At 45.5% G+C, this 121896-nt stretch overlaps 3 protein-coding genes and 1 long non-coding RNA gene across 16 annotated transcripts in view; 1 reads left to right on the top strand and 3 right to left on the bottom strand.

Moving 5' to 3' along the window:
• Window positions 1-1972: 1972 nt before the first annotated feature.
• On the bottom strand, window positions 1973-28498 carry ZBTB47 (zinc finger and BTB domain containing 47). 2 transcript variants are annotated; one of them, XM_067292018.1, is made up of 6 exons: window positions 28353-28498; window positions 14311-15708; window positions 9944-10091; window positions 8801-8916; window positions 7707-7851; window positions 2429-7552 (listed from the first exon to the last, which is right to left on the bottom strand). In XM_067292018.1, the coding sequence occupies exons 1-6, from the start codon at window positions 28353-28355 to the stop codon at window positions 7143-7145; spliced, it is 2220 nt and encodes a 739-aa protein (XP_067148119.1). In that variant the 5' UTR covers window positions 28356-28498; the 3' UTR covers window positions 2429-7142. The 2 variants fall into 2 exon arrangements, with proteins under 2 accessions (XP_067148121.1, XP_067148119.1); XM_067292020.1 differs by lacking the exon at window positions 7707-7851 and having other exon boundaries at window positions 1973-2517.
• A 17215-nt stretch (window positions 28499-45713) lies between these two features.
• NKTR (natural killer cell triggering receptor) lies at window positions 45714-91711 on the bottom strand. Of its 11 annotated transcripts, none has more exons than XM_067292006.1 (17): window positions 91685-91711; window positions 90886-90981; window positions 81551-81625; window positions 75416-75523; window positions 74253-74297; window positions 72384-72471; window positions 64079-64108; window positions 63072-63217; window positions 61899-62121; window positions 61166-61321; window positions 59816-59903; window positions 55331-55476; window positions 51359-54313; window positions 51019-51114; window positions 50640-50699; window positions 49959-50057; window positions 45714-48269 (listed from the first exon to the last, which is right to left on the bottom strand). In XM_067292006.1, exons 2-17 carry the CDS (start codon window positions 90941-90943, stop codon window positions 48191-48193), a joined length of 4452 nt encoding a protein of 1483 aa, XP_067148107.1. In that variant the 5' UTR covers window positions 90944-90981; window positions 91685-91711; the 3' UTR covers window positions 45714-48190. The 11 variants fall into 11 exon arrangements, with proteins under 11 accessions (XP_067148107.1, XP_067148110.1, XP_067148108.1 ...); XM_067292009.1 differs by having other exon boundaries at window positions 49959-50054; XM_067292007.1 differs by having other exon boundaries at window positions 61166-61318.
• Window positions 91712-112773: 21062 nt separating this feature from the next.
• On the bottom strand, window positions 112774-116780 carry LOC136991306 (uncharacterized). Its single transcript, XR_010883543.1, has 2 exons — window positions 116600-116780; window positions 112774-116306 (listed from the first exon to the last, which is right to left on the bottom strand). It is a non-coding gene; the product is annotated as an uncharacterized lncRNA (long non-coding RNA).
• A 300-nt stretch (window positions 116781-117080) lies between these two features.
• Window positions 117081-121896, top strand: part of SEC22C (SEC22 homolog C, vesicle trafficking protein) — a 21907-nt gene continuing 17091 nt past the window's right edge. For both annotated transcript variants that reach the window (XM_067292005.1, XM_067292004.1), the window contains exon 1: window positions 117081-117117. The gene's annotated coding sequence lies outside the window, so the exon portion shown is untranslated. The remainder of the gene's footprint in view (window positions 117118-121896) is intronic.

Genomic DNA, 121896 nt, shown 5'->3' with positions numbered 1-121896 from the left:
TAACACCCCCCCCAAAGCAGCATGAAACTTCTGGTTTTATCAAAAAAAAATCACAACTGGCTCATCTGGTTGTCCTCTTCAAAATACAACCCTGGAGAAACTATACCACATCTGGAAGAGGAGGCTATCAGCATAAGTAAAGGAAGCAGAATTTCATCCTGGTTTCATTTTAAGGATTAAAAAAAAAAAAAAAAAAGTTACAGGGCAATCACTTAGAGGACAATCACATCAGAATGGTAACAAAACATTTTTAACAAGAAAAATATACCCAAGGTAACTGGCTGGCTGAAATAGGCTAGCTTAAAAAGACCCCTTCAAAATGACCAAATGTGTGAAAACACACTGCAGAAAGATGATGTTCCTCTCAGTCCTGCAGGATTTCCCATGGACGACTCCCAGGCCAACTGGAGATGAAATTACCAAACGTACAACACCTTGTGGCGGAAATGAAAAATTTCCAGCGTAGAATCAAAACACCTCCTGCCCAGAGACTGGAAAAACCAACACCTTTTCTGCAGCACTACCTTGAGCTTCCATGAAATGGTCATCAGAAACCTCTGAAGGTTAAAATGCCCACTGATACCTGCCATGGCAGGTTAGGAGGGGTGATGCTCCTTGGTCAGCCTAAAGCTCTTCCCTGCTGCTCCCAGCACAAGTGTGGGTTAACAGCATCACAGGAAGGATGTCCTTTGCCTTCGGGGGAAAAGGGATTTTTCCTTTTCTCCTTTATTTTTCAAGCCCTCCCTCCGTTTCATGCTGCCAGATGCTGCTGAGACCTCATGGGCAGGTCTCACATGACCTCTTGCGGTTAGGTGTAGCCTCATAGGACAGAAATCAGTAGCACTCAGCAGGGATCCCTCTTAAAAAGACTGGCAAATGGATGGCATTTCAACCCCCTCTTCTGTGGTTCTGGCCACAGCTTTTCCACCAGCTCTGGCTGTGAACCAGGATTTTGGCTAACCCCCAGTTTGGGTAGGCGATTGGTCTCTGGGGTTGGGGATAGCATTTTCTTCACTGCAAGAAAAGCAAATAGTTTTAGCAATTCTTGCTGGAGGAAAAATGGAAAATTGTCTCAACGTGTGGTCCTGAGAGAGAGTTAATTGAGACCTGCAGCTCTATGCCATCGTAATTCAAAACCCCGCAGCCCAAGAGCAGATGGACTATCAGACAAGCTGCACACCACCAAGTGCAAGTTTGCCCAGAGATGTTCACCATCTTCTCACCAAGTACCAAGTGGTTGCTTCAGTCCAAAGGCGGTCTCAGGTAAGAAAAGCCAGCGTGAATACTCAGCAAGGCACTGCTCCTCACTGCTGCCTGGCATTTCCCAGCCGCGACACACACAATGCTGGCTGCACAGTCCCAGACACAGCATAACATCATCATGGGCAAGAGGCACCTCTGGCTCCACTGACAGCCCTGCGGGCATTTTTTCTGGGCAATGCTAGCTGCAAATGAGCAGGTACATCCCAAGGGTGGGGGAAATTCAACTCTTCTTCCATTAGGTTCTTCATATAGGTGCTGACATTAGCTGGCAAGTATCCCACAGCTCCATTTGAAGTCAATAAAGATGCTGGGTCTTTTCAGATGGGCTCCGTGAGCTCTCCACTGCCTGCAGAGGAGCAAGGGGAGACCCATCGCATAGCTCACCCAAATCACATGCAGAAGCGTGGGGCAGGCGGGACCAGGCACACTCAGCCCTCACCTCCCGTAGTGCCCCTGGGGCTGCAATCCCAGAGCCCCTTCCTTCACCCAAGAATCACCCTTCCCAGAAATGCCATTTTTTTGTTGGCCAGCTGGCTCACACACACGTATCTCCCACCAAAACCAACACGAAGTCTACGCGCATGAAAAAACGGCTGCTGGGAACATGTCCTAGGAAGCCCATGCTGCTGAGCTTTTATTCCCTATGCAACTGCCTGAAAAGAGCATTTTTAAAAAAACAAGGTAACAAAGAAAGCAGTGGAGCTTTAGGTTTTCTTTTATAAAAGACAAATCGTTTATTGATTCAGTCCTTCCACTTGCAACCTCTTTGGTAACAGTCATAACACTTCCAGACTGGGAGAAGGCAGCATAAAGGCCTAATTCTGACCTCTCACCAGTTTCAGAGCTCAGCGACCCCTGACGTGCCTTGGTGAGAGGCCAAAAGCAGGTTTCAAAGCGTGGCTGAGGACTTAGCCTTTAGAGACACATGAAAACAGACCACTGTGGCTCATCTCACTCGCAGGCGGCTCAGAGAGCAGCCCCAGCACCACCAGGCAGAAGCCGGCTCAGGATGGAGACGTGCTGGGGACTGGCCATCTCAGCCCTGGTGCTGAGGCCGTCTGTGAGCTGTGCCCTTGAAGGCAGCGTTGACGCACCTCTTGGGACCTCCTGGACATGCGCCAACAGGGCCTTCAACGAAACAAGACTTGCATGCTCCTGCGGTAGGCAATGCCTTTCCCCAGCGGCTCCCCTCCGATGGACTAACCTGGCCGTCTCACCCTCCCCTTCATCACACCGTCCCAAAGAGAGTAACTGCTGTACTTGAAGATAAACATATATTGATTACACATGGTCATAAAAAAAAAAAGTAATAATAATAATACATTTCCTAGAACATTACTTAAGACGCTTCCGAAAAGCATCCAAGCTTCCCCTCCCCTCCCCGCCTTCCCCTATCTATACAGAATAAAGTGCTTCATTAAGTTTGTTCACACTAGTAGAGCCACCGATACACTCTTAACTTGGCATGTTTGGGCAACCGATACTGAATGCCGGAAAATAATACAGAGCCAAACATCAGGCATTAGAAACTAGTTTTGAGGCAAGTGCTTGGGGTTTCATTTTTTTCCTTCAAGTTCCATGCTATTGAGGTTGCTCTTATTCATTTGTTTCCTTTTCATTTTCTTCCTTTTTAAGTTCTACCCAACTCCATCATGTTTACGTGTCACTAGGCAGGGCTGTGCGGGGAAGCTGTCTCCGTCCGTGTGAACCAAGGGCGTCTGTCTGTCCATCCTTCCCTCTCGACTTCTGGCAAACCAAGAGTTAAATCAGTGGAGTTGTCTAGCAGCGGATGCTAATCTCTATTGCACTGTCACAGCCGTTTCCACCCGACGTCCATCCATCAACTTCTCAACGCGCTCGGATTATGGCTGTGGTCCGAAGGGCCAGCCGTTCCTCATGGACATTATGAGGCAAACTGGTCTGTGCTACCAGGCTCCTGGGATATATAAAACAAAACCAACCCCCACACGCGACTCCCTCCCTCCCCAGAGTTCAACCAAAGAGGAGAAAGAAAGAGAAAAAAAAAAAAAGGTCGGGGGGTAGCGTGTGGGCAGAGTTGTCAGCTGAATGTTGCTTTGCAGAGTATTCATCGACTGCGTAATGGAAATTAAGCCCCTCTCCACCCTCATGGTCTGTTGAAGAAGGGATGTGAGAGATTAAGGTGCAAGAGCTAAAAAATAAAATAAAATAAAATAAAATATAAAAAGCTTGAAAACAACGGACCCAATTCCCCCGCCTCCCACCCTGTCTAACTCAACAGGTGCCAATGGGGTCTGACCTGCGATGAATCTGGGCCGAGACACCGCTAGAGTGACTCTTTTCAGGTCTTAATATACTAACGAAAAATAGACACCAAGAGACACATAGGGACTGAATAAGGGTGTAGACAAAAGGGTTCAGAGGCCATGTAGGACTCCAGAAGCTGCCCAGGCCTTGGAGTAGGGGAGGGAGCAGCAGGGATCTGGTTCTCCAAAGTGCTGTGTGCATGGTCACATCTCGACGTCTCCAAGCAGCCCTCCGGGCAGGGTCTCAAATACGATTAGACGTGGCTAAAATCGGTCGCTGGGCTTTCTGTGCATGTGGCGAAGCCAAGCCGCTGCGGGATGAGTACCAGCAAGCGCTCCCATCCCACTTCTCCTCTCTGAAGCGATCATGACATCATTAGCCTTGAGGAGGATCTCTCATCTCATGGTGACGTCCAAGGGGGACTGGCCCTTCTGGAGATAGGAAGGGCTGGGGACAGGGAAACCAGTCTCTAGATAAGCAGTACCGAGGCGGTACATGTTGGTGTGGGGATTTACTGCCAAGGGGAGAAAGCCAAGTTTACCAGCCGGGCAAGCTGACAGTCTCATCACAAAATGAAGACTGTACAGGCAAGGTTAGCTTTCCTCGTAGTGCGTGGCTCCTATCTGGTCTCAAAGCCTAGGAGGGCGAGAGGAAAGAAATGCAAGGGAGTCCCATGGGATGGGGTCTGGGAGGCAGCAGAGAAGATGACATGGACAGCTCTACGGAAGCCCTCCAACACCTCTGATGCACGCTCCTCCAAAGTAATCACCTTTCAAGCTGGGTCCTACTCCCTCCAGGAAGCCAACAGCTCCAACAGCTGAGTGCCCAAGTCCCTCACAGGACTGTGTTTCAAAAGGCATTGCACCATCCTGATAAATCCCAGGGCATGCACGGAAGAAGGGCAGCGGAGGAGCATTCGAGACCCATCTGAGAAGGTAAAATATCTCAAAGCAACTCAGTCATCGCTTTCTCCCTTCGCACAAAGCAGATGTGAATGAGCGTGAACTCACTCGTTCAGAGACTGATTGCAACACCGGGGCTCCAGAGGATCCCAGCCAACATGAGGGGCTCATAAGGATGAAAAACAAATTGTTCCTATAAAACGCTAACAACTCAAGAGCAGCCAGCCTTCCAGAGGATGCCAGACATGAGGGGTGCCATTCGGTGCACTAAGCAGGAGTGGACACCAGTCACCTAACCTGTCACTTCAAACACTCACAGGAACAGCCAACAGTCCCATCCTGTTCAGCTTCACACTCCTGTACATCCTCCTTCAGCAAAGCACCTGAGCATGTGGCTAAATTCTCCTGGCTCTTTGGAGATATAACCCTGTGCTATAAACAGTGCCCAAGTGCTTTGCTGACTTGGTCCATGAGATGAAACATCAAGACTTCTTGCAGAGCCAGATGCAGCTCACAGTCCCCAGTGCCCTCATATTGCCTGCGCCTAGACCAAGGTGCAAATGAGAACTGGCTTCTGCAGCCCACTCAGTGACCTCACTCACGGCTTACCTATGCCAACGGCACTGCTCACTGCCTCAGCAGCTACCTGGCCCGTGTCCACGTGCATCGTCTTTGCTTTCCTACCAGTCTCACTGCAGAGCTGGCCCTGGGAGCAATCCATCGGCTGCAAAGCATCTTGGTTGTCACCTCTCTCTGCCTGTGCCCAAGATGCTCTGCAGCTCCTGCAGTGGTCCCAAACTGCCCAGCTCCAAAGGGGACACATCCTTGGGAGGTACTCATGAGGGCAACTGCAGTGACACTAGACAGCTGGGGCGAGACCAATGCATGACATCCTGGCGCAAATCATAGCAGCAAGAGAGCCAGCTTATATAACACAGCACCCAACAAAAAAAAACAGCAAAGTCTTCCTGGACTTTCTTCCCCAGCCAGGGTAGGTGACGGAGACCACAGTTCCTCCACTCCTCCCCTGCCTGCACAAAGCAAGCCTGAATAAGTGAAGTCAAAGACCAGCTCAACTTCACCGTCATTCAGCATATTGGAAGAGGAGCATCCAAATATGATGTGGCCGAGGAGGTGCTAGTCAATGCTGTGGGGCTTCACCGAATCAACCCCAGCACTCTCCCGCGAGGACTGGACAAGCTGGGCTCCTCTGGTCTCCCAAAGGCGCTCGCTGCACCAGAAATATCCCATGTCAGCCAAACCGCAGCTGAGGAGAGCACTGGCTGCCAATGCCACAACCCTGGTGGGGAAGCAAAGCTTGGGAGAGCCGCATGGGCTTTTATGACATGGCAAAAAGTTTGAGGGCAAGATGCTGCTGGGCAAGACCAAAATCCATCTTGCTTCAGCTCTAATCCTTGCAATGAGATCCAGCTTGCAGAGTTCAAAAGAGCGACAACTCCCAGCAAACACCTGGAGTTCGCTCGTCGGTCAGACACTTATTCGAATTGTTAAGGCACTATTCTGGACTGATTCTCCCGAGAAACCTCAGCTTTGCGCAACATCCCACTACTCCGTCCAAGGTTGCTGCGGAGCAACCCACCAACCCGCCCTTCGGTCTCAAAGCCCAATGAGCTCCCCCACGGCAACGCTGCAAACTCCTGAGAGTCCCTAAAAAAACAGATCTCATTGGGATTAGCAGAAAGGGGACACTGGAGCCCGATCCCCTTGGGGCACGCCGGGAATTAAATCACGGCAGGGTGCCAATGCGCCCAGACGCGGCTTGTGAATTCGGCACGCCGCTGGCTTGTGCTTTCGTCTACCAAATCCGCGGAGGGGAGAAACACGTTGCGTGGGGAAGGAAGATGTGCTAAGGAGAGCAGGCCGGCAGGGTTTGGAGAGGGGACACCTGCGCGCTCACCGTTGGCCCAGGGACTCCCCTGCCACAGGGGACTGCGGGTGGCAACTTGTCTTGCACTGGCTCGACGCCATGAGCAAGTAATTCCTCCGCGGGCCATAATTCTCCTAAAGAGCCTGATTGAAAGACCAGCTTTACAGTACGGCGATTCGAGCACCAACTAACTAGATTTCTGCTTCTTATAAATATCGAAGAGCTCGCAGGCATCGGGCTAGCAAGCCGGCACATGCCGCCACTGACCTCTCTGCCTGCTCCAGGACCAGGGTCCTCACCCTGACGCTCCCCTCCGAGCTAGCTCCGGGTGGGAGCCAGCCATGGACGACCCCTCCTGCCTCTGCAGGTCTCAGGGACAGAGACGATCCGTGGGGAGATGCCGGTCACTGCGGCTGGGATGTCCACCTAGCGATGGAGGCTGCAAGGACCGTGCGGCCACCTGAAAGCAGGCCAGAACCCTCGGCCAGATGTTTCCCAACCTGCTTGCCCAGGAAGGACCTCATGCGGGGTGAAAGCTGGGGCTGAGCAACGCCTTTTATCTACACCCTTATGGACAGATGCCGCCTGGCCCCTTCCTCCCCGCTCCTCGGGGGCTTCTCCCCACAGCGCTAGCTCTGGCCCAGAGCTCCCCTCCCCATCAAGAAAGGCAAAAAAAAAAAAATAATAATAATAATAAAAAAAGCCAACCCCAAAACAACCCCGAAACCAGGAGGAAGGGGGACAGAGAGGGCTCCGCGGCGAAGGCGTTTTCCGGAGGGCGGTCCGGTCGGCGCGGCTGCCGCCTAGTTGTTGTTGGCGTTGACCCTGCCGGCGGCGGCGGGGAAGAGGGGAGGCGGCGGCGGTAGGTGAGGAGGAGGAGGGAGGCTCTGTGGGAGGGGATGAAGCAGCGGCAGGGGCAGGGGGTGGGCGTGCGGCGAGGCGCCGGGGGGCAGCTGGGGCGAGCCGGCGGGCGGCTGGGGGGCGGCCAGGCCGCTGTTGGCGGCGTTGGCGGCGGCCGTGTCCGAGGCCAAGGGGTTGCTGACGCGGAAGCACTTCTCCTTGTGCGCCTTGAGCATGTTGGAGAAGCGGAAGCGCTGGCCGCAGACGTCGCAGGGGTAGGGCTTCTCGCCCGTGTGGGTCCGGCGGTGCCGCTTCATGTTGGGGCGGCTGGTGAAGCTCTTGCCGCAGATCTCGCAGATGTAGGGCTTCTCGCCTGCGGCGCGGGGAGGGACACGGGTGAGAAACGCCCACCGCCGCCGCCGCCGGCCCCGTCCCGCCTCCCCCCGCCCCGTCGCTCGCCCCCGAAAGGCAGCCGACGACCCCGGGCCGCCGCCGGCCCCGTCTCCCCGTCCCCGGGGAGCGCTCACCCGTGTGCGTCTTCATGTGCTCGTCGAAGTACTGCTTCATGTTGAAGTCCTTGCCGCACCACTGGCACATGAACTGCTTGTGGCCGATGTGGATGCTCATGTGGGAGCGCAGCTGGTACTTGTACTGGAAGCGCTCGTTGCAGTTCTGCCGGGAGAGCCCCGGCGTCAGCGGCCGGCGCTTGGCCCCAGCCCCGCGCCACGGCGGAGGTCCCCACGGGATAAGCCTTGCTTGTCCCAGCAGCTTCACGCTGCCCTGAGACGAGCTGGCGGGTTTGGATCTCCATCCGACGTACCCACCTCTCTCTCCCCATGTTCTCCCGCTCGGCGTTTCGACTCCCGCCCAGGGATACCGCCGAGTCTACGGGACTTGCCCAGGGCCACACAAGAAGTCAGTGGCACCAGAGGGGCTTGAACATCAACCTGCTCCCTTGCCATCTAGCATCTAAAGCACCTGTCGTCTCCCCTGTCTGCCCCCGGTATCTGCAGCCACCAGCTGGAGCATCGCAAGATTCATTTTTTTCTGAAAAAGCTCAAATACACAGTTTTGGGGGATATATTCCTGACCTCTGTCTTCCTCCAGGCTTTATGGAAGAGCTTAGTCCTTGCTGCATTGGAGCCCATGGCCCCCGATACCATCGGCACCCTGAGCCACCGTTTGGCACCCTGATCGCCCAGCCCCGGCGGTGAGCTGGGGCCAAGGCTCCTCTAAGCGAGGCAGCTGAAGACAAAATCAGGCCTCATACTTGAAGGCTGGGTGGGTTTCGGGTGTGATATGTTGTCCAGTCACTAGAGGGAGGAGCAGATCCTGCTATCAGCAGGTGTCACCCAGAGGGAGCAGTTTCATTATAGGGTTGGTGGGGCCCTCAAGACTGGAAGGGATGTAAAGGTTGGGTGAGAGGGGGAAAACATCCCTACTGCTGCACCAGTAGGGATGCCCCAAAAAGTGGAAGATCTTTCCTAAAATCAGCATTTTTGTCCCCATTTGGAAGGAAGAGCCATGGGAACGGTGGAGAATGCGTCTCCCAGCCCAGCATGCTCCTGCTGCCCCACGGCATGGCCAGCCCAAGCTGCCCTCCGCCAAAAACGTTACCTACCTCACATTTAAATGGCTTTTCCCCAGAGTGCTGGAGCGAATGGACTTTCAGGGACATGCTGCGCTTGAAGGACTTCCCGCACGTCTCGCACGTGAACGGCATGTCCTTGGTATGAGCTGCAAGGAAGCAGAGTGGCGTTACGCCCGCGCTGCCCTCCCCAGGCCTTCGCACCCCTTGCATCCTCCCTGCCTCTCCTTCAAACAACCCCAGACTTGAGACTTCCCCCTTGCCTGCCAGAGACCCTATTTTTGTCCTTTTTGGTGCCATCTGTGGGCAGCAGCCAGCCTGAGAGACTCATCCCAGGCACAACCAACGTTGCCACGTGCTACTGCCGTGCAATTCCCTTCTCAAAGCCCAACACCGCCGAGGGTTAGTCCTCTTTTACAAGGGAAGGATGGTTACATTTCGAACCATCCTTTGATCATTTCTGATGTCTTCCCCCCCCCCCCCCCGGTTAAATAAAATAAATGAGATTCCCCAGTGTCATGCCTGCTCTACAGCAGCAAATTACTCCAAAAACAGCACTGAGGCAATACCAGGCAGACAGACATTCAACATTAAACACCAGGCACCAGAGGGTAAAAAAAAAAAAAAGTCATCTTCCTATTTCAGGGCTCATGTCAAATTTCCAGGCTTCTGCTTTGATGTTAAGAGAATTCACCCAAAAGTAATTCCAGTCCTAAATTCCCAACATGACAGTGATTGAAAAATGCCCTTAATTGCTGAAACGACAAATGAATATCCGTAAAGAGATCCCCTGGCTGTCTGCATTTCCTTATGGGGTGAACCAAACATTAGCAGCCGTGACCCACATAACTGAATGAACGAGAAGCTGCTTATTGCCAGTACAACAGAGCTAGAGGAGCAAAGATGAGTCAAGTTTATCTGTCATCAGATGAGAGGCTTCTTCAGAGGGCAACTAAAGGCACCGAGACCTGAGCTGGTCTCCAGGGGTGCCTGTCTCTCCAGCTGCCAGAGAAGGAGTTGAGGGTGAGCAGGGACCTCAGGTTAGATGAGATGGATCTAGCAATTAGTAAGCAAACGATGATGCTTGTGAAGCAAGCAAACAACGTTTTGCATCGCCGCGGCATGGCTGAGCAGCGGAGCCCAGCGCTGGCGCGTCCCACCGCCCCCCGCACTCACCAACCATGTGTTTCCGCACGTGGGCCATCGTGTAGAACTTCTTCTCGCAGATCTCGCAGGAGAACTTCTTCTCTGCGTAGCCGTGGACAATTTTGTTGTGCTCGTGGAGCGACCAGAGCTTCTTGAACCCCTTCCCGCACGTCACGCACTGCAATGAGAGAGGCGAGTAAGGCAGGGAGGCCGGAGCGGGACGGGAAAAAAATGGGGCCACAGAGGCTGCAGGAGGTGGAAACCAGCTTGCGGCATTTATGATGAGTCCAAGGCACGTCTCCTTTCAGGCCCGGCTGAATGTCGAGGTATTGCCAATATTTTGACTTTGCTGATTTTAAAACATCCAGGTTATTAGTTTTCCTTTTTCTGATAAAAAAGGAGAAAAGTGTGAAAAGGAAGGTCAGTGCAAAACCTAACCTTTTAAACAACTAAAGCTAAGAAACTGAAAATAATAATCAACAACTTTGCTACAGACCTTGTGACCTCAAAAACTTCAAAACCCAACTGTCTCTCCATCAGATGGGAAGGGGGGTGATGTCTTTTCAGGGAAGGATGCAGCCTCTCCAGGAACGGATGTCTAAAACCTGCATAGACAGTAGCTCATGCCCTAGGGCCCTATTCCCAGCTGGGAATTTTGAGCTTTCATACAATTTGGACATTGCATCCAAGAAACCCCTCCATGTGTTAGAAGATGGCTGCAAAGCACAGCAAAACAAGGAGATGCCCAAGCTAGGGTAGAGAGCGCAACTTCCATTTTCCATAGATATTACTGATATTTACTTTAGCAAAAAACAAGTTTCAGCACGTACAAAGTTGCACCTAGAAAGCTGCACTGGAGATTTGCTTCCCTTCCGACCAAGCTAAACATTTCTCTGCAAGGTTTTTTTCCTGGGAAAAGTGGCAACTTGGGCCGCAACTCAGCCCTGAAAAGTGAAGTGCTGCTGGCACCGCGCTTGTCTCCGCAACGCTGAATTTCCCTCCCTCTGGCATATGCCACCTGACAGCTTTTAATCGCGTGCCCATGGGATTACGGTTTCTTACACTGGCTCGCTCCACGTGTCTTTATGGGTGCGAACGGACGCACACAGCACTTTTTTCGCTGTGCTCCTCCACCTTCTCCTCCGGCACGTTTTCAGCCGTTTGCCAGTGTCATGCGTTACGGAGTTGCAGCCTCTCTCCCTCTCTATTGAAATTTAGGTGCTTAAGTGGCAAAATAAGGGTGATGGAGGCATTCCCAACACTCGATTTCTTAATCTTGGAGTGCTTGAATATTAACATGAATAGTCCGCTGAGTTTTATTGTGCCTACGTGGATATTTCTATGGATCTGAACAGTTCTCTCTCTGCTTTAAGAGGTGTCTCAGGACAAACTTAAGACCAGCGTTTGGTATCAAAGACACTTTGAGCATCCTCTGGGCAAAACCCCATGTCCTGGAGCGAGGAGCAGGCAGAAGCTGGCAAAATGCTAATAGGAAACAGTGGGAGCAGAGCTCTGTGCAAAGCAGGCACTGAAAAATGGGGAACTCAACCCAACGCAGACCCACATCCACGTACCCACCAGGCAGCCAGGAGATAAAGCAGAGGAACGGGAATGTCTGGGTTCGGGGGGAACGCTGACATAGAGATGCTCGGCTCGGGGGGACAACCAGCATCCTGCTGTAGCAGGGTACAACCAATGTACAAACGACTGAACAGAAATGGAGGATCCATTAAAAAGAGTGATATATTAAAAAGCTCAGAGTTAAACCAGGTCAATCAGCAAAGTGTATCAAGAGCAACACAAAATCCTGAGGGACTGAATGCTCCGTGGTGAAAGAGGCTATCAAAACAAAGAAAGCAGCATGCAGAAACAGTGAAGTAATATCGAAACGACGGGAAAAGGAAAAAAAGATAAATTCTGGCAAGTTAAGAGGAAAACCACCCTGAAGCAGGCCAAGAACGATTTTGAGAAACTTGATAAAGGCACAAAAAGCAAACGATAAAGCCTTTTTTTCCAGGCAGCAGAAGCAGGAAGCCCACGAAGGAGGCCAGGGGCTGCAGATGGTGGTGGCGCAAATGAAACCTTCAAAGGAAACAAAACCCTGGGGCGAGGTCCCCGTTTTCACGTGGGCAAAACCCTGAAGTGTCGTGGGTGAGATTTTGGGACAAATCTGCAAATGAGAGCCACCAGACCCAAACAGCATTCATGCAAACTTTCCAAAGGAGCCCAAGTAGGGAACAGCTCGGCTCTTCACCGAGACGTGCGCTGGGTAGCTGAAGACTGTGTCGGCACCAGAGGGCAGAAAACCTGACACCAATTTCTCTAAAAAATGGGCTTTAGGGGGGATTTGAGGAAGCACATACCCTTGACGTCCTGGCAAGCTGATGGAAACTCTAAGAAAGAACAAAATTATGATAAAAATGGTTTATTGAGAAAGAGATGGGGGAAGTCTGGTCCTTCAAAGTCCTGCAAAGGCAGCAGCACCACATTGGCTCTCCAAAAATACTCAGCACTGTCTCTCCCCAAAGGCTCTTAAACCACATAGCCATGGGGTAAGAGGGAAAAGTCCTTCCACGGATAAATATCTCCTTAAAAACAAACCATAAAGGCTGCCCATTGCAGGTATAATCCCAAAAGAGAAATGCCGTTTCCTCTACTGTCCAGCTGTAATTCCACGCTATACTGATAAAGACGTTCAATACCATCAGAGCAAGCAAAGTGCATCTGGCTTCTACTGCTAAAATAAAAAAAGCATGACTAAAGGAAAGTTAATGAACCACGTTCTCCGGGGAGGGAGGTCACCACGGAGGCAGCTGCAGTTCGCCGCATTCGGCAACGCCTGGGAAAAGTGGGCACACGCAGAGAGCTCCCGACTTCAGAAAGGATTCGGGGAAACCCGGAAAAGTACAGAGAAGCGGGATGACGATGAGCAGAGATTTGCAACGGCTTCTGGAGGAAACATGAACATATCCATCCGGATCTGGAAAAGTGCTGACCAAGGGGATGGGTGGCAGATGGGTATAAAATCGTGAGCGCAAGGAAGCAGCTCTCCAAAGGGCCGTCCTTTGGTATTACGAGACCTGGGGGCATTACAAGCTGGAAAAAGTCACAACGAAACATTTACTTGACACGACGTGCGCTCAACCCATAGAAGTCCTTGCCGCAGCGAGCAGACGGGAGCCACTCCTGGAAGAAATATCTCCCAGCACCTCCGAAACACGAAGGCAACCTGCATCTCCGAGCAGCAGCGACGTTAGAGGAGCGCATGGGACGTGGCTCCCTTTTGCAGTGCCGATGCCACCCCCGGCTACAGCTGATGCTCAGGGTCACCGTGCCTTGAACGAAATCGCTCCCACCTCTGCATTTCCTGCACATCTGCCGCCACGATTGCTGACTTCATTATCCATTAAATTCGGGTCATACGGGGTCAAGAGCTCCAACTGCACTGTTGCTTCATCGACGAGGGCTACAAGATCAGAGCTGGGTTCATTTAAAACTAGATGCCTTGGCTGCTGCAAGGGTCATGTGTGAAGTTCTCCAGGAGGTTATTATTATTTTTATTAGCAGTGACAGTGTCATGCAAAAGAGTCCAGCAGGGATTAGAAGATTAGCTGGAGGATTTTGAAGGAATGCACCGTTTTGCTGTTCCCCCAGGATGCCTGTAGCGTGCCCAGGGAAGCAGAGAATAAATCAAACTTTTCCTGGCTCCCGACCGCTTTGGGTCACCTGCAGTGCCACAGTGCAACGGCATGCCAACAAATTCCTTGCCGTGGAAAAAAACCTAAAGCCTGTCTGGTCCAGAAAGGTTGCGCTGCTTTAACCGACTTGCTTGGAAAGTCCAGATCTGGATCTAATTAAAGTGTTAGGTAGAGGTCACACCTAGCCTGAGCTAAGCAAGGATTTCCAAGCGCGTTCGCCTCATTTGGAAATTAGCTAACGCGCAAGCGAAAGGGAATAAAAGGCAGATTAAAACCATTTTAACCCATGTCAGCAAGTCTTCAAATTAAGCTAAATGGGTTCAGGACTGGGTAAAAATGGCTGGAGCGTGTCTCCATTAGGAGCTTGCAGTGTTTTATCCGGATTGCCTGAAAAATGACTCCTAAACCATTACAGCTTCTCTAGCCTTGACAGCGCTGCGCTTCTGTCCCGTGACAGCGTTGCAGCTCCGCAACCACCACCCACGTAGCCTGGCTCCATTCCCTGCCATCAGCCCCCCAAATCCGGGTCACGCGCAAAACAAGGTCACCTCCACCCCTCCGCGTCCATCCAAAATAACCTCGCCATCGCGCTAGGCTCTACAGCCCCAAAGAAGGCCACGGGCACTATTTGGGCTTTGGGGTCCCCCACCATGGGTGGGTGGGGGGCCTGGGCTGGGATGTCCCCAGGGGCTGTCTCACCTGGATGTTCTTCTCGCAGTCAGTCTGGTGGTGCAGGAGCAACTCGCTCTCGAGCAGGAAGCGCTTCCCGCATTTGTCGCAGATCTGCATGCGGCTGTGCGTCACGTTCATGTGCTTCTCCAGGTACCAGCGGTTGTTGAAGACCCGGGGGCACTTCTTGCACGGGTAGTGCTGTTTCTCCTCCAGCTTCACCTTCTGGCCCAACCCGTCCTGCTCCTTCTTCCTCTTCCTCCCTCGCTGGCCTTCCTCTTCCTCCTCCTCGTCTTCTTCCACCTTGGCCATCTCCTGGGACCTGGTGGCCATGGCAGATTTGGTGGCTTTCGATGCTCGGCTGGCTCTGCGGGGCTGCCCACTCTTTTCCCTTTTCACCTCTGATGCATCTTCATCATCATCTTCCTCTTCCTCTTCTTCCGTTGTCTCCTCTAGGTCTTCCTCCTCGCTGTGCTCTTCCTCCTCCTCCTCCCCCACCTCCGCATCCTCCTCCTCTTCCTCCTCCTCCTCCCCTTCCTCGTTCTCCTCTTCCCCATCCTCCTCGGTGTCGCGCCCATCGCCATCGGGCCGCCCCATGACCGTGGCGGCCGCGGCAGCAGCCTCGCTGGCGGCTGGCTTCCCCTCCATCCCTTTGGAGACGTTGAGGGTCTGGTTGTTGAGGTTCACCTCCACAATGATCTGCTCCCTGTTGTACGAGCCCTGGCTGTCCAGGTCCTCCTCGGACTCCTCGCCCTCCATCTTACAGACGGCGGCCGGACCGCCGTCCTTCTCCTCCTTGTAGTACTGCTTGGCCGGCACAGCAGGGAGCGTCCCACCACCTGCCCCGTCCTCCACACGCACCGAGTAGGGGTCGTTGCCTTCCCGGGCGTAGATCTTGGGGTGTGGGGCATCCACCTCTTGCTTGATCTCGCAGTAGTAGGGCGGGGGGACGGCATTGGCACAGCCCTCGGGAGGCAGGGCCATGTCGCTGGCCATGGCCAAGCTCAGGGATCGGGTGTCGAGGAGGTCCTGGCAGGAGGAGGCGATGTTGTTCATCTGCAGCACGGCGGCCGCGTTCAGCACGTCCTGCACATTGCAGGAGTTGACCAGCAGCTTGGAGGTGTAGATGAAGTTGAGGATCTGCTGGAGGCCTTGCGAGGTCAGGGCCTCCAGCGACAGCTCCACGCGCTGCAGCTGCTTGTTCTGGGTGAAGAGGGAGTGGAAGAACTGGCTGTAGGCAGCGAGGACCCCCTTGTGCGCCGGGAAGATGCTCTTCTGCTGCACCAGCACGATGTCCACGTCGCACAGGTCCGGCTGAAAGAGGCGCTGCTCATTCAGTCTGTCCATCAAACACGTGAAGTGGAGGGCTACATCCTCCACCAGGGAGTACTCGGCCGAAGGGTAGTCAGTTGTCTTTTCAACTATCAGCTGCAGGGAGAAAAGAAATAAAGCAGTTCAGAACGGCTCCTCTCCCACGAAAACACCCGTCCCGCCTTCCCTTCTCCGCACAGCCCAGCTCAGAGACCAGGTACACCAGAGACCAGTCAGCCTAGTGGTCGGAGAACCCCACTGAGAAACTCCAACCACCTTCTTGAGTCCAGCCAACAAGGGGAGAGAAAACTCAACACACGGACAGGCAGGAGTGACACAGGGACTTGCCTACGTCCCTGCTGGAAGCCTGTTGTCCCTTCCAGGGACAGCAAGAGGAATTGCAGGCTAACTCCACCACAGAAGCCGTTTGCTAAAGTGGCCAAGGCCTGAGGACACACACGGGGGTGTTTTATGGGAAAGCAGATCCCCATTCCCCCTCGGGACGGAGAGGGGGATGCCAGCCCCACATCACCATGGACACTGAGCAACAAACACACATGGCAGCAACTTGTCCTTGGCCTCAGATAGAGCTGGGAAGGCTTGGAGCAATCACTCAAACCCCAGATGTGAGACGCTGGCAAAATACACACAGAGAAGACGACACCAAAGTAAGCGAGAGGCATCTCTGGGGTGCAAGAGAGGGATTTTGGAAGCGGCTGAGAGCTTTCGTCTGTCACTTGTGCAACGCAGCCGGCACGACCTGCGTTTGCTGCCACGCTCTCCTACCGCAGCTCCACTGCAAAGTGGCACAGCAGCAACGCAAGACACCAGCCATAACGTGACACTGGGAAATCAATACAGATACCGGTTACAACTCACACTTGGCTGCCGAAGACCCCAAGCAAGAAAGGGCTAAAAGGTGCACAGGAGACGGTAGCTGGAAGATGAGGGATCGGACCAGCAGGCTCCCCCCAAACCAAGGGTAGCTCCTAAACTGGCCAAGGAAAAGCTTTAGCTACCTGGGGCTGCCACCATTTTCCTCTTTGAGGACCTCTCTGCCACCTTAAGCTGCTTCCATTTGGCTGGGTGGCCTCAGGGAGGTGGTGGAAATCCAAGATGAGGCCTTAGAAACAGGCTGAGCCCTTCCTCTCAGGCCATGACCAGCGATGGGGAAGCCACCCCCTCCCAACCCCGACACGTGCTCGCCAATGGGGTTGTCCCAGGGCTGGTTAACAACGGACAGACAAGGTGCAGCCCTTACCGACCCTCCTGGCAGGGCTGCTGCCGAGGAGGCCCCCGAGCCCAGCGGGATCAGTGGGGCAGGAGAGAGCCTGAGAAAGACCAGAAGCTCCGCTGATGGGCAGCTCACTGCCCTGGCACTGTCTCCAGTGGCTGGTGGTACATGCTATGGACCAGCCACCTCCAGAGCACTCCTGTCCTCTCCCCCGTTGCTTCCCAGCTGTATCCACGGCCAAGAGTCTCTGCGCCACCCTGTCCCACCTCACAGCCAACGTTGCTGAAGGACGGCGTACTGCCGACTCCCCTGGACACATATCTCAAGCTTGGGAGGGTGATGGGGCACTTCCAAAAAATAACAGACCCGTGCCAGACCCAAAAACCTGCGACATTGCTGGGGACGTCTGCCTGTGCCGAGCACCTGGAGAGGTGCCCCGGAGCTGATGGCTCCCCCCGGCTCCGACGGGGCCATCGCAGCCCAACGGGTCTGTCCCATGCATCCCCACCATGCATCCCCGTGGCTCGGCTAAAATTAGGATTTTAGGCATTCTCCCACCCTCACACCAGCTCCTGCAGCTGCCCAGTAGGTCAGATCAGGTTGCTGATCCGGCTGGAAACTACCACTATTTTCCATCCAGGCTAGTTTTCAGCCAGGCTGGTCCCTGGCATGGGCAAGGTGGGAAGGAGGCTGGAGCAAGCGGCAGGTACGCCGGGCAGCCCCTTGGGCACCTGCCCAAATTTAAGACCCCCAATCTCGAAACCACCCCCTGTTTCTGGGATCCTCCATCTCTCTCCACTTCCTACAACTTGGCTGGATGCCCAAATGTAAACGGGAGGATTTGGGGCTGCCCATCTGCTCCGGCGCAGCTCTCTTTCTCCAGAAAAAACGAGCCGCGTCGGTGAGCGTCTGCGCACGACCGCATCCGCGCGGCTAGCCAAATCCGGCCCTGCAACGAGCCCTGCGCCACCAGGGCAGCCGAAAACCTCCCTGCTTCTACAACATAATTATATTATCCTATACAATTATATAGGATTCTGCACGAGACCCCCCCAGGAAGCACGGCAGCCTCACGCCACCCGATAACACCGCGGTGCTGTCGGACGCTGGCCCGGCCACGGCACGGCACCTCCTGCCACTCGCTTCAACGCCTCCGTGCCCCCGTTCCGGCGTCACCGAGCCGAAACCCAGGCTGGGAAACGCTGCAAGCCGTCAATACCTCCCAAGCTGCGTTTAATTCAGCGTTTTCCAGGGCGCTGACCCCTCCGGGACTGCGTTAATGCACAATTTCCACCGTTACTGGAGGACGCGACCACGGCTGCAGCGGCAGATTGGTGGCAGAGGGGTCCCAGCTGCCCGGCCAGGGATTTCTACTGCACCTCCTGGTCAAAAGGAATTTTGCATCTGGCTTTTTTTTTCTTTTTACCAGGGAAAAAAATGGCAGTTTTCAATCGATGTGCAAAGATGCATTTTGCTTGTCCTTTTCCCTTTTTTAAGGCAAAGGCCAAAGCGCGAAAAAATTGTACAAATACTAAGAAGGATGCTTTCTGTTTTGCCAACCAACCCCCTCCAAAAAAAAGCTCTCCTCCCTGCTAAAAATTTGGGGGATACTTTTTTCCCCCCCATTTTCACTGCTGGTCTGCAACCCACCAATGCCCCGTGCCCTCAGAGCGGCGGATTTCGGGAGCTTTGCTCGGTTTGGCCCCTAGAGCTGCTGGCGAGTGCAACTTCCCCCAGCAAGGTCCCTGCATCTTCCCATGCTGCAAAAAAAAAGTTTTTTTATATATATATATAATATATATATATTTATATATATTTTTTTTGACCAAAGGCAGCCTCAAGCTGCATGGGGAGGAGGAGGATGCTGAAGAAAAGCCTGCGGGATGACAGCCAGCCCTTGCTCTCGTACACAGAGCACTGCGATACCAGCAGGCCCCCTCCAAAAGCACCGGGTCCCGGATTCCCCTTCACTCCCGGGAATCTCAGCTCCTCTCCGAAGTGTCTTTTCTAACCCCCGTGACTGCGAGCGCGGGAAAAACGGGTGCGGGGAAAGGGGGAATCGAGGCTGCTCCCCACCACGCGCACGGCGTCCCGCTTTCCACGCTGCCCGGACCCCGGTGCCAAATCGCGCCGAGACCTCCTAGCGCCGCCGAGCGATGGTTTATTATTATTATTGTTATTTTCTGCATCAGCCGCTCGGCCCGGGCTCAGGAAGGAGGAGCGCTTCGCTTCGGGCGGCTCAGCGCCCCGGCCCCACCGCCGGGCTGCCAGGCGCCTCCGATCGGTCCCAGGGCCGGCGCGTGCCTTGGCCGCGTCCCGCCGGTGACTTCAGCCCGCGCTCGGCGGCGGGTGGGCGCCGCTCTTTATTGCTATCGGATGCTCTCGGCGTCCCCCCCCCCGCCTCCGGCACCGACCCGGCGCGCTGGGCTCCTCCGCCGAGCCCGTCCCGCCGGAGGAGCCGGCGGCGGCGGCGCCGAGAGCGGGGAAGCAGCGAGGGGGTTAAGCGGCGTTATTAAAGACATCTGCCCGGGCGCCGCCGCCAGCCAGCCGGCCGGCGTTACGAAAGGGGCTGGCGGAAAGGGCGACGCGATGCGTGGCAGCGCCGCGGCGCAGAGCCCCCCCGGGGCCGCCCGAGCCCCCCGGCCACGGGCAAAACGCGGCGCAGCCCCCCCCTCCCCAAAATAAAACCACCCCGCGCATCCACCCCGAGGGCGACGGCGACGGCGGATTGCATTCGCTCGAGCAGACCGGCGCTTTCCTTCCGCCCGTGCCGATTTGGTGCTTTTTTTTTTTCCTTTTTTATGCGCGAGAAAGAAAGAAAAACAACAGCAAAAAAAAAAAAAACCCTCAAATTCAGCCAAAGCTACGAATATTTCGCCGCGTTTTCGGGCAGGCTGTTGCAAGGGCTCGGGGGAGCTGCGGTTTTGCTCGCCTCCCCCGTCTCCGTCGAGGCGGACACGGCCCCGCGCGGCGGCACGGCTCCCGCGGGAAACCGGGGCAGCTCTTCCGCACGCGGCTCCCCCCCGACCCCCAGGTTGCTCATGTTTGCTCCAAAGCAGAGAGGCGCCCGTGGGAATAAAAGTAACGGTCGGCTCCGGTTAAAGGCGACGAGATCGCGCCGAGCCGGATCGTTTCTTCCCGAGCCCGGCACTTTTTCCCCACTGATTTTTCCAGCAGCAATAGGTCCTGCAGCCCGTTTGCCGTGTTTCCAGCTTCCCTCTCACTCGAATGAAGGTGCAAAACCGCAGTCGGGTTCGAAACCTCGCAGCGAGGCAAAATAATCCTCGGGGAGGAGACGGGTGGAAACGAAGCTCCTCGCTAGCGCGTGGCCCGCTGCGGCTTCAGGACTGGTACCAAGCCCCAGAGTTGGGTTGCGACGGCCCAAGCGGGGAAAGAAAACCCGGGAAAAAAATCCCAGGGCAGCCTCTCCGATGCCACGGGCAGCAAAGGTTCAGGTCTCACCTCCGTGAAAACCGGCACGCCGCGCTTGGAGCGATCGCCCTGTCGCCACGGATCGGAGCATCGCGCCGCGGCAGGGCTCTCGCTTCGAAAATTTTTGGGAAAAAAACACGTTGTCCCGCTCTGGCTTTCCTGCAATCCCCGGCAAATCCGCGTAGACACCCCCGGCGCAGGCGGGGAGCCCCTCACCGAGGTGGCCGGCCCGGCCGAGCGCTGCCACAATCACTGCCGCTCACTGCCAAGCCGGATTCCCGCAGGTGCCGAGGGCGCTGGCGCTCCCAGGGGAAGCCCGGGAACGGCGGGGAGCGCGCCAAAGCCAGGGCCGGCGCGGCGGCGATTCCTGCGCACCGCGGCTGCTGAGCTTGCTTTTTCGTTACCGCTTTTTTCCCTTTTTTTTTTTTTTGGCACCATCCCAGATTTTCCTTCGCTCGCCTTCAAAGCCCGGGAAATCCCGCGGCCGGAGAGCAAAGCCCTGCGGCGAGGGTCTGCAAGCGAGATGCCAAGGGCTCACGCGGGAAAAACCCTTCTCCGCGGTGGAAACAGCTCCGCGGCAGCCTGGGAAAAGGTAACGTCCTCCCGGCAGGGCTGCGTCCCCGGCGGGAGCCTCCCGCTCCAGGCAGGGAAGAGAAGCACCGGGGTTGATGCGGAGCTAACGCACCCACTGGGCAGAGGGAAAAAAAAATCACCTTTCGCCTTAAAATGTGGCGCAGCCCACGTGGGCGCGGGATCCTCCGCCGCGCTCACCCACGGCGGCACGAGGACGGAAACCCGTTTCTCCCGCGAAAACCAGCGATCTGCTTCGCCGTAGCGAAACGGCGAGCGCCGGCTCGAAGCGCCGACTTGCACTAAGCGAACGCGTAGGGATAAGCGACTCCACGCAATACCTCGATTTGCTCATTTAAAAAAAAAAACAAACAAACCCAAATCGTCGCATCTTCGATTTGAACGAAACCTGCGCTCGAGCGGGAGAGCGCGCCGCCGAGCCGCTCCTTAGCGCCGCCGGCAGGTTTTCGCGCTCAAACCGCGCTCTCGGCCGGAAGGGTTCAAGCGCCAAGAAGGCGCCGTCGCTAAAACGCTCCGAGACGCGTCGATTCCCGCTGATTCCCGGCACCCGGGAAAAGCCCGAGAGCCGCCCCCGGAGAAGCCGGAGGGGGGGGGTTTCCCCTCGCGCCGGGATCCTCCCCGGGGAGGACGCGCTCGTCGGGCCGCTTGCCGTGCGAAGGAGAGAAGAAATAAATAAATAAGTGAAACGAAATGTTGTTTTCATTTAATCAGGGGAGGGCCGTCAGGAAAAACAAGCAGGAAGGGCAAACAATAGCTCGGAGGAGACGCCGCCTGGAAACGCGCCGGGGAGCCGCGCGCCGGCAGCGCCCGCGACGTCAGCCCGTCGGCTCTGGCTCCAGCCCCCGCGCTGAAGCGCCGCCGGCATCGTTTGCAACCTGCGCGACGCTCGCTCCCCAAAAAACAAACCCGGCCCGGCGATGCCGAGCGGGAGCGAGGGGCGCCGGCACGCTGCAAAGCCGCCTCCTGCACCCGCTCTTCACCCCGCGTCTCGGGGACTCCAAACCTCGGCCCAAGCTGCCGCTCCTCCTCCTCCCATGTCTCCTTCGCGCCAAGAGAAGCCCCGTGGGTCCACGCGCGCCCAAGTGCATCTCCACCCACGGGAGGTCATCGCCACCCACGGGAACACGCAAGCCGCTGCGGGAGAAGCATCCAAGCGCTTTGCTCCGATCGGTTGGGTCGCAGGCGAGAAGGTTGCCACGCTGTAGGACGTCTCGGCCGCGCTCCCCGAGAGCTACGTGCCACCCACAGCCCAGGCCGACGGAGCAACACCACCGCCGAGCTCCTTTAAGATGCACCAACCCTTCCTCCCATGACCGTTGGCAGCGGCAGGGCCATGGCTGGATGAACCACGGCCCGTTTTGGGCAGCGCACTTCAAGAACGAAGGACCATCCAGGACCTTTCAGGACCTTTCAAGAAAGAGGACCACGTGCAGAGCAAATGGAGGAGAACAAGTCAGAGATGCTGCAAAGGTGACCCGAAAGCACTGGAGTTTCGGGTCTAGAGAAGAAGAGGTTGAAGACATGCCAAAAGCAGCTTTAGGTACATAACGGCAACGGGCAGGAAGGAGGAGACACCAGGAGCCAGGTCCATCACTGCCCGGCCACACACACCTCCGGGATGCTCCTGGACGAGTGGACCTGTGGATGCTCCTGGACAAGTGGAGCGCAGGCAGCGACCTGTGTCCGAGGGTACCAAAGCCACCGGTCGGGGCGACCTGTCCTTCACCCACCCGTCCTCTTGGAGGGAGCAGGGCAGGCCGGGAAGCCCCCGGGGAGAGCAAAGTGACCTTTCCAGCCGCAAAAGGGTGACTTTTTGGCAACGAAGATGACAAAGGTGGCAGCAGCCCGGGCAACCGTCCCTGAGCCTAGAGGAGGCATCTGGCGGGGGCTGCAGCAGAGGACACGTCCTTGGGGACATCTGCAGGGCGGAGGCAATGCCACAGCTTCTCCCCCCGGCGCTGAAGGTGGAAAACGGAGGCAAAACCCTCTCCGTGCGTCGGCCCCCCCTCACCCCGGCCGGAGCGAAACACGCGGCGAGCGGAGCGAGGGAGGAACCGAGGACAAAACCCAGCGCTAACCTCCCTGGCCGGGCTGCGGGCCAGGCGCCGGCGCCAGGGGCCGGTCCCACACCGCGGTGGCCAGCGCGCGCCGCTCGCTCGGCAGCTGGTCCCGGGGGCTGCTGGAAGCGGCCGGCACCTCCCTCCGGCGGCCGGCCCGGCCCCGGCAAGGGGGGCACAGAGGGGACGGCACAAGGCCGGTCCCAAAGACAGCAGGTCCCGTGGATTCCCGCGACGCAGGAGCCCACCAGCCCCCAGGCCAGGAGATACCTCCCGGCCAAGGGTGCAAACCTCCCCCTGGCTCTTCTAGGCCCCAGGAGGGCTAATCTGGTCCCAGCGTGGTCTAAACCAACCCTTTCGTCCAGAAGTCTTTTTTTTTGTACCAGAACCAGGCTGGGTGGACATCCCAGCTCTAGCTGTGATGTCCAGCAGCAGGGAGGACCCCAACATCTCCATCACGCGCGCCTTCCCCACGGGAAGCACCGCTTGCAGGGTCTGCCACCGCGTCGGTGGCTGATACAACCACCGCAGGGCCAAAACGAGCAGGGAGCACTAAAAAGAACATGGAGATGCCCACGGCAGAGGTCAGGGGTGCACCACCTGCGGAGAGGAGGGTGCAAGCACGACACTTTGGGGGAAGAAGGCTGCAGGGTCTCCCCGTGGTCAGCGCAGCGACTGGCCCCGCAGACAAGTCCCAAGGGATGTCCTCGGGACCACAGCAGGGACGTCCCCCACCACCAGTCTAGCCAGGAGAGCCCAGTGTCTACGGACCTCTCCACGTAATGGGGAGAAACAGCCAGAAATCATGGAAAACCGCCAACACGAACGCAGCTTTAACCAGTGCACGAAGCCTCCCCCCGGGCTTTGCTGAATTTGGATGGTGCAGCAAGGCAACATCCCCAACCCTTGGTGCTCCGGCCAGCGTGGCCACAGTCCGGTTGACCACGCAGGGCTGGCACAGCCCCACAAAGCCTCACCAGCTGCTTTTGGCCACGGGATCTTTCATTGCTAGCCACAAGCAGGACGGGGTAGATCCCAAGGAGAGAGCGGGGCTTCCCAGAGGAGCACCTTGGAGAACCCGAACGCCAGCTGAGGAGCACACGAGCACGCCAGCGTTTGGACTTCCCCAAGCAGCGATTTCACAGCATCCACCCACCTACCAAGCAAGGTTGTTAAAAACATCAGAACTGGCCATCTCCTCGGATCCATCACACCACGGGGTCACTGGAAGCAGCGGGTATGTCACGCACCAAAGCGTCTCACCTAAGAAGGGCAGGACTTTCCGACACCATCATGGCATCTCCAGGCCCCTGATTTAGCCACCACCGTGTCCCCCACGGACAGCCCGTCAAGCCAGGTCTGCTGCATCTCCCTTGGGCTTAGGTGTACCCATGGTCACAACAGCTACAAGAGGTGCTGAGAGCCCCCCAAAATCAACTTTCTCTTCCCCTTTTCCTCAGGTGGGATTAACTGCTAGAGCTTGGGGAGGGAATGATGGGCCAAGACCTTTCCAGCAAGCAGAAGACAGCTCAATGGATGGCCATCGCCCATCATTTCTCATCACCTCCAGTGGGAAGAGGGACTTGCTGAGTGGATGTGAAGGACGTCTATGGGGTTGTCCCTCACCACTGGGCTTGCTAACGTGGCCCCAACCCGAGCGAGACCCTCGGGAGCAGCGAAGGAGTCCATCACGCGCCGCGGCCCGGCACATGGTCCCCAGCAAGGAGGGGGAGAAAAGAAGAAAAAGACGGGACAAAGCAGGACAGTGGAGGAAGGGGGAGAGGACTCGGCGAGGTCTAACGCATCCCTGGCGAGCGGTTTGGCTTTGGGGCTCGGCGTTGCCTCCTAGGCACGTCGTGTGCCGTCCCCGCGCGGGTCGCCCGCCTCTGCTCCCCGAGGGGAACGGGGAGCCGTTGCTTTCAAGCCGCTGCTCATCGCCGGCTTCGCGGTTGGGGACGGTTGGCGTTATTCAACCCGTTTCCAAAGGAAAGTTCAAAACCCAGCCGCTGCTTCCATTTCGACACCTCCAAGGTTTGTCCAAACCCAACTCTGATTAGACCCAGGAGGCAGCGACTGCTGAGATCTGCTCTCCAGCGGCTAAAAATACATCATTTACTAACCCGGCTCCAGACCACAAAATTGCTAGGGCGGTAAAGGTTCAGCGTGGCGGTTCCCAGGCCCCTGGACACACCGTTCGTGCCCGCGCGCTTTGCCCGGCCTGGGCGGACGCTGCAGGACTTTCAGGTCCAGCGCAGGAGTCTCTCCACCCCAGCACCGTTTATCAGCACGGATTTCACCCTCGGCCAACGCTTTCAAGGGGACCGACTCACCCGTATCAGCGCTGACGCTCGCTCTGCATCGCCTCCGCCACTGCTCTCGGACGGCGCTTGTCCTTGAAGCAGTGACCCTAGAGACATTTCCCATTTCCCGCTGCCCGGATCCTGAAACTGGCCTCATCCATGACTTCCTACCTGCCTGCACACGTCAGGTTTCCCTCCTAAAGGGGTCTTTAGGAAGCACCGTCCCTGCTCCCTCCAGCCCATCCATCTTCCCTGCCCAACAGTTTAATATTTCCATAAACGTGCACTAAACCAGCCTATTTTTATCACGACCGCCCAGCAAATTCAGCAGCCAGGAGAGACAGACTTTAAATCGGACGGGAGCCCCTTGCTCCGTACCGGCTCACTGCAGGCAACCGCAAAAGGCACGGAATAACCATAAAACAAGCCAATTTACTGGAATTAGTTACTCTGCCCATCACATCTGCACCGCCACGGCCCGTCTTTCGCCCTGTCCTCTTGCCAACTCTTGCTGCGGCAAAAGCCGGGGCTTCCCAGACACGGCACCTCCTTGTCTCACAGCTTGGCGCGGACAACCTCCATCCCACCTGCAGTGGGGGAGCATCTGCTCTTCGTCTCCTTCCCCCTCCTCGGTCGGAGCCAGGCAGATGAAAAGGCGGGATAACGAGCCGGAGGGGCACTCGCGGTGCCTAGACTTGGCACTCAGGTCCTCACACCAAGAGCTCGGCAAGCTCTGGAGAAGCCAGATGTTAGACAGCTGTGGAACCACGTGGCCGCAGCCTGGCCGGGCAGCTGTCCCACCGCTGCTCCTCGCTTGACCGGACCGTTCTCCTCCACCAAAGCCCCCTCCTCGCCCCAGCACCCTTCCCGGGGGCCGGGGAGCATCGTCCTTTTGGTTGCACGCCTGGTGGGACCACGAAAGGCTCCCTGGAGCTCCAGGAGGCCACCTGGCCCTTTCTGAAAACCCTGCCTCCTGCTCCGAAACCCACCCAAGTTCTCCCGGCTCGGAGATGACCGCTCCTCCAGCGCCCGTGGCGGCTCCCAACACTCCTCGCAGGCGACTCCTTCCCATGGGGAACGGAGCTAACCTGCCAGACCCGAAGCTCATCCGGCGCCCGCGGGATCAGGAGCTCCGGGGGAGGCGTTTAAGTTGCAAAGAGCAACGCCGCGCGGGGCGTCCCCTCTTTTTTGGGGGCCATGCGGGATGCAACGGCGGGTGCAAAACTTCGGCTCCGGCCGAGAGCGGTTTGGCGCGGCATCCCCATCCTTGCTGGGGGCGAGGGGGGAAAAAAACAACCAAAAAAAAGGTTAAACGCAGCAGCTCCAGAGCGCTGGTAGCTTTATCCTCCAGCGAGAGAGAGGAGGGAGGGGGGAAAGCCGCATCCACGCCTTCGGGAAGCGGATGTCTCACCTACTCATCTTTCCCGATGCCGGCGTCGGCCTTACGATATTCGCACGTGCCGTAATTCCTGGCCGGGAGAATAAAGACAAGCGGGAACCCCCAAAATGAAGGGAAATGGAAGATTGCAACGAAACAGCCCCCCTTGCCCCAAGGCTGCCGGGTTACTTTTCGGCTGCCTCGGCTGGGCCTCCGCAACTGCATTTCGCCCGGCCGAAAAGCCGAGCCATTTGCCCAACAAACTCCAAAATCGAAGCGTTTGAGCTGAATCGTTTGCACCGAGGGAAAGCGCACTTCGGGTCCAGGGATATTAAGGGAAAAAATTTTTTAAAAAGCGCATAAATCCTTATTATCGTTTCAAGAATTTCTTTCCCCGTAAAATATATTTCCCTCCGTCCCTTGCTAGTCTGGGGCACGGAGGAAGCGCTTTCGCCGCCCGCCTTTCTCCCTGGGGCCACCCCGCGCCCTCCCCGGCTCCACAAGCAAGCGGGACCCAAGCGCCCCGCTCCGGGAGGTTGCATCCCCCCTCCGGCAGCGAAGCAGCCGAACGGGACCCGATTTCGGCAGCCCGCAGAGGGCAAAGAGGGATTTAAAGAGCCCCGAGGGGCGGCCGCGGCCCGGCACCCCTCTTACTCCCAAACCTAGCGCTTTCCCCTCCGTTTCCCGAAAAGCCACCCGGCTCACGCGCCCCTGCCCGCCTCCGCTTCCCCCGAATCCTCAGCCGCGGCGCGGTTTCCAGCCGGGAAAATTGGCTTTTCCGCCGGCGGGCGCGAGGCCTGCCAGCGAAAGCCGAGCCCGAAAGCCGGGGGGGGCCGGCAGCCGAAACAGCCCGGCGCCCCGTTTGCAGAGCTCCACCGCGGCGGCGCTGCCACTCCACCAGGGCTTTTTATATATACGTATATACACATACACACATATATATATATGTGTGCATGGCCCAAAGCCCCCGCGGGAGGCGTCGGAGCCCTTGGCCCGGGCGAGGGCACGGCGAGGGCAGCAGGAATCAGCGCAAGGCAGGAGGCATCCGGGAAACGCGTCGGCCCGGCGAGGAAGCGGCCGCCCCGAGACCCCGCTCGCCCCTCACCGCGGCCTCGACCCCCCCTTTACCGGGGCGCCCAAACTTTCCCGGGCGGCCCTCGCCCCGGGGCGGCCCGTGCTGCCGCCCCCCTGCCCGAGCGGGGCAGCCCCCCCCCCCCGGCCGCGGGGGAGCCCGGTGACCCCCCCGGGCCCAACCCCCCCGGGCACAAAAGGGGCCTGTGCGTGGATTTTTTTTTTTTTTTTTTTTTTTTGCAATTTTTGCAAAACGCTCCATCTTTGCGTGGGGTGGGCGCACCCACACAGCCCCCCCCCCTCCCGACGCCCCCCCCCCCCCACCACCACCACACACCACATTTTTTGCAACGAAAAGCCCCGGCCCGTGGCATGCAGGCACTGCTTGCACCCCGCTCCCCCCCCCCCGCCCCGCGCCCCACGCGGGACCCCCGCCGCCCCCCCCCCCCCCACGCCGCGGCGCGCGCCCCCGCGCGAGGATGCAGCACGGCCGCGAGCTCGCCCATGCAGCCGCCTCCCCCACCGCCACCTCCGCCGCCCTTGCAAGGGTTGGGGCAAGTTTCGGAGGCCTTTGCAAAGTCAGCAAAGCCCCGGGAGCGCGAGAAAGCCCGTGGGGGGGGGGGGAGGGGGGGGAAAAAGGAAGGGGGAGAAAAATAATAAGGAAGGGGGGGGGGAAAGGAGGGGGTTGCAAGCTCTACCATTTTGATGCAAAGGTCTCCGCGCAAAGGAGTCCCGGTCCTCCTCCGCTTGCCTGGGGTTTTTGCTCTCCATGAAAAAAAAAGAAATGTTGGGTTGGGTGGTTTGCTGGGTTGGTTGCTCTTTTTTTTTTTTTTTTGGCTTTTTTTTTTTTGCTGGCTTTTCGCTTCTTTTTTTTTTTTTTTTTTTGCCTTTTCGGAGAGGGGGGTGGTGGGGGGGGGGGAGGAGATTACCGCGCCGCCGCCGCCGCCGCCAGCTCTGCTTGCATCCCCCTGCCCCTCTTTTCCTTTTTCTTTTTTTCTTTCCTTTTCTTATTTTTTTTTGGATGGGGTGGCTTTTTTTTTTGCTTTTTTTTTTTTGGTCTTTTTTTTTTTTTTTCCTCCTTTCTTCCTCCCCCCCACCCCCTTCCTCGCCGCTTCACCTCATCCTGCCCATCGCCATGTTAGCCCCTTTTAGGAAGACGGAGGAATGCGGAGCCGCGGCGGCTCCGGCTGCCAAGAGCCCAAGGGCTCCTGATTGGAGCCGCCGCATCAGATGGGGCCGCGTCTGGCCCTTTAAAGAGACAGGAGCCCGCTCCGCTCCGCGCCGCGCCGCCGCCGCCGCCCCCACGCGCGACCGCGCCCCCCCCCCCCGCCACGCGCGCGCGCGCTCCCGCGGGTTTTCCCACGCCGCCGCCGCCGCAGCGGGGCAGGGCACCCCCAAACCCACCCACCCACGCAAGCGGGTGCCGGGTGCTTGTCTGCCCCCCCCCATCCCCACCCCCACGCGGGTTTTTTTTTTGTGTGTGTGTGGGGGGGGTGCCTAAGGAGTTTCATAAGGAGGTTTTTTTCTTTTTTTTTGGCCCTGGGGCTTGGCGCCGCGGGGCTCGGTGGCGGCGGCCCCGGCTTCGCAGCCAGCGTGCTGCTCGCCGGGCGCTTCCCAGCGCGGCGACGTATTTCGGGTGGGAAAAGGCCGGTTTGGGGAGTCGCCGGGGACCACCGGGCTCGGGGCAGGTTTTTCTAAAACGGAACAAGCCCTCTTGCACGGATGGGAAACCTGGGAGATGCGGGTGCGGCGGGGAAGGGGAAGCAGCTGGCAATTTTTAAGCCAAGCTCAGGATTTTAGGAGCTGGGAAAAGCGCGTTTCCCGGGGTGCCTCACTACGGGATGCGACCGCTCTGCTCCCCGGGACCAAAACGCCGGGCCCGGCTTCGCCCCGGGCTGCTTTTCCCACCGATGGCAAGCTCAGCCCCGGCTCGCCCAAATGTTTCGCACCTCGCGCTACGCTTGGGTTGCCGTGGGACTGGCGGGCCCCGATTTATTTGTTTTTTGGTTGGTCGCCGCCTTTGGAAGCAAATTTCCTTGCTGCGAGAGTCCCTTAGTCGCTTTATCTCTCTCCCCACCTTCCAGGCTATTTTCTCCTTTCTAACCACTCCTTTTTCCAGACATAAATGTGGTAACGTCTTGCACTTGTTTAGACTCTGCTTCAGTTGCTGCGCGCGGTAACTTATTCCAGATGTTTATGACTCTTTGCATAATGTCGCTGCAGCCACGTCCTGCCTGTGCTCTGTTTCCTGATTTTATTTAATTTTTGTATGCCCCTTCCTTCTTTCCACCCTGCTTCACGCTAGAGAGTGAAAAAAAAAAAAAAAAGAGACGGCAGACAACTTTATCAGCTCCTTTCACGTAGCAGAAAACTTCTCCCGAGGAGCCCGGAGATGAACGTTTTGTCCGCTTAGCCTGCCTTCTACCCCAGAAACACTTCCAAAAGCTACATCAGCTCCTGAGAAACATCCGGCTGCGATGTATCCATCTCCGGGGTGAAGGTTAGCACCGAACCGGCAAAACCAGTTGCCGCCGGTGGGAGCATTCGGCCGGGTGGCAGCCAGAGGGAAATCCGGCCTCTTTGCCTGAGCTTCCCAGGCCAGTAACCGGCTGAGGGCCAGGAGCTCTGGGAGGACGATCACAAGGTGCAGAGGTGGGAACCGAGAGGTTTAAGCTCCGTTCTTGACCCTGCTACTGATGCCAACCCCCAGCGGCACCTTGCCGTAAGCGCCAGGGTCGCTGCTTCGCCTAGGGGACTGGGGTGGGGAGCGAGGTGAGTCTTAATTCCCTCGTGGCTCTGAAGCGCGTGGAGATCTTCAGGGAGAGGCACATCGGGGAGGAGAGGACTCAGGTGGCCTTGCTGTGATGTCCCCTGTGCTTCGGGGGACGCTGAGGCCAACCCAGCTGCCCCATTACACATAGGGCTGGTCTCCATGGGACCACCTGAACTGCATTTGCTGAAAAATAACTTCCCAAATCTCCCAGCAAATCCAAACCGACCTTGTTTGATCATTTCGCTTCACATGCTTACAAAGCAAACTCCTCTTCTGCTCTTCATCCCACCGTGCAAAGGCCAAGCAGAGTGAGATGTAAGACACCGCCACGCAGATTAAGACACCTAGAATAGGAGTGTGCAAGCGTGAGCCCCGTGTCTCGGCTCCCAGAGAGTTAATAGGGATTAATTAACCTCCCACTGCAGCGAGGGAGCTTGGAGAGCTGCTCAGCCCACCTCTTCCTGGGCACCTACTCGAGGCTCTGCTGCTGTGCTGACTAGGACACTCACTTCATTTAACCGCAGAGGCATCTAGTCCCGTCTGAGTTGCCCTCAGCTTTTTCCCTGGCCTCCTGTTGCTGCCCCAGGAGGCTGAGTCTCCTACATGTCCCATGTCCACCAACCTTGTGCAGATGCTTTGGATACTCGGGATGCTCTTCTTCATCTGCTGTGATTTCTGAAAGTGGTTATCTCCAGGCTGGTTTTGCCTTCATGCAGACAAGGATCTGGAAGGTCTGGAGTCTTCCTCAGACGATGTGGGCTGTGAGATAGCTCTACCATGTATTGCAGTGACACAGCATTGGTGAAAATGTGAATGGAGCTAGAGAGGCTCTGTAGGTACCTGGACCTGCAAACGTGGGAGAAAGTGCTCTTCTGACCTCTGAAGGAAGGCAGTACATCCCAGCCATAGATGGATGAGGCTAGGTGGGGAAAGCCAGGTAGGTTTATTTCCTAAGGTGAGATACAACGTTGGGCAAGAACATGAAGCGTATCCTACAACAAAAGCGTGGTGGGTCCAGCTCACCATACAGGGATCCTGCCCTGGAGGAATGGCACTGTCAGAGCACAAGCTGTCACTGAAACCCTGCCCACCAAGGGGTGCAAGCAGAAAGCTCCTCAGGGGAACCCTAAGAGAACCACGAGAGGAGCCTCACCCTTGTAAGATACTGTAAGCTCCTCTGAGACTGACTCCTGGCAGAGAAATGGGCCGGCCCGTTGCTTCGTCTAAGCCTGGATAAGCTCTCCTTAAAGCTAAGAGCATGTTCAGTGTCAACTGGAACTTCCTTAGAGCAGGAAAATGTAACCTGCCAGAGGTCTGTGAGAGCAAGCCTCGGAAAAAGGAGAGTCTCCTGGGCACCCTCACAGAGAGGCTGGTCAACCTCAGGCAACACCCATAGCCAGAAGGTTGCTCTGAGGACGTTGCCTGAACGACCCATTTGCCTGCAATTTGGGTGAAGCAGCTGGGACAGTCTGGGTTGGGATACTTGGAGGGGAACCCGCTAAGAAGTGAGTGTGCTGCTGCAAAATGGAGGGGGGAGCCCCGGGCACGGGGCTGGAGCAGACGATCTAGTATTGCCAGGGCTGATGGCCTCAGGAATACTGTAGGAATTAGCAGCACGTCAAGCCAGGAGAAAACCAGTGTGTCTGCTCCTTAAGGGTGGTGGTAAGGGACATGGTGAAAAAGGAGGAGGTGAAGGACCACGCACAAGTCTCCTGTCCAAGAATACGCTGTTGGGACCTCCCTGCGATGCCCCTTCAGACAGTGGCACCTGTGGAATACTTTGGGTGCTGGAGGTGTCCTGTTAGAGAAGACAGAGCCGCTGGGGGGCTGGAATTGGTGACAGAAGGAGACGGGACAGAGGAAGGAAGCCCCTTTTCTGTGATCAGATTGATAAATGATGAGCAAATGGAGCAAGGCCCTGGTGACACAGGAGAAGTCTTGGATCTTGTGCAGCATCTTTCCAGCAGATTGGTGCTGTGGAAGGGACATCTTCTGCAGCTCTCTCTGTTCCTTTCTCTCATGGAGATAGCAATTAAGATCCTGTAGTGAAGGATCAGCCACAACTACTAGAAATACGTATAGGGACTGGTATACATTGAGAGGAACCAGGAGGGATTCCCACTTCTTTGGTCTAATGACGACTCTAATCTCTGATGCTTCAGTTTGCATTTCCTTAGCTTTGGTCTTCTCCAAGCCAAGCATTGGCAAGGACAAGGGAGAAGAAGAAACCCGAGGCCCTGCAACAATACCCTGCAAAAGCTCAGACAACCCCGAGTTTGTGAGCACCCATGCAAGAGCGTGGGCCTGGGGGAGAGGAGCCAAGTATATCTCCGAGGTGATATTGTCTCCTCTCTCCGACTTTGCCTGCCTGGGCTAGGTTCACTGTTTGAAGGACCAGTGCAATGACAGGAGAAGGCACGCTCTGATGAGCATCTTCAAAAGCTTCTAGAGACTGGAAGTCCCATAGACAGATGCTGCTCCAGGAGATCATGAGACCAGCTTCCTACGCATGGACTCCTCCTGAATTAGCACTGAACTACCTGGGACATTAGGGTCAGCAGGTGCTTGGGCAGAGAGGAGGGTGGAACAGGGCTCCAGATTGCCCCGTCCTCACCCTTAGGATGCAGGATGAAGGCCAGGGACATGGTCACCACCTTTGGAGACATCTTGCTGGCTCAGCAACTGCTTTTTGCTCAGGAACTGGTTTTGAGAGCAGGCACGCAGATCATGGAAAAGAAGGGATCAAATCAGGCCAACAGAAAAAAAAACAAAACAGAGAGAGGGAAAGCATTCCTGGAGGCTCTCTGGCCTCTCTCCCTCTAACCTCCTGAGAGGAGGAGAAGGGAAGAGACAAAACAAAAGGCACGAAAAAGAATGAGCCAAAGAAACATTAACACGAGGATCGCAAGGTTCGAAGAAGCAGCTTCGTGATGCAACAGAAAAGGCCTGTTCCCAAGAGCACGCTAGCTCAGCCAGGCAGCGGGGAGGACCCGGGGGTCGTACAGAATACGCTGTCCTTTTATGGCCAGACGAGGAGGACCGTGCTGCGTGAGCCTGTCCTACTAAGGGAAAACGTCTCCCGCTTAAGTGTTTGCAATGAGAACACCCACAGCGTGAATATAGACAAGCTCTCAAAGGACAACTGAAATACTGCTGCTTCATGTTGACCCCAATTTTTTTTTTCCCTCTTCCTTTAATTTTCTCAGTTCTGCCTTCAAACAGTGGGGGGGGGGGGGAAAGGCAATTATTCAGACGAATCCCCTCGCAGGGCCTGCCGGTTTCAGGTGACATCCTCGCATGGCTGCAATCCGTTTCAGCATCAGGCTCGGGAAGGCCATTTGAGGACACGGGCAAATGTCCTGAGCAGACAGATCTTAGCGTGGAAGATGGTCTCCTTCCCACCAGCAACAGCAGCTACGCTCTGCCGTGTAGCAGGCAGGCAAGAGGAGTTCACGCCAGTGTTTATCCTCCCCTGCGCAATGAAATGATTACGATCCAAGTCTGGGAAGATGTCATTACGCTGTGTGCTTAAATGCTACCGTGCGTGCCAAGTTCACCCTTCCGCTGCTGCAAATCACAGCCCAGGCCGACCCAAGCTCTTGCTGCCGGAGAGGAAGCCGTGCTGACCTCCAAAAGCCGCAGAATATATGTGTTATCGGAGATGCTTAGGGTTTCATTCCACTATTCTTGCAGTATCCAAGTGCTTTCCACCTAGCACTGAGAGTATGCTTCCTGCTGGCCCCCATGGAGTTTCAGGTGTAGTTTCCTTTCTAGGGATCAAAACTCTGCTAGGGATAGGTTTTCCCCTTTGGTTGGTCGAAGCAGGAAGGGGAATCAAAGTTGCAAATAAGGGCCTGTTTTTCAGCTGCGTTGAGTGAACAGAAAGGCCGGTGAAGCTGGTTGTCTGTACTCCTGGTTTCATATTTTCAGTGTTTCTCACGTACGTGATGATTTCTCCACCAGCAGGTAGCTGCTGGAACCAACCACGGCCAGATTTTAATTCTCGGAAGGGCTTTTATTAGATTCCAGGTTCTGTTTTCTACAAAGTTTGGAATAATTAGGTTTTCTTTTTTACGTGGTGATGCCAAGATTAAGAAATTTGCTTTAAGCCCTTGAACTTGCAGCACTGTAAGGAGAAGATCTAAGTAGCAAAGAAAAATTGCTTGGAGGAGGAGGGGCGAGAATCCCTCCCACCACCACCCAGACTTCCTGCAACGTATTTAGCTTTTTTTTCCCCCTGCAAATGAAATCATAGGATGACAAAATAGGTTGGAAGGGATCTCCAGAGGTCACTTGGTTCAGCATCCTGCTCAAAGCAGAGGGTTTCTCATCTTTTTCTTTCTTTGCTGCTCTCTCAGCACTCAATCTGAGAATCCAGAGACAAGGAGCAACGTTAACGCATACCCTTCACAGTTTGAATTATTTGCCCTGCTGCTGGACTTCAAGAAATACTTTCTTTGTACTAAAATGCACAGTGCGGTGAGACTGTGATCTCTGCCTCTTCCAGCTAGCTGGCTCAGTGTGGTTTGAGTGTATTTGCATCCATTGTACAGTGCTGACGGATATAAAAGTGCTCATCAACAGTGGGGTCCTTCACTCTAGGAGCTGCAAAAATACAGCACCAGAACTTTGGGGTGTTTTCTCCAGGCGGGTCACATCAATATGTCGGGTAGATGTAATGTAAAGGAGGGAGTGTGGTGCAGTTGACTTTACCCTGCCTTCTGAGCTGTTCCTACTTGTCAAGGAAGGGTTGGGATCAGCTCCGCTGAATCCAGCTGGAGACCAGTCACTAGTGGTGTCCTCCAGGGGTTGATGCCAGGGCCAATACTGCTTAACATCTTCATTATTGACCTAGATGATGGTCCCTAATGCACCCTCAGCAAATTTGCTGATGATTCAAAACTGGGAGGAGTGGCCGATACACCAGAGGGCTGTGCTGCCATTCAGAGGGACCTTGGCAGGCTGGAGAGGTGGGCGGAGAGGAACCTCATGAAGTTCAACAAGGGCAAGTGCAGGGTCCTGCACCTGGGGAGGAATAACCCCATGCACCAGGACAGGTTGGGGGTTGACCTGCTGGAAAGCAGCTCTGCGGAGAAGGACCTGGGAGTGCTGGTGGACACCAAGTTAAGCACGAGGCAGCAATGTGCCCTTGTGGCCAAGAAGGCCAATGGTATCCTGGGCTGCATCAGGAAGAGTGTTGCCAGCAGGTCAAGGGAGGTGATCCTGCCCCTCTACTCAGCCTTGGTGAGGCCACATCTGGAGTACTGTGTCCAGTTCTGGGCTCCCCAGTACAAGAGAGACATGGACCTGCTGGAGCAAGTCCAGCAAAGGGCCACTAAGATGATTAAGGGACTGGAGCCTCTTTCATATGAGAAAACACTGAGAGAGCTGGAACCGTTCAGCCTGGAGAAGAGAAGACTGAGGGAGGCTCTTAACATTTAGAAATAGCTGATGGGACGGTGTCAAGAGGTCAGGGCCAGACTCTTCTCAGTGGTGCCCAGTGACAGGACGAGAGTCAATGGGCACAAATTGAAACACAGGAAATTCCAGCTGAACATCAGAAAACACTTCTCTTCTGTGAGGGTGACTGAGCACTGGGATAGGTTGCTCAGAGAGGTTGTGGAGTCTCCAAACTTGGAGATATTCAGAACCAGGACATGGTGCTAGACAACCCGCTCTAGCTGATCCTGCTTGAGCAGGGGCAGGGTAGACCAGATGATCTCCGGAGGTCCCTTCCAACCCCAACTAGTCTGTAATTCTGTCCCTGGGGTGAGTTACAGCAGAGGAACATAGCATTGCTCAGCCTTCGTGTTGGGAGAACAGGAGCTCCATTCGAGCGTCACCTAACTACAGGTTTGAACGGAGAGGCCTCTGGACTGGATGTGTCAGCACAGCAGGGTGAGAGATGTTAACTGCAGACTAGAAAGTATCTAAGCTTCTCGAGCACAGTTAGCGCAGGTAGGCCTAACACCGCTGAGCCACGGCGGCATTGCTTTCGGGGTGCATTTAACCATGCAAATCCAGCAAGCAGGGCCTTCAGTGATCTGCCCCGCATCTGTACTCACTGCTATGTGCTGGAGAAACATAAACCAGCTCAGGAATATTTACCAAAACTTCAGTCACATCATATAATTGCAAAGAGCCAGGGACTCCGATTCGTGCCAGCATGGGAGGAAATAGAAGAGAGAAATAGGAAAGAGAGAAGATGCGTGAAAAGGCAGTGAAGCTCTGTGCCTGCCTAGACTTCACTTGTGACTTGGCAGTTCTGACGTTTTGGGGAAAGAAATGTTTTTATTCTCCTACCAGGCCTTTCTCCAGCCACTATTGGCCACTAGTTTCCTGCATGAACGATTTACCTGCTGTTATGTTCAGGGCACTAGACTAATGTGAATTCAATAAAATCCAACCTTTTCCATGGAAGAAAAAAGTGGATTCTGTGTTCTAAGTGGGAAAGCCTCAAGATTTTATAAATATTTGGGTTTTTAAAAAGCCCTTGACAAGACTACAAAGGAAACTAAGTAGCCACAGGGCTGGAGAAGAGGTCTTTTTATTGCCTGAAAGCTGGTTAAAAGCCTGGAAGCAAAAGGTAGGGCGTAATGGTCACTTTTCAGAATGGAAAAGAGTCGGTAGTGTGGCTCACCAGAGACTTGTGCTGTGTCCAGGTTTTTTCAACATCTGCATCAGTGATCTGGAGAAGCGAGAGCACAGCTAAATCTCCAAGTTTGCAGATGAGCTCCTTCAGGTCATCACCTGCCATAGCAATGGCGAGGAACTCCAGAAGGACATTAAAAAGTGAGTAAGGAGACAAAAAAAAGTTCAATTGAGTTTGGTATATATATGGAGTATATATGAGTTTGGAAATATATGAAGTAAAGCACCTGGAGAAAAAAGTCTAAACCTTGGTTATATGATGTTGAGCTTGAAACCGGCATAGAAGAATAACTACTAAAATGACTAATGGGATGGGGCAGCTGCTTTATGAGGTGAGATGAAAAACTCAGGACTCCAGTCTGGAGAAGCGAAGGCTGAGGGGGGCTTATGAGCAAGGTTCACAAAATCATGAAGGCAGCGAGTAAAGTAAAATGCAGAAGTGTTATTCAAACTAGCAGCAGCTCAGCTTAAAACAGAGAACAGAAGGTCCTTCTTCAGACAGCAGGTGGTGAACTTCTGGAGTCTGCTGCCACAAGAGCCAGATACGTTAGCAGGTTCAAAGAGGGGTTGAACAAATTCACGTGCAAGAGGTCCATCAGCACGTGGCAGAGGGATCAGGCAGGCTGGTACCCACTGACGCCCGTAATGCAAAGATTGTTGGTGCTGGGAGAGTAGAGGGGAATGAACTGGAGATCATGCCACTTGCGTGTCCTCTGTAAATATTATCTCCTCCTCTTGCTGCTGGAAAACAGGATATTAGGCTAGATAAACTATTAGCTAAAACCAGCAGGGCACACGTGCTCTTAAAAGAAAGATGGAGCAGTTTACTGAACCAGGCTCTCCCGGACCCAGCGAGATGCGCTTGGTTTGCTGCTTCTCGCCCCTAGACTTCATCAAGAACTGGCAGTAAACGTCATTCCTTATCCAACCCATTGCGAAAAGGTTTGTGCATCAGGTGGGTGCCACACTGCGTCGTACAAGCTTACGGACTGAACCTCTGCCATCGCTCGGAAGTGTTCAGGTGTCACCCGCAGGGCTGGCAAGGAGAGCCACGTCTGCATCGCAGCAATGCCTTGGCTTGTCGACAAGCCAGGTGTTAAAGCTGCGTGGGTCTTCCCAGCAAGGGGTCTGCAGTTCAAAGGCATCTTTACATATCAAAGGATAATGCGGTAAGGAACAGCATTTCATTAGTCAGGAAGTTATAAATTGGTATCTTGATTGAAATAATTATCAAGATTAGGAACTACCCGGAGGTGCATTTATATTCAAGAGAGTCCCCAGGGAGTATGGGAAACTTTACCCCAAATAAGAGTTGCTATTCAGGAAACAAAGTCCTGTAGGATGCAGCATGTCAAAATAAAGTCCCAGCTTTCATATCTACAAAATCTGTCCTACTTCATTCCTCATTTCTGACAGCTCAGTGGAATATAGGGGAGTCAAGGCACAATAACAGGTAGATATTAACTGTTTCTTCTGTACCAGTCTCCAAGTCTACCCTAACTTTTACTTGATTTATTAGAACAAACTGGATCCTTGCCTCTTCCTTAGATGATCCCTGCTGTGCTTTTTAAGACCGTCTGGGAAACATTAACACTTTGTGGTGTGGCAAAGTGGATGCACATGAACTGCATTAATGTCCAAGTGCCGTCTCCTCCCCTCCAGCTTTTGAGTCCCTGCAATCCGTGGGGAACTTTTCCGGAAGGTAGGGGTGTAAACTGATAAGGTGAAGGACAGGGTTTGCAGGGAGAAACCATCTTATTCAGTATTAGCTGGAGCCTTTTGCCAAGCAGCAGGGAAGAGGGGAAAGGGCTTGAGATGTACAGGAGTCACTTTGAGCCCGTCACCCCGACCTGGAGCAGCAGATCTGGCAGGTTTTGCTCCGATCGCTCCGAGGTACTCCAGCAGCTTTGTGCTTTTCTAATTTCATTATTGCTCGTTACGATCAGCGCAGATTGCGTCAGCATAGGGCGCTTTGCAAATAGCGTTGTGGCTCTCCTTGGAAATACATTCGGGATTCGTTGCTCCCGGGAGTACATGGAGTACTTGAAAGCAATTGCAACGCTGTGACTTGAATTACCACCTCTTCCCGCAACTCCTTCATGTGCAGGCTCTTCATCCTTGGAGACGCCTGGGGCAGAAGGCATTAGCACCTTCTCCGCTATCTTTTTACGACACGGAAGAACGTTAACTTGTTTCATTTACGATTTGGATGAGTTAAGGGGGTGAAGAGGTACCATAGGTGGTAGGTATGGTACCATAGGTAGGCAGGTAGGTAGGTACCATAGGTTTATCCTGTTACCATAGGTGGTGGCAACGTGGTAAGCTGACCCGGTTCATTCATATTCAGTGAATTGGGACCAAAGCACACGCATCAGCCTTACAAGTGAATCAAAAAAACCCCGTACTTGCATATATAAATAAATATATATTTATATGCATGCAGTCACAGAAATCAATGAACTTCCCTCCCCTGCCTAAACTAATGGTCATGGGAACTAATTTCCCAAGCAGGACTATTGCGTGTGAAGATCAAATAGAAGCAGGCTGATTTACAGGAGTGCAAGCTAGAAGCACTAAGGGCTACTGGAATAGCGTGTTTTGTGCCGATACGCTCAGCTCAGGGAGGATGCTGCAAGGTACGCAGCCGAAAAGGTCACGGGGACGAACCGGAGGCCTGGAAAACACCTCCTAGAGCAAACAGCTCAAAGATCACGCACTCGCATTTAGCTTTTTAAAGATGATGTTACGGGAGAGATTAGATCACAGCCTCCGAGCGCCTGCATGGAAAACAAGTAACAGACACCTTCGGTCGAGGTTTGAACGTGCAGAAGCTTAAGTTAAACAAACTGAAGTTAGAATTAAATTTCAAAGTATTATTTTTTTTTAAGATTGAGGGGAATTAATCACCAGAGCAGCTTATCAAAGATCGTTCCCAGCTTTGTCTTTGGTGGACGTTTTAAAAAGCAAGATAGGATTTTTCTTTTTCTTTTTTTAAAGACTGCTTGCCTAAGAAAACGAGGCATATGAGATCGTGTTGTCTCCGTCCATCTGTGTCTGCATCTGGCAGACCGTTTTCCTGAATAACTTTTGAACCAACGGGCCAATTTCAAGCAAATCTGGAAGAGGCGCAGCTCTGAAGAGCATCCAGAGTCTCGCAAGCTTAGTAAGAATCACAGCTGGGGAGAGGAGATGGAGCTAAATTAGCATTTCTCCGCTGGAGGAGAGACAGCGAGAACCGCGCTCGCCAGCAAACATGCACAACACGCAACACCGCCTGGCCGCAGCGCTCGCCCTGTTCCCCAGCGCTGCCGTGCTAACGCGGGGCGGTTGGCGTTTCTGCGAGGGAAGGGGAAAGACGGCAGGAGACAGATGACACGAACGCGGCGGAAAACCGTGCTGCGAGGAGGGAACATGACTTGGAACGTTTTACGATTCTCCAAGAAACTGAAGAGATATGTAGCCTGGGATTCCCCAGGGACGTGTCCTAGGCCTGGTACTGCTCAAAATATATATTTTTTTATTAATTGCTTGCACGAAGAGAAAATTTGCTTATTACAGCTGCAAACGATACCAAGCCGGGAGGGACTTCAAGTACTTTGGAGGATGGGCTGACGCTTCAAAACAATCTCGACACATCAGAGAAACGGCCTGGAAAAAAAAAAAAAAAAGCTGCAATTCGGTGAAAACAAAGGAAAAACTTGCTGCTTGTGTAATGATCCTTCAACTGCCCAAGGCAGCGCAGCGAGGGAGCGGGAACGCTGTGGGGGGCTAGCGCGTCGCGAACCCAAGGCGAGCAGCCCTCGGCACGCTGCTGCCAAAAAACAGGGATATGTAAACAGGAACGTTGGCCGCAAGACATACGGAGCGATGCTTTGGCACCGCAAAGCCTCGGCTGGAGCCCGTTGTCCTCTCGGTACTGAGATTGGGGACAGCTGGGGCCGACGGAGAAGAACCACCATCACGGACGGAGGAAGCACCGGTTACAAAGAAAGCCCAAAGGAACGGGTGCTACTGGGGCGGACAAGAGGAGATGTAGGCAAGGGCTAGCACAACTCTTCTACAAGTATTTAAGCTGGCCAAAGTAGAAGGAAAAACTTTCTTCTCTTCAGCTGCAGGGCTTAAATGAGAGCAAAGGACCTTTAGCTTAGACGTGACTTTTTTTTTGGTTTTCCCCCCCAGTATGGATAGTTCAGGCAGATGTTTAAATATATATATAATATATATCTATATGTATGTTATAGATCTTTCAACGAAAGCTTTTATTTCTTGACTTTGTTTCTCCCCTAGTTTGATGGCAAAAGAACAGTGTTTATAACACTGCAGTTTGGTACATGCAGGAGGTCTAAAACCACACCAAGCAGCATGGGAAGTGAAGCAGGGAGACACAACGAGGCAGCCTGGGCTTTTGATGCTATTCCCCCAAGTCCCTACCGTTGACCAAATTATTCTTAGACAGCTCTCATTTCCGCCGTAACCAATCATGCCTTACTCAGCAAGAAATTATATCTTCCCGGTACTCTTCTAGAGGACTGCCAGGAATGGAGGATCAGCCCAGGTCACGCGTGAGGTCTTTGGCAGTACGGAGAATTGAACATCAGTCTCTAAGTCCTAGGCAATACCCCGCTGCCCGACCATCTTTGTCCCACAGGCATCACCAAATAGACTAGCACATCGAATGCTTGATATTCCTTTATTTGACTCCGTAAAATGAACGGCTGTTGGTCGCAGAGATTTAATCTTTCAAGAAGGAAGAGGTAAGGTCTAAGGCCACCAAAGCACGGGCTGAAGTCCATCCTTATTCAACCACAGAGCTAAATAGACAGCTATTAACTGGCTATTTATCCTATTATTATTAATATCATGTAAGGTAATAAACATTATATATGTAATTATTATATATTAAGTTAAATCGCTAGCAAAGTCAAGGGAGCATGAGATATACCTAGCAGTCACATTCCCCAAATTAGGTCTAAGCCTTAGCGCCAAATAGCAATGCTGCTTCCAGACCAGTTGCCGCTCTCTTACCTTTGCAATAATGAATACGGCAGATATTAGCGGCTAATGTAAAGGACCCCTGGACGGCACTAGTCACAGGACGCAATAAGGCCTGATAGGTCCCTACAGGGAAGACATTGAAAATAAGTGAAATGAAGTGAACTGGGAACGATTATTCACTCTTTCTCTCAAAATGAGAACTTAGGACACTCAAGGATATTACCAAACCGCACATTAAAGCAAAATGTTTTTTTTTTCTCCCTCCCGTGTTATTTAATTAAAAGGTGAAACCCATCGATAGAGGATACTGCAGACCTCAGAAGCCTAAAAATTAAAAAAAAAGTCTATAGAGCCATTATTAAACACAATGGTTCACATACCGCAGTTGCAAAAGCCCGTTTACTGAAAAATGATCATATATTGGTCCTGTTGCTTTTCTTTGGGCCCTTGCAACGTGTTTACGACCACCGACACGCTACCAAGGAACTTTAATTCTAGCGCCTCAGGTCTTTTATACTACAAAACCTTTGCGGGTGCCTCGGCCAGAGCGTGCCACAGACCTGCAACAGCAGCCCTCAGTATTTTACCCTGCCCCTGAACTTAGAGGTGTTTTTTGATGGCAAAGCACGCCAGGCAGTCAACTGCTCTAGCCCGAAACAGTGGCATTGGGCTTGGACATGCTGAGCGGGCAGGGAATACGGGGGGTGGTTTGCCGGGAAAGCGCTCTGCTCTCCTCCCCTTGCCTTGGACCTCCGCGACAGCGAGTATAACTTGGCATAGCTGCCCTGATGAAAGAGCCGCCTTTGGGCCGAGTATTGTTTTTTCTTACTTAAATATGCTTCTGAAAGCAGCACTGAGAGACCCAAGAGCCTCAGGCGGTCATCTCCCTCGGTGAGGGGTGCTGTGACCACGACGCGTCTCTGCTGCTACCTTCCCCAAATGGTTCGGCATTTCTCCAGCCCCTTACTCTGCCCCACTGATGCCGAGGGCCTTCCAGCGGGTCCTCACGCCTTTCACAGCTCATTTTCCCTCTCGGACTCCACAAATGCACTGGGCAGCCCAGTTACCCACACACTGCAACAGCGATGGGATGGGCGGCTAAGGCGCTGGGAACATCGGGAAAACTCTTCCTTATCCTCTCCTCGGGGTGCGCAGTGACCTGCAGTGAAAGAAAGGACAAGAGGAAGGACAGCCCCTCGGGGGGGGGGGCAGTGGTGAAAAACAAGAATTAAGGAATTTTACGACTGGTGGCGACGGCTAGGACATAATTACAGAGTAATTGCAAGTCGAGATCAGCCCTCTCCGTCCTAGCCCATTCTTTAGGTAAGGACATTCGTTTTCTGTATCCTTGAATAGCATCATGCTCTGTCAAGGACAGATGCATATCGCAGTAGAAATATTAATTAAGAATACCAAATGAATCCCCCTCCCCCCCCACAAGCTCTTAACACATCCTCTGTGACTGAAATATTACCTTCATTAGAAAAATAAAATAAAACCCCCACTGCCACGGACTGTCCGATTTCCCGCATGCAATCCTTTCTACTTCGGGAAGATTACACAGGCATTGCTAAATTCAAGATTCGGTCCCTTTGTTTATATGATTTTTAAAGTTTTAAGTTACCCCGGTTAAGTAAGCTAGAACATTTTAAAACCAGGTGGAAAGTCATTACTGTTTCACAACCATATATATATATAAAAAAAAAATTATTTATACAGATGTTAAGTAGGGGTGGAGCATGCAAAGCTTAATCTTCTCATGATTTAAATCCCGGGCTGTGTTCAGTTTGGAAATTACACCAGATGGATTGCGGAGTGCAGCTCAAGGTCATCTAAGTACTGCGTTCTGCTCCAGACCGTAAGCACGATCAGGACGAACCGCACAAAGCCATCAACAGAAATTTAATACACTGTCAGATACTCGGTGATCTTCAGAAAGAGCACTTCAAATGCTTCTTACCCTCTAGTACAAGGACGCAAATAGCCCTGGCTTAAAAGCGATACCGTAGGAACACAAGCTCTCTGCGTGCAGATATCTTAGGAAAATTGCATTTACGCTGTTGTTAAATGTGCATTTTATAGGAAGCAGTTGTTCATGTGATAGACACCCTTATAGCTGGACAGATTCTTTGTTATTCTCTTATTCTGGCCAAGTTAGGAGGAAACCATTTACCTGCAGCTGGAGACCGTACGCTTGCTCTACAGAGCTACATCACAAAAGTATTCTGGATACTGCGCAGTGGATAGTCTATTGGCGAAACAACTGAGAACACATAGACCAAGGCTTCCTAACTATATTTAGACACCCCCTTTTTCTTAAAAAAAGAAAAAAAAATCCATTATAGGTCTTAAGATTATTCTATAGAAAGTGTCACTAATTATTAATACATAACTGGGTATCAGCTACTGTTTTTGACCCTGTGCGCTGCAGCAGAGCGACTTGCCGACAGCCTGCTCCGCACGCGCCACCGCTACACTTCCGTACCCGACTCAAGGTGACGGCTTGACCTCTACAACAGCAGGTCCGCAGCACCTGATAGCCAGCCCAGTTATTTTGCTGCCTAACTCCCGGCACCCAAGGACAGAAGGCTGAACTCAACGTTTAGCACCAGAGATATCCCTGCATCACGAAAATAAAACCCTCGTGCTGCACAGACTTGCTTTTTAAGCATGAAAAGCAACGCCATACGTTTATAGGTAAGAAAGGTTGTTAACCGTGTAGCCTAATATGAATTCAGGCAGAAGGAAGACAGTTTCTTGAAGGAATAATGAAAGATACTGCTAAGAGCATCCTAAATGCCTGTATTAGGAAGATTTTTGCCGAGTTGAAGGAATTTCAGTAGTGCTTCTTTACAAAGATCAGCTATTCAAGATTAAGAAATTAACCTTAACTGGTATGTATATACCAATAAACATATCTAACGTAATCGGTCACCGTAGCTCCCGGCACCTAGAGGTCCTTCTTTTCCCTGCGCCTCCTCCCTCAGCAGCAACGCCCCGAAGTTTGGAAAACGCCCGCTTAGCCAGATCATGCTAAAGACTAAACTGAACCACAAGGAAACACTACCGCTTGTCCTTGCCTTTAAGAAAAATCCATTTTTTTTCCACCTCAGACCAAGGCAATTAGCCTCTCCATTAGGACAAAGCCAATATTTCCAATGAAATCCAGTTTTTCTGGAAGTGAAGGTCTAAAAGACTAATGGGTTAGTCTGCTGAGCCGTTACATCTGCTGCCTTGAACTAACACCACGTTTCCAATATGCTACGGAAGTGATGTGGGAATGTGTATTCGAGAAAGAATATTTAACAGCATAGTTCAGCTGAGCACATTTAGAGATTTCCGCAAAGATCTGTTAAGGATATCTTTTTACAAAGGGTAGGAACCTTTTACGTATCTTGAGGAAATGGCGAGACCTCAAATCACTTGGAAATTTCAAAATATTTGTTCCTCCTATGACTATTATGTAAACCTAGCGCAGAGTCTTGCAGAGGAATTATTTTCTATGTAGGTCAGGAGAAGGAAGGACAAGTTGTAGTCTTGCAAGGGACAAAAGTGGATACAGAAACTGAAGTATATTTTTAATTTTCTCTAAGTTTCTCTCAAGCAGAAAGGGATTTTTCCAAAGGTAGAGAAAACAGCATTCGCAGATATATACAAAAGTTTATTTTACAAACAGCAGCTACTTTGGAATAACAAAATTGCAAAAACATAGACCAACATTAGAAAACCCGCTCAGTGGTGCATCTTCTATTTGAAGAACAATTTAACATAATTTCACTACGTAAAAAATAGTCCCCCCCGTCCCTCCCCAACCATCTACCAGAGCGATTTCCTTTATAAAGCTTGTAATTCAAGATATGAAATAGGCATTGGTAACATTGCAATAAAAGTTTGGACAACTACAATTATTAACAGTATTTCTATTTCACTATATTTTCCCAGCCTTTTAAAAAAAAAAAAATCAATTCTGATCTGAAACATGGCAAAATCAGATTTTGGAGCAATTTTTTTTTTTTTTTTTGTTAAAAAGGTAAAGTTGAATGGCAATGCTTATATTTTGTACACTGTGTTACACCACTAGCCCACTACTGCTATGCTCTCAATAAGGGGAAAAAGAAGTTACTTTTGCCCTTAGAACTATGAAGCTGCGACAAACATTATCTTGAGTTAGCAATGAAATATTTATTCAATACTCTGAAATGGCTGCTACGCTGTTAGAAATAAGTCTATAAATGTATACTGACTTGAGTAATGCTTTTTAACATTAAGTACATTTATAAGGAATTTACAAGTTAGTGATTTAAAAGGACTACATGCGCACACTTTTTCATTGAATTATAAGAGTAAGAAAGGGTTTAAGTCCAGAAGGAGCACATACAGATCCTTTATTTGGTTTCTTTTGGAAAGTGGAATAGCCATGACAATTATGTCAGTTTTAGGACCCTGCATGCAAATGTCTTAAGTAGCTTTTCACAGACATAGACACAGGGCATTCTTAAGTTCCCAAAATTTATTTTGAGCTTTCTTTGCGTGTTTCAGAAGGGCACCAAAACCTAATTTTTGGTATTTAATTCAATCAAAAAGATAGTATGAACTGATGTTGAAGCAAGAAATGACCACTTTTACTTTTCAAAGCTCCCAGGTCCTGATGAAATTGAAAAAAATAAAACAGCACAAAAAGAAAACCCTTATTTTCACTATTTCAAAACACTTGAGAAAACTAAAGCATCTCAAGACATTACAGAAAGTCAGTAATGAAAGCTATTATAATACAACTGTACTCATTAGCTCTAATAAAGCTATTAGCTAGTCTGTTTTTTTCCCCCACTATAGACCCCACTTCCAGGGTACATTATGCCATTAGAAAAAAAACCCTGCTTCTTAGTATACAACTTCCTAAACACTGAAAAAAACTTTACAAATCATTTGTAATTAACTGAATTAGAATATTGCAAAAATCTGTCAATGCTCTTCAGCTTTAAAACAACACTTTCGCAAACCATTCATCTGTAGCGTGGAGTCATTTTTGGTATTAAAGTTTACTTTGAAAGTACTATCCATGCTGTTTACCAGGCATGTCAGTATTTTTATAGTCATATCGCTTTAATAATATATAACTCAATATCTGCACAATGATATTCCCTGTGGCAAATGGGATACATCTACAGACATTTTTATAAAGGAACCATTATGGTTTATTTTCTCAAAAATTATTTTCGCTTAAGTGTTTAAAAAGTGTTTTCAAACTCATGATATACTCAACAGTTTACAAGTCAACTTCAAACTCTGTTGAAGTATGCCAAGCACTGTAATTTGAATTGAAATAGGACTGCTTAGCAATGCTTTTTAAACTCTTAAGAGCATCGTTATTCATCACAAAATTCACTTTAAAACATTCGAGTTTAGACAAGTTGGATATTAAGATCAAAACTGACTCGTTACACTTTCTCGCTGCTCATCAGTTTTACAATACCTATGGTGTGTAGTAATCTCATCCTTTTCAGGAGACTTCCGTAGTATCACAGTACAATAAGAATTAAGACAGAGTGGCAGTCTTTGCTTTCATCACCTAGCTGTTATATATATATATATACACACGATATAATGTTACAGTCAATAAACAAGATGGCATGGAACCGATCTTCCAGCATAAAAAAAAAAGGCATTTTAATAAACTAGAAACGGCAGCCTTGTAAGAAGTTTTCTTCACAGTTTTATAGTTGCTAGCATATATTTAATAGGAACAGGCAGAAAGCCCTATGGTGTTTATATAAAGATACTTCAAGACAGTACAGACTGCTGCACCCAGAAAAAGCGGTGTCAGCAAATTCACATAAGTGTCATTCATGGCTTGGAAAAATCTGATTCAAGGAAACAAAACTCTCTTATTTTGTAAGAGTCACGTTTGACATAAAAACAGTTGAGTTGAGCTCAGTCCTCCTCTCCATAGGTATGCAGTCAGTCAAATGAGTTCACTGCTAAATGGTAAAAGTTTCGGCTCACTCGGTAAACTCCCTTCAACTTCACCTGCGGCACTGTCGAAACAGCTTTTTTGTTTGTTTTTACACAACACTGACAAAATTCTTAAATACACTTTCCATCGTCAAAGAAACGTTTTCAGCTATATCTGCTGCTTTCACTGGGACTTCGATTGTTAGAGTAGCTGCGATCGCTTTCACTGTCAGAGCCATAAGATCTGCAAAGAAAAGATTAAAATGCCTCAAAATTGTATTTTGCACTTCAAATTCAAAATTTTAATCATGTCAAAAAACTGTCAAGCAACAGACACATGAGACAAGAAGAAAACAGTCTTTTATAGGATCACGTTATGTAACTGAAATATGCATTAAAGGACACTCAAAATTAAAATAATCATTATATTTACATGATGAAATCCCTGTACAACTGAAGACAGACTGCGATTGTAACTACAAAATTTCTTGATTTCTTCAATACAGCTTCAGCCATTCACAATAACTAAGTTCTGGTAAATACTAACAGCTGACCAAAAAGTATATTCTAAAAATATAGTTTTATATTGCAAATGCTTCTCAAATGATCCCACAATTCCTTATTTTATATATTGCAATTTTAAGTGTGAAGAAGTGTCTATCGAATTAGGCTCCAGAACAACAGAAGTGTGTGAGCACGTGTGGAGGGTGGAAATAGCAGATTAAAATGTTTTGGCTTATCCAGACCAAAAGAATCCCAAGCTCAGCACCTGGCCAAGCATCAAGATACAGTCCAGGTGGTTTCAGACAAGTCACAGGACATATTCAGATTATACAGAATAAACTTTTATTAGAAATTATCTAATCTCACACCTGTAAGGACAGTTTTCTAGATGAAGGATGAGCATACCATAATCCAGCATTGTTCCTCTGAAGCTTCCCAATATCCTAAAACAATGATTTTGTATGTCTCTTCCCACACTTTCCATTAATCTCATTAATTTCCCCTCAAATACATGATGAAAGTTGTCTTACTGTCGGAACTAGATGGGGAAGATGGGCGGGGGAGAAATGCTTTGAGTTGGTACAAAGTTGTGAAAGAAAGAGTATGAGGACAGCAGAGCACAAAAATTAGCAGTGGTGTTACAGATCTGGCTGATTTACCACTGAGTAATAAGGGACATGTTAAAAGGTAAAAAATGAATCATCACTGAAGTTTATTCATTGCATAAAGAACATATTCCACTTTGGATCTTTGTGAAACACGCCCGCTGACAGCTGTGGTAACTCCCTTGTAGCGTGAAGGATAATTTATCCTAAATTTATACTATGGAAAACAGTATAAACAGTGATATCAGCAATGTACTGGATTTGCAGATAAAAATTCTTCTGAAACATGTTCTAGGAAGTTAAAAGTTAATTCTAGATAACACAAATTTTTTGTTTCCCTTCCAGTAGGGTTTTTTTTTTTTAAATAAATCTATTTTTGCAGTCTAGCCAAGAAGAATTCACCGTCCAGTGGGATTCTTGGCATACCAAGTAGCCTTTAAGCCATAACAGGGCACATAAAAATTTTAAGTGCTTTTTAATCATACAAGGAAGTAGCTCCCAAGATTTAAATCAAAAGCAACATTTTTAAAAAAGTGCTTATTTTGAACTTATGTGAATGTACACACAACGAACTAAATAAGAGAGGATAATGTGTGGGTGTCTTTTCAACTCTTTCTTCCTCTAGTTTCTTCCACACTCACAATTTCGTATGTCAGATATCCTGATTTAGTCACCCTCACTCAAACACGATTTATTTTTTTTTTTATTTACACCTTTTGATAAAAATATATTTTTGTTCTTGGGGAAAAAATGTTAGCCTTTGTAAACTTAAGTATATACTTAGCAAATTCTTTTGCATAGAATCATGCTAGTAAATAACATACCTGGATCGTCTGTCATAACTTCTAGATCTTCGATAGCTGTCACTCCTCTTACTTCTACTTCGACTTCTACTGTAGTAACTATCATAAGTGTATGACCTACTTTATTAAAGGAAGAAGGAAGTCATTGTAGATTTACAATTCCTTAACTAAAATGCCATTAATTTTTAAATGTGTGCTTTAAAGACATTCATATGAAAACATATGAGTTGCTATATAGAAATTACTCTTGAAGGATTTGGCAAACAGGATAATTTTACATTTTAAAGAAGTTTAAATACAAGTATCTTCAAAACAACAGTAAGAATAAACTCAAATTTATTAAACTAGAAGAGACTTACTAAGCATTTAAGGTTTTTTATTTTCTCTGTGAATTGCATATTAGGTAAACAACTTGTTTGCTAATACTCTTGAAAACAAAGTGATTCTATTTATAACTCACACAGTAACAATAAATAACAGTAAATACCTTCCCCTTTATCTCATATCATCTCCTAACACTGTAATACCAGGATGATTTGCTTATTTTCAACTTCTAAAAGAATCTCACTTGTGTTAATTTTGTTTTGATTTTACTGCTATGACATGTATTTGTAAATATCACAAACAAAGGGGCGTTGTTACAGTAAGATATTTTTATAAAGTACATTTATTTCAGAGTCAGTATAGAAACACAATCCATACCTGGATCGACTGTGATGACCGTAAGAACTACTTCTGGATCTACTTCTACTATAGCTTCGACTGACAAACAAAAAACACACATATAGACATTTTAAGTTAAATCAAAAGTAAGTGCTGAATAGGGAATGGAGGGAAAGGAACATGTTTTGCTCAGAATTCCTTACCCATATTGCAAAACATTAAACAAAATTACTCTCAGTAACAGGAAATTCAAAAAACTGACTCTTCTCACTTGTGCAGTTCAAATAGAGGTCTACAGTATGCATAGCTAAGCACAACATATTTCCAACTCACTTGGAGACTCAAGCATCAAATTCCTGTGCCTGATTTATTAGGATTACGGTGTATTATGCAGCTGTCTCCAGTGCGAGAAGCTTACCTGCGACTCTTATAACTGTGGTAAGAACTACTTCGACTTCTTGACCGATCTCTACTATACCACCCTCTGCTTCGGCTTCTTGTATAGCTTCTTGACCTATAATTGATAAACAACCTTAAAAAAAGCACATACTGGAATATAACTAAAGCAAAGAGCAGTAGAAAACAGGAAGCAGCATAAAGGTTTATCTTTTAAGCTTAATATTTATTCCATAGTTGCTAAAAAATACAGTGCTGTTTAAAAGAAAAACATGACTCGGGAAAGAAAAACATGCTTTAAAAATATGGGAACCTTCAAGTTAACATGGTGGGCTGTGAGAACAAAGCTGCAAGTGTCTTACCTATACGAATATGTAGAACTTCGTGATCGACTTCTTGAGTGACTATAAGATATGGATCTTGTTCTGTGTCTGGATTTAGATTCAGATTTACTTCGTGACCTACTAAGACTCCTGGACGGGCTATTGTCATCTCTACTTGGAGATTCTTCTTCACTAGAACTTTCTTGGTTCCTTGGCCTTCGATTGAGCCGTGCCGTTTTTCTAACTTCATCAAACAGAGATCCAGGCCTTACTTTATTCTTAGCTTTTATTTCAATTCTTAAACCTGTTGGCTTTGGCTCTGGAGCTGAAACTGCATTCTTAACTTCTGTGGCAGTACTAACAGTAGCTGGCTGTAAATTGCCAACACCTTGCAAAGGCTTCCATTTATTATCTACCATGTTACTTTGTGTATTTTCAGTTATTTCATTTTTTAAACTGCTGTCTTTAGCACTAGACACTGGGACAGAATTATTTTCTTGTCTTCCTACTTCTTTTTCTTCTTTGATATTAATCAAGTCTAAAATATTGTTTCCTAGTTTGACAGCATCTGGTTCAGGGGTCTCAACCTGTACATCTTTGTTCAAACTAACACTTAAAGTCTGGGGTTTAGTATCAAGGATGACAGGAGACAAAATGTCCACGACCACCTTCCCTGGTGAGTTACGATCTGGAGTACAAATTTCCATGTTGTCATCTGTCTGAATAACATCTTCCAACCCATTCTGATTACTTTCTTCAGTATGTTTAATCTCATTCTTGGAAGCAGTCACATTTATACCTGAGTTTAAAGTACTGGTTGAAGTGTCTGGTTCAATGCTATCTTTATTAAGGTTACTGTGATCTGGTGAGGTATCACATGTAGTGTTTTTACCTAAGAAGTTTTCCTCCATACAAGACTTTTCACCATTTCCCATGATATCTTTGAGTATATCATCATTTTCATAAGTGTCTTGTTTTTTATCTTTTATGTCTCTGATAAGCTGCTTTTCTTTTTTATCATCCTTGGTAACTGGCTTTTCATTTATGTCATCCTCATCTTCTTCACCAAACTCAAGCGGGGGCTGCCAATGAAACATTTCTTTTCTTTTCTGAACTTTGTGTTTCTTCTCTTTTTTCCCTTTTGATTTTTCTTTTGCTTTTTTGGAATGTGATTTTTTAAGTGTTTTTTTCGATCCATGTTTGTGTTTTTTTGACTTTCCTCTAATATTTGTTGAGCTAGAATGAGAACTCTCGGATTCAGAAGAGGACAACTGCTGTTTGCTCATCTTCCAAGTACAATCAGAATCCAGAAAACCTTCTGAAGAATTTGATTTTGTTTTTGTCCTTTTGGTAACACTAAGCTCTGTATCAGATCCTGATGAGGCCTCTCCTTCCTCTTTACCAGATGAGGGTCTGGAATCTCCTCTGTTATGCCTAGCATCTCCTCGTTCTGAATTTGACTCGGAGTCCCATTTACTACCTGAATAGGATTTTCGTTTAGTTTTTGCACCACCTCTAAATTGCCCAGAAGATTTCTCCTTAACAGTTTTCTTTTTTGAATGATCAGTATCTCGTTCACACTTCAATTTTTCCTCTCCTCTCTCAGAACTTAAGTTATTTTTATCTTGCTTCTGGGCATCTCCTTCTAATTGAAAATGACCTTCTTTTTCTTGGACTACTTTTATTTTGACAGAAGGCTCACTATCAGTAGAAAAGTCTGAAGATGATAAACTGTCACTCTCTCTTAATCCTTGAGAAGATTCATCATAGTCTTTAGTACCTTTATAATGGAGAGTACCTTCAGAGCTAGTTTCTTGCCTTATTTTAAGGGACCGAGTGTTTTGCTCCCTGGATGCAGATTTTCTTTTGTTTCTGTGTCTATCATCACTACTAAGGGAATAATAAGATGTTGACTCACTATAACCTGACCTGTCACTGCGGTATTTACTCGGTGATGCCGATCTGCCAGAAGAACGGGATTTTGTTCTTGAGCTAGATGGACTTCTTGATCTCGTATAAGATCTTGAGTATGACCTACTTCGAGAGGACCTGCTTCTTGATCTCAGCCAACTATCTGAGCTTCTATCACTATGATATTTGGAATAACCACTTCGATCACTATCTGAACTCCTTTGTCGCTTACGGTAGGAGGAAGAAATATTAGCCTCTTTAGCAATTACTAAATTATAATTAGTTTGTGCAGGCATTAGATGGGTTGTTTTAGCTTTCATTTCCTGAATTCGCTCATAAGATGGTTTCCATGGTTTCTGCCCAGGTTTCCACCTTGAAGGTGGCGGGCTATCACTTAAGGGTATAACAGGGAGGTTTTCTGGGACAACAGGCGGTACAACAACTTTATCACTCGGTAGTATAACTGCTCTTACAGGGTCAGTAGTCTTGTTCAACTTATTTTCATTTAATCGTGCTGAAATATTTCGTGGTGAATTGGAAACTGTCTTTTGATGCCTAGAGGTAGAACTTGATCTTGATCTACTTCGAGAACGTGATGATTTAGAGGCTGATCTTGATCTAGAACTTCCTGGGGAATAAGATCTTGATTTAGATCTAGATCTGGACCTTGACCTGGATCTGTAGTATGACCGAGTCTCTCTGCTTGATAAAGTTGATGAACTCTGATCTTCTTTGTCAGATTTAGACCAGTCTCTTCTAGATGAACGTCTAGAAGACAATGAAGAAGAACGAGATTTCCTCTCACGATTACAAGATGATTTTGCCCTCCTGAGAAAGGAATGAGAGGATTCTACATCTGATGATGGTGATGTTTTCTTTTTTTTAGTTTGCTTGTGCTTCTTGAAATGCTTTTGCTTTTTAGATTTCTTTTTATGTTTCATTTTCTTTTTCTCTTTTCTGTGTTTTTTGTGATGGCTAGAATATCTCACAGTATTTAGATCAGAATAGCCGTTATGTGACCAAGATCTCGATCTCCGGGATGCACTCCTTTCATCCCATCTGCTTGTACATGGGTCACTCAACCTTAAAAATAAACAAACAACAAATCCCACTAAGCAGAAATTCTTAAAAAAAAAATTCAAGACAACTATTTTTTTTTCCTCCTCCAGGCAATTAATAAAGTTTAAAAAGTATAAAAAAAGCTGTGTATTTGGTAACAGACAACTGTGTTTTGACTAGGCTTGTTGCACTCATTTTAAGATATGGAATTACAACACTATCGAGAGGGCTATATCTTGTCTGTAAGAGATGAGTTATCCAACATCAGCAAATTTTGCATACTGTAGAACCAGTGTAAAGAGATTTTGACTTAGTCCACAAAATTATACCTCTGCAGTTATGGGATTCATAAACCATGTTTAAATTTAATAATATCATCTTATTTAGTATTCTTTTAGCTGGTGTGTTGCAATACATTATATACTGAGTTTCTTCAGTTCATTGAAGTGGTTTATGACAAACATTTGCAATTATTCAATAATCATTGTATATAATATCCTTCAGTTCTGCCCTTGGGTTTTAACCATCATACTTTGATACAAGCTCATGTTTATCATCAAGTCATCAGAAGTTCTGGAGAGGCTGACTTCCAGTGGAGAGTTTCTAACTGTAGAAAGAACAAATAACTAAAACTTGATATAGAAATGGTAGATTCAGCAGTCTTATTCGGTATCCAAAGAAACCAGATAACCAAGTTTGAAGCTAAAGGAAATTTGACATCACTAGCACAATAAAAAGTGACAGGCGACTGGACAGGTTTCTTCTTAAATAAGTGCCTAAGATGGCACTATCAGAAACCAACCATTCTGGCCTCCTGACACTTTTCAGCATGTGTTCAGCTGCTGTTATACCAGCAAAGTAGAAAGGTTTTAAGAAAGTTTTCAATTTCTAATGTTCTGAATTTAAAATGGAATATGTTAGCTACAAAGATCCTTTTACTTTTTTTTTTTTGTAAACAACAAGAATGACAAGGTACATCTGCATAAGTTATTAAAGCCTGTGTAAAAACCAAGACACTTAAATTTGTATTATGGATCTTACTTATCGCCTTTACTCCACTTTTCTCCACTAGGTGGTCTATATGTTCTTAATCTCTGCATTTCCTCTTTCCAGTGGGGAGGGGTCTCACTACTCTCATCATCTTCGGATTCAGAACATGACCGTGACCGAGGTGGGGTGTGATATCGCTATGAAAACAGAGAAGGATAATTATATATTTATTTCAAAGGAGACTGAATAATATAGAAAATATCTGGTGCTTCTTTTACAGATTTTGCATGCATCTTCATAACACTAGCCAGACAACTTCATCCAGTTATTTCCACATAAAATCCACAAAGAACATGTAAATTTTGAATTTCGTGCCAAAAATAACCACTTTTGATATGCATATCCCACACATTTGAAACAGGATTACAGGGCTAACTGTATCTTTTCATACTGTGAGGTCATTTCTCAAAGCCCAAAGTAGAGAAGGGACAGCTATCCCATCTTTTCAAAATGGGAAGGGAAGAATTGATCGTGATCAAGATGGCCATGGATTCCCTTTACATAACATGTTCTGGAGTAACACAATCACTGCAGATAATTAACCAATTTTTCTTCAGGCTATTAAAGCACAGAAGTCTCACTTCACAGTTAACAGACACTTAGCTGCTTGTACATGTAAAGCCAAGCTCTGTTTCAAAAGTAACTGCTGTTCACCCCTTCAGGAATGTGCATCCAGTTCAAGACCTCCTCCAAGCAAAAAAGGTCTCACAAAAATGCAAAGGAAGCTTCATGCTAAAAATTGATATTTAGGCGCAGCAATCAAGTAGGCAATAAGAGCTATGTGTGCAGCAGCAGAACAAACTTTAGTATTACTAACTCTTTATTTTCCATTACCCAGTTGGAAACGCACTTAGATAACTTGTACGAGGAAATTAAATGCTCCTTGACTCAATTAACAAAAGAAGAGGAATGTCTGGATTTTACTCAATTACTTTAAGCCATTTATAAAGCAAGTAACGTTTGAAAAAACCAAGACTGTCCACTAGAACAAAAATGTAAAGATCCTTGTATTAGTTTATATAGAATTAAGTACTTCTGCCTGTAGTGAACTGAAGAGTCATCTGTTTATATAAAACATTATAAAGAAAACCTGCCACAGAGACTTGCAACTTCCCTATCCTTTGAGTAAAGCAATGACTACTTAAAAACAAACAAACAAAACAAAAAACACCCTCAAATTACACCTTTCACAGATGAACAGCATATAACAGGTTATTCAAGGACCTCTCTAATTTTTTCAGATTGTACTATAGATTCTTTTGCTTTCAGAATCTGAGAGAATTCAAAACTACAGATGAGTACCTTCAATATCAAACCAGTTGGCCCTGGATAGAAACCACTAGATATGGTAGAAAATGTGTTACTTTAACTAATTGCTAGCTCTAAATCATTTCTGATATTATCGGTTTTCATTCTTAATTTTGCCAAGAAGGTACCCAAATTAGGAAAAACAAGACACAGATACCCCAAACCCCTGCAAAAGCCAATTCCACTTAACTTTCAGGGAACTACAGGCCAGTCAGCCTCATCTCAATCCCTGGAAAGGTGATGGAGCAGCTAATCCTGGATACAATTTCTAAGCACAAGAAGGGCAAGGTGATCAGGAGTAATCAGCATGGATTCACCAAGGGGAAATCATGCTTCACCAACCTGATACCCTTCTATGATGGAATAACTGGCTGAGTAGATAAGGGGAGAGCAGTGGATGTAGTCTACCTTGACTTCAGCAAAGCTTTTGACGCTGTCTCCCATAACATCCTCATAGGCAAGCTCAGGAAGGGCAGACTAGATGAGCAGACTTTCAGTCCAAAACTGGACTGAAAACTGGCTGAACAGCAGAGCTCAGAGGGTTGCGATAAGTGGCACAAAGTCTATTTGGAGGCCAGTAACTAGTAGTGTATCTCAGGGTCAACACTGGGTCCAATCCTGTTCAACTTATTCATCAACAACCTGGATGATGGCCCCTAATGCACCCTCAGCAAGTTTGCTGATGATTCAAAACTGAGAGGAGTGGATGATACACCAGAGGGCTGTGCTGCCATTCAGAGGGACCTTGGCAGGCTGGAGAGATGGGAAAACAGGAACCTCAGGAAGCTCAGCAAAGGCAGGTTCAGGGTCCTGCACCCGGGGAGGAATAACCCCATGCACCAGGACAGGTTGGGGACCGACCTGCAGGAGAGCAGCTCTGAGGAGAAGGACCTGGGAGTGCTGGTGGACACCAGGTTAACCATGAGCCAGCAATGTGTCCCTGTGGCCAAGAAGGCCAATGGTATCCTGGGGTGCATTAGACAGAGCATTGCCAGCATGTGGAGGGAGGTGATCCTGCCCCTCTACTCAGCCTTGGTGAGGCCACATCTGGAGTACTGCGTCCAGTGCTGGGCTCCCCAGTACAAGAGAGACATGGACCTGCTGGAGCAAGTCCAGCAAAGGGCCACTAAGATGATTAAGGGACTGGAGCCTCTTTCATATGAGAAAACACTGAGAGAGCTGGAACTGTTCAGCCTGGAGAAGAGAAGACTGAGGGAGGCTCTTAACATTTAGAAATAGCTGATGGGACGGTGTCAAGAGGTCAGGGCCAGACTCTTCTCAGTGGTGCCCAGCAACAGGACGAGAGTCAACAGACAAAAACTGAAACACAGGAAATTCCAGCTGAACGTCAGAAAACACTTCTCTTCTGTGAGGGTGACTGAGCACTGGGATAGGTTGCTCAGAGAGGTTGTGGAGTCTCCAAACTTGGAGATATTCAAAAACTGTCTGGACACCGTGCTGGGCAGCCTGTTCTAGGTGCAGCAGCTTGAGCAGGGGGGGTGGCCTAGATGATCTGTAAAGGTCTCTTCCAACCTCAGCCATTCTGTGACTCTTGTAACTTTAAGCTAGTTTTTTAGAAGGTTTTCTTTTCGTAAAAAACAAAAACCAGAACTTTCAATTTCAAAGGTTTCCCTCTGTGGATTATCACAACTGTCAAATACAAATGAAAGCTGTCAGATGCAGAAAGGTGGACACAGAGGCACAGCCTCTGAGGACAGCTATCATATTTAATGTCAAGGCTAGCAAATAAGGGACAAGGAGGCTCTCAGATGAGGCCCAAACACTGGAAATTCCTTGTTCCATGTTAGAGCCATCTAAACCATTAATTTTGTGGCTTAAAATCTTCATGTCACAGGAACCAGTTGAAAGGCATTCCACAATCTCAGTGACTATCACATAAGAAAAGCATGCTTTGGGGAGTCTAAGTTAAGCCCCTTCTAATGAAAAGTGTCTTAAGCTATGCCAGTAGGTGTACCTGAGGACTCTCACTTGCAAAGTTGATTCTGCAGCATCAAGTCTTCTACAGGTTATGGCTACCCAAATGCCACCTGCTAAACTGACCCATGAAAGTGTTCTTAAGGGGAGGAATATGCTCACTCATGGTATTCTACATTTGAAATACACCAGAAACAAATGCACATTTAAGAAAAATATTCTTACTTTCACCTTCTTCTACTGAAAAACACAGTGTAGACTGAAAAAAAAAAAAACCAGACTGAAAAAACCCACAGTGTAGTTGTGCAGTGTTTCAGGCCTTGTACTGTGGATGTATTAAAGCGGAGACGAGAAAACTTTTGCTTAACAACAGTGGCACTAATGCAAAAGCAAAAATCTTCAGGATACCAAATTCTGAAGTGCAAATGAAATCTACATGAACAGCAGCAGTCTTTGCAGAGGAAGATATAAAAACTGGATTGAGTCTGTGCATCGGGGCGAGGAGGCTCTTTTCTACTAGCATTACCAAAAAGTAACTTCTTGCCTATACAGTGTCATCTAAGACATTACATGAATTTGATCTCAGCATTGAGAGCAGATGAAATCTGGCAAACTATGCTATGCTATATAGGTAAGAAAGGAAATAAGAGTTTATCTAAAATGAGAAAAGAAAACAAAAATTAAGTGATTCTGCCACTGCTGGCAACAAAATTGCTTTTGCCCACCAACATACACACAATCATCAGAAGGTGCAAATATCAGAACTCGGGAGACAACCAATATACATCAGAACAGGCTGCATACTTTTATGACAATGTAGGACAGCCATATCTACTGTTATGCTTTACATCCCAAAGGCATACTGAAACAGTGAGGAAATCCAATGAGTGAAAAAGAGTTAAAGCTCATTGCTGCAGATCTTGTGGCTTGTCTGGGATGAATTTGGTTGAATTAATTTCATTCTTTAAATAAGAATTTTATTCTTATGTTTTGAGTTCTCATAGCTGAGGAGTAAGCTTCTGTTTTCCCAAACAATCTTTAGGCAAGAAGATATTAACAAGAAGGACGGAAGAAAAAACATTATAAAATGAACTTCTTTACAACAACTTTTCAACCTTCTAAGCTAGAGTCTACAGCATGCCAACAATAGTTAAAGTGTCAACAAAGCCTTCAAGAAAATTCAACCTTGAGGTCAGAGAAGACGTTGGGAGAGAGGAAAGAATATACACATACTATTGTGCCTCTTCCTTTAATTTTTCGTCCTGATTTAGAGACTGATGGTTTCTGGTCAGTCAGAACTGGTGCAGCATCAAGAAGCTTCCTAAATACATTAATAAAATACGAGCTTAAGTGCAAAAAACCATATAAAAATTTTAACTTAAACTTAGCAGATTAAGTTAAGCATACCGAATATTCATCTTATATTTTAATATAGTGGAACTGAGAATTCAGTGAATCATATTCTAGGAAAGAAGCAAGCAAGCACCAAATAGTTTTGCAACGAAAGACAAATTAATAGATATTGGTCTTCATCCACCTGTGTTGACTATCTGCCCTCCCTACATGATAAATAAATGCTAACAACGAACTCTGCTGCAAAGTACTCTGCCGAAGTAGTGCATAACTTTTCCAAAGATGTTAATTTGTGGTTGGTACACAAATCATGAAAACGACACCAACAGAGTAGTTTGTTCTGTAACTGCTGAGATTCTTAATGTCAACAGGAGCCCCAGATAGTCCACAAGTTTTGAAGGGTTGCTTCTTTCCCTAAGCAACAAGAGGCAGTTCAGCATTCCTTTTTACGTGGTTTGTTTAACGTGCTTGAAAGAAGCAGATACAGAGACTCTAAAGACACAACTAAAGTATCATTTTAAGAAAAGGCTTACAGGAGAGTATATCACTAACATTTTTTTTTAATATAATATACATATAAATAAATAAATAAATATATATATATAAAAATAGATTTTAGAGATGACTGGTGATGTGTTATATTAACCCATTTGACTCCAAAACTGAGGAAATTTGATAGAAAAGAACAATAACTGAAATTCAGTAGATGTGCAAAGTTCAAATCAAAAATAATTTGTAAACTCATGACTTTGTCTCAAAAACAAACAAACCAACCCTCCTATTCTCAAAAACTACAGATTGCTTATAAAATTCTAGTTGACTGATTAATTTTGAGCCAAAATTTCTCTGTTGGTATAAGGAAGATGCAAAATCACCTCTCCCGTTTAAGCTTGCCTTGCAATCAAATATTTGCAATGTTTTATATCACAGAATTTCTTCCAGAAGTACCAAATAATCTTTTTGCATCATCTGTATTTAAGATTGTTACATGTATGATCCTTAAAGGCCAATGAAGCTAACTCATTAGATTTCACTAAAAAACCTGATCCAAGTTGAAAAGAAAATTCCAAAGAAAACTGTAAAAAGGGCAGCTAAATTACCTCATTTAGAAATTCTGATTACAGTCATCGTTTGGTTATCAGTGCTATCAATACAATGTTAGTGGGAAAATTTTACTTATAGTTTCCACTAAAAAAAGCTAACGTAACAAGAAAGCTCAGTGTTCCTTACGGTTCAGGTTCTACGTTGACAACAGGCACATCTCTTCTTAGCAAAAATCTGTTTTCAGGCACTGGGGGAATTTCTTCAGGACGTACCACAGGCTTGTCCCTCTTCGTGCTAACATCGACTGCTTTTTCATTTATATCACTCTTGTCAGAAAGGCTGCTATGAGAAAAATAATTTTATAAATAAAAATTGTCAACTGAGAAAGCCACCACTTTTCAAAATGAATTCCCCAAATAAGCCCACATGATGCTTTAAGATGGCTGCAAAACTGAAACGTGTTTCATCATTCACTTATTTTATGCTAACACCTAAAGGGAGGATGGTGCAGTATTACAAAAAAAAGGTTCAGCTCCCACTTTACAGCTAAGAATTTTGCCTTTGATATACCAATTGTCATAGAATATTTACAAAAATATAATTGATTATGAAGTCAAAGATCTCTTATTTGCATCTCTCGCTTCTCACACAGAAATACTGAATCCCAAGTACTTCAACGTGCCTAGATGCATTAATTTCAAACTTACTATTAGCTTCTGTTTACCAAGATCTTAACTGAACTGTTTCATATAAAAATCTACACAGCATTCTCAGCTTTAGTTTGTGTTTTTTTTAAATCAACCAACAAAGCCCAACCTTATAGAATAACACCTTCATATTCATTGCATGACTACTTCATGAAAACAATGTAGTATTTCTCAAATTTCTCTGAAATTCTTAAAGTTAAGACACTAGTCACCGTCTTTGGTTTGAGGTTCGCTTGCACCTTGGCTCCTCTTTCTTCCTCTCTTCCTTTCTTCGTTTCCTTGACTGTTTAGTTTTAGCTCTTCTTTTACGCTTTCTTCTTCTACTTCTTTCATTTTCAGCCTCACTTTCAGATGAGGTTTCTGAAGAGCTTGATGCACTGGAGGAGGAGTCCGAAGCTTCCGACTCAGAACATACTTTTCTCTTCTTCTCCAAAGCTTAGAAACAGATAGTGTTTCAGTTTTACAGTGCATACACATTCATACGTGTATTGTGTACATATACACAGCACAAAATAAGCAACTGTGTGTGTGTATATATGTACACACACACACACACATATACACACACACTGCTCCAGAAAAGCACTGTACATAGGCCATGAAGAGTTTTTTCAAGATTAGGTCCATTACAGTAAGTACAATAATAAAAATTCCTGTGATTGTGTCCAGCCTAACCCTCATCAAAAAAATGACACAAATATTTTTCAAAGAGGTTGTGAAGAAAAAAAGCCTTTAGCTGTTATCGAGTGAATTATAAAAACGTCCATCCACAACTTCTGCCATGTTAGGTGGTGTACCATTGCCAAGCCAAAACGTTTGTGTCATACCCAGTAGGTTTATAATAATAAATTCAACATTAACAAATGCCAATAAGTATAATTTTAAAAGAGGCTTTCTTCTTTGCAGAAGAAAGTTTATGAAAAAGCTAATCTCAACCTCAGTTGTATACTTCTCATTTCTAAAACTTTGTATTCTCCTTTTTGCATCCTCATACTTCTATATTATTTATTCACTGACTCTCTCTACAGGAGATAAATAACCACATTAACTTTGAGTAAAGTCAAATCTGGAGTAAAAACCCCAAACTCATAATAATCTACCGTTAAACAGCAACTATCCAAACATATATCTAAGAATATTCATTCCCTATGAATTCTCACATGAAATATCAAAAGGAAAATTATGTTAACTATATATACACCAATGATATTAACATTAGATGAACTTATAATAAATCTTGTCTTGAAGTTGAATTTTGTGCAGTTTCTAAAGCTTATGTTTGGGTTTCCATTTTCCATTCCACTCTTCGTATGTCACATTGACATCGAGTATTAATTAAAGAGGATAGGAAGCAGGCAGTTACCTTCAAGCATATGCATACTTACCATCTTTTGCTGATTTTGTAACAAGCACCCCACAGTCAATAACTCGTACATCTGCATAGGGCCTACTTGCAGTATCAGTTTTCAGATTTTCTATTTGTTCTATTACTTCAAAACCAGAAATCACCAGTCCAAAGACAACGTGTACACTGCAGAAAAAGGATTTGGAAAATACAAATGTTTACAATTCTTTCCCAATGAATTCTTCAGATTAAAAAAGTCACTCTGAAACATTCAGCTTCACTGGCATCATCTGGATCTTTATAATATATTATACTTTTAAAATAAGATTTTTATCAGTTTTACATTTACAACAGTGTTAGGATTTCATGCAACAGGAAACAAAAGTCCTCTCTGGTTCAATTTTGGAGAACCATTTGCTGATGTCATTCTACTCTTCTAGACAGGCAGTGTAAACAGGTCATCTAATCCATCCCTCTATTTTTGAACCTTTGTGCAAGAGAGATCTGGGGACAGTAACTCAAGAAAGCACAGAATTACATCTTTCCCCAGAGAATGAGCATTTTATGTCTACACAAACTCAGCACACAAGTTCCTGCTGACATGTCAGGGATAGTTATAACTGAGGTATGCCTAATTCTGTTATATCTCATCACATTTCTCTTTTCTTCTTCTTCATTTGCCCCATAATTAGTACTTCCAGGAAGGATTTTGAGGATAAGTATGTATGAAAAAATTACTATCCAAATATATTAAATATGACATTTCAACTCACTGATTTATGGGCTGAGCGCAGCAAACAAATTTAAATAACCAAAAGTTAAGATTTAGGACCTTTCAAGCTTTTGACCAGCTTTAGAAAATAAATTATGATTTGAAATTTTGACAAAAGAACAAAACAAGCTTTTGTTTTCTATCTGGTTCTATTATATAGTCTTTCACGGAAATAAGTATTTTTCCCCACTCCTGTCTACTTTCAACACGAGACATGAAAACTCATGAACAATCTTCAAATTTTATCAGCATTGGAAAAATTTTAGGACTCTTACCCATCAAGATGAGGAGCAGGTTTTGTTGTTCTGTTTGACAAACAGCAAGATGGTAAGATGATAAAAAAAATCAGGGATTCAGATGAAGTAAGAGAGGAGAATGGCACAGAAAAATAAAAAAAGGCGAAGGTAAGACAAAAAAATAGTGAAAAAATCCAGTTACATATATGGAATTAAAAACCTTACAAATTACATATATAGGCCCTTTTTTAAACCCTTATATGACATTTAAGTTTAGCTAACTGCGCACACTTGAAAGTTCTACCAAATATCATTACATGCATGCAATAATCTTCAAATAAATATCTTTAAATAAACACTCAAATATAACTAACATTTTTAATCCGAGAAGATATGAATTTACAATAAATACTGGCTAACTATTGGAATTTAAACATTTCTGAAATTACAGAGTCACCTAAAAATCAGTTCTATTAAAAAAAATAAGAAAAGGAAAGCAGAGTTATAATATGTGAGAGATTCTTTGCTTGTCTCTTTTTCCTGCTTTCTTACTCTCCATCTACTTGATTGGCTTCATAATTCAGAATACAGAGCAATACATCTACATTTAACCACCAAGACTACAGCACTTCAGCTCATAAAGTTCACAGGCTTCCCTAAAGTAACAGCAGCACAATGCAAGCAGACAGTATACGATACTTTACAGTTTTTCTGTGATGAATTCAGACTTCCCCTATTTGGCTGTTTCTAGCCTGAAAGGGAAATCCCGGTGCATGACGTTTTGTACGTTAGCCTACGAGATGTCTGATGAAGCTATACCAAATTTCTGACTCGACTTCAAAAATGAATATTCAATGCTGTGCATCTATATATATATTTTAAGATTCAAGTTTATGATAATAATGCTATCACCTGGTACCCTTCTAAATCCTTTTCCAATGAAGAAAGGAAATTCCTTCTGTATTCAGAAACATATTCGCACAACTTCTTCATCCAAGTTCTATAGGCTAACCTACATTAATGTTGCAATGGGAACCACACTATATGGACAAAACTAAGGGACATCAGAACTTGCATTAACCTTACATATAGGGTGGGGAGTGGAAGGAAATCTAGGTGACTTGCATTTTAAGTTATTTTATTATTCAAAAACATTTTTTCCCCTCTCCTCCTTGGTCACCGATTTTTCTTTCCAGCCTTCTTCCACTCTTCTCCCTTAAAAAATAATCATGGGGTCTAGATGCTTCACCTGAATTCGTAACAAGGCAGACTTGGGATAATGAAGTAGCATTTTTTTTTTATAGCACTGAAAAGCTACTTTTAAGCACGTACCTTCACTCTAGTTTTGAGCTACTAGATCACAAAACGCTTCAGTGTTGGAATGCATGCCAAAAGATGGAACTGCAAATCAGGAGTGTTTACACTCCAATTTTATTAATCTCCAAACACCAACCAGACCTTCCACTTCTGTAATACTGAATATTACAGAAAACTTCTCTAGTTTAACACAGGGAAAGAAATTGTATCGAGAAGACGTTTTATTTCTCTCTCAATAGGACTTCGTGTACTTGTTTTTTCTCTGACCGATACAGCATATTGCTACAAACAGACAATTTCTTACAGCTTTTGAAGTTCTATAAGCAAAAGTGAACTGCATTAACAACCTGCTGTCAAGTAAATATTTTAAGCAGGCTTAATTATAAAGTTGATTTAAAGTAGTGAAAATAGAAGTGGGTTACTTCAGTGAAACCAACAGTAAACAAATCTTAGCATTTAGAATTAGCTAGAGAAAGCAACAGGTTCAACACACTTCATATAAATACTGTAGTAACGCGCTCCTGCCACGCAGCAGCGGCACTTATAGACCAATTCAGCGAGTTACCTAAGCGCGTACTTTCTTTAGACTAGTCCTCAACGAGCAAGGAGAGGGACAGTCAGCAGCATTAAAAGCCATTTAGAGGTTTCTTTCGTTACACTGGCAATTTGAAAGATAAAACGGATAGAATTTTCCTCATTTACTTGTTCGTGAAACGAAAACACAAGGAAAAGCATTACCCAAGAGGGAAACTTTCTCCAAATGCATGAAAAGGAGTTAGGTGACCTAACAGGCTTCCTAAGGGAAGCGGAAACCAAACTCCTCATTGTGCTTTTGAAAGTTCTCTCATCTCAAGGTTATGGTTATAAAATTAGAATTATTCTGCAAACATTTCCACTTTAGAAGACCACTTCAAAGCTTTGTGCGTACGTTCCGCCTGTCAGCTCTTAAGCGTTTACTTTGATTTCAGAACTTCGTCAGGAAAAAACCTACTTAATACTTTCGCATTAAGAAACCCAGTTATGGTGAGTTCCTCCCAAGAAATAGTATCTATAGAATTGCTTTAATAAAAATAACTTTTATAGTTTAAACTAATTCGAAGTCTGCCTTAGAATATATACTATTGTCCAAGTTATTTACAGAAAGACAGTTATCTTTATTCACTCAAGATTAAGGTAAATTGGTTCGATACTGCTGATGAGGAAAGTATCTTTTTGATAAAAAGTGTGTTATTCCCCACCCTCGAGAACCTCAGTCCTAACAAAAGATTCAATGCACATAACAATATGATCAGAAAGACAAGAAAGATAAAAACAGTAAGAGAAGAAAAGGAAAGGACACAGCCTTAGAGGAATGAGACATTACCTTTGGAGCGCACGATGTAACACTGTTTCTGTAAATTTTACACAAAAATGGCAGAAATAAATTGTAATACATTTTCAGACAAAACTGAGTCTATGTTTTATTAAATACAAATTTTAAATTAATATTAATCAAGTCGTATGCAGAACAAGGATGCCTAAAAGAGGGCTCTAAATTTTCTTTAGAATATAAGGCACTTTGAAAACTACAGTAAGTTTTCCTTAAAACCAAAAAACCTGGAGACATAACCTGCTTGCATACCCTATTACAAAGATAAACCATTAGAAAAGAGAATCCTCCCATTCCCCTCTGAAAGTCTCAAACCAGCAAAAGGGCTAGAACACATGCACAACTTTAAGCAAATGAATAACTGATTTCAGTGGGATTATTCACATGCTTGCATTTACATAGGTGCGCAAATGCTCTACTGAATCCGTTCCTAAGTGCATACTTTACAGGATGGCATCCCATAATTGAAGCGTTTAGATTTAAGTGAAATGTGTGGTAAGTCAGTAAGTCCACCGTTTCTTAAGTTCCACAATTGTCTAACATCTTCCTTTTATTATGAAACTTTTCTAAAAATAAGAGAAATAGGTGCTTTCTCTAAAAAAGAGAAAGCACACGCACCAAAATTCTTTGGGTTTGTTCTGGTTTCACTCTGAACAGAAGTGCTGTTTCAAAAACATCACCAGTTAAGCTTAACTGTACTTATGCTTCTACATAGACTGATAGTTTTTAATTATCTCTCTGCATATCCGAGCAGAGAAATAATCGGCTTCTAACTTGACATATACAGACATCCTGTGAATACTTCTGCGCAGACTGTACTTTTTGTAAACATATAATGAAGCCAACAGGACTGCCTGCATGTTAAGTGCACGTACACCCATTTACATAACTTTTGATCGCAGCTCAAACATCAGCCCCTTTCATTTGAAATTTTTAGTTCACTTTTCTGTAATTGTAAACTGCAGAAGAATCAGCTCAAAGGTATTCTATTCACAGTGGAAAAAACCCACTAACTCTCGACTGGACAAATACATGTTTTAGGACATTGAAAAGACTTAGAAATGAACCACTTCTAATATATTGATAATGTTGAGAAAGCCACTTGTAAAAACAAAACCAAAATCCTCACAATTGATATACTCTTTAACAGTTCAAAGAGGCTAGTTTGTTTAAATTGAGTAACTAGGCATAACACCATACATTAAAAACATTAGCTTTAAAACTAAAAAAGCTATCTAGTCTTCAGCAAGAAAGCAGCGCTTGAGAGACAGGTTAAATTGACAATATCCTCAATATGGGGGGAAAAAAAAAGCTTATAGCAACAGCCAAACGGCCTCAATTTAAGTAAAATAGGTTTGAACACAGGGGCAGGAACTCCAAACATTTGCACTGGTTAGGAGCAAAACCCTAGGACTCCTCCAAGTTGTAATAAGGATGGATTCTCAGTAAACTATCCGGTTAAGTAACGAGGTAATTAGTTAGTTATTACACAAAGCTTCTAAACGACAACAGAGAGGTTCATTACTATTTTTGTCCACCTCCTGTTCTGTTTTCTTTACACTTCGTTCTGCGCATTCACATTTCTACCTTACTAGTAACAGCAGCTTGACAGATTTTGACATGCCTTAACATAAGCAAAGTTAAACACGTGCAAGCGTTTGCAGGATCAACTAGGCTCACGTATTTTGTAATACTTCATGCACACAGTTGTAGTATTTTCACAAGAGTTGCACTTATTTCACATTGCAACTTTCCTTACTGGCAGGTTGGGTATAGCCATGGGCACAACGGAGGGTTCTCAAGAGACAAGACGCCTTTGACAGCAGAATATATCGCTCAAGAACATCATCGCCCAACACAGTAACACGGCCCCTGAACTGGAACATCCTAGGCTAGGCTGGCAATCTCTCTGGCTCTAAATCATGCACATAGGGATATCAGCCATATTCGTGCAATGATCTGGATGCATTCCCCCCACCCCCCCGCTCCATAATAATAATAAACCCTTTTAACAGTCAAAACAGACACTGAAGTATACAGAAAAAGGAATATTATCCCAGCGTTCCTCCTGTCAACCTCTATCCTAGCCTAGAAATTCAACATCCAAACATCAACCAGCGGATGAAACAGTTAAAAAAAAGGATTGTAAAACTCTAAAGATATTTAGAAAACTTGTTAGACAACTGAAGGTTCTGAAAGAAGCTACTCAAGAAAAGGAGCAACTTAATAGTGGTGCTATCTGAGAACATAAATAGCTAATTTGTAAACTGGTCCTCTACAATTTGTTTGTGTCTTTAACACAAACTTATAATAAAATGCTACCGCAAATCCCTTTGGGTACACAAAGTGGAAGTCCCAATATTTCACGAATCCAAACAGTATAAAGGGACACTTCCTAACATTACTTAAACTACCTTTTCCATACCCATTTCTCTATTGTCGCGTATAAATGCTTTGACAAACTCATCCATGCCCGAGAAATTCCTGACTGATCAAAGAAAACTGCAGGTATTTTCGAACCGGTCAGATGCTTGTTTACATCAAGAATGGTCTGGAGCTTCTACTGCAAACAAAACTGACCACTGGAGCTCAAATTTAATGATCTTTGGACATTGCACAAAACACTGCCCTGTACAGTGACCGAATTGTTAATGCAGGCTGTCAGAGTGACATTCGCTGCCCGTTAGCTTCTGTAAAGACTAGTTATTCCAAATGTGCTAAGCTGGGAAGGTACTTTTGACTGAGGAAGTAAATACGTTATATTCAGGATTCTTAATATTGTTTTAGCCCCAACTGGACAAATACTATATAGAAGAAAGTAACTTGAAGTATCCTTCATTTGCTACAGATTAAGCACATGTATGATAGAGAAATATAGAACTGTTATCCCTAAAGATATTCATGGACTATATAAAAAAAATGTAAACAGCGGTTTAAAACTTAAGAGTTCAAATGGAGATGAACTATTTCCCTTTCTATAAAACTATCTAGTAAAACTAGAGTTTTAATGGTATGAACAAGTTTAAAGACTGATAATATCCACTGAAGACTTTCACCTAATTTTCAGTTTACATGTTTGAAGAGCATTTTTCCTACTGACAAACTACTGAATAACTGAGCATTCTTTGTGAGTATAAGAAATACATTTTAATTCCGGCTTAAAGTACATCACTAAAGGAAATAAATGTATATTTTATTTAAAAAAATAACAGCTACATAGGTGCACAGTATATTCCCTAAAGTAATCAGACAAATGTCACTAAGCAAGAGTAACTGCTGTAATATATTGCATTTCAAAGTTAAAAACCAGAAGCAGTCTGCCTAGACAAAAACTTTAGTAGTCGTTTCCTGCTCTGAATCTCAAATATCATACTCGCCATGTTATGAAGGAGAAACTGAGTCCTGCTGCTGGGGGAAAAACCTAAAACAAAAAGCTCCATACAAGATGACAAACTGTTGCCCTGTGTGTTTCATACTATCCATCCTTGCCTCTTTATAAATCGAGTTATCAAACAGGAACCTGCCTTTGCAACTCACTGTATACATACACACACACACCCCTGCCTTCATGAGCAGCGGCTTCCGTACAGCTTCTGTAAATGTACGTATCTCTAGGACTAGCTGCAGGACAAGGCTAGGATTCAGCTTAAATGTATTAACTTGAATATATTAAATACAGGCATCTGCAGGTGAGCCAAGCATCTCAACCGCACGTCAGGGATCAAGGGCCCTCATTCAAACGCCAAGATACAGGCACCTTGCGCCCAGCTTTATGTTTAGCTGTCTTACCCCCCCCCCGACTGAATTCCCAAACCGTAAAGTTTTCTCCTAACAGTGATTTTGAGAAAGAGGCAGAAGAATGAACTTTTGAAGAACACCTGCATCTTCTAAAATATTTCTGTGTTTGATGGAAGTATTTTTAAACACAGTTTGTTTTGTCACATGTAAATTACAATTTAGCATTAACACAACCTTAGGCTGTTTTGGAGTATGGGGAGAGATAAGGCACTCATGTCTGTTAAATCTAATTAAACAGGTTGAGGCTATTAAGTATAAGGGGAAAGAGAAAGACATTTGAATTAAATGCAGGAGAGAAGGAAAGAAACTTTAGAGCCCTCAAATAACAGCTTCTGAACGGAGGTAACATTAAGTTTTCATGTATATTGTTCAGATAAGCTTAAAAATGGAAAATTGTGACAGGAGAATCAAATGATAAGTCACCAAGTAATAAATAGTGGACCAATGCCTTGCAGAGAGCTTTTTAAACTACAGTTTTATAGATATATTGGTGTGTGGCTGTGAGTGCGTGGGTGTATTTTCAGGTTTACTCTAAGGAAACATGACATTTCAAATTTGGTTTGAAGGTTAAGAACAAACAAGCTTTTGAAGTTTATCTTACAATTTTATCTCTACAGAAAGTCAGAGCAGCAATTATGAAAGCCTTCCTCCTAGGTTCCTACTCATTTTCCATTTTTAGGACATTCTTTAGGAAGAGACCCAAAAATGTCTCTTATCTGAACTTTATCATATACTGAAGATCTTTTTTCAGGCAAAGAAAATAGTAATATACATCAGGACAATTTACTCCTTTACTGAAGACAGTGAAGCGCCATTCATTCTTATTCCCCAAGAAAGATGGCAAAGAAAAAAAAAGTTAGTTTGTGGGTTTTTTTTTTTTTAATAGTTAAGCAACTACGCTAAAGTTTAATTTTGAAAATACCGGTGTTATATCACAACGAAATTTCTTCTCAACAAAAGCCCAAAGTTATAAAGATCTTTTCAAATACAAACTGCGAAGCATTAACAGAAAGACCTTTTTAAACGGGAATTAAGCTAGATGGATATTCACATAAACATTAGCATGTTTAAAAATACTAAGACTGAACCTAGAATACAACTGCTTTATCCAAAAGACCCTGCATTGTTTCAATGTTTAATATTTACTCATGATGGACAGTCATGTGTTTTCTAGTTTAACAAATCGTGGCCATATACTAGAATGGATTTTCTCTTTGAAATAACATAGGGAAATCTGATTTTGAGTACATATGTTACACAGTGTTAGGACCCAAAGAATTGATATACCCATCTGAACAGCACTACGCGGCAGTACAGAAGAAAGGCACTTCAGGAAAAAACACTCCAAAAGGAAAGAAAAAACAACAAAAATATCCCCCCCAAACAAAATAAAACCCAATCATAAACGACTACATTTTAAAGAGCACATGTAAAACCTTACACAATCTCTACCATAGATCTCACTGCCTTCAGCATACAATGTTCAGTATCATAATCCACAGATAATCTGTTTGGCTGTGGCTGGTACACACAAAGCCAGAGGATCTATTTTCTGGACATTAAGAACATGTAATAACATAACACATTCTTCTAGGGTTAAAAAAAAAAAAAAAAAAAAAAAAAAAAAAAAGCAATAAACAAGGAACATCCATGAAGTATTAATTTCTAATCCAAACGAATGCTACAAACAAATGGTGATAACTAGCATTTCCTATCACAGCTTACACTGCAGGTACCCGTTCGACCCTAGTCGAAATAAGGCGGATAACATTGTCACAGTTAATTTAGCAATACCATCTTTCTCATGAACAGCGCTTCTCTGTTTAAGAAAAGCTCAACTGTCGTATTACATCTACTCACATGAAAAATTGGGAACCATTGGTATGTTTCCCTCGGTTTGCCATTGACAAAAGGAACGCTCTGTCATGTTTGAGAATAAAGTTTTCATCTGTTTGAAGAAAAAATATGTTTGTCAGATTTTCCCTGACAAAGAATACAAGTCTAATTTTCTTAGTAACATACGGATGCTACAAGGAGAAATTCCTCTGCTGCTAAAGAAACTTGAACATATTGGGGGGAAAAAAAAACATTAAATCTAATCAAATCTCTCAAAAAATAGAGTAGAAATACAGTCATAAGACAGAAAAGATACAAGATTCCTTCTTAAAGAAATTAGTTCCAGAACATTTATAATGAAGAAAATTTAAAGTCATTATTAGTGTCTTCAATAAACATTAGATCCTCATATACTTGGGCTTAAGTCCAACATTTTCTGAACTAAAACAAAGTTAGCATACTTTTACTGTCATCCTAAAACAAGACTTAACATACACGATACTGTTATTTACACAACATGCATCTCAGGTAGAAAGATCTAGTAAAACAGCCATTTCCCTGATATGGCACATTAAATGATACCCACCTATCAATTCAAAATTCGAGGTCTTAAAACATGCAAGAAAAAATAAACACCTCCCCCCCCCCAATGCCTGAATGAGAAACTTTCTTCCTAAGTGTAAAACCACGATTAAGACTAAAGACACATTTACTATTTCCATGAACTTAATAGGGCTTCTGGTCATGCAGCACAATACCAAACCAGATCTTAAAAAGATGCTTTTTCCATAGAAAAAAATAGTACTTTAAGCATACAAAGTCTTTATTTTTAAGATTATATACCAAAACACAACACTGTATGTTTCAGCATTTACAACCTCAAGTATATTCTTTAGAAACAAACCCTAATAACTTCTTAACAAATGGTTCTGTTAAAGAGTTGCTTTTGACTAAAGGCTCTAATATTCCAACGTCCAACTACATCTCCGTTTCAGACAAACTTAATAGCATGCGCTTAACCACACAGAGCTAATTGCAAAACATACATCAGCGGGATGTCATAAACATGTATAGTGCCAGTATTAACACTGGAATACCATAGTAACTTCCTGTTTTTGTAAGAAAAAAATTGTGTCCCCTTAAAGTATTGAATACTTTATAAACTCACTATTTTCTTTCCAACACTAGATTTTAAAAAGAGTTACATGATGTACATTACTTGCAAAGATTTGATAAACAAAAGTAACTTGTGTAGCATATAAACAAGTCAAACATTCTTAGAAACAAACACTAAGCATACAAACCTTGAATGGGGAAGGGGAGGAAAGGGACGTTAACAAAAGAAGAAACAACTGTTTAGAACTGGAAATTATGCCAGTATAATTTTCTCAGAATAAGTCATTAACCCTCAAAAAGGTTAGACAGAACTCTTTATTTCTCCAAGCAACACAGATATCCATCTACAAACGGACGTATCAGTTGTCTATATATTTACTAGGGAGGGTACAAGGGAACAGAGTTTCAATTTGTGTTACTGAGCTTTTGTCTCTTACCTTTTCATTTTGCAAAAGACCACATTCTCTATAAACAAAAGAATATGTTGACAGTTTTAGGCAGGAAGATAGGAGTTTATTCATGAATAAAGTTGCCTAACCTCCATGCTGAAAGTCATGTTTAACCAATAATGTTAGCCTTAATTAATTGTCAGTTAAAGTTAAATATTACAAAATAAATTATCTGAAAGTCATGCATATAAAAATAATTCTCATGCAGCATTAGTTTCATGCAAAAGGTGATCTATAAGTAGACCTCTTTTCATTAAGTATCTTGGGAATCAAGACTTGTATATCTCAGAACTGAATCAAGAAGCTGTAAAGATGTATTCGCCCTTACCTTTAAAATAGCCACCATAAATAGATTCACCTCCTTTTCCATTACCTATGCATTAAAAAGCATGAATTAAACCTTGTGTTTGCTTTATGAATAAAGCTGTATGTACTATCCCACCCATCTATACCAAACCAGGATACTCTGGCCAGTTATAATATCTGAGCATATCCCTCTTAAAAGGGGCAACCTTTCATTTTGTAAATCTGTTAGTCTTGCAAATCCTATTTTTAACAAACCGCTTGTCTAACAGTATTTTCCTGTCAGGTTTGTAAGGCAACACTGTGCTCGCGAGGCATTTTATTATCCCGTTGAAACTCACAACACTGAAAATGAACGCTGCCTTAGCGCCTCTGAACACGGGAAAGCCTCAAGCGAGGCTCCAAAGGCTGCTCCTCACTGTTACTTGCTAAAGCGGCAGCAGAAGAAAACACAACAGCAAGCAAGCCAGCCCACAGTAAGTATAACCAACAAGCTTGCCCTGCTCCGAACAACCGAGAGGTCACCAGAATGGGCAAGATAAACAAGTAACTAACAGCTCTTTCAAAGGCACCTTCTTTTCTTCTGCTTGACTCTCAAGGTATTCCCCCCAAAATACATTTCATCAGTTACAAGGGTTGAGGTTACAGTGAAGACCACAGAGACGTTTCGGTAAGGACAGATATTTTGGGGAATGGACACAGACAGAAATGTTAAGTTGTGCACATAACGGAGGGAAGGGAACAAGAAAAGTCCTCAAAAATCTGCTTTTGGAGACTCATGCATTAAGTATTTTTATCATATTTACTAGTTTTACTTATTCAAACAGTGATGTCCCTGTATAAACAGAATAAGAATGAGCATTACTAGTGCTGTGTCTACTGCGTGGGCACAAAAAAGTGAAGCAGTAAGACTGCAGTTTGGATTTGAAATCTGTTTCAATAAGTGTTATCAACTCCAGCACTTTTTTTTTTTTAAACTTAATTCTATCTAAACAAGAATTATTTCAGTTGAAATAGTTTAGAATTTCAAAAATTAACAAAAAAACTGAGGATCTGTGCTATACTTCATAGCAAATGAAATTTTTATGGCATTTTATAACTTTAGAAAATGACATGGAAGTATTAATGTAGCTTTATAGATTAAAATTTCTGTTCCAAGACATTTCAGTTTTAAAGAACATATTTTACCTTCACTGAAGTCCCCACCCTGAATCATGAAGTTTTTAACGACACGATGGAATGTAGTGCCTTTGTAACACAGCTTTTTTCCAGTTGTTTTTCCAATTCCTTTTTCACCTGCAAGAAGTTCAAACAAAAAGAATCTACAGATTGTCACTAGATAAATTCCAAGGATTTCCCACCTAGTGCTAAGAAAAGAAGAGAGCCATCAAAATAACACAACCGAATGGTAAAAGATAAAAATGGTCCAACTTTTTGCCTCTTCTCCTCCCATTAATAACGGAAACTTTGCAAAAGACATCTTGAGTATGCACAAGTGAAAACTAGGTTTCTTCCAAAAAATTCCCCCCCTTCTAAGAGGGAGTACGTCGGTTAACAATTCACTCAGGACAATTCACAAGAAAACATGAATTCGTTATAATGATGGGTTAACTCTTTTCTGTGGTTATAGCCACACTGTTATGTTAGCTGAAGCTAACACTGGAGTCCAGTTCAAACCATTTATACATCAGGGTGGGCCAGCTGCGTCCCAGGACAGAGAAACCTGAGCTCAGGAGAACAGGCCTCCACTCAGTTTGAATGCAACCCAGCCTTGGAGAAGTAGGATTAAGCTACTCCAAACATGACTCACATCTTCACCGACCCATGCACAGTGCCCTGCACCAGCCCTTCCTCATTATCTCAGTAAGAAAACCCGCACAAAACAGATTCCTATTGCTGAAAGGAGGGGGAAGTACACTTACATGAACTGAGGAGAAAGCTTTTCTCCTTGTGGACATTTGCAAAAAGAATGTTTAAGATCAATGTTTTGATTCTGTCAAAATATGAATGGCAACATGAAGCCACAGACTGGTAGAACAGAACAGGGAAGCAGGAGAACTAAGCATTGTGCATAGAAGAACCATTCCAGAACTAACCAAATGAGAAACACGACAGAAATCCAAATGCTAAACTGGTACCACCAGGGCTATTCTTACTCAGCAGCAGGAGCCTAGCCAGGCCACAGTGCTCGTTATGATCCTTTCAGAGCCTGAAGTTTCCCGAGAAGTGACACGCTCACCAAACAGACAGTGCAGCAGTACTTCAAACCTACTGGTAATTTTTGAGAAAGACATCCCAGATCCTCAAGCTTTACTAACACCTCTTCCAAAATTCAGAAGAAAAAGTGCAGGGGGCACATGGAGGGCAGAAGCCCCAGCTAGCAGGCTCATTTGAGGGATTCATATGGGCCCCACAGCCAGGGAACATTTGTAAGAGACGCTGTGTCTAGCTTCCAAGAAGAGGGGAGCTTGCAGAGCACAGCAATCAAAAGTAGTAGGTATAACACTCTGTGCACCAGCTCAAATCCCACATAAGCCACACCTGCAGGAGATTTTGTAATGAGACAGCACAAACAGACATTTCAGAGTCTTGGCTTTATCCCACCGCTGGTTATGGCATGGGCATCTGCTACTTGGTCAGAAAACACACAACCAGTATGTTATGTATCACAAAGCGCCCTCAGAATTCTACATATACTAGTTACTCAGAGCCAACAGTCTCCTTTTGCCCTTCGCTGTCTCTCCACCCCACACTCACTAATGGCCAAACCACCCCAAATTTGCCATTCCAAACAGCACAAAGCTGCCACAACAAGGGCAAAGAGCAGTTCATAACACCAAATCCACTTACGGGATTGTTGTTTACTGCACTTATAAAAGCCTTCAGTCACAGAATGTAACTTATTTTCCATCACCTTGATTCTCCATACCCATAACCCATGCCTACTCCTACTTCATTTTCCACAGAAGCTATCCAAGCAAAGCTAGGTATTATAGGACTGGACACAGCCCCAAAGCATGCATCTCTTTGGTACAGTATTGGAAAGCCCACATTGATCAATGTCAAGAAGCTTCTGCCCTCATTTTTGGCAATGTTTCAGCATATTCCTCAGGCTTACAGAATTGGATCCAGCATTGTGCCTGACCATGTAAGTAAGCAAGCTGGTGCTGAAAGGTGAGCTTTAGACCTGGCCAAAAGTTGTAGTTCCTTCTTTTACTCTCTCATAGAGCTTCTCCAGGACAGGACAGACTATCAGAATAAACGTCAAGTATGAAGTGACTGCACACAAGGAAGACAGTCAAGTCTCTCACACAGCACAATTCCAGAAGAGCACGCAGTAAATGAGGTAGCCCTATCACACATCAGGACGGTCCTTTCTTGCATTTGGATCAATGCGTGTTAAGTAAGCCCACAGCAAACTGGGCATGTGCCATTACTTCTAGGGAAGACCTGAAAAAACAGGAGGTCCTCCATTTAATCTCTACTCAGGTAAAGCTAGAAAGTGGCCCTCCCCAAGGTATCTGCAGATGGACAAGAGCTGTCCCTTTCACACATCCACAATTTGGCATCTCCTTTTTTTCCTGCAGTCTTCTGTTCCTTGAACTACAAGGTGCTACTCAAGCCCTATCTAGCTGCCTCCTCCATGACTAAACAGTTCTTTTCAAGTGCTGCAAACCTCTGGGAAAAGGAACGGATGAGAATTTACACAGACACTGTAAGGGTTATTCCATTATGTGAAGAGACTTCTGTGGTGAGGACAACACAAGGGCCTTCACCACACTGCCAGTCTCCCTTGGTGGGTAAACATCAGTCTTGGCGGCCTAATAACACCCTGCACTGCCAGCCTAATCTCAAATATTTTGCATTATATGCCCAATAACGGTCTCTGGCTGAGATTATACAAAGGGAAGCTCCTGAGAAAGTACCAAAGAGCAGATGAGCTTGTGTTCATCTGACAGGTGGACTGACTGGAGAGTCTGCAATGGGCCTACATATGCCAGTTTAAGTCCAGATGTTTTAATTTAAATGCAAGAAGCATCTTGCTGTCAAAGCAGACAGCATTCTTTCGCAGGAGCCAGGTCTATTTCTGACAACAATGTCAGGCTGCAGGAAGGCAGCCAGAATCACCCTGCCCTCCTCCATCTGTTTCTGACAAAAACATAATCCTGGCTTGCCTCGTAGAGATGATGGAGGGAGCAGCAGGCATGAAGACGGGCACAGCATTTAAAATACTAGCCTCCAATCTTTCTCTTGGAGCATATCACCTTGCCCTGAGACAAGCAAAAACTCACTTGACAATGACAAAATGGAAGTGGAGAGTCCAAATAAAGCTTCTGAGGACTGTAACAGCATGAGTGAGGACATGTTGTGCCAGGCAGCAATGGTGCCTTTATAAGCTAGAATGCAGGTGGGTGCTCGTACGTCTGTATGCAAAAAGATGATGCTGGATTGGCCTAGCATGCAGAATCCTGAATTTAAGTAGTATGAAAATGCACAATGCCCACAGTTTGTTGCTAAGATATTCCATTACTTAGACTATATGGTCCAGAATAATGGGATAGTGTCCCCTTTCTATTATACAATTGTATGCCTCCTTAGACATGTGTAGCCCTAGTCTATGACAACCACAGGATGTCAACACCAGAAAAGGATACTGTATTGAGTAAACCTCCAGTGACTTAAAGACTTCCTGCAAAGACCAAGAGATAAGGACAAAAGATACACCTGACAGCAACCCACACTCCCATGATGACCAAATTCCTAACAACGGATCTTGCTGTGACAAGCAGAAGGAGTCAGAAGAGTGTGACTCCTGGAAGCAAGTGACTCATTCGGCCTCTGAAGATGTTTTATCAGCTCACAACTCTGAAAATGAAAAGCAACCCTTCACATCTCAAAGTTTTGGTTGCCTGAGGTCAAAGCAATCTTACCAGTAGATGCTCATCTCCCTCCAACAGAACTGCTGCTCTTCTAAAGATAGGCTTAGTAACATAATCTAAGTGGACACAGAAGTAGTAGTCTAACTGGAATGCCCACACCAGTCCATGGGGACAGAGAGAAAGTAGGTACCAAAGAACTGCTGGATCCTACTATGGACAGCATGGATGACCCTAAGTCTGGCCTTCTGCGCCTGGTCACAGCTCACATCCATGTTATCACGCAGCAGACAGCATCCTTGCGTGGAGAGTTCAGCCTAGATGCTTAGGTGCTGAGGTAGTACAGACACTGACAGTACAAGGCAGGAGAAGAGGGAAAATGGCATGTATGACACAGATAAATTAGCAGTAACAATTATGCTGGAAAAAAACCTGTCAAGGAGAAACAGAAATGCAGATGGAAGAGTTGACAGGAAGGGACTAAGGAAAACAAAACAGCAGTACAGATGCAATCAGTGCAAACAAGAAAAGAATTAATGTTAGTCATGTGACCCAAGCCTTTAAGCTCAGCTATCTTGAGTCCAAACTTGGGAGCTAGTATCGTAGAGAGACATGGCTTCTACAAGCAAAAGAAATTAATCCCGTTCTCAAACATCCCATTCACCAGGCTCCTCTGTGTGCGTCTTTCCCCCCCGCCAGATTTAGTTATCATGTTTTGTAGCAAATTTTTAAAGGCATCTGTCAAATCACAGTACCATTATATGATTCCATAACAGCAAACACAAGAATGAAAAGGAATGTTTCAAGCAGCTCTAAGTCTTTTAGTCTGATCTCAACAGTAGGCAAGACATCAGAAAAACATTTGAAAGAAAGCACAATGAAGACACGTTCCGGCTGAAGAGTTCAATGCAACCTGCACAGCCAGCTATAGAACAGAATTCAAACAGGGTTGCAAGACAAAGATACCAAGCTACTTTTTGACTTTTTTTTTTTTTAAACTGTTCTCTGTTCTGCTAAACACCTACTTCAGTTTCATTCCTCATGATCTCCAACACCTTTTTGTCCCTTTATCTCCAGCTAACCCCTTTCCAGCAAAGCTACTGTAAGGGTTTAAATAAAAGAACTACTGAATATGAGGCTCAGACATTACGCTATTCAGTCTGCTACTGCATTTTATTTCTCATCTTTTGTTACTTATTCTGATTATGATGCACTTTGAAAGAGTTGTCCTTTATTCTGTGTTAGTCATGGTGTTGCTTCTCATTCGCAGTCCCCTGTCATCCCTAGGTGACACTTCAATAAGCATAATTAATAAGAACCAGAGAGTGGAGTAAAGAAAGGGGGCGGCACCATGGGCACCTCAAAAATTGGAATATCTACTATCCTCTTCATGAGTTCATAGTATTATAAGGTTCTTCTAATTCTTATCACTGGTATCTAGAACACATCACATTTTGGGATCTGAGAACTGAGAAGATGAACTTTTCAAGAACGCATTAAGGATACCATCAAGACATTTGTTTCACATAACCAATTTAGCTAAAAGCTGTTCACAAAAGCCAGATGTTAAAATGCTGCCTGGATGGTCTTGCTGGAGAGTTAACTATTTGGAAAGTAGTTATTTCATACACAAGGATTTGTTGGTGCAGTTGATTTAAGGCAAATTGCAAGTCCTTGAGCATTCAGGTACATGGGACTCGAAGGTCATCAAGAAACACTGAATGCATTCTTTGCATTACAAATAACACATAGCATAATTCCCTTAATAACCTAATCAAGACTCAGCATCAGCTTACAGTTGCAAAATGTCTGAGGAGTAGTGTGGACCAAGAAGCACCAAACCACCCACAGGATTCGTAAGGAATCATCATACTCAGTTCTTCATTTTGCTAAAAGTGAAAAAGTTTTCTCCTCAGATTTAATGGACTCTTCTTTCCTCTGACCGCTGTGTAGCACTTCTACGAACCTGTTCGTTTTTGAATATTCTTTCTTTGAATAAGGGCAATCAAAATTTTATGCAGTATCCCAAGTCAAGTGTCACCAATGTATTGTACAGTGACATTAATACTTTGTCTCTCCTCATTAAATCCTAAGGTTCCATTTGCCTTTTTCACATACACGCAACTTTAATGATAATTCCACCATACTCCTTACCAATCACTTCTAATTAAAGAACTCCCAGATTAAGGGCAAACATATGTTTTGCTCCATAAATTCACAATTTTGCATTCTGTAATCACGTTACTTCTATTACTCTAACTCAGTATGTGTTACGGAATACCAGACAATTTCTTGCTATGTCCTAATCAAAGCTTCCTCAGCACTAACAAGTCCTAGCTGTGTTTTAATCAGAAAATTATCAGCACTGTATTATGCTGCTGTTACTACTACGAATGAACAACAACTTTAACATACTAGAATTCTTAAATTTAAGCGTATTACTTACCCGAGCACAAGCAAAGGAAATTTTTGCAAGTCTTCGGACATATATCTGAGAAGAGCTGAAACATAATTCGACCAACTAGAAGATTAAAGAAAAAAAAAAGTTTTATAACTCTTTGTAACCACATAAGCAAATTAACTTATAAACAAATCAGCATGTTTTGAATATATAATTTTCTGGGGAAAAGTTATTTTATCAAGCAGAATCAGGCGTCTCAAATATGAATATATTAAAATAAGTGGCACAAAAGAACAATAGCATGATTGTCAAATATAAAGATTAAACAACCTCATCATATGAAATTTATTAAAAATCTTAATCAATTAGATTAATTGAATCCTAATGATTCAATTCAACTTGGAAAGCCAAACTGGTTTGTTTTAATAGTTTATCCTGTCAGTTAATTACTGTTTTGAAAAAGAAAATGATTCGTCATAGATATAGATCTTCAGAGCTATGGGATTTTTTAAATTTTAGGTATTATGTTTATACAAATATTATTAATAATTACATCTCTGCAGTTTTGTATCTGATCATTACCTAATGAATCCAACTGACTTAGTGCCATACCATGTTAAGGATTACATATGAAATGGAGTTCTTGGCCTTTGGTAAAAGTATAAAACATAATAGATGAATCAAATAGAAAAAATTAAAAGCAGGTGGAACAATACTAGCAATTTCAGAATTACTGCTCTACTTGCCAAATACTATGAACCAAATACTACTTCTCCATGCAAAGCGAGCAGAGTAATTCCCACTCTCATTGCAGCTACTCCCATGCTATTGATAGTACTTACGCTACATATCCTTGAAAACTATTAAAATACTGCTGAAGAGAGGTTAGTATAGAGAAAAAATTTTAGAACTGCTTCACGTTTTCTGTTTTATTTTCCAAGACAGTGGGAAATATATTTCTAAACTGAAAATCTAAAAACTCGCAAACATATGAGAACTTTAAGAAATATAAAATCAGTTAAAAGAAAAGTATGTCATCCTTATAGGTTGTGAAACAAGAAGCCATAAAAGCTACACTGTTGGCCAGCGTTACAAGGAGGCTAATGGTAAAAATCTATTAATGAGTACTACCCTCTAGTGGTATACCCTGGAAACACTTCGACTTAATTATCAAAAAAAGTAACTACTCTAGGAATTACTTCTTTTCCTTCCCTAAAAGGAAAAAAAAAGAGTTGTTCAGTTGTATTTTATTCAATACTTTGGCATTATGAAAAACTGAAAGATTCCAAAGAAATTACACTAAAGTTTAAAGTTTTGTCCAAATATATGTGATTTCTGAGGAGGTGAATTATTGGTTCAGAAAGTTAGTGGAGAAATGAAAAATAACACAAAGATCCCCAGCATTCTGTACTCTTAGACAAAAAAACTCAAGATACCTTCAGCTGTAGAAATGTCTGTATTTCACTAGATAACTGCATTAAGAACTTTCTCTGAGGATTTGTCATTAAAGCAGAAAAAAAATCTCAAAAGTGTGCAATAGTCTCCAAAGAATGAAGAAATCGCTAATATTCAAAAACTCCACGTAAAACAGTAGTAGTTGTAACTACCGCTATGACGAAACAGCTATTTGGAAGTGAAGAAACCATTATAAACTACGTGGACTGAAGACACACACAGAACACAAGAGAGAAGACAGTTTACAAAAAAATAATAATAATAATAAATTAATTTTCATTATAAACACAGTAAATCAGGAGAGTAGAAATCCCATTCCTCTGTTTGCACAAGCGCTGAACTGAACAGTGATTAAGTGTTTTAGAAAGCCACATACCGATTTCCTCTTAAATTGCATTTGTTATGTGAAATAGCATTGATGCCTTTCAGAAAAAAAAAAGTTATCACTATTCGCATTTTGCAAACATTAGAAAAATAAGGATCAGCAGTTGATTTACGAAGGTGACAGCTGCCAAATAACCAGTAAGCGTACTGTCTACAGGCTCTGGGGGAGACTTTTACCCTCAGGCATAAACTATGGAAGCCTTCCCATTCCAAGTCACTGTCCCCCATATAAAGGGCACTATCTAGCACATTAAGATATGGAAAAAGAGTTGTATCCCATTTAAAATCATCTTGCAACTGTAAGTCCCTATTATCTTGACAAATCAGTGTCAGAGTTATGAAACCCCACTGCTAGCTTAAAAAAAAAATAAAAAAATCCAAGTTTCAAAGCACCTACACCAGTTGCATTTCATGGCTCATGCTACCCATGTGCACTGGGAACATAACCTATATGCTTACTTTATAGGGCCACAGGGAGGACAAGATAAAATTGAGAGTTTATTGAAGCATGTAACCTCTCTACCGAGGTCAAGCTGTATTGTTGTTTATAACCTAATAGAAGCAATATGAATTGCTTGCTTACTTTAAGGCTACAGGAATTTAGAAGTCCAACTTTGACTTTTCAGTCAGTCTACAGTAACCAGACAAAAGCTCCTTCCTGCTGATATCCATGCAAATCGTTTCACACAAAACTTCTAGGTCTATCTATTCCTCTGTTTTCATTATCCTTATACTACTGAACTACAGAACTGACATTTTCCTAATAGCATATGAATAAAATTAGGTGGTTAGTATCTACACCATTCACGCTGTCAAAACTAACATCATGTAACAACAGCCAGAAGAAGATATGATCTTTATGAAATAGCCTGCTTGACAGTACAGAAACCACAAAGCTCTTCTCTGCAGGTGACCTGAGCTGCTCAGGTGGAAACCTCAGGTAACAGCATGTTGCTCACAGACTATATCCAATCCACAGTGTGCACATTTCTCCAATGTGACACCACTTTTAAAGTTCTTCCCCCGGAAGACGTAAGCTTTGTCTGAAGTTCTTGGGGATTTCAAGGCAGAGCATAAAGAAAAAAGACATTCCTAACTAAGATATTATGATCTCAATAGTACTTTTAGTAGTGCTTTGCCAATAATGTCTGCTAGCTTGTCATACCTTCTCACCTCCTACAAACTTGGTTTATGACACTTATCCAGAATCAAAAGACTGCATCACAGTAGCGCCAGCTAAAGTAAAAAATAAGGAAGTCTCTCCTCCACATAACCTGAAGTACTACTCACCCTGTTATATCTAATTATATAAAGTGTTGCAGTTTGCTGGTAATACACAAACCACATACTGATATCCGTCTGGTGGGTTACTATCTGTACTTTATCTAAACTGCATGAATATTATTAAGTAAAAGGGTATTTTTTTTATTGACAGTCAATTAAATGTGCCAAAGAAAGATCAGATTTTCAAACTCAGATCAAATAAATACACATAAAATGACAGCTGTTAATTTAACGCAAGAAAAATTCTGTTAGAAGTCTGCCCAAAACCCATGAATCTTTCTCTCACCTCTTCCCTAAAAAAGAAAGATCCATTTTAAAACTGGAGTTCATAGCCAAATAACTGAGGTATTTGCTGACATAACACAGGTTGAAAAAAGCATTTGAAATGTTACTAATCTCCTCAGATCTAAATATGTCCTCTCTGTAATGCAACCCCTCCTCTCTGAAGTGCTTCACCTTACATACAAAGCTGAAGTTATCTGATGAGGGAACAAGCTTTCTACAACTAACCGTAAAACCTGAATAGTAAATTACATAGATATTGTTTCTAAAATGACTATTCAAGTAGGTTAAGCCTGCTCATAAACCTACATAGACTACTCGGTCAGCTTTAGCCAAGGAAATAAGCTTGCAGAGACACCTCACTTCAACGCTGAGGTCATTTTTCTAATGATGAAACTCTCACCAAACTTAGGCTGCAAATCTTCCAATATCACAAGGAAGTTACACTAATCTTACTGCAATGTATCAGCAGGCAGGACATTTCTATAATTTTAATCTACATTTATTCTCAATAAAATGCTGGTTCTCATCAGCTCATAGTTATGAAGACGTGCTCATGTATATCACAGTAAAGTTTTTATAGTACATTAGTGCACTTTTATGCTAGTCAGCACCACAGAAACGTAGCCAATCATAACTTAACATTTTTATTAACCATAAAACAATGCATTGAGTATTATTAAAAATGATGAAGTGATTCTTATTTGTCAGGAAGTTTTTAAACTCATTCTTTAAAGATATTTTTGGATAGAAATTAAAGTAAGTGACCAAGAAGTATTTAAGTTATTAGTAATTAAATACAGTAAATATGATACAAGTTCTAAGATGTTTTGAAATTAAAACTGAATGATTTCATAAAGCATTATCGACAGCTAATGAAGTATACCAGTTCTAGGAACTAGATGGCATAACAACCAGAAATAAGCAAACTTCAGAGCCCCACTTCACAAGCTGAAAAATGAAAACATTTTTTACATTTTTGAATGTTTGAACAATGTCTAACCTGTGGAAGAATTAGAACTTTATTCAAATCAGGTTACCAAAATTCAGGGTAGAAATATCCACATTATATCATAACAAGGGCTGCGGCTAGCAAAGTTTGGTTTATCAAAATCTGATTTCAAATGCTTATCGAGTGATTTCCCCCAATTTAGCTGCTCAACTTCTTTAAGAAAAACTGGAAGCAAACATGCATTGCTTGAACATATTTTACACATAACGCAAACTCTTTCACTAGATTATATTATGTTGAGGCCATGAAGGACTCAATTTCAGACAGACACTCCCGAAACAAACCTAACTCAAATTAAAACTAGAGAACTTATTTCAATAGGCTCTAATTAATTTTTAAGTTCATTTTTGTTTTTGTCTTTTCCCAATTTCTTAGCACAAACCAGGTAGGAGGACACTGCTCCATTTTTCCCAATATTTCATCAAGAACATCATGCTGAGTAAGAAAGTAGGGAGTCCAAGCATTAAGACAGTGGTACACAGCCTTTGCAGACGTACCAGGAAGTTTGCCAGAGGCCCAAAGGCTTAGATAAATTTGCATACTAGTTTAAATAACACTTCATTAAAATAAACATTTTAATCTTATGTATTTATTTATCCCTAAATTTGTGAAACCTAAGAATAATAGTTATACAAATTTTAGAAGATTGCTTTAGAGTAGAAACGTAGGTAAAGTTTTCAGAAAATAAAAGCTCACTGTGGAAAAAAGAGATTTAAAGCATCAGTTAAAACAATGGACAGTTCCTCTAAGCAGAAATCTATATAAAGGTTTGACACATTATCACTTTCTTAATGCTTCCTTACCCTAACTTACATTCCGTGCAGTCAAAGCCTCCATAAACTTCTTCCTTCCCCAGCTCTCTCTACTAACCCGTGTCCTCCACAAACACCCCCTAAAGCTCCCTTCGCTCCAGACTTCTGTGATCTCCACAACAGCAAGAATATTTTCAGTACTGCTCGCAACTCAGATTTACTGCCTTCCAAGAAACACAAGTGAGAAACTACATTTTGTTTTCTCCTAGTAGGAAAGGCTTATCAGTTTGGTTTCTCCACTTGCTAATCCACAATTTGTTTCAGACATCAAGGTAAATCTTCAGGGTATTGCATTCCAAACCGACAACAATGATACATGTACATGTGGATTACAATTTTGTCCTAAAACACATTAAATGAGTTCTCCCTGAGACCTATCCATACCTCATCTCCCTCATGTTCTCTGAGGGGGGCCCCCATATGTCCTCTTGTTGCATTGCACTAAACTGGTTTGCCAGTCGGTTCACCGCCAGAGTCAAAGCACTTAACTGTTCTTTGCAAATCTACAACACTAAAGGGCTAAAAGTTAATGGGAAGCCAGTGCAAAATAGTTTCTCTGTTCAGGAAGGATAACAAAGACCCCATAATAAATTTGCCTCCCTGGTTCTAGTAATGCAGACGTACTACTACTGTGACTGGTCCAGTGCAGCTTCTTTCCCTTAAATTCATAGCTCTGGCAGCCAAAATCCCAAAATACGCCAAGCTTCAGACAACTGAGACTAGGAGAAGTAATAAAAAAAAATGACTGACTGAAAAGGGGAGGGACAGTATCCCAGGAGGAAGAGAAACTGAAGCAGAAGGAAAAATGAGCAAGTGGTCAAACAACAAAAGAACACCCAGTTTTAAATAAGAAAAGGAGAAAACATGGAAAATTCATTGGTGAATAGGTATGAAGCACAGCAAAAAAAGAGTAAATATAGCATGTTTTCTGAGAGACAAAGCCAGTCAGCTTTGCTCAGCACGATGGGGGTGGGAAGAAAATGAAGCATTTTTTTTTCTTTGACTAGCCACATAAATTACTACAGCAACAGACTCTGTATTTGATTTACCAGTCAGACATCAGTCTTTTAGGTACTACGATAATTAGAACACAAGGATTTTGCAGCAGAGTTAAGACATTACTAGGCACCTAGCAATTGTAATCAAATTGGCATCTGCTGACATCCCAAAATTTTATAGGGACCATAAGTATTCTATTCTTACCTGCAAGTTTTATGTGCCCAAATCCATTGGGGGGGGGGGGGGAACTGAAACAAGAGAAAGTAGCTCTCTGTGCTAGTAGTATCAAAATAAATGCTGACTCCTGATTTATTTTCCATTTGCTCTTTAAAGAAATATCAACCACAACCTGCACTCATAAAAAATGCTTAACAAAGAGCTTATTGAAAGTAACCTAAATTTCAAGTTACACTGAAAAACACTGATAAAAAGCCTAAAAAGTTTATTACACAGCAAGAGGCACATATAAGCAGGCATCAAGTTTTACTTCACAATTCTGTAGCTAAAAATAAAGTAAGGGTATAGAGGCACAAAAGCTCTAATACAGCTTCTGAAAGCACAACTAAAGCCACAGGATGAATTCTGTAGTTTTTGTAGCATAACAGATCAGGTTTAACAGTGAAACTAATTCAAACTCTGCATTCCCCTTCCTTCTTTCTTTCTTTCTGTCTCTCTCTCTCCCTCCCTCTCTCACACACACACCCCACCTTTGCTGCTCCTTCTAATGTAGTATGTGCTCTACTATCTTATTTCTAATTGCTACAGGCACGTGTCCAACCAATGGGCAAACATAAAACCTGCAAGGGGAAACCTAACTACCAGTTGCCAGCTATGTGGTGGGACATTTTTGGATTCTAAGCAATCAAAAGTGTTAGAATGACAAAGTTTCGTATTTTGTGGGCAAAGAGATGTCTCCAGCGTTGTAAAAGAGAGGCACGTCCTCTTACTCTCTGTGTTCTCTGGGGAGATGTTAGCTTAACTTTTCAGTGCAGACTGGGAGGGTGGCAATGTCTTACTTCTCGGCTAGCAGCAACGTGCAGCATTGCTCCCTTCCCCAGTATCTCTATAACCAATAAAGATGAACAAGCAGATAGGCTAATTGGGTTAAAGTCACATCAGCAAAAATGTTAATTTTAACTTTTAAACCGTCAGCAGCTTTCCAAATTAATACCTCACTGTTACCAGAAGGACAGTACAGATACTTCATGTCATCTGTGAGCTCTGCTGCACCACTCACACTTGATTCAGCTTTTGAAGGTCATCTTGCAGCCAAAAGGGCAATATTTAAGCTTTAATATATTTAACCTTAAATTTTGAGACATAATTGCATAGTAAATTAATGATGGACACTAGCATACAGTATTATAACTACATTATACACAAGTCCTGATCCCAACATTTTATAAATTGGCATGTTTTTCTGTGAAAATAAAAGCCATTAATCAGGTGCAATAAAAACAGCAGGGTTCTGAATTTGATGTACAGCTGTGAGATTCATGTTACTTTAAAGAGAAAATAAACAGCAAGGCACAAGGCTTTGGCTCTGTTCATACTCCAGGGAACCACAGTTCTGCACCACCCAGAACACTAACACTACAATTTCTCTCTGACACCAGTATCCACAATCCAGTATCCACCAAATCCAAGATAGATATGAGGGGAGACATGGTAGCCCACTTTTGCTTGTGATACTTTTCTGGTCCCTTCCTCAGCCATGTGTTTTGTAACAAGAGTTATTACAGAATGGCAGCAGGAGTGCATGCATGAAGACCAGAAGGAAGCAAAGCACAAGTACAACAGGGTAGGGATGGATTCTCCAAAAGAAGAGTCAAAACAAAAAAATGGACCAAAGATGAAAAGTAAATGAGACTGAGCTAATTATCTATACATAGCATTAATTGTGCTACAAATCAATTTCATTAAACTACACTTTTGAACTGGAAACCTGCCTAACCCAAAACATCCAAATTTTATTTTTAATAGTCCAATTCCATACTAAATCTGAATTTAAAAGCTTGGAAAGTGTTAAAAATAATTTTAAAGTTACATTTTTCTCCTCAAAAAAAGTATTCAGAAAAAGCACTGTGAAATAATTAAAATAACTCAAACGGAAGTTGTAATAGCCATAAATTATAGTTATGCCATATCAGGCCACTGATGTCGGAATTAAATCTCTTGAATTTTTAATGAAATGAAAAAGCAAGTCAAATGGCTAAAAGCTGCATCTGAATGCAACTGAAATTTGAAAATGCAGATATCAACTCTTATTTCAAAGGCTTTCACAGAAACTATGAAGCAGAAAATGAAAGTGAAAGCACAATGAAGCCATCACAATTATTTCTTTTTTGAGAGACAAATAATGGCGATATAAAGTGCTGAATCCATATTAGGCAATCATATACATGGATTACTTCTTGTTCAAAATTATGATGAAGTAAATCTGTATCATCATTTTTACAGATTGCCAAAAACAGAAGAAGAGGTGAAACTGCAGTGGGAATTAAGTAGCTAGTCCGCAATTAAAACTCATAGACTACCACTTAAGGGCGATTACACTTTCCATAGGGAAGATATGAGCTAAAGATGGATATATATATATATATATATATATATATAAAATATATATAAAAAACAGGCCACCTGGCCTCTTTATTTACAGTCAGAAGACTCATTTTAAGCAGGAGGAGGAGCGGTTTATACCAGATGACCTCCTGAAGTCCCTTTCTAATTCAATTACTCTATGATTAAAAATGCTCCTTGTAGCACTTAATACATACTTCATCATTATCTCCAGTCTCCTCATAACTTGCCCCAATCTTCTATAACTCACACGACTGTAAATTTACAATACATAACATGCCAACTAGACAGCACTTCTTAATACACAATGTTTTTTATGTTTAAAGCAGTATTATATGCCTTTCTGAAGCCCCCTGTTCAGGTATGCGATTAAAAACCGATCTCAAGAGAAAACAAAAAGCATGCAGCATCCCAGGCGACATCGAGTTACAAAGAACACCAAGTTAATAAATGCATAAATATATACCAATGGCCAAATTCATTGCGAACAGCCCGGGCCAATCAATAAGGCAAAAAGAGGCGAAGAAACCACTTTAAATGAACAGATTAAATGGCAAAGCCCCAAGCCTTACCTGGCTCGCGGTTGATCTCGATGTCAAAAAAGCACTGAGGCCGGTCCTGCACCCCCATGGCCGCAGGCAGCCCGGGGGCCCCTCTCCCTCAGCGCCCTGACGACACGGGGAAGGGAGAAACTCGCTCAGCAGAGCCGCGACACCTCGGCGGGTCCCGCCGCCGCCGCCCCCCGTCCCCGTCGTGTCCCCCCCCCCCGCCGGGCCAGCTTTTAACGCAGCGCTCCCCAAGCCAGCGCCCTCCCTCCCCACCGAAAGGGTTGGAATTACAACACCGTGGCGTTTTCGAAAAAAAACTCGACAGCGCACGGCCTCAACCCTTCAAAAGCAAAAAAAAAAAAAAGCAAAAAAAGGGCAAAAAAAGGCAAAAAAAAGAAAAAAGAAAAAAAAGGCAGTGTTTTGGCGGCGGGGGGGGACCAAAGGAACTAGATTTTTTTTTTTTTTAATGGATATGCCTTCTTACTCAAAAGTAGGGCTTCCCCTCCCACCGGCCGCCAGGCATTAGGGAACCCCCCCCCGCCCCCCCGCTGCCCCCAGGGGCTCCCCAAACCCCGCCCTGCCTCTGCCCGGCACTCCCGGGGAGGGGGGAAACTTGGCTTCAGCAGGGGCTGAGCAGGGCGAGGGTCCCCCCGACCCTTCCCGGGAAGCCCCGAAGTCCACCCTGAGGGGAATTCGTCTTTAATTAAAAAAAAAAAAGAAGATATACAGCGGGGGGGGGGGGGAGGGAAAGGGGAAGAGGGCGACCCCCCCCCCCCTCAGCGCTGCCCGCCCTCCCCCGGGGTAGCGGCGGCTGCGGCCTTACCTGGCAGCTCCTGCGCTTTGTTCCCTCTCCTTCCCCCCGGCCCCGCGCTGCCTCCCTCCCTCCCCACCCCCCCCGCCACACACGCACACACACCCCCCCTCCGCCCCGCGAGGAGGCGCTGCCGGAGCCGCCGGCCCCGAGCGCCATTAACCGCCCGACTGACTGGCCCGTCCGCCCGGCCCGGCCCCTGGCCCCGCCCCCGACACGCCACGCCACGCCCCGCGCGCGCCGCCACCGCCCCCTCCCCCACCTCCCGGGCGGGGAGCGCGCGCCCCTCCCCCCACCGCGCGCCCAACGGTCGCTCTGCGCCGTGAGGGGAAGGGGGGAGGGCGGGAAGCGGGAGGCGTCGCCTCGCAGCGGCGGCGGCGGCGGCGGCGGCTTCTCCTCCGGGTGGCCTGCGGCGCCTTTCGGGGCCCAGGCGCCAATGCGAGGGGTCCCCGCTGCGCGTGGGGGGAGCGTCCCCCGGCTTCAACGTGTTTTTGCACCGCACTGCTGCAGACGCAGCCGGGCCGTCTCCCTCCTGAGCGTGGCTGAACGAGCGCCCGTCCTCGCCGCCAGCTCGCCATGGCGGGGGGAAAGGGCGGCGCAGGGAGGAGAGAGGGACTTGCTGGAAGGAGCGGCACCGAGGGGAGCCGGTGTGTCCCCTGTCGAGGAGCATCCCTCCTCCAGGCAGCCTGACCCGCAGGCATCGCGGCCGCGCTGGGAAATGGCGTAGCGCGGCTCCCCTTCCGCTTCACTTTTCCTCTTTCTTCGGGAAGCCCGGACAGTTTCACAGAGATGTCTCTCTCCCTCCCCTGCTTGAGGGGGCAAATATTTTGGTGGACACAAACCCAGAGCGTTTTGCATTGGGAAATGTTTGCCATGATACATTCTTCAGGGCTTAGGTCGGATAATTTTTTTTTCTTCAGAAAGAAAAGGCCGCTCTGGGAGCCAGCCTGAAATGTCTCTGTCTCTTGCCGTGTCCACACCAAGCGTGTGACAGGTGGGGAAGGCTGTGCTGCCACGGCTGCGTTGATGCAAAGCCCTGCGTAGATGCTCTGCAGCAGTGTAAACTTGTCCAGCTGTGACTTACGAGTCTTGCGTTGCAGTTTTACAATTTGTTTTCACACTGAACACCGATGAAAAGTCCTAGCCTAAGCGTCCGTTTAGTTTTATACCCATCCCGGTACCTAACCCCACTACCAGCTTTACCCTCCTTCCTAATCTCATGACATTTCCTTCAGCCGGCATCAGGAGGGGCCAAAGAAGATTTAATTATGATAGCGAGTTATTTTTCTGAGTTTTGGGTACTAGACCATCCCAGAGTGTGGAAGTGGTAACTGTTTAGTAGTCGCTGAAGTGTCAGATTGTTCAGGTGGGAGGTTGCCAGCACGTTTATTCAGCCCATAAATCCTCAGCTCAGTTTGAGCCTACTACACTTTTCAGACCATTTCATGCTGTGGATATCCAGCAGCTTAAAATCGTGCGGCCCTCCATATTCACCTAATTTGCCTAGTAACTCCTGTAATAGTAACTTGGTACACATCCTTACGGTGATGGTTGTGGGTTTTTCTGGGAAGACATGGGGCAGCACCTCTTCCTACCAATATACACCCTGCACATCCTGTGGCATTGCTATAGCTATCACACAGCCTCCATCTCCACCACAGCTGCGCTAGGTGCTGCAAAAAATGTCTTGTATTACCTCCAGGAAGAAGTTTTGTAGCTTTTCGAGCAGTGATAAGCACTCTCTTATGAAGTCCACACCACTTGAGAAGCAAACCGTTTATCTGTCTCTTGTCCGAGGAGAAATTCAGAGTTAAAAAAATGTTGAGAATGAGCAGTGGCAAGGCTGAAATCAAAGGATGTTTTGGAAGTTAGGAATGCAACAAAGTGGAAATGTTTTCGATGTAATATATTTATAGCTTTCATGGGTGCTATCACCATCGTATTTGAGCAACTCATAAAATTTTAACAGCCAGATTCTGTCATATATTTTTTTTATTTATGTCTAATATCACATGATTATGCAAGTAGTCTCTAAGGGAGATTGTTTTTGGAGCTCTTGCATAGGTTCACCAGTCCTTTGGGAACACTTGCATGGTAAGGTATCACACAATGTGAAAAAAAAACATAGCACAGTCTGGCCCTAAATTATTTATTTGTGAAATGCTATTATAAACTAGAAGGGTATTATTTGCCTCATTTTATAACGGGAAACTTGAGATACAGAGCTAGAGAAATTAAGTGCATTACAGTAGGTTCATAGGAATTGCTTTCCAGAGCTACAATTTGAAACCAAGTTTCTTTGATTTCCTTAATCCTCCCAAGCCAAAAAATATCATATGGTTGGGCTTTCTTAGTTTTTTTTTTTTTTTTTGGGGGGGGGGGTTGTTTGTTTGTTTTTCTCCTGCGCTGAAATAAACTACTAATTAATTCCCCTTTACCTGGAGTTTCTTGCTTTTCTGTTTTTGGAATGTGAACTGTTTCCTAAAGGCAGATGGACAAAGAAGTAACCAAAGCGCTCGTGAAAGACTTGGAAATGTGCTACTTACTTTCCATGCAAGGAGCAAAGATTGTGAGCAATTAAAAGAAAAGTTAATTTGAAGCCCTGAATATTTTAATAAAGAAGCAAATTAGAAAGAAGTTCTGGTCCCCTAGGAGATAAGCTCTTAAGATCATCTCTACGACTACAGCTGATAAATATGCTGCTTGGTAGAAGAAAGACATTCGGGGGGAAAAAAAAAAAAGCTTTCAAAGCACATTCAAGGCCCGTCTTTTAAAACTCGAAACATATATCCTAGTTACAAATGAAGATTTTTTCATGGTGTTCCTGTCTAAGAGCTACTGCAGATGCTGCTCTGGTAACATCCTGTGCCCATTGAAACCAATGACAAAGTCCCCATTGATTTCAGTGACTAGAGATGTAGGCTGTTTGAGGGGGATTAAAGTCCGCATGGTAAAGCAGTGTAGTGACGGTTGAATAACTGCCTCTGTACAATACTAGTTTTTGACGTGCCACAAATTTGTCAAACAATCCCTTTTAGGCTAAAATTTTCCAAGACAACTTTTGAATGCGCTAAGATCAGCAGATCTAACTTTCTTTATCCTATCTAAAATCAACTTTAGAGATTTCTTGGTGGTACATTTTATGCCCAAGAAGTCACACTGACAAATCTTGGCTTAAAGTTGCATTCTTTTCTGAGATAATGTGTACTTAGCTAAAGTATTTGGAAAAGTAGAAGGGTGCAGAAGTTACTGTTGAGCAGTTACACAATGTAAACATCAGGGTAAAACTGTTTAATTTGGGACCTAGGCTTTATTTTCCAAAGTGTCTTTGATTGTCCAAATAATTATTAGTCTAAATTTGATCACAGCAGTTCTAACTAACTGGCTGTTGTTTAGGTATTTATAGAGGCTTTTCCTTATCTTTTGGGGAAATTCCATACATAGAATCTGAAATTAAAAACAAACTTTTTTATGAGCAATAAATTGTTGGGACAGTTCTTTCACTTACTATTTTGAGTGTTGCCATTGCAGTTACATAATATTTGTCAGCTGTAATACTATAGAGGACCTAGTGCTCCAAACCCCTCTAGGCTGCTCCTTGAATGCTGAAAAAAGTTTCTTAGCTAATTTATGATTTGAATGCACTTTAGTTACATAAGGAGGAGAAGGAATTTTTGACATAGCCTTTCATTATCTGGGACGTTTCGGTTAGGGGGTGGTGCTCAAAATACTTCTGTGAGACAAATTCATGACTGCTTATTCTAGATCTCGTTCTGTAGCTGTTCTGTGCACAGATTCTTATCGGATGTGAATGGATGTAAAGTGATTTTACTGAGAAAAGAACTGACTTAGGACTATTCATGAGGGTCACAGTAGTTTTGAACATCGAGAGACAATGGATAAATTGCCAAAAAGTTCTACAGCTAAATTTAAAAAGCTTCTGTTACCATTGAAGAACAGATGAGCACCTGAAGTGTTTCCTTTAATTGTTCAGTCATGCAAAACCATTTCTTTAGCATTTTTTCTGACATATAAATGTTGCAGAGCAGAATAATTGGAAAATGGCTTTAATTATAAAATGCCTCAATGCTAAGCAAACAAGTAGTTAAGAGTGAAAAGCCACCAGGCAGTCATCCATTAAGCAAACTTAAACACTGAAAAGGTACTTAAAAAAAATATATATCTGTGCTAGCTTAGGAGTTTAGAATTTTAAAGGGAAGTAAATGGCTTGGGGATAAGTAATAAAACATAACATCTGTCCACTCTGGGTTGCTGATCAGCATCCAGATCATGTCACTAATATCTGACATTTTTCCGTGCACTGAATGCCAACATGTTTGATGATCTGAGCAGGGCTAGCAGGAAGCTCCTGTCCACATTACAGAAAAGCATTAAAACAGTGGACATTTATGAAGACTCTGAGGAGAGGTAGTTAATATATATTATATTATATTTACTATTATTCAAATACTAACAATCCCATTAATAACTTCATTGAGACAGGGGCAGAGAAGTAAAATAAAAGCGTATTTTGGCTACCCATATGTTAAGTGAGCCCCAGTGAATTTCTCTCTCTTTTGCTCTCTGACAAACTCCTAGGCTGCTTACGCAGCAGCCTCACAGCTGAGATTCACATCTCAAGCAAAACCTTTGTCCTAGGGTTGGCTATTACTGAAAAGGAGCATTGATTTGGGGACACATGTATCCTCAGGTTATAGGGATATTTGTAACCTCACCTATCCAAACACTCCCTGCGGTTCTGTTCAGAGCCAGACTTCCCCTTTCCCCAAGGATTTCCTGTGAACCATAACTCAATTAATACCTTAACTGTAACAGGCCTCCTAAAGGACTATTGAGCTTACTCCCCCATCCTTCCCTAAAGCTTAGGAACGTTTCCATCCCTGGCATGAGTAGGTGGAGCCATCTGCTATCCAGGCAGTAAACAGAATTTGTTAACGATGGTCCCAGCATGATAGAAATATAAGCAAGTTATTAATCCATTATGTGGTAAATTGCCTAATGGGGTGCGGTATTTTCCTGTATGTTTAGCTTCTTTAGGCACTGACATCCATATTTCATATAAGCTGGTATAGGGGACTTTAAATGGGAACGATGTATGCAGGTCACTACCCGCATCTTGCTGAGACTAGAAATACAGGTAGCCTGTTGCTGAGAGGCAGATCAGGTTTGGGAGACTTTAAGGACTGTGGTGAAAAGGGTACTTGTCCTCCAGTTGCCTGGATAAATAAATACCTTCAGTCTCCCTGGCTGATATTGCATAAATCGCAACAGTGCAAACATGCAAAAAACATTTAGAAAGCAAATGCTGACAAAAAACTTGAATATGAGTTCAGAAGCTGGATTGACATTCCAGTGGAAATACAGCTCTAGTTAATGTGGTTTCCCGTTTAATTCTCCCAGCTGGTCCAGACTGATTCCTTACTCTAGAATCTTCCCATCTACATAATTGCTTATTTGCCCCTATCACTAGTATCTGAGTACTTCCCAAATAATTTTGCAAAAACATCTCTATCTCTTGCTCCTGTACACTACTTGTAGAGAAAGGGTTTGATGATTCTAGTTTCTTGATCAATAATGCCAGACGTCTGATGTGTGGGCTGATGTATTGTGTATATCTGAAGATCATATTTGGCCTGATCTAAACCCCAGTGCAATTACTTTTTTTTTTAAATTAATTCAGTAGGTTATAACTCAGGGCTATTGAAAGAAAATGAAGTCTTGCTAGTTATCAAAACTATTCCTTAGCCAAAAGATGAAGGCTGCTTCATATGAGACTTGAACCAACCTGCTGATTTACCCATTCAATAATAATTAAAATAGGTCAAAAAAGAGATTATTTTATGCAGCTTGTAATTGACCTGTGAAACTCCGTGCCACAGAAAAGTACAGAGGTTAATGATATGATGTCTGATTTTGTATGTGAAATCTTGCATGGAAATCAATGAGTGGGCCATGCTACACAGCAGCAACACAACTGAGAGTTTTTACTCTCACAGTAAAATTAGACTGTTTGTGTTACTGCGTTCTTGCAGTCTACCATCTGCTTCTCTGAATCTGTTGTCTCGCTTCTTGTATTAAATTGCGAGCTTTTGAAATGGAAGACAATCAATGTCTTTTGGCATATACTTTGACAACCTATATCAATGAAAGAAATAGGGCAATTTTGACTAAAAGCCTACCCTTATTCAGAAGTGAGACGGAGGTACGAATTAGAAATAAAAAATCACAGAATCACAGAATTGCTGAGGTTGGAAGGGACCTCTGGAGATCATCTACTCCAACCCCCCTGCTCAAGCAAGGTCACCTAGAGCACGTTGCACAGGATCGCGTCCAAGCGGGTTTTGAATATCTCCAGAGAAGGAGACTCCACAACCTCTCTGGGCAACCTGCTCCAGTGCTCTGTCACCCTCACAGTGAAAAAGTATTTCCTCATGTTCAGATGGAATTGTTTGTGTTTCAGTTTGTGCCCGTTGCCTCGCGTCCTGTCGCTGAGCACCACTGAAAAGAGTCTGGCTCCATCCACTTGACACCCTCCCTTCAGATACTTGTACACGTTGATAAGATCTCCTCTCAGCCTTCTCTTCTCTGGGCTAAACAGGCCCAGCTCTCTCAGCCTTTCCTCACAGGAGAGATGCTCCAGTCCCCTAATCATCTTTGTAGCCCTTTGCTGGACTTGCTCCAGTAGTGCCACATCCCTCTTGTACTGGGGAGCCCAGAAGTGGACGCAGTACTCCAGATGGGGCCTCACCAGGGCTGAGTAGAGGGGGAGAATCACCTCCCTCGACCTGCTGGCAACACTCTTCCTCATGCACCCCAGCATACCATTGGCCTTCTTGGCCACAAGGGCACATTGCTGCCTCATACTTAACTTGGTGTCCACCAGCACTCCCAGGTCCTTCTCTGCAGAGCTGCTTTCCAGCAGGTCAACCCCCAACCTGTACTGGTGCATGGGGTTATTCCTCCCCAGGTGCAGGACCCTGCACTTGCCTTTGTTGAACTTCATGAGGTTCCTCTCCGCCCACCTCTCCAGCCTGTCCAGGTCTCTCTGAATGGCAGCACAGCCCTCTGGTGTATCAGCCACTCCTCCCAGTTTTGTATCGTCAGCAAACTTGCTGAGGGTGCACTCTGTCCCTTCATCCAGGTCATTGATGAAGAAGTTGAACAAGACTGGACCCAGTACTGACCCCTGGGGGACACCGCTAGCTACAGGCCTCCAACTAGACTCTGCGTCGCTGATCACAACCCTCTGAGCTCTGCCATTCAGCCAGTTCTCAATCCACCTCACTGTCCACTCATTCAGCCCACACTTCCTGAGCTTGTCTATGAGGATGTTATGGGAGACAGTGTCAAAAGCCTTGCTGGAGTCAAGGTAGACAACATCCACTGCTCTCCCCTCATCTACCCAGCCAGTCATTCCATCATAGAAGGCTATCAGATTGGTTAAGCATGATTTCCCCTTGGTGAAGCCATGCTGACTACTCCTGATCACTTTCTTTTCCTCCACATGCTTGGAGATGGCCTCCAGGATGAGCTGCTCCATCACCTTTCCAGGGATGCAGGTGAGGCTGACTGGCCTGTAGTTCCCTGGGTCCTCCTTCTTGCCCTTTTTGAAGGCCAGGGTGACGCTGGCTTTCTTCCAGTCATCAGGCACCTCTCCTGTTCTCCATGTCCTTTCAAAGATGATGGAGAGTGGCTTAGCAATGACATCCACCAGCTCCCTCAGCACTCGTGGGTGCATCTCATCAGGGCCCATGGATTTGTGGGTGTCAAGTTTGCTTAAATGATCTCTAACCCGATCCTCCTCCACCAAGGGAAAGTCTTCCTTTCTCCAGACTTTCTCTCTTGCCTCCAGGATCTGGGGTTCCTGAGGGCTGGCCTGACCAGTAAAGACTGAAGCAAAGAAGGCATTCAGTAACTCTGCCTTCTCTGCATCCTTCGTCACCAGGGCACCCACCCCATTCAGCAAAGGGCCCACATTTTCCCTAGTCTTCCTCTTGCTGCTGATGTATTTGAAGAAGCCCTTCTTGCTGTCCTTGACATCTCTCGCCAGATTTAATTCCAAACGGGCCTTAGCCTTCCTCGTCGCATCCCTGCATCCTCTGACAACGTTCCTATATTCCTCCCAAGTGGCCTGTCCCCCTTTCCACTTTCTGTAGACTTCCTTCTTCTGGTTGAGTTTTGCCAGGAGCTCCTTGCTCATCCATGCAGGTCTCCTACCTCCTTTGCTTGACTTCCTACTCATAGGGATGCACCGCTCTTGAGCCTGGAGGAAGTGATCTTTGAATATTAACCAGCTCTCTTGGACCCCCCTTCCTTTTAGGGCCCTAACCCATGGCATTCCTCCAAGTAGGTCCCTGAAGAGGCCAAAGTTTGCTCTCCTGAAGTCCAGGGCTGCGATCCTACTTAGTGCCCTGCCTCCTCCTCGCAGCATCCTGAACTCCACCATCTCATGGTCACTGCAGCCAAGGCTGCCCCCGACCTTCACATCTTCCACCAGTCCTTCTTTGTTTGTTAGTACGAGGTCCAGCAGCACATCTCTCCTTGTTGGCTCCTCCACCACCTGTGTCAAGAAGTTGCCCCCAGTGCTCTGCAGGAACCTCTGGGACTGTTTGTGCCTAGCTGTGTTGTCTTTCCAGCAGATGAACAGACAGAAAAAAAGGGAGAAATTGCATTAATTAATTAAGAAGTGTAGACACTTGATAAGAAATGCAAAAGCCATTAAGAAAAATCGGTGGCTTCTTAGGCTCAAGACAGTAGGATAGTGTTTTTGAAAGTGCATTAGACTAAGAATTTCTAGCAACAGCATGCAAACATTCTTTAATGGAGAGGTATTCATTAGTAGCAGTGACAAAAAGTAGTAATTGTTATGTTTATTGTCCATCATGGCAGAGGGCAGCCAGTGGGGATTGTGGTGCAGCCTGCGGGGACTGGCGTTAGTCCTTGCTTTGATCAGTGATAGTTTTGTGATTGGCAGTATTGAAAAGGATGGTAAGGAGGCAGCAGTCCCACAGAGGCATCTGGATCATTGGTGAAAGTGGCCACTCAGCAAAATACAGCCATGGGCAAAGCTGGACTGTGTCTATGTGTGTCTGTATCCCTTTAAGAAGTTTGGGATGAAATGCAATATCCCCAGGATCACTCTGATTCAAACTAATAACTAATAAATAGCTTTTTGAGGGAAAATGACATGGTGATTCCTTTCCCATAGGGGTTTTTTTTTTTTTTTGGTCTCAAGTTTAGTTTACCTTTTTACCTTTGCATTAAAGACTTACAAACTCCAACTCAATGTTCTCATTAAGCATCATCTGAGAACACTCTGTTAAGCAGAACAATACAAGGAATGCTTGAAACTGAGTCAGCTCAGGTACTTCAGAGCTTATTAGCTCTAGCTCAGACAGTTTGGATGTCTCTGCACCATGTTTGCCGGCACAGCAGGAGGGTGTAATAATTCAGCTGTGATGCCAGGCAAATGTACGCAGTCAGCACAGGTTCAGAGCTGTGCCCTTGCTGGGGACCATGGAGCGGAGACATCAAAGTAGCTCTGCAGATCAGTTTACCAGGAGCAGAGATTCGTCTGAGACAATTTGCTCTGCTGCACCAGAAATGACTTCATGTAGAGCCGGTGGGACACCTTGTCACTGCTCTCCTTACATTACTGTTTCCAGGAGTGCGACGTGTAGCACAGAGAAACTTGAGCTGGTTCCAGGCAGAACCAGCTGAGGTCTGGCAAGGTTTATTAACCCAGACTCAACACTGTATAAAGGCAGCCGTATTGCTTCCTAGCCCCAGCTGGCCCCAGAACAAGTACAGCTGCGTTTGTATGCAGTACCAGTAAATTGTAAATTTACCAGTAACCAGTAAATTGCATTGAATCCAAGCTGACTCTGCACAAAGTCAGCTCAGGTTCTTCTACATCCAGACATCTGACAGTACTTAAAAATAAAGAATTCAAGTCACAACACAAAGGTAACTGGGTAAAGTGAAACGGTCTGTGTGATCTAAGAGGTCAAACTAGTTTATACAGCACTTTGGTATGGTCTTAAATCTGTGAATCTGCGGCTGAGGCTCCTTTGCGCTATGGTAAAAATACCAAGAACGGTGCTGATAAGGAAGTAACTTGAGTATTTAGCAGATCTGTGGCTTCAGTGAGGTGTGTAATTTTCAATAGATCCAAAGTGTAGAAAAGGGGAAAGTGATTGATTATCCGCTCCTGACACTGGGGGAAGAATGTTCAGTCCCGGTAAGAGAAGAGGACACAGAAATTCTCACACATGGAGAATGGGAATTTCATCCTTGGGATGAAAGAGAGGGTTGGATTCATGCAGGGAGTTCCTACAAAGAAGAAGTAGGGCGGTTGTATAGAAGGAAGTTATTGGGGAATGAAAGATTGCCAGAAGTCCTTGATTTGCACAGTGAGTTTAGACTACAGCAGTAATAAAATATGCAGTCCTTTTTGATAACAGTACCAGCAATAACCATCAAGATTGATGTTAATGTTGATATAAATAAAGCTATAATGGAATTATGATCAGCTAGGGTCAGGGAGATACTTTTTTTCTGGGCTGAACAATTAAGTGCATTGTGTGCACTTATGGAGAGAGAAGGTTGGAAGGAGAGGATTTATATTGTCTTCTGAAAGATTCAACGCTGACCGTTGTCAGAGACAGGATCTCGCATTGATCTGTTTGGGAATGATAATTTCTCTGTTCTGCAACAACAGCAAAATCAGTGTGCTGGGGGTTCAGAAGCTTCGACCTCACTTGATTCGATACTAAAAGATTTGGTAGACAGAGAGACGTATAAAACTGTCAGCATGATCTAGTGAAAACATTATTTATGCCTCTGCATAAGAGCAATTTGTCTTATGACAAGGCAGGAGCTTAACATAAAACCTGAATGTAAACATATAAATAAAATGGCTCCTCCTGCCTTAATGCCTTCATCACCTACTGCCTTAATCATCTACTAGTGAGTTTTCCTAAAACAGCTGAGCCCATCTAAAGACTCTCTACCAGCAAAAGGGGAAGTCCTGTCCCCTTTTGCAAACAAAAAAAAAACAACAAGGGGACAAGTTTGCACATCTGGGAGTGAGGGAGGAAAGAGCAGGATCACTTAGAGACACTCAGGAATTTCACAAAACTTCATCTGTTGGTGCCTGATGTAAGTGTTTAGGGTTAGGTAGGATGAATCCAAACCACAGAGGTGTCATCTAGGGGAGGTATTCTCTACCTACAGCTTGGCAAAGGTGTCCTGAGAGACTTGTGTGAATCTGTCAGTCAAATAAAGATAAATGTTGCTCTTCTGAAGGATTATAAATCAATGGGGAAATTGGTTGTGTTATATTCTTCTACACCCTATTACTTTTAGTCCTGGTGCTCACATCTGTCAAGCATTTATCTGGAGGAACTGCCTGGCCTTTGTGAGAGTAATAATGAATAACTAAGCTTTTTGTCACAGTAATAAATGAAGTATTAGTGGTGAATTAAGGAACAGAACATGAGAAAATCCAGCCATGCAGAGATTACTGTTAGTTAGAATCTTACTAAATAGTCAGATCTGTAAGTGTTAATGTAGCTGGGTAGATGAAGGAGTGACATATTCACAGAGTAATCAAGATCAGTAAAAATATAGGTCGCACAAATTCTGAGGGTGGATTCCATGGCTTTAAAGCTACAAAACTATAGTATCTTCCTGTGGCAATGGTTGCACTGAGTTCCTTAAAGTACATTCTAGGAGCAGAAACATTCGTTTATGTCAAGGATGGGGTAGAAAAAAAGACTGTTTCTTCCACATTCTGTAATTGAGCTTCAGTACTACTAGCCAGCATCTGTAAAGCTGATCAGATCAAGGTCCATACAGTAGAAACAGGTTTTGACTATAATTTCTGACCCAAGTGTTGGACACACTCAGGTCTGGTTAAAAGGTATGAGCCAAGGAAAATCATTGGAAGCTTCATTAGACAGGATTCGATCGCATCTCTCAAACATGGCTACATTTTCTTGTGCGTGCCCTGCCAGCATTGACAAGCATAATGCTGCTGAGCCAAATTCTCCCAGCAGTATAAACGGGAGCAGAATATGTCCCTTAATTCTCAGGTGAAAGTGATTCATCCCTTGAAACAAAAATGTGTCTCTGTCTCTCACTTGGGCCATCTCTCTCCTCATTTTCTTCCAATTCTCTGCTCTGCCAGAGCACTACATCAGTCATTTTCCTTCACTAAAGACAACCTCTCCTATAGACTTGTCATAAAGAATTGTATGAGGAGCATTCCTGTCAGAGAACCGCTTCTGATTCTTTGCCTTGACTGAACTGCAGCTGAGCTCTTACAGGAGCTTCCTCACACCCTGTCTCTACATGTTGTTTTTTGTTGCCCTAGTTATAGGGAAATGGAGGGGAAAACAGAATGATAATAAGCACCTAAGCAATACTGCCAGGGAACAAACAGCTCAGAGAAAGAGCAGTGAAAAATCATACACAACAGAGAGAGTCTCCAGGGATAGTGTGAAGATATAGGGCAGTCATGCAGTAATTGCAGTGATTGCAAAAGGCAGTGTGCACCCTATTATTTACAGCAAACAATATATGCAGTAGATCCAGCCTGTTTTTATGTTCCCGAGGCTTATGGTTTGCTTTGTTCTCTCTCCATTTGATCAGCATTTCCAAATATTTTTTCCAGCACTTTGGCCTATCATTTGCAGTTTTATAGACTGTTACAAATACTGTTGACATCTGCGGTTCTAAAACTGAGATGGGTTAGTTAGTTTTGATTAGTCATAATGTGACTCTTGTAGGGTCATGGCTGGATAAGCTTCACTCTAGAAGGTAGATTTCTAGGACAAACGCTCAGTATTTATAAGCATAGACATCATTTGCCGGTGAAAATCTATTTTAGACTTTTGGAGGAAGGCTGAGGAAACAAAATTTAAACCATTTCTGAGCCACTGATCAGGCAGCTATCCTTCTTAAATGGCATTCAAATTCACGGAAAATACATATATGTGCATAGCTCCTGGGCTACTGGATCTGTATAAATGTGGGTATGTGGCCACATTCTTCCCTGCCTAATATCCTGCCTAATATCCACCAAACATCCTTCTCTTTGTCCACAGAAATATTTCTGCAGCATGCAAATGATGAGTGAGTATCACTCAGGAAATAGCCTTCTTGATCAGACTACACAGAGGTCTAAAATGAGGCGGAAACAGGATTTGAAAGTTTCACTCTGTTCATATCCAGATTCCTGATACCACACACAATTTTTGGCAGAAACATACGGTGAAATATTGATGGTAAATGGCAGAACATTTGAATGAAAACAATAGAGACGAACATAATTTCCATACTCAAGTGTTTTTTTCCAGGAAAATATATTTATGAGTGGTTTAACCAGTGCTATGGTGCAGTGCGTATTTCTCAGGCGTTGACTTTTTCACACATCTTTATGAAGACAGGTCACTCTGTAAACCTGATGCAAGGCTGCTCCATTTTCCCATCAGCAAAGGTGTAAACTGGGTAGGAGATGACTCACCTTCTCCTGATGCACCACTCCCAATGTACATCTGTGATACAGTCATCTCCAGATGCTCATCTCCTAACACAGCCCCAAGTAATCCTAAAACTGAATTACAATCAATGAGATTTTTAAAGCAAAGAAGGTTGGGGTCATTTTCTTTTAGGCTTTTCAGGATTCACATTTTTGCTCTACTCTCCCACTGTGAGACCTAGAACTTTGTTTTAGAAAGAAAGCTGAGATTTTCCCAGGCTTCCCATTATTCCAGAATTTTGAATCTTAAGTCAAACATCAGATAATTCACAGGTCATGGTAAAATTGAGGGAGACAGATGTTCACAGTGCTCAGAGTAAGCTATGTAATCTCTTTTCTTCTCTTTACCTACCAGATGAAAAACTGTCTAATTTTTAGACCACCTCTAATGTAACTGGAAAAGTGTATGTAAATGCAATCTAGTTTGCTGACTGTACTGTGTATCCCCTCACAGTGAAGTACATGGATGGTTCTTACAAAGAAGTTCTCCAGGGAAACTTAGAAGCTGTATATTCCCTGTCTCCTCAGTGAAGGCCTGCAGATGCCTGCAAGTGGATGTGTGCCTGAAGCCCGTAGGCATGTTTGGGACAGATTTAATCTAACTAACCTGGGTATGATGGTAAAGACAGCTCGGTGGCACAGACTTTCAGTGTGATACGGCAACCTAAGAGGGTACTCAGAACCCATGGTGGGTTTATGTGGTCCTTACCGAAGGCGAGACTACTCTATTCCCAGACCAGACTAAAACCGTGTTGGAAGTTGCACGCTTCACCGACGCATGTTGCAATCCAGCCTCTAATTGCTACGAAGCCACGCTCTGCCTGAATGCTCCGACATGCTCTTAGACAGCGTTCTGCATCTGATGACGTGTGCTATCTGACAGGAGGCAGAGAATATATTTGGAGCATGGCATATCTCAGGACTGAATGCAGACATAAGGGCATGAAGTAGAGGTGTGCAGTAATGCAGCTGCTACCGTCTCACGGGGTGCGCGGAGTGTGCTACATCAGGTGGCATCAGTGTAGGTGCCAGAGCCCCTCTTCCTGTCCTACATTTGTGTGGTAGATCATTAAACGGTGTTATAGAAGAAGGGATATTAGCTCTGATGTTCCCAGCTGAGGCTGCTTACTTAAATCTGCCTATAATTAAAACCGGCCATAGTATTTTTGATACTTTTTTTTAGTTTGCAGTTCTTTCTTGTGCATGGCATGACTGCACTACAATCAGGGTGGATTTACATGATGGATAATGTTGTTTCTCTAATGGGCTAATCCTAGAAATCCTCAGGGGAAAAAGGCTCTTTGAGCATGTAAAACTGCATATGTGCCTGCTGCTAATTAGGCAAATATAACCTCCAATTTGAATCTTCTTGGAGACTAGGAGGAAGAAAATGCCCTGAATCCAGATGGGGAAGGGTTAACAAATGAAACAGAGGCTGCAAAATTGAAATATTCTTTCTGGCTTGGAGATGGTAGGCAAAAGCGCTCATCAAGCACAGAGTTTCTTCATCTGGTATCTAACAGTGCCACAGGGGACAGTGAGATGCCTGGGAACCAAGGTCGTTGCCTCCCTCTTTTAAATGTTGCATTATTGCCTACTGTACAAAAGTAAAAGCTGGACCTCCTGCATAGCCAAAGTGATCGAGTGACAGAAGCCAGGCAAGTAAGCATGGAAAAATGTACAGGTACCAGCACTTTAAATTCGCAGATATTTAGGGCTAGAAGGGACTAGGAAATTATGTAGTCTGACCTCATTTGTACTTGGATTTTTCCCCAGTTACTCCTCCGTAGAGCCTGATAACTTGTCATTTAAAGGGGAACCGAGAAAGTCAGTGACCTGCAGATATATAAAACTCTCCCTTCTTGAGCAGGAAATCTGAGGTTTGGGGGATGCTCCCATCTTCCCCCCCACCCCATCTGCTGCCAGTTACAAGCAGTCTGCACTCCTGTGCCTCACACTCCGAAAGGGAGGATGTCAAGACTTTAGATAAGGCCTGCTTGGGCACCAGGACCTTGAGAAACAAGAGCCTCCCCTCACTGCTGGGGCACTATTAATTATTGTGGTCTGGAATTATCTCCTCCTCGTCAGGACCTTGAGAGACAACACCTGCTTTCACTGCTGGGGCAGTGTTAATCATTGTGGACTGGAATTAACTCCTTCTTACCCCAGCTAGGGGACCTCTCCTTGGGACCACCACTGCGAGAGTAAAGCAGTCATTGGCAGTCACTCAAACTCCTTTCTTCAGTGCTGAAGAGTGCTCAAGGCAGCTAGCCTACCATTGGGGGTGTTCGGCCACCCCCCTCACCCCGTGACTGCGGGTGCGATCATCGTAACAACGATGGAGGAGAGTTGAACCCTGCAGCAGCCAAGAGCCAGGGACTGCGTCTGCGTGAAGACAACTGTAACTGGCCTAGCGACTCCACCTCCACCTTCCCCTGAAGGGTATAAACAGGTTGGCCCCGGAGGCCGTCTTTGGCTCTTGGCGGGTGACAGCAGGTCTGCCAACTTGCAGAACCCCTCGGGACAGGGACGCCCGCCCACAGTTGCTTCCTTGGGGTTGAGCGTATGTTGGCCGCTGAGGCAACGTGTGGGCAAGATCAGTCAGAATTGGTTTGCCTAGTTCATCCATTTGGGTAGTTAAAGTTAGTATAAATTAGTTAGCTTTGTCCGTTTACCGTTAGCACAACTTTTAGTGTAATTAGAAAATAAGTACTAAGTTTCTGTTAATAAGAATTGTTGCTTTGCACCGTTGTAACTTGTGCAGTAAATTGTGATCTTTAAAACAAGTTGTGGAGTCACACAGTAAATCTCCTTCTCCCCCTTCTCCCCTCCCTCACACCACACAAAACCCACACGGTCCGGGACTGTAAGGTAGTTGGTCGTCCCACGACATGAGGAGAAAGTTAAAATACACAGTTTTTACGGCCAAATCCTGCAAAATATTACGCATGTCCTTACCCAGTAGACTAAATGGCTATATCCAGACCAGGAAACTAAACAGGGCCGGACACTGGCTTGGACACTGCCTGGTCTTCAATTGTTAGCACTGCCCTCCGCGTGGCTTTGCCTTCTGCTGACTGACCCGTGCATGGTCTGAGAAGGTCATGGGCCAGCGACTTCTCCGGGTCACCAGAACAAAGAAAGCCACCCTGCCCTGGGGGCAAAGAACTGGGGCAGAAATAAGCTATATGGACATGAGCCATGACGTGCCATTTGCCCTCCGGTCAGAGAATAAGCCCTGGCCTGCTTTATTTATAGGTAGAGATATAGTCAATGAGCTTAATCGTGGGCCAAAAGAAATGCCTAAGTTTGTAAAGGATCTCCTGTCAATGCTTTTAGATGCCGCAGCATTGTCTGAGGAGGAGGGGGAATGATGGCTCTTTGGAGAAAAAGCTGTCATAACATTTATCCAGAGCTGAATGTCCTGTCAGTTCTCAAGAAATAGTGAAGCGCTCCAACATTAAACAGATGTCGTATTTTGAGAAGTCTGAAGTTACTGTGACTTACCAAGAAGAGGCAGAGGGAACAGAGAGAGTAAGGCACCATGTTGATAAACACAAAGCCATGACCACCTCCTTCACAACCTCCACTAACTCCCAGTCAGCTTCCAAGGGTATTGGCCTAAGTGTCTGCTATTAAATATTAATATAGCATGACAAGAGGATGTAATAAATAAGAGGAGGCTGCTTTCAGGGCCTTGAGTGCACCAAAAAGTTCTACAACCTCTTCCCTGCTCTTCAGAAAGGGGTTTTAGCTGCTTGTGCTGAAGGTAGCTCTGGTACAGTGCTGCTGTAACCTTGGATCAGCCTGATGTGAAATGAATGTGTGTGATGAACTGCTGTGAGAAGCCCCTTTTGGGGTGTTCCCCCTTGGCTTGGGAGCTGCATTTAAGCACAGGCCCTTGCAAGAGCTGTTAGAGGTTTGCTTGTGCCCCGCCTCCTACTTTGATGATCCTGACCTTCTGGCTTGGCTTCCTGGACCTGCCTTGATGCTATGGGCTTTTCTGGTATCTGCTGAACTCTTGGCCAAACTTGGTGACCTCATGGGAGCCGCTCTGCTCTCCTTGCTTGGATACTGTGGGACTGAGCCCTTGCTGTGGAGGATGCTGCCTGCCTTTGACAGCTTCAGGCCTTGCCCCCGCAGCTCCAGGCTGACCTCCAAGCCCTGCAGGGGAGTATGGGCAGCCAAGAGAGGCAGGTCTTGGCCTTGCAGGCTTCTCTGACACCACCTGCAGTCATGGTGATCCCTCTCCTCCATCTGCCTGAGCTGTTCAATGGGAACTGGGCAAGGCTATAGGGATTTACTTGTCATATGCGACTCAGCTTTGCCACCCATCCAGCAGATTTTAGTTGTTCAGTGACAAGAATGTGCCAGGTCTCAGAGAGGGCTCTGGATTGGGTCATGCCCTATACCGAATGCCATGACCCCATACTAAAGGACCCTGCAACTTTATTCACTGCTCTGAACCAGTATTTTGGGCATCACAACGATATGGCTGTGGCTAAGGCTAGCTGGCTGGAGCTCTGCCAGGGAAGCCAGTGGGCTGCTAATTGCAATTCATTAAGTGAGCATTAAGGAAAGTGAGTAGGGGGGGAAAGAACCCACCACGTCCTGCACCATCTCTTCAGCTGCCCCCAGAAGAGGAGCCTGCGGAGAGAGGTGCCACCTTCCCTCACTGCTCACCCCAAGTGACAATGCAGACAGGGAGGAGGCAGTGTTTTCATGGTGGTGAGAAAGGCCATCATGTAGCCACTTGCCCTGACAACCTCGTCGCTTCCTCAGTGCCAGGAAAACCTCTGCCCTGACCACTGCAAAGGGAGCATGGTCAAGGGTGTGTTTACTAGAGCCCCACCTCACAGCACGCCTGCCAGGCGCGAGCACAATCCAAGCTGCTGCTCTGATGGCCCCGCGGCCTCCAATAATTTTGCTGCCTCTGAATTTGCCCAAAGTGCCTGGATCCCTACTGATGCACTCCAATGACTGTCACTGCTTCAGAGGCAGAACCTATCACCCATGAGACCATTCACCTCCAGGTCACTGTGGCACCTGGACGCTCAGAATCTGTCCTTCCCCATCCTGCATTCCCAGGCCCATCCCTCTACCCCAGCCACTGGATACACCCTCAGCACCACTCCCAGACAAGTACAGGGACTCTGTCAACAACTTTGAGGGATGTGGAAACACTGCCACCACGCTGCCTGCACGACTGCCCCATGAATTTGATTCCAGGAAAGGAAGTGGTCTTTGGGTGCATCTATACTTTGTCGCACCTTGAATTAGCGACCCTTGAATACCTTAAGGAGAGTCCGGCATGTGGGTTCGTCTGCTCCTCTACACTAATTTAGAGAAAGCTTGATGTTCTCATTGATGTAGGGCTGCAGACCTGAGGAGTCTTCCTGGGAATGGGTGGGCAGTAGGCACACCCAAGCTAAGACCTGAGCATTTCATAAATACCTCTCTAAAGATGACCTTTGTAAGGTGTGGGGACAAACCTTGATGGGAGGGGAGATGGCTGTCAGGGCACTGAGTGCACCAACAGGCTCTGCAACTTCTTCCCTGTACCTCCTAGGGCTCTCGCTGCCTGTGCTGAAGGTCAGCCCTGATGTAGTGCAGCTGTAACCTTGGATCAGGCTGCTGTGAAAACAGTCATGAGAGAGAGCTGTGAGAAGTCCTATGTAGTACCTTCACCAGGAATCCTCCAGCTCTTGGCTTGAGAGCTGCATTTAAACTCAGACCCTTGCCTTTGGTGCTTGCCTGAGCGGTGTTGCAGGTGTGCCTGTGCTCTGCCCCGCTGAGCAGCCCACTCTTGCTGCTTCCTGACAGAGGGAATGCGCAAGACCAAGGTCAGAATAATACAGCGAGAGTTAAGGCTTGTTCCCACTTTGCTCCTTTAAATCAGTATTAAAACAGCGTGATTCTTTGTCTATATAGATATATGTATAAATGATCATTAATTCATTTTGCAGAGGCATTGCATCCTTTAGTTCCTGCTTCACACGGACCACAAATAGTGTACAGATTGAAACTGTGTTGATGGGGCTACATTTAGCAGAAGGTACAACTGGGTTATTGCTAATGCTATTCAGGATTTTAAAAGTCAAAGTACATACAGCTCCCTGCTGATAAAAATATTTCAAGTTGCTGCTTGACTCAGGGGTGAATTCAATGTGAAATCTCCTCAAAATGTTCGGCAGTATCGGCTTAAAGCATTCTCGCCATTATCCTGCGCTGCTCCTTTGGTTACATCAGCATGACCGGGGGCCCTGCTGTGAACTGGATCAGGGAGCTTATAAAGAAGAGGTGTAGGTGCGTTGTTTCTTCTTTCCTCCTCAGTTCTCTGATCTTTCTCACAGCTGTCCCCAAACTATCACGTCAGTGCAGGGCAGGAATGAACAGCAGGGTGCAGGAATACCTTAAGCCAGTTGTGTCACTTTTGCGTCATGTGAAACCAGGGTAGAAAGTTAACAGCTACAGTGAACTGCCTTGGTGATTAAGCTGCTGCCTCTATTCTTATGAGCTGGGCAGTGAAAGAAGAGGGAGCACAGAGTATTTGAGCTTGTTCAGGAAAAGTCAGGCAGTGGCAGCGAGACTTGCCTGTGCAGGCTGTGCCTCCCTGCTATGGAGTGCTCGTACCTTCCCCTGAAGTGACATTACTGGTTACTGATGAAGTCAGGTTGTCACTCCGGATGGACTGAGCTGATCCAGTCTGATGACTCTGGTATGACAAAATAAATGCTGGCCTGTGCAATGGGAACTAACAAGTTGCACTTTTTGGTTCGACTCCAAGCTGTATTACACCCAATCAGTATTTTCTATGAGCCGTTCAATTTTAAACCATGGGTTTGATGTGCAATGTTTGTATGATTATTTAATTAATGTCTTTCAAAGTTCGCTATAACTCACTTTGAATACTTTGCTACAACCAATATAAAAATGACATGGGGTTGGATCTATAGAATGAGTTGATCAGGCGATGATTATTCTTGAGGGAATAAAAATGATTTGTTAGATTGGGAAGTCGTCGGCTATGCAGGAGCTATGTAAATGATCTGTATGTAAGTCATGGTAACACGGGAAACACACAGGAGAAACTCAGGATAAATCCATGATGTACAAAAAAGTATATGCAAGAAAGTCAGTGTATATTTGCACAATTCAATATAAATGCAGAGAAAGGTGGTTCTTCATGTTACAGATAGTTGAACTGTAGAAGTCCTTGCCAGATATTGCAGATGCGAAAAGTTGAAGTCTCCCTGGGTTAAAAGGGAGATTAGACAGGAATTTGGAGGAGAAACCTAGTGAGCATGACTAAGTAGACAAACCACATCAGATTCAGGAAACTCTGAGATGAAAGTAGTTGGAGACTAGAAGAGTAGTTGGTGGAGGAAATATCATTTATTCTTTCTTTCACATCTGCTTATGGGCACTGTGGGAAGCAGGGCACTGGGCTAGTTGGGCATTCGGCCTGAGTCAGTATCCCTGTTCTTTTGTTTTTATGATACAATTATTTATTGCCATTAAACCATTAATATGAATATGACAACACTGAGTAATAGTTTATTGACCCCTTTTGTCATACAATGTTCAAAACAAACCTCGTATTCTGTGAATGTTTATACAAACCAACGTTACATTTTGTAAATACATGTGATGAGATGTTCAGTGAGTGTAGTCAAATAAACCTTTCTTGTGTTCATCAAACGCTCACAGAACCGAGGATTTAGATTACAAATTATATTATGTTCCTCTACAATAATGTAGAGCAAATAGAAGGTTTTAGCTCCTGTTACAATAATAAATAAGCTATTCTAGAAGTTAACAAGTCTACTTTCCAAATCCCCAGAAAATGAAAATTTAAGACTTTGCTTCTTATGTTCCCCCATCAGGGATGTTCTGGGAAGTAATGAAGTGAGCATTATAATGTGATTCAGGGAATGGTTTTTCTGTGTATTTATACTTGTCTGCATGTAGCACTCAGCCAGCATCTTACACTGATATATCTGTGATGCAAAACATTTAATGTTGTTTCTCATGACACTGGGAGAGTGTGGGAAAGAAATATGTGACGGTGTAGGAGAGAAATGTGGGAGCTACAGAAGAAACAACATTTACAAACTAAAATCTCGAGGTACCTTGCCTGGTCAGATATTATCAGAGCAGCTTCATGATCCAGTATCTCGGGAAAGACATAAAATCTACATGCAGAAAACGACTACTCTGATAAAACATATTTTCACTAAAGCTGTGACTGCCAGACATATGCAAAATTTAGCATGTTTAGAAGGTTTTAATCTTACACATACTTTGCCATATTTCAAAAGGTTCAGGTTCAGTATCTGCATACCTAACGTACACAAAAGTGATTTAGCTCCACTGTTCACATACACTAGATACATCTAGATACACTAGACACATCCACAGACCATAAATAAGGGATTGTGAAAGGCATAAAGACTGTAATAGTCTTCCCTTTCACAACAGAGCATATATTTCTTTTTAACCAGAACTATGTGCTGGCAGTTGGATAATTCACAAATGTTTATCTTGGAGCGAGCATTGTGGCCTTCTGTAAACAGGATTTGTGTCCAGTATTCTTGCTCACTCAGGAAGCATTGGTGAAAATGACATTTGAACTCTAACATACTATTATATCTATTCTGTTTTTACATCACCATCAAATGCCAACATTTATTCATCCAGAAGGCTGTCAAGGGTTTTGAATGTCAGTGTGTTTTCTTTTCTTTGCCAAATCCTGAATTTAAACCTCTTAATGGAAGCTTCGGTATTTGCCATACACTTTGAAAACTGCTCTGTTCTTTCCTCGTAATAGCTAGGATTGTTAAATCGTAAGAAAATCCGGAAGGCAAGCAATCTAACTAAGCAGGCCTTTGTTTTGTGGCTGACACGATAACTCAGAATTGGTCAAGCAAAAAATCCTGCTTTTCTGAATGCAGTGGGGAAGAGTGGATTAGTACCCTGCCTCTTTCTAACCACCATGCTTCAGTAATAAGAAGAAAACTTGCATTTGTTGCCAAAGAGATGAAAGTGTAAAAACGCATTCAGTGAAATAACAGAAAGTTACTTTCACAACAAGGCACTTCTCATGTTGGCTGGCACTTCCACAGCTTCCTGGGGATTTAGGGACTGCAGTATGGCTTGCCTGACCCTGAATGTGCCATGGTCTAATGTATGCTAACCCCAGCCCATATAACTTCTTGGAAGGAAACCTTCAAATACACTCAATACCCCTGTTTTGTCACCCGTTATCAATGTGACCATATTCAATCTTCCATCAGCTCACTTTTAGTATTGGTAAACTGGCCTGGCTACGCAGCAAAATTGGAGTTGCTCTGATTTCAGGCTGCTCTCTGTCTTTTTGTTAACATCTTCAAGCTACTTCGTGCATGAAGTGGAAAAATTGAATAGTCTGAGTAGTGTTAAGTAGTTTTCGGTCTGGTTTGTTTTTGCTAATCGCTGCTATCGCCACCTCTCAGCCTGTAGACAGAAACAGCTCTTCAACAACTGAGGTCTTCCTGCATTATCAGTGTAGTGGTTAACACAGAAAGATGCTTCAAACAGTCCAGTATCAGCGGTGGTTGATTTTTTTTTTTCTTTTTCCCCAGATAATCAGTCTACGCTTTAACTCCACTCTTGTTTTTGACGTGAGTGCGTGTTGCTTCAAAATGGAAACAAATATTGATTTCAAAACTCCTGGCAAAGATTCTAATACAGGATACAGATCATCTCGGCTTATCTGGTTCTGCACGTCTGCACGTAACATTGTTTGGAATTTCAGCATCTTTGTTCTGCACTTCATTCTCATTGCTTATAGTTGGAGTTGTGGCAAAACCGAAAATCAGCTTTTTGTTTCTTTTTTTTTTTCTCTTCAAGCCCCATGGGTAAATCACTGCTGAGGTAGTTGGAAACGTTTTTTCCTTACAATTATTTGGACTCAGCCTTCAGACTTCTGGCCTGAGATCTGCTGCCTCCTGCAAAACGGGAACAATGTCGGGCAACTACTAGTAGATGGGTACGACGACTGGAAAGTTTGGAGCATTAGGTGGTCTGGGGCGGCATGACTGTGGGAGGAACGTTATGCCTGCTGCTGGCCAGCCGTGGCAGAGTGGCAGCACGTGGGTACTTTTAGGCTGTGGGTACTTTTAGGCTGGCTGGGTTCCACGTTCTTCCAGGACCTGCTCCCAGAGAGACAGCAGCAGCTCTTTCATTTGCACCTGGACCAGCCGTGCTTGGCACGCATGCGGCTAGCCTTCCCCGTCACTCCCTGCCACTCCATCCTCCTGGGAAAGAGCTGCTTCCGAAATACTCAGGGATTTCAGCACGCTGTGACCACTCAGGCACTCTGTTGCTGATGCGGGAGGTTGGTACGACATCTCCGAGAGGGCAGAGGAGGATTCACAGGACCTCTTGTGCCATCTACGGGGCTGTTTATCATCTTCTACAGACAGCTTTGCTTTGCTTGCAGACCTTCGTGCTCATGCAAAACACTGAGGGGCTCTGCCGACAAGAAGTTTGAAAGCGCTGCCTGGAGGGACTTGGGTCTGTGAAACTTCGGAATCGGTTTTGTGTTAAAACTCTTGTACGCTGTAGTCAGTAAGATGGAGCCCTGCAGCGTGTCGACTGTCATTCATTGGGATGCTGCTAAGCCACCATAACACATGGAGGTCACTTCTGTATGTTAAATGAATATTCATAGGTCAATCCTCCGCTCTTTGTAAACGACAGGAATCCTGCACTTTGTACTGCATTAGGAGAAATGGGCAGCAGGAGTGCTTTTGCCTCTAAGTCAAAATGGGCATAATCAATCTTAATCTCTGTTGTCCGCTGCTAATCATTTCACACAACTACTTCTCCTCTCTGCTTATTCCTCCAGGAACAGCTTGAGTGATATTCCTGCTCAATCTTCCAGCCACAGGAGCATCTTGGATGTTGAAGAGCCGGAACAGCAAAAAAGGGGAATGAAAGCTGGAGGCTCTACTGCTTTCGGAGGGCGCCTGTCCTGGGCTTGCAGATCCCCAGTCAGCTGGACTTTAGTCAACTCTTCGGAAGAACCTGTGAAGCGAGCAAACAGATTGCGACACCCTGATCCTTCAGCGGCTCGCCCCTGCCTACTAATGAAACGCAGCTGCTGTTAGCAGAGCGTAACAGCAACGACACGGGCGGTTTCACCGGTCGCAGGGAGCACGGCAGGTTCAGCTGCCGTGCCGCTCCCTGACAGGCCTGGGCGCACGGGCCCAGCAGCCGCCGGGAAGGCGACGCTACCCACCGCCGCGGGGCCTCGTGTGCGGGAGGGCTGCCTTTTTCCTAACAAAAGCCTAAGGATTGCGGGGAAAAAAAAGACCTACCGAACAATTCGGTCGTTCCTCCTGGTAACGCTGGAGAAACGCTCGCTCTACAGGCAAAGCAAACGCGACCAAAATCCCCGCGACCGAGGACAAAACGCGTCAGGCGGCTCAAGGCTCGAAGGCCTAGCGGTCTGGACTGAGCCGTGGGGAGGCAACGTTTGAGTTAAGTGCTTCGGCACACTGTCTTTAGCCTCTTTCGTGCAAAATACACCACGTTATAGAAAGGGTTTCCACGGCACGGCACGGCACGGCACGGCACGGCACGGCACGGCACGGCACGGCCTGGCGGCGCTTGCCGCGGCCGGCGCAGCTCCACAGCCCCGGCGGCGGCGGCGGTCCGCCACGCGCGCCCCCAGCCTCTTCCGTCCCGGCGTGCCCCGCGCCGGGGACGCTCTAGCCGCCGTCTCTGTGGGCGGAAGGGGGCGGGCTGGGCCGGGCCGGGCCGGGGGTGTTGTGGCGCCGCCGCCGCCTCCGCGCGGCTGGGACAGGCCCGGGGCCGCGGCGAGGGGCGGGGGAAGGTGAGAGGCCGGGGGGGGCCGGGTTGTTTCTCCTCCTCCTCCTCCGGCCCCTTCTTGAGACCCCCGGCGGCGGCTTGGGCTGGGCTGGGGTTGTCCGGGGTGCTCGAGGGGTGTGTGTCGGACGAGGGGCCCTGGGGGGGATGTGGGGTGAGGGGGGCTGCTGTGGGGGTTTGGGGCCCTGGGAGAGGGAAGGAAGGTTTGGGGATGCCTGTGGTGTGGGGGAGGGAATAAGGGGGATTTGGGGTCCTGGGGGTGTGTAGGGTGAGCAGGGCTGCTGTGGGGTTTGGGGCCCTGGGGGAGGGAAGGAAGGTTTGGGGATGTCTGCGGTTTGCAGAAGGGAACAAGGGGGATTTGGGGCCCTGAGGGTGTGGGCTGGGAGTGTGTGCCGTGAGCAGCAGTGCTCTGAGGGTTTGGGATCGTGTAGGAGGGAAGCAAGGTTTGGGGGTGTCTGGGGGGGCTTGAGAGGTGTGAGGGAGGCTTTTTAGTACGAGGGAGTGCCTTGATGAGGGAGATGGCTTTCAAGGTTTCTGGGATGACAAAAGCGTGCAAGGAGGGAGTGCTGGTTGGGGTTTTGGCGTTCCTAATGCAGGGGAAAAGAGGAGTGGATAGAGGTTAGGGGTGCTGAATGCGGTGGTTGGAGCGGGGTGGATGGGGGCAGGGTTTCTAATTATGTGGGGTGGTGAGGGTATGGGGGTGAGCTGGTGGATTTTCAGGAGGCTTCAGGGTACAGGTGGGTGGATATTTGGGAGCATTTAAGGTGGCTGATGTTTCTGAGAGATTAATTTAGGGGAAGAGCTTGGGACTCTTAGAGGGTGGGTAAGGTGTGATTTGGGCGGGGAAGACTGTCTAGTGAGGCAGGGGATTTGATGGGGGAGCTGAATGCGGGGATCTGAGTTTTGTGCGGCATATGTTTGTGGTAATTGATAGGAGTATGTGTGCATAGGAGATTTATGACGACAAAGGTTTTCTACTGGCTCTCCTTTGAAGTTAAGTGTAAAGCATATATTCACATAGTCGAAAATGCCACTGGACAGGCTGTCTCACATATTTCAGTCACTCGTGGCTGTGAGTTTTCTCTGTATTCTTTACAGTAGAGAAGGTTTTTTTGGCAATCTGTTCCTGGGTTGGCGCTTGAGAGTGGGTGGGCTTTGTGTCAGGTTTAGTAGATCATATCTATTCTGTTCTACTTTGTATATAGTTGTGTATCAAGAGCTTACAGGCTCTTCAAACCACACATCCTGATTTTGAAATTGAGATAGCATCATGCTTTCAAAATCTTTTTACTCGCTGCTGGATCTGAAGAGTAGTGCTTCTCGCACTGTAGGTCTGTGATTTCACTAGCTTGGTCAGCATTGGTGTGAGCGTTAAAGGAGAGTATTTGAGAAGTGAGAAGAAAGAGATGGATACAGTTACCAAAATCTTAGAAGACTTATAATTTATTTGCACTTCAGATTTGCCTTTTTGTATGTGTGAGAAAAGGATAATATTTACCTAGTGATCCAGCAGAGAAGCAGTAACTGCCTTCTTTCTCTTAAACCATCTCTTAATCCCTTTTCCTGTTGGTTGAGACTAAAACCAGTGCATTAGCTGCAGCTCTATTAAATGCTTTATGTTTGATTAAGAAAATATGAATCTCTTTCATATCTTGGTGTGCCACTGCTAACTAGGTGTGACTGAAGCTTATGCACCAGAGGAAAGCTGCATTACATGTAATAGTTACCATCAAGTATCGAGCTGTCACGTGTCTCAAAAAACTTTAAGCAGACTGCTTCAGGAGCCTCCCTGAGTGTGGTAATGTTCGCTTACGCTTCCTGATCTTTCAGCGGGGAGATCGGAACTTGACACAGTAGTTGCATGTTGTTGGGTTTGAAATTGGCCTGTATGCCACCTCTGGAAAGGGAAATGTGACTCTGAACAAGGAGAGAAAATGAATGCTTGAGAGACTTACTGCTAACAAGACAGTCCCTATTAAATATTATCCTGTTCTTGCAAAGGACACTTCTGTTTTCAATGGTTAGATAGAATAATTGCTTAAGTAAAGAACAGTATTTTAAAAATAATGCGCACCCCTCCATCAGCTTCATTGACGTTTGCTTTCAGAGCCTGTCGAATAGATACTTTTTTTAAGTACAGAAAAAAAGGTAGGAGTTCGTAGAGCGTTTGGAAAAGCTTGATGCCTGTGAACGCGACCTAATCTTCTTATATGGAGGAGCTTGCATAACAGTGCAGTGAAGTGTAAGAGGTCTGATTAAGACTGCTTTACTAATCCCTACCTAGTCATTAGAGAGCGTTAGCTGCTACTTAGAGAGTTAGGGATGGAGGAACTGCACTTCAGATAAGTTAGATGTCTACTGTGGGAACACCCTGAAGTATCTTGCTTGTTTAAAGACTGGTAAATGTGTTTTGTTTACGTTAGTCTTATGCTAAACAGTTTACTTGCGAAGTGCTAGATGCACAGGTGCTTCAGACAGTGCAGAAACAATCTATGTTTACTTCAGTTCCTAAATTCTAATCCCTTAAAACATTTCTCAAGCTTTTGCCTGCTCTGTGCCGGTAAAGTAGCGGGTCTGACAGGATGTTATCAGTTCTGAATACTGGAAGATTTGATATGTGCTTAACTGAAAAACACAATGACGTAGTCAAAGTTCAAGACACAAGTGCAAAGGCCTGCCACGTAAAGTCGGTTGCAGATAATTCGGGTAAATAATCATATGCAAACAGAAAGAGGCCAGAGGAGAAAAGGGCAGGTCAAGTTCAAATAATAAGATCACAGAGTTGCTTGGTTATGTGCAGATCTTGATCAGCCCATTAACTTATGATATTGTGTGTTCATTTACAGGTCACATGGCAAAATTGCCTTCCAAGTAATTACTTCCAAGTAATGTTTGAGGGAGGTGGCATAAATAACTGTTTTTTTGCCGTGGGGCGCATAACACCTTCCGAAGTGTAAGTAATGGGAGGCCACAGTGAAAAGGGAAGAGAGCTAAGCAAGGTGCAATGCCAAAGCAGGTGGGCTGGAGGAGTGTGGAAAAGCAAAAGGAGCGGCATTAGAAGGTTAGATGAGTCTGAGGGATATGTGGATGATGGCAAGACATGAGTTACGCAGAAGACAAGTGGACCAGTTGCTTACTTTTTTCAGGCTTTGCCCGCTCTTGTGGAGTGATGTTGGCGCTCATCTCTTTCAACCAGGTCTGTGCTACACTTCAAATAAAACCCTGAAGCAGTGGAAGAACTTGTCTCTTTTTTTACCCTCTTAGGTAGAAGTCTTAAAGATACTGTTCTTACATCTGAAAGCAACATGCCTCTTTTCTGCTTCGTTGGGGAGTAGGGTGTTAATATGCAAACGTGCCTTTAGACTCTAAAGAAGCAGAACCAGTGAGCGGTTCTCCAGTTGTTTTGCCCCGAGTTTGTGCTTACCAGTTCTCTGCTGTCTGTTAAGATTTGAGTCACTGCATCAGCCTTTCTCTCTGTTCAAGATATTAATGGAATCCTTCTTTTCTACACAGTTGCTTATTTTCTCAAAGCTAAAAGAAACCTAAGGTTTAATATCTGTCCCACTTGAACTTACAGCTTGGTTGTATAAGCCTCGTTTCCTTAGGCAGCAAAGCTGAGAATTCACAGGCAGGCAGATTAAAAAAAAAAATCAAGCCTTTTGGATGAATATGGCAAGGTATAATAGTACATTACAGGAATTGTACTCTCCTTGGAAGGAGCATTGGCTCATTTCTCCAGTGAAGTCAGGCATTTGATTTAGGAGTCTGACAGTGGCCAATACCAGATCCATCACAGGAGGATGGAGCATTGCTAAAATGGGCAGCTCTGTGAGAGGGTGCACTGACATTTATTGAAAGGCTTAAGCCTTGAAGCATGAAGATTTGTATGCCTTAGGAAATTGTAAACCTTTTTGCAAACAGTTATTTAACTGTAGGTGATGTTATCCTTAATGATGGCTGTTTTTTCCCCTAAAATCTTGCTGTTAATCACGTATTTAGTCCATGAAATTGTTCAACCCGCTAGGTTTTAGGAAATATCTTGGTTTCTCTTTGTTGCCTTTCCATTTTATTGTTCGTTTGCTGGCTTTTTCTGAAAGGTGAACGAGAGTGCTCAGTATATTGCCTTTATAGTGCTTATCAGCCTGGATACTTCTGATACTATGCTTTATCAGCATTAGCAACCGTTGACTATAAAACTGTGCTGCTCTGAGGAACTGTACTTAGAGGCTGACTCTATCAAAGTTAATACTTCTGAGTTGGCAGCTTATTTTTTTTATTTTCATTTCACTTTTTTTCACAAGTTTGAGCAGCTTTCTGCACTGTTTTCTTTCATTGATACTATCGCAGCATATTGAAGATGGATGGGAGGCTTCAAGTTGATATGTAATTATCTTTATTGTTGAAATTAATTGTGTGCTGAAATGTAGTTTGTGAGCTTAGTTTAATTTTACAGCTCAACTGACTACCAGGGAAAATAAATGATTAGAGGAATAGTGGAAAAAAAACATTAAAATGGAGATTAAAGAAAACTAGCTGTTAGAGGCTCAAAATAACCCTTTCTGTAGTTTAAATGTGCTTTTCTAAGGAAACGGGTTATGTGCAGTTATGCTTTCTGTCATTTTTCCTGACAGTTGTTAGGTTTTTTTTTTTTTTTTTTTTAACTTGTTGACAGATTACAGTTTCGTTTAAAGCAGTGATTCGCTGTATCGAAAGTTTGACTTTTCGGTGTCTTTTTTTATCCTTTATTTATTTAGTTTGCCTGAAGCGGTGTAAGTGACTCTTTTGC

The sequence above is a fragment of the Apteryx mantelli genome, chromosome 2 (assembly GCF_036417845.1).
Source record: "Apteryx mantelli isolate bAptMan1 chromosome 2, bAptMan1.hap1, whole genome shotgun sequence".
NCBI classification, from domain to species: Eukaryota; Metazoa; Chordata; class Aves; order Apterygiformes; family Apterygidae; genus Apteryx; species Apteryx mantelli.
The sequence above is the reverse complement of the archived record's forward strand: the minus strand, read 5'-3'. Positions and strand labels throughout refer to the sequence as shown.

Coding starts and splice junctions, on each gene's coding strand:
- ZBTB47 (XM_067292018.1), bottom strand. Junction 10,092..14,310: donor ACTGCGAGAAGAACATCCAG/GTGAGACAGCCC, acceptor CTCTCATTGCAG/TGCGTGACGTGCGGGAAGGG. Junction 7,852..8,800: donor AAAAGCCATTTAAATGTGAG/GTAGGTAACGTT, acceptor CTCTCCCGGCAG/AACTGCAACGAGCGCTTCCA.
- NKTR (XM_067292006.1), bottom strand. CDS start 90,943: ATGGGGGTGCAGGACCGGCCTCAGTGCTTTTTTGACATCGAGATCAAC. Junction 51,115..51,358: donor AGTTCTACATATTCGTATAG/GTAAGACACTTG, acceptor TATCAATTATAG/GTCAAGAAGCTATACAAGAA. Junction 50,700..51,018: donor CACAGTTATAAGAGTCGCAG/GTAAGCTTCTCG, acceptor TTTGTTTGTCAG/TCGAAGCTATAGTAGAAGTA.